The 144,179-nt window shown below is 40.0% G+C and overlaps 2 long non-coding RNA genes across 2 annotated transcripts in view; one reads left to right on the forward strand and one right to left on the reverse strand.

The window, feature by feature from the left end:
• The window catches only part of LOC122554318, a 97,116-nt gene extending 94,443 nt beyond the window's left edge, over positions 1-2,673 (reverse strand). Inside the window, exon 1 of the long non-coding RNA XR_006312964.1 lies at positions 2,595-2,673. This is a non-coding gene — a long non-coding RNA (uncharacterized LOC122554318). The remainder of the gene's footprint in view (positions 1-2,594) is intronic.
• A 55,630-nt stretch (positions 2,674-58,303) lies between these two features.
• On the forward strand, positions 58,304-93,250 carry LOC122554765. The gene is made up of 3 exons (XR_006313070.1): positions 58,304-58,441; positions 83,519-83,616; positions 93,211-93,250. It is a non-coding gene; the product is annotated as an uncharacterized LOC122554765 (long non-coding RNA).
• The last annotated feature ends 50,929 nt before the right edge of the window (positions 93,251-144,179 follow it).

Here is a 144,179-nt window from a genome sequence, read left to right on the forward strand (position 1 = left end):
GTGCAAAATGGGTGAAGTGTAAATGACAAGTGGGTGTGAGAATTATCTTGCAGCATTTGTCAACCCATTGTACTTAACTCAATATTAACTTTTACAATAAAAGATTCTGAAGAAGTCAGTCATATTTCCAGATGCTGCATGACTTTATAGCAACCTCCTTATCACAAGCATCAGCAGCTGCACTCACCTTCTTTCAAGGGCCAGTGTAGAGTTCTTGGATGCTGAACCGGAGGTGGGTCAGATGAAGATGTGAAAGGAAGGCTTGACAGATGGTTACTGGAAGCAAGGCCAGTTTGAGAATCAAGCAGAGGTGCTGCTGCAGAGAAACTGCTGATTTTTCATCAAAGTGCAGGAATGTGCCTTTCTTTAGCTTGTACTGGTCATTCACAGTTGAATGAGGCAAAACAGAAGGGAACGATATGATAAAGAAGATAATGATGCAGCAGAAATTGATCCCTCAATCTCTGGCCACAATTCCTCTCTTTCACTCCTCGCATTAGGCAACTGCTTTCTCCTATTCACCAGCGAGCTGATTCTCACCCTGGGGCTGAAATTTATGAGGATGAAGAATTCTCAGTGACATTCACCATCCATGACAGTTTCAGATAATCGGCAGGTGAAGCAAAGGCTTGGGACACAGCAACCCTCAGCTGCAAAGGCAACAGGTTCAAATTTCATGGACCTTCTCTTAAAAAAATAGTTCAACTGGCATGATATCCAACCACTGAGGTCTGATTTCTGGGATAGCAGTAATCACAGTGGAGTTCATTGCTCTCATCTGGGCAGCAAGTTTTCAAACAACAAGCATCAATAGTATTGTGGTAACAATGTTTTGGCTGGTAGCATCATTATTCTTTGCAGTCACATAATCAGGTGTTTCTTCTTCATTAGTGAAGACAGCAGCTCTTGAGGTTTTGCAAGACAGATTTGATGGAATGCTATATTCGGTTTTCTCTTTTTAGACTAAAAGAGATCTTCTCTCAAGGTTTTGTCCAAACTTTAGATCTGTCATCCTGTTGATCAGTGGCCCGTCTTAATCTGTACCAAGCATTTTTATCACAGTGAGGGACCTCTGTCATTACACAGGTCTCTACAGAATAGCTTGTGAGACAAACGTCCTTTGAAGACCTACTTAAGTAACATGTAAAGGGCAGAGCATCAAGAAGAAAAATATGATAGACAAGTTATGTTGCAGCTCTATGGAACTTTAGTTAGGTCACACTTGGAATATTGATCTCCACTCTACCAGAAGGATGTGGATGCTTTGGAGAGAGTACAGAAAAGGTTTACCAGGATGTTGCCTGGTATGGGGAATTTAACTGTGAAGAAAGGTTAGATAGACTGGGCTTGTTTTCACTGGAAGGCAGGAGGTTGAGGGGAAACCTAATAGAAGTTTACAAGATTGTGAATGACATGGATAGAGTGGAAAGCATGAGGCTTTTTCTCAGGATGGAGGGGTCAATTACTAAGCGACACAGGTTTAAGGTGCGAGGGGTGAAGTTTAGAAGAGATGTGTGAGGCAAGTTTTTCACACAGAAAGTGGTGAATGCCTGGAATGTGTTGCCAGAGGAGGTGGTGGAAGCAGACAATTCAAGAAGTACCTGGACAAATACATGAATTGGAAGGGAAGAGAGAGATATGGATCCTGTATGCGAAGACAGATTTAGTATGGAAGGGCAAAATGTGGCAGCGTGGGCTTGGAGGGCCAAACGTCCTGTTCCTGTGCTGTATTGTTCTAAGTTCTTTGTTTTTGTACAGACCATGTGTGGCTTTTGCAAGATGCAGTTGCCAAAAGCCTGAAGAACTTAGAGACACTCAGTCACACATGGAACAAAACATCTCTTGCAACACTGGCTCTCAGATTACAGTCAGAAGAAACATTGGAATAGGTCAAATAAAAGCACATCTAGGTATCCAGAGGAAGCACAGTGATTGACTTATGGAGGGTATGCCTTCAAGAATAATAATTAAACAGATGTTGCTGTTTGCATTAGCTCTTTTGTTCAATGGGTTCAATGAGTTCATAAAGCTCATTAGTTTTGCTGAGATCTGGTTTGGGTATTGAAGCAGGATTCTTTGTGAGATCAAAAGGCAAATATTTTCATTTGAAAGCAGTGGAGCAGCTACAAACATCAAGGAGATGCTGTGATAGATCTGTAGTCAGGGGTGGCATGTTATTCCAGTGAAAATACATGACTAAGGATCAACCTTTATTTTCCCTGGCAGCTGGGAGAGTAACCTTCTCTGCATTAAGATTCTCCATCTGTTTGCATCCAGTGTCCTCAGCACCACACTACCTCAGCCATCTTACTCCAATGATTTCAGTACCAATTACTTTGAATTTCTCATTTGTGTTTGGCACAGCAAGTGACCACAAAAGGAACAGAATAACTAATAAGTATTTCACTGGAACATCACTAAATCTGACTGCTATTCACACCACTAAGATACTAAGACACAATCTCCAATTCAAAAATATTTCAAAATCACACTTATGAAATCCCCTTGGAACAAAGCTATAGCTAATAATTCATAGATTGCCATATCATGTACACTATATAAAAGAACTGAAAACAGAAGGTACTTGTACATACCTGTTTAGATGTACTTACAATGACATGTTCCTATTCACTACAGAAAAATTACAGGGGAATATATGTGCATCGATACGCTGTCACCTTTTCAGCAGATGCTCTTGGTTGGCTGAGTCAAATACTGCAATATGAATCATCAAAGTAAAGCTTCCAGAAAACCCTAGAATACGACTGTTAAGCCAGGCTTAAATTAATGTGAAAGAACATTAAAGCTGTTTAATTTATTTTTAATGTCAAACGCCTAAAGTGCAAATTGTTCATGACTTTTTCAAAAATGTTTAATATTATAGGGCGAGATATACATTTATTCAGTCTGCACTCTGCTGGTGTGTCTGTGTCTTGTCTGCCTAGAGGCAATATATGCACTTAGTCCCTCACAACATATAACAAGATCTTTTCTGACCCAGTGACTGGAACAGGGTGAAAATGGCATATATTAAAATCCTTGCCAGCATTTGACCTTTATTGTAATTTGTTCAGGGACACTGTTGTTAGGGAGTGAGTTCCACAATTTTTACTCAGCGACGTGGAAGATATATTTCCACCATAATATTGTGTGACTTAAATTTAAAAAATCACAGGTTGCAGTGTTCCCATGTACCTGCTGCTCTTGTTAAGTTGAAGATTACAGGTTCTGAAAGTGCTGTTAAAAGAGCCTTCATGAATTGCTGCAGTGCATCCTTTAGATGATACAAATTGTTGCCACAACATGATAATATAAGAGGGTGTGAATACAAGAGGAATGCATTCAGTTAATCGAATGCAGGGTAATCGATGCTTGATTACATAGTTAGCCACACATCAGGACCTTGCAATCTTGTTCAGATGATGCAAAGTTCGGTTAATCGAATGCCTGATAACCGAGGTTCCTCTTTATTTAAGAGCGTAGATACATTGCCAATCGAAAAGGCTGCCTACCTTGGTTCAAATTTAACTTTTTTTAATGTAACTCAAACCAAGCTAATCTAGCTAATTGGGGAATATTCCATCATACCCCACACTTCGGCCTGACAGACAGTGAAAATGCTTTTTAGAACTTTTTAGAATTGAGTTACACAAGGTAAAGCTCCCAGCTTGATGATCTGCTGTTTTAGCCACAATATTTGTGTAGCTGGTGTGTTAAGTCAATGGTGACCCCTATGATTTTCTTACTGGGCGCTTTGGTAATGCTATTGAATGAGATGGGGAAATCGTTAAATCCGCTGTTTTTGTGAATGTCCATTGCCTGGTACTTGTGTGGCATGCATGTTACTTGCCATTTACCAGCATAAACCTGCATGTGGGCACAGACTGCTTTAGTATGATCAGTCATAATGGAACTACATACTACACCATGAACAAACATCACCAAAGTGATGGGAGGTATAACTGATGAAGCAGCTAAAGTAGTCTGGGCCTAGCACACTTCTGTGGGGAGCAGCTGCAGTGATGTCCTGAGTTGACATGATGACATCTGACTATCACAGCCACATTTTTAATGCTAAGTATTACTGCTGCCATGTATAAAATCCTTGACATCAAAAGGTTGATTTTATTGGTAGTCTACTGGTGGATTTTCGTCTGCTATTGCTATGGGCAAAGGAGTCTGATAAGAATGAAATCCCTAATTCCTCTTCCCTTTTATCTATAATCCTTACAATTTGTTTTATGAAATGGTGAACCATGTGTTTGCAAACCACTGTTAGTGAGTAGTTAATTTAAAAGTCACCAGCTATAGACTTACATAGATTTTTTAAAAAATTCTTGAATGGGATATGGTTGTCACTGGCAAGCCTCTGGCAAGGCCACAAATTTGTTGCCCAATTCTAATTGACCTTCAATTGGTTTGCTCAGCCATTTCAAAGGGCAGTAAAGAGAAAACTAGATCACAGTGAATCTGGACTCACCTCGAGGCCAGACTGGGTAAGGACAGAGGATTTCCTTGCCAAAAGAACATTGATGAACCAGATGGGTTTTTAGAACAATCAACAATGGTTCAAAGATCACCATGAGACAAATTTTTAATTCCAGATTTTTGTTTAAATTGAATTCAAATTTCACCACCTGCCATGGTGAGATTTGGATCTATGACCCCCAAACAAAAAAAGCCTAGAGCTCTGGACCACTATCTCCCCTTAAACAAAGAGGATTATTTATTCACACTCACTCTGGAAAGTCTCATGCAACATCAATTATATATCTATGAAAGCTATAATGCACTTTTGTTAGGATTCAAACTGAGCATATTAGTTAGCAATTGATGAACATTTGAGAGTTAACTTATGAAGACAGCTTCTACAACTCTTTAATTGGATTTTGGGTAAGTTCAAATAACAGGACCCATATCTGGGTTCACTGTTCCTCTGAAGTGAAGACTGTTCAGCAGGTCATGGAGATAGACCATGGTGGTTGTTGTAAACAGAGGTCCAACATCTTTACATGTAAACATAGAGCTTTTCAGGCTTGAGGAGGCTTTCAAAATATGTTTAAGCATCATTATTCTTGGAAGGCAAGATGGCACAGTCTTTCTCTATAGCTGTGATATTGTTGATATTGGTCTGCCAATTCTCAGGCATCTTATCGATTTTGGAATAAAGTATTTTACTGTCAGAAAAGTTTTAATCACTTACCTGAAGGTTATTGATACACAATAGAAGACAATGGTGCTCTTTCAGCCATAAAAGATTAGTAGTTGTCACATGGTCAAAGGTCATACTATTCAATAAAAGGCCAATGACTGTGAATAATTGGTCTTGATACCTTTCCTTTGTTACATTGAAAACTTGGAGTCATAGAGTCGCAAAGTCTATTGTCCACATACCTTTGAGTAATTTTCAAGAACAGCAGTAGTGATACTCCGTATAGGTGTGCTATTTAGGCTTGACCATTGAAAAGGAAGACCCCACCCATTGTAATTAAATTAGAATATTCCAGAAGCTTGATAATCTGAAGTTTAAAACCTTTGGCAGCTATCATACCAGTCCATCAGGGTTCATTTTAAATGGAATACCTTTTTTTGAAAAAAAGCATGATATCATTATGTTGATACTGGTGTGACAACTGATTTGGTGAATTTGATTCCGAGTAAATGCTCCTAAAACAGGTAAGTGCATTTCTGTGATTATTGAAATTACTAAGAGCAGCACACCATTCTTGCCTTCTTGTCCATTATGGTGATAATTCAATACTGGTAGCCTTTAGCCACCATGTATCATCATTATTTCTGGAGGGTTACTCTAAGAGAAAGATTACTGCATAAATCAACATCTCACATTATGAAAAGAATAATAGTTGCAATAGGAATTGAAAAATATATCTTACATGATTAATGCTAATTTTTTTCTGAAAGGCAGTTTGTTTAATACTTTATACTCTATTCTCTTCATACTCTATACTCTTTATACTCGAAAGTAAATATACTTTAAGAGGCATTATAATTTGAACGTGGAAATTACAGGCAGAATCCTCCCTGTTCTGTAGATTCAGAATTGTCATTAACTTGCCCTATAATTCATCAATTTCTGGTAGGAGTAACTTTCTAGGAGTCAACTCGCTAGAAGGTGGACGCCCTAACTTTAATTATACTGCTTGACTTGTTTAAATTTGAATTTGACTGTTGGCCAAAAGGTCAGAAAAAGCACTAAGCAAGTCATTGGGTAATATAACCTCAATAGCAAACATTACCATTTTCTTTGCCATAGGGAAGAGTCTACTCGAGGTCTACTGTGTTTATGTCTCCCATACTTTGTATACTTCAATCAGATCCCCCTCAGCCGCCTCTGCTCCAAGGAGTACAAACCTAACCTATTCAGTCTCTCCTTACAACTGGGACTTGGCATCCCAGGCAAATCCTGGTGAATCTCTTCTGCACCCTCTCCACATAAAATGTTAATGCATAAGGTACAATCAAATGGGTGTAGGAGTAATATATTAACTTGAATAGAGATCAACTAGCCAACAGAAAGGAGAGTTGGGATAAATGGGTCCTTTACTGATTGGCAAGCTATAAATAGTGGGGTGCCACAAGGTTCAGTCCTCAGGCCCCAACCATTCAAAACCTATTTAATGATTTGGATGCAGAAATAGAAAGTACGATAGTTAAATTTACAGATGGCACTAAAATTGGTGGGGAAGTAAATTGTAATGAAGAAATAAGAAATTTCTAAATGTATATGGATAGGTCAGATAAATGGGCCAAACTTTGGCACATTAAGGTGGATTAGTGAGATTATCCATTTTGGTTCAAAAAATACGAAGGAAATATATTATCTAAATGGAGAGAAATTTCAAAATATTTTGGTGCAGCAGAATTGGGTGTGCTCATGCATGAGTCTAAGAAAGCTCACTTGTAGGTACTACACGTAATAAGGAGGGCTAAAGGGATAGAGTATAACAGTAGGAAAGTGTTGCTGCAACTATACAAGGCACTAGTGAGACTGCACCTGGCATATTGAATTCAATCTTGGTTCCCATACTTGAGGAGAGATATAATTGATTGGAGGCAATGAGGAGAAGCTTTACTAGATTAATTCCAGAGATGAGAGGCTTGATTTATGAGGAGCGATAAGACAGTTTAGGTTTGTATTCTCCAGAGTTTAGCAGAATGGAAGGAGATCTAAGTGAAGTATATGACATGCTAAAGGGGATTAACAAAGTAGACATAGAGCAAATGTTCTCCTTATGAGACAGTCTAGAATGAGAGGTCATTATTAAGGCCTAGGGTGGCCGATTTAACACAAAGATGAGGAGAAGTTTCCTCCTTAAAGGGTTGTGAATATGTGGAATTCACTACACCAACTATGGTGGTTGTTGGGACACTGAATAAATTTAAGAAAAAGATAACCAGTTTTTTAACTTAGTAATCCGAGCCAGTGTGTTTTTCTGCAAACGTTTTGTCGCCTCACTAGGCGACATCATCAGTTGTCTTTGCTAAGGTGTTGGTGGTCTGTGCCACCTGGTATTTATATGTCTCTGTTTGTTGGTACTTTTAGATCTGTACGTGGATGGTTTGTATATGGGATCCAGTTTAATGTGTTTATTGAATGCATTCCAGTTGGCGTGCCAAGCTTCAAGGAATTCTCTACTGTGTCCCTGTTTTACCTTGCTATGATGGTTATATTGTCCCAGTTGAATTTGTAGCCATTGTTGTCTGTGTGGTTGGAAATGAGAGAGTACTGACCATGTCTGGCAGTGGCAAGCAGATGTTCGTGCACTCGTATGGTCAGTTTTTTTCCTGTCTGTTCCATGGAGTGTTTTTCACAGGGTTAAAGGGTTATGGAGAGCAGGCAGGAATGTCAAGTTCAGACCAAGATGAGTTTAGCCATGATCCTATTAAATGGTGGAGTAGGCTTGAGAGGCTGAATTATCTACTCACACCCCTTGATCTTATGTTGTGTTCTTATGTTGACCATGGCCAAATGAGAGGCTGCTGTTCACAGTACTCCTACTGAGAGATTGCATTCAGTGCTTAATAGATGTGTGCCAAATTCAGGAAAGTCACCTTTTTCAAAAAAACATTAATTCACAGTATGGTGGACTTTGCTGGCTGGGCATCATTTGCCCATCTTCAATTGCCATTGAACTGGGTGGCTTGTTAGGTCATTCAGACGGCAGTTAAGAGTCACCCACATTGCTATGGGTGAGAAGTCCAGACAAGGTAAAGATGGTAGATTTCCTTCCCTTGAGGATATTAATGAACCAAACGGGTTTATCTTAGTGACAATGAACAGTCATGAACTACAGCGGTTCTAGAAGGCAGCTCACCACCATCTATACCAGTGTGACTCGGGATGAGCAATAAATCCTGGCCAATCAGTGACACCCATGTCACACAAGTGAATTTTTTAAAAATCCTTTTCTTGAATTCTGCCATGGTGAAATTCAAACTCATTTCCCTAGAACAGTAGAGCTTTTGATTCTAAATCATTTGCCCATTGCCATTAAAAGTAAACACTGTCTCCCCTCACACAAATTGGTCTTCACTCATCCTCATCTGTATTTCCCTGTTGCCATCTGACACCATAGCATGCAAGTAGCTCATGAATTTCTACTTTGCACTTTTGATAAGGAACAGCACTAATACTAACAATACCAGCAGCAGCATGAGTTGTTCTTATTCCAGCCATATGTTTTTCCAAACTATGGAGAGGACAGATTCAGGAATCCAGCTTGAAAGAAGAGGGACATCTCTCTCTCCCATCCAGCCAAACAATCTATATGGGGTGCATCAATTGTCCCAACATGTCTGATCACCAGTGCTTCAAAAAGCTCAGGCTATTTCAGCAGTTTGTTGCTCATGTCTGCAGCCTCACAGAATCTGTCCTTCCTTACAGGGAAGCAGGTGGTCACCTATTGCCAGACATCTTTGAGATGGTTGTTAGCAGAGGGTTAGCCACCATCACTTTATCCTCATACCTTCAAGTCTATGCCTCTCCAAAAGGTAATGGGCCCTCTTCTTCAGCAGGAAAAAAAAAATCAGAGAGTAATGAGCGTTAGAAATGGCTCAAGTACAGAGGAGAGAAGGTCAGCATTTGCAACAGGTGACTGGGAGGAATGGGTGTGTGAGGGGGCAATAGGAAAGGGGGAATGCAAGTATTGATTGTCCAGATAACAATAGCAGGAAGAGTGAGAAGAATGGGGGGAGAGAGAGAGAGAGAGAGAGAGAAAGAAAATCTGCAGTGTCTTTCGAGTGGGGAAGAAGAAACCTTTTTGCGATGACGTTGAGGTAAATAATTAAATAAGTGAATGAGGGTTTTCAGTGTACAGGGTAATGCTCATTGGGTCAGATAAAAAAGGATGGAGGGAGGCTCAAGTGCAGCATAGATGTCTGTACAAACTGGATGAGTTGAATGGTCTGTTTGGTGCTGTATATGCTATTTGAGCCCGTATATACAGAAATGAAACTGCAGGATATACATTAAAGCACATTTAGGCATTCATACACAAACATTTTAGATGCACAAGGTATTAATTAAGTATAGATTACTGGAAAACAGACAATACAGCTTTCATATGAAAACAACCAATAAAGAGTCTGACTTGCTGTTTCTATTGATGTTAGAAAAAGTCACAAGAGTACTCATCCATTATCGAGAAAGCACTGTCAATTTTATCTTATTTTGCAGTCACTCAATGATTGTACTGCAGCAATTTAACTCTCCATGGATACAGAGTGCAGGAAATTAAATCCGCACTCAATCATTTGTTCAGCAATGGATTATTGCATTAATAAAAGTGACAATTTATCTAACGTCATTGTAACCTCTCATGCAGCATTGGGATGCGGAAATATATTGACCCTTCAGGTCAGATGTGTTTAAAAAGTGAGTTGGTGGGCTTCACTAACATTTATGATTTCATATAGAAACAACCATTTCAGAGAATCTACTTCAGAGCTTAGAAATACATATTATGTTCCATCACTGATATACTGGCTATTTTCAATTCCACCGAGCAGAATTCATATCCCAGATCAACATGTAGCCAGCAATAGTGCGCTGCATAGTTTGGTGCCGAAATAAATAGAGATTTAGTTGTAATATCCAGCAATGGTCACCTCTATCTAGCCTCCCAGGTGGATGAAATGACAGTTTGATTTTTGTGCTGCATTAGAACAATATTAATATTGTTAAATAAATAAACAGCCTTGGTTTATGATCTAAGAATCATGAGTTATATGTTGCTGAAAGTCTCTGAACAAGAAATCAGCATGCATGCAGTAGAGTTGGAGGAAGGGGATTTTAAACTGATACACCATCTTTCAGAGAGCTGTGTACAGACCTGATGGGCCAAATGGACTCCTTCTGTCCTGTAATCTTTCTATGATACAATGAAATAACACAATTAGATTATGAGAAAGAAAGTGAGATAAGATTGGTACAAGAAGGAAGCAGAGATATTAAGATTCTAGGTGAAAGTGAGGACTGCAGATGCTGGGGATTAACGTCGAGAGTGTGGTGCTAGCAAAGCACAGAAGGTCAGGCAGCATCTGAGGAGCAGGAAAATTGACATTTTGGGCAAAAGCCTTCATCAGCCCTTCCTGATGAAGGGCTTTTGCCTGAAACATTGATTCCCCTGCTCCTCGGATGCCGCCTGACTTGCTGTGCTTTTCCAGCACCACACTCTCGATATTTAGATTCTAGTCAGGAAATATTCACTCAAATGATTAATATTTTACATCTCACCACTTCAAAGATCTCTAGCTGATCCGACATATGACTTCTGTTGTCCACCTCACACCAAATGCATTCTGCTCAATCGAAAAGTTGCACAGTATTTTAAATAAAATTTAAAAATATGTGAACGTCCATTCACTGTATTATCATTTCAACTCAATCTAATTCTGACATTTATTAATGATCAACAGAGGTGCTTACTTTGAGCTACAATCAAAGTGAACTACAAAGAAGTTAATTATACATAATTACTGTACACTTACATCTGGATTCTGTGTTGAAAATGAAATGCTTCTTGCTGATTGATAAGACTTCAAACGGCACAGTAAACCTTCCAGGATTTGTGTCGGATTAATTATTTGTTTTCGTTGGAAATGGCATGCATCTTTGAGAGGAAAAGTACATCATAATGGATTATCATGGTTCCACTGTAATATTCCTTAAGGCAGCAAAACAGATTGTGCAAAAGAAATGTAAATAGCCACATCTTTCATCTTCTATGGAACAGTCTACTTGTGGCATGCAGCCCAACGAACACAGCTTTCAATGTGTTACATTCATCCAGAGAACTGAGATACAAAAAAACAAGGTGATTGGGCTCAGCATGATGATCTTTTCTTGCTCCTATCAACAATGATACAACTATTTATTTAAGCAATGACACTACAGCTGCAAACTAACCAACGCTTACCATCACACAAGGTTTTTATTCCTCCTTTTATATGAACAATATCATATTCTGAAGATATAATCTCACCGAAAGAGTTCTTTACTTCAAAGAAAACATGGCATGAAATCCACAGTTTAAGAATATCATTTTGCTAACACGAATACATTATGTCTTTCTTTCTGTGACTGACAGGTAAAAAGAAGGAAAACACAGTAAAACAATAGGCAGAGGATGATGGTGGAGGGTTACTTTTCATATTAGAGACCTGTGACCAGTGATGTGCTACAAGGATCGGTGCTGGGTCCATTGCTTTTCATCATTTATATAAATGATTTGGATCTGAATAATGGAGGTAATGTTAATAAGTTTGCAGCTGACACCAAAATTGGTGATGTAATGGACAGTGAAGAAGGTTATCTCAGAGTACAATGGGATTTTGATAAGTTGGGCCAATGGGCTGAGGAGTGGTAGATAGAGTTTAATTTAAATAAATTTGAAATGCTGCATTTTTGGAAAGACAAATCAGGGCAGGATGTATACAATTAATGGTAAAGTCCTGGAGAGTGTTACTGAACAAAGAGACCTCCAGGTATAGGTTCATAATTCCTTGGATTACAGATAGACAAGGTGGTGAAGAAGGTGTTTGGTACACTTGCCTTTAGTGGTCAGTGCATTGAGTATAGGAATTGACAGGTCATGTTGCAGCCATGCAGGGCATTAGTTAGGCCACTGTTATAGGGAGAGGCTAAATAGGCTGGGGCTATTTTCCCTGGAGAGTCGGAGGCTGAGGGGTGACCTTATAGATGTTTATAAAATCATGAGGGGAATGGATAAGGTGAATAGCCAAGGTCTTTCTCCCAGAATAGGGGAGTCCAAAACTAGAGGGCATAGGTTTAAAGTGAGAGGGGAAAGATTTAAATGGGACCTGAGGGGCAACTTTTTCATGCAGAGGGCGATGTGTGTATGGCATGAGCTGCCAGAGGAAGTGGTAGAGACTGGTACAATTACAACATTTAAAAGGCATCTGGATGGGTATATGTATAGGAAAAGCTTAGAGGGATATGGGCCAAACACTAGCGAATGGGACTGGATTAATTTAGGATATCTGGACAAGTTGGACTGAAGAGTCTATTGCTGTATAATCCTTTAACTGATCCAAGTTGTCCTGTATTCTTCAAAATGGAACTCCAGTACAACCAGTGTGTTAATTCCCAAGTATTACTAGTATGTTACTGGTTTCTTTTTCTCCCCCACTGGAGTACTAAACAAACTTTGTTGGATTAATTAAAAACTAATCTAAGAATAAACAGAAACAAAAATGATCATTTGAAAGGGATCTGTAATATGGTGATATTTGGAATAGTAAATAAAACATTCGGAAATCTTGTAAAGATTGAACAGATCCCACAAGCAGCAGCTACAAAAGTCAATTCTATTGTCACCATTGATGCAGTAAAGCAGCATCCCCACCTCAAATTAATTCATCAGATGAGAACCTGAAGCGAATGAAGACAGGAAACCACAGGGTACCACCCACTGATTAGTTAATTGAAAAAACTCATTGAAAAAGGAAATGTAATTATGCACCTCATCACCTCCCTTTAAAAAGACTTTCAGTGAGATAAAATGAGGAAGGTATTAATTAATTGTTCTGGATATGTTTGCAAAAATAGAGCTCGAGATGTACCTTTTTCTCAGTCTAAGGTAGCAGACACTTGGTCCTCTGTCGTAAACAAACAATTGCTTCTTTTTTTGGTTAAAGATGCTGGGTTACTTTGGCATGTGAGGTAAATTGTGCCAGTGAAAAACAGAATTCAATTCCCCCTGTGACAGCCTTCCCAGTCTCGGCAGCATAATATGCATAGGCAGCAAGCTGAAGGCACTCAGAAAGGAAATCAAACTGTTTTCACAAATCTTCCAGCAACATTTCAAGAACATGACAGAAATCTAGGGCTGGATTTTACATTTCCCACTGAGATTGTTTTGGTGAGAGTGCACATAAAATATCAGAGGTATTCATTATCTTCAGTCCCTGTACCAAACTGTATCCCATAATATCATATCAGGCACCAAAGTTTGCCACTCAAATTCATTTAAAATAAATTAATAACAGTCATTTGAACTTGTTTTAACCCAGCTATTGACCAAAAATATTGTATGTTAAACAAAATAAAATGGATGTGAAGAAGCAAGTATAAGAAAATATTTGTAGGCTTTCAAAGTTTGGGTGAAGATTTGTAGCTCGGGTGCTCGTTGCTGTGGTTCCTGGAAGCGGCAGGGACAGGCCACTATAAATGCCGGAGGAAACACCACAGAAGCGCTTCACAGGAGGCTCCCAAGCACTGAGGATGTCACCTAGACAGGGGACGAAACGTTTGCAACAAAAATTTCCAGCTCAGCGAACAGAATCACAGCATATTTGTAGACTGCTGATATCAGTTTAACCTCATCAACAACTTCCCCTCAGTTATGTTTCTCTATTATGTCTAGTTCACATTGATCTTGACAAAACCCCTAGCATTCAACAAAGCATGAGGTTAACAAGGAGACAATTTAGCTATTGTTGCCATCTCTGTGCTGCCCTTTGTTTTTGTACAAGGTGACTATTTTGGGTTCAGTCTACCTTGAGATTCAAAATCTCCCTTCCTTATTAGGGATTGTCAGGAAGGTCAGTACTTGAGTTGCTGTACCCAGATTGCAAATGCTGGCATCACATATCTACTGAGCTGCAAATACACCTTCAGAGGCTACAGAGCAACAGCTGACATGATATTCTCACTTCAGCAGTTACAGGAGAAGTGCAATGAACAGTGCATTCTACTCTGATTCTATATTGGCCTCATAGACCTCACGAAGGCCTTTGGCCTTGACAGCAGAGAGGGGCTCTTGAAGCAACTGCAGCACACAGACTATTCATCTGGACTCTAGGTCATCATTTCGTCTTTCCACGAGAACATTCAGCCTTCAAGCCTATCGCCATTTAACGAGGTCACAGCTTCAATCTCAATGCCATTTTCCTGCACTATCCTCAAAGCCTTTGCCTTGGTAACCCCAAGGATCTGATAGTGGGGGATTCAGTAATTGTAATGCCATTGATTGTGAGGAAATGGTGGTTAAATTGTTTCTTATTGAAGATAGTCATTGCCTGGCATCTGTGTGGCATGAATGTTACTTGTCAACACAAGCCTGGATTTCCTCAAGGTATTGCTGCATTTGGACATGGACTGCTTTAATATTTGAGGAGTCACAAATGGTGCGAAACATTGTACAGTAATTGATGAACATCCTCACTTCTGACCCAATGATGGAAAGAAGGTTATTTCGCATTGCATTATGCTTGTAGTTATGAAGGCGGTATGCCTCTCTGGGTCATGATGGTAGTACAACCAGCACCTTACTGATGCACTTTGGACTTGGGTTTGTTTGGACCTGATAAATGACAAACACATTTTGAATGGTATGCTTGGAGAAATAAGGGTTTGAATTCAGACAGATGTACATCCATACAGTTTTTAATTCTTTGTCTTGAATGTATCAATGGCTGGGTCTCCCAGCCCTCTGAGGCAGAAGAAAAACAAAGATTCACCACCCTCTAAGTGAAAACATTCCTTCCCAACCCATTAGGTCTATCCCTAATTCTGGGATGTATCCCCTAATTCTAGACTTCCCCGTCAGGAGAAACATCCTTCTTGCACACACAGTTAAGTTTTGTTGTATTTTGTATTCTTTAATGAGATCACCTCATATTCATCTAAAATCTAAATTATGCAGCCCAGACTGTGAGGTTTAGTCACTTACAACTGGAGCATCATCTGATCCTTTCAAAATTAGCAGCAGAGTTAGGCATAGCCAACTGTCTTTGATACATTTTCCTCCATTCTCCATGCCACTATTTTGCACTTCAGGTGTTTTACTTTTCTTTTCCTTCTGGGTAATCTGTCCTTTGATGCTGAAATCAGCTCCAGGATTGCCAAGACCAGAGCTACCTTGACAAAGTCAAGAAGCCAATTGTGGACCAACAGCAAACTATCTGAACATACAGAACTCATCAAGTATCAGGCTTGTGTTCCTAACAACATCCTTTACAGCAGTAAAGCATGGACAACTTGTGCAAGTCCAGGAAGGCAGTTGAACAACTTCCATTCCTGCAGCATGGTGGTTCAGTGGTTAGCACCACTGCCTCTCAGCACCAGGGAGTTGAGTTTGATTCCAGTCTCTGGCAACTGTCTGTGTGGAGTTTACACATTCTCCCTGTATCTGCGTGGGTTTCCTCAGAGTGCTCTGGTTTCCTCCCACAATACAAAGGTGTGCAGGTTAGGTGAATTGGCCAAGTTAAATTGTCCATAGTGTTCAGGGATGTCTAGGTTTGGTGCATTAGTTAGGGGTAAAATATAGGCTCTTATGGTAGAGGAATGGGACTGGGTGAGTTACTCTTCAGAGGGACAGTGTGGACCTGTTGGGCCAAATGTCCTGTTTCCACACTGTAGGGATTCTATAAATTCTGCTATCTCAGATGAACATTAGGCATCCCCTGGCAAGACAAATTACTGAATCTGAAGCACATCAGCGTGTAGGGAGCCCCACTGCAGTTATCTTCTTGAGTCAGTAGCAACTCCATTGGATAGGTCAGGTGAGCCTGCTATCAGCACAACACAAGGATGTCTGCAAGTGAGACCTCAAGTTGACTGGGATCAGAGCTATGCACAGGAAGTCTTCACTTATGAATGAGGTGCCTGAGGATAAGCAGTCAGGAAGCACAGGGAAAAATCAAAAGACGAAAGAAATCACTGAATGGCAGAAAAGATGGCCGACCAGAAGGACAAAATATCAGTCAACCCATGATCAACACTTCAAAACCCTCCATACCAGCTCCATGATAGGGTTTCCCTTGCCCTCACTTCCCCCTTCACAAGTCTCCATTTTCTAAAGGACATCCTCCACCATTTCTGTCACCTCTGGCACTGTGCCAATATCAAACACATCCTCTCTCCCCTCCCCCCCCCCCCGCCCCACCCCACCCGTTAGCATTATTCTGAAGGTACCATTCCCTTCAAAAACCTAGTTTACTCCTCTATCACCCCCAATCATTGCCCTCCAACAGCACCTTCCCATTTAATCACAGAAAGTGTAAAACTGGCCCTTTGCCTCTTCCCTTGTCACTGTCCAAAGCCCCAAACATAGCTTCCAAATGAAGCAGTCATTCATTTTACCTTTTTCAATCTGGCCTACTGCAGTCACAGCTTATAATGCAGTGTCCTCTAACATTAAGAGACCAAACACAGAATGCAGAATACAATCCATAAGCATGACCCCAACCTTCCAGTTCTTTGATATTTAAATACACAATGCTGCTCTCATGCTCACACTCCTGTCTGAGGTCTTTTGAAATGTTCCATTAAAGTCAGCTAGAGGAAAAACAAATTATTTATCCCTAAAGCCTGTCCAGCCTTCTGGACTCAGCATTGAGTTTAACAAATTCAAGCTATTAACTTTGCCCTTCATGTTGACATATATAGATTAGAGTGGAAAAGCACAGCAGTTCAGGCAGCATCCGAGGAGCAGGAATCTCCGGCATCTGCAGTATTTTGCTTTTACATTGATTCTTTCTGATATTTATTAATGATCTTGACTTTTATGTAAAGGGCACAATTTCAAGATTAGTGGATAATATGCAACTTAAAAGTATTGTGAACCATGAGCGGCATAGTGCAGAACTTCCAAAGGGCTCTGGCCAGTGGGTTGTGGAATGAGCAGACAAGCAGCAAAAGGAATTTAATTCGGAGAAGTGTGAAAATATTCTGCTTGCAAGTAAAAAATTATTCCTTATTCACAAACTTGATTTTCAAGGTGTTATAAAATGTACAGTAAGCTTCCAGCCTGAAGAAACCCTCAAAGTAGAGAACAAGTACAGCACTTCCAAAATTCATAGGCACCAACAAATTCTCTTTTCTATATTGTGATTTCAACTTGAATAAAATGAAATGTTACTTTCTGATACATATAATAAAGGGCGATCAGAAAAGTTATGAAGCTATAGTTAGAAGGTTTACATGAAAATATAAAGGATAATATATTTGTAAAACAAGAAGGCTCAATTAGATAATGCCATTTGATACTGTAATCTAAATTGAAAATTACTCATCAGTAGTGCTAAGGTTTCTTCAGGACATGGTTGGCAAGTGTAACATGAGAGTTAAGCACATCATCAAGTATGGATTATTTATTTCACAGATACCAAGTCTTTACAAACATGAAGAAGCATTAAGGTTAAATTAGCAAAACACTGTATTTACATGGAAGTAAGCCTATAATTCATATCTAGATAAGGAAATACTTTGTCTGCCTCTCTTGTTTTCCATGAGGTCTCTTAACTAACAAAGAAACAATTTTTGCCAGAAAGGGTACATTCGATACCCAGTCTCTCCTCAGTAAAAATATCAAAATGCAGCAGCCTACAGGATAAATATAAACATGTAAATAATGGAACCTGCCAAATCTTTCCTCCGTATAACTAATAACTTCAAATGCCAAGCGAGTTGCTGCATCTCGTAACCAGCATGCTTTCATTGCTAGCTTTGACCTGGATGGGACAAAAGAAATGATCAACAATCAAATAATGAACTGCAAGGATTGTTGAAACAATTATTTGTTTTATGACACTGCTTGTCTGTTTTATGGTGGATCTGTATAATTGCTAATCAGTAGATCAAGTATGAAACACTTTACCACTTTATCAAATGATTGAACTAAACTTTACAGAAGCAAATTATCAGAAACTCTTATTGCAATTTCAGCTTTTTGTCCTCTTTATATAATGACACATGACAAAAGATTGATCCAGGTTAAAATGTTTGAATTTTCTAACTGCTCCACCCAGTGGGAGATTAGGACTGACATTTACTGATAAACCAATTATTTTTTTCGCAAAAGAGATGAGACTATTTTGCTTTCCTGTTTAAAAAGAGCTTTTTCCAACATCCACTTTTGCTATTCATGCCACTTTCTAACATAAAAACTTCCTGTCATTGTAAGAGGTAAGGCATATGGAAGAATTAATCTACAACATTTAATAATTAGGATCGACAGCAATATTAAATAATTAATACAAATGCATTGTCGCAAGATTAATCTAAACATCAAAACAATTAATAAGGCAATATGATTAATCATTAATTCCTACTTTTTTTTAATACTTTAGCAATGTTATGATCATCAATACCACATAATTAGAAAAGGAAAAAATTGCATTTCTCTTGGAGGAACACTCTGTCCTAGCCAATGTCTTTTAAAAAAACCTCTACAGATTGCCAAGAAAAACTTGTGTAATAGTCAGCAGACTCCTGTAGTGACCTTCTAACAGAATTGGCAGATACAGAGAAACAGTTAAGACTCCACAAATTGCCGCAATCTTGCTATTAATGGGCATAGTACCAGGAAATACTGCACAGATCTGGTTACAGTGAGAGGTAAAGAAAGAAAGTGCTCACATTTTGTCACATTTGCATGATGCTCAAAAGCATTTCACAATCAATGTAGAAATTACTATCCTATAATACCGGGAAGTTCAGCAGCTAATTTGGGTAAGGTTGCACAAACAGTAACAAGATACAAGACCAGATGCAGTAAACTGTATTCGGACTGTTGCTTCAAGAAATTGTGTTGACCAGGACACCAGAAGAACTGTAATGATGTGCTTCATATTGTGGCACAGAACCTTTTGTGTCCAAGCAACGGAGCAGACAGAATTCAATTTAATGTGTCATCTAGTTCATCCCTCCTTCGGTGCTGTGTCCCTCCAGATTAAGTGCAGTGAGGCTTGACCTGAAAAACTTCTAACTCAGAGATAAGTGCACTTCATGGAGCCAAGGCTGATACATATGGGAACAACACCACACATTTGGCTTTCCAGAATAAATAGAAACAGTTTTGAACTGGATTGAGGAATGTAAAGAAAAAATAACGAGGATATTTCCACTAAGCTCATATCTTATACAATAAGCAAACACTTTCTTAACAGGAAAATAGCTTTTCCATCTTTGGTGAGAAAAAATGGTCCTGGAAGTATAGGAATTCATAAATCTAGCCCATCCAGGTAAAAACGTGGGACTAGTGAAATGCTAATACATAACAGATTATATTTAATGCAGAGAAGTGTGTAATGCCGCATTCTGAAAAAAAAATGAGGAAAGCAATATCAATGAAATGGTACAATATTAATGCAGGGTTGCAGCAACAGTTCATGTATGCAAGCTTTTGAAGATTACACAATAAATCCATTGAAGCTTAGGAGCATAAAAAGAAGCATGTTATAGTAACCCTGACTATAGCTGGAGTATTGCATTCACATCTGGGCCCCACATTTTAGGACAGATGGTAAGGGCTTGGAGTGAATTATACCAGGAATATAGGGAGTTTAGTAATGGAAAGATGTGAAAAGTTGAATTTGATTTTCTTTGACCAGAGAAGGTTAAGGAAAGCTTACTAAAAGTGCTCAAATATGTGGTTTTGATGAAGAAAATATAGAGAAACTGTTTCCACTACTGCTTGGATCAATTATGAGAGGATACAGATTCACACTAATTGGCAAAGGTATTAGAGGGGATATGCAGAGAAAGGTTTTTATGTTCAGGGTGAAAGCAATTTCGTATCAATTCACAAAAGCAATTTCTGTTAAGATTTGGCAAGAAATAGATTCCAAGGATATGTGGTGGAGTACAGGAGTTGGTGTCTGGGCCAAATGGCCTCCTTCTGTATCTGTAAGCTTGTATGTTCAAAATGGTCTCCTACAATTAACCTCAAGATGAGGGAGAACAAGAAGATGAGAACTATTCAGTGAGGCTGCTTCCATCGATCCTCTTGAGTTGCAGAATTGATTACAAAATATCAGCCTGCTGTAAAGTAAGAAACAAAATGAGCACTTTGAATATGCCATGCTGTGGAAGTGGTCATCAGAAATAGAGGATGGCTTTGCTCCTTGAAATATCATCTGAAAACACTGCCAATGAAATAATCCATAAATTATCAGGTTGCTGAAGATTGTTTAAATATACACGGGCTGTTGGCACAAAGGATTTCAAATATTTTCACACAAAATATGGAATTGTAATCCAGCAGTAAGCTGCAGTACCATATTTAACAATAACTTGTATCTAATGTTATACATTGTCCCATGGTACTTCAGTGGAGTATTTTCAAACAAGGTTTGCCACAGAGCAATATAAGGGCAGATGACCAAAAAGAGGTAACTATGAAGTAGATTTGAAGGAGTTAGAGAGGGTGTAAACAAGGTAGAGGCCAGTGGACAGTGGCAGTATCCCTGTCTCTGAGCCATAAGGTTCAGGTTTGCGTTCCACTCCAGGACATGGTGGTAATGGAAGATGCATTCATAATGTCATCAGATAAGTTGATTATCAATGTTTAAATCCTCCTGATATGCCTATAACAGACAGTACGAGGGTCAGGGTCTTCTCAGCAGCCATACATGATATGACATGGTGACCCTCAAAACATCGCATCTGACGACAGACTGGCTACCTATTTCACAGAAATCTAGCTAGGAAAATAGATAAACACGTGTTTACTGTCTCATATGCCATTAGGCATGGGAAAAGAGAAAGTGGGTTGAGGAATTCCCTCTACACGCCTTGTATTCTTGGGACACTTAAGAAGCTAGAATTGGAAGAGCAGAGATATTGGAGGTTTATAGGGCTGACAGAAAATACAGAGATGGGGAAAGTTGAGATCTTGAATGGATTTGGAAACAAGGCCTGTTAATTTTAAAACTGAGATGCCTATTTTGTAAGCAGGATTGGGCACATGGTCAAGTCAAAGTTTTGAATGGCCTTAAGTTTACAGAGTATAGAATGTGGCAGGTACATCAAGAATGAATTTGAATAGCCTAGAGGTGACAAAGGTAAGCATTAAAGTTTCAGCAGGGTGCTGAAGCAGAGACAAAACTAAGCAATGTTTCAGAAATGGAAATAGACTGTATCAGTGATAGTGTGGATTACGTGATCTGAGGATCACCCCAGGGTCATATGTGACATCAAGTTTGTAAAAAATCAGGTCTAATCTCTGAGTGTTTACTTATTTAATTATTCTTCAATGTATTTTTTTTCCTTTTGTTCACTTCTGAAAATAATGACTGATATTCTGTATACTTCCATGAGGTGTGGGTATTGCTGACAACGCCAGCATTTCTTGCTCATCCCCAATTGTCCTGGAATGAAATAGTATTTTAGGTCATTTTAGAAGGCAGCACATAGTCAATGCCATCACTGTAGATCTGGAGTCACATGTGTACCACACCAGGTAAGGATGGTAGACTTCCTTTTCCAAGGGATATTAATGAACTGGATGTTTCTTTTACAAGAAATGTGAATGGTTTCTGCTTACATTTTGACTAACCTTTCTAAGTTCCAGATTTTTTTATTAACTGAGCTCAAATTTCCATGGTGCAATTTGAACCAGTATCCCCAGAGCATTAGCCTGGGTCTCTGAATTACTTGTGCAGGGAAATACCATTCACTATGCAACTGTCTTCCCATGCCCTCTAAAACTGTGTTCAAAAATCTATGTAAAAACAAACAATTCAAACACTTTCACTAACTCAACCCTATCCATTTATCCTTTGGTATTCCATCTGCTTGTTCATTCATCAGATTTCTTCTTTGTAATATTTCAAGACCTTATACTGTCTCTACATCAAATTCCAAAAGTGGCCACCATTTTAACAAATTACAGTCATAGAATCATAGAGATGCACAGCACGGAAACAGACCCTTTGTCTATCTCGTCCATGACAAACAGATATCCTAACCTAATCAAGTCCCATTTGCCAGCACTTGGCCCAAATCCCTCTAAACCCTTCCTATTCATATATCCATCCTGATGCCTTTTAAATGCTGTAATTGTACTAGCCTCCACAACAACCTCTGGCAACTCATTCCATACATGCAGCACCTTTTGCATGAAAAAGTTTCCATTTAGGTTCCTTTTATATCTTTACCCTCTCATCCTAAACCTATGCCCTTTATTTCTGAACTGCCCCAACCCAGGGAAAAGACCTTGTCTATTTATTCTACCCATGCCTTGTTTGTATCCAGTTCTTAAAACAGACTGTACATTAATAATATGACATTCCCATACAGGCATGAAATTTGCCTCGAGTCAAGCATCAATGAGACAGAAAATATTTGTAATATTTAACTATTCATGCAACATCTGAGGAGAAGGAATCAAAGTAAATGGGCTCAATTTAAGGTCTTTGCAAGTAGATGAGTACTGAGTGGGTTCAAATCTCATTAATAATTCAGATTGTTGCCTTTTTGCTGAAACCAGCACAAAATCAATCACCTAAAATGTTATCTTTGTTTCTGCCTCTACAGATGCTGCCTGACCTGCCAGCTAAGCTCTTTTCTGCTTTATTTCAATCACTTAATATGTGAAAGGTTGGGACTATTACATCTAATGTTTACTGGATCTGAGGACTGATAATTATGTTTGAACAGATTGCTTCTTTCCCACAGACTGAATTTCAAAACAGGCATTTTTAGAATGTGTTTTATAGGCATAAAATCCCTTATCACTAACATTAGCAATTTAATTGATCCAGTTCAAGTTTGTTGGGGTAGAATAAAGGTCCATTGTACATGTTTTTGCACATTATGTGTAATATAAAGTTTTCACTATATTTTATAAAACTTATATCCATTTTATTTATCAAAGATTTAGGCTATCGCTGAAAAACATGTTAGTGTTATATAGCATTTCCAAAGAAGTTTTCAAAGAACCTCACTTATTTTAGTGGTTATTTAATCCTTTGTTAATTGTTATGAAACAATTTTATTGGATGATAACAGTATCACACTTTTAACCTTTCATATCTATACAGATTTCAATTCTGTCAAACGTGTCTCAAACTAACCAAGGGGTAAATGTAGGGGAATGGGTCTGGGTGGGTTACGCTTCGGCGGGTCGGTGTGGACTTGTTGGGCCGAAGGGCCTGTTTCCACACTGTAAGTAATCTAATCTAATCTAATCTAACCACATGACTGAAATGGTGTCTAGTTAAATTCCTACAGAAACTGAAGGATGTTAATTACGGAGAGAAAAGTATATTCACACACGGAGTCCTTTAGAGTAAGTGGTGAACTGAAGTTGCCAGGTACCTGCTCTGAGTTCCTTGTCAAGAATTCTCGATGTTTAGAAAGCATGTTCTAGATGATAGGATAGGAAACTGCATGCTAATGAGGTGAGATGTATTGTCAATAAAGTTGCTAATAAGTGATAATCCCCTGTAATAGGCAACTTGTTGCTCTCTAGCAAGGATCTTGCCTGGATGCCCAGAACTTATTTAGAAGATGTGGCGGTGTCGGTGTTGGACTTGGGTGGACAAGGTTATGGTCCAGTGAGTTTGTTTGAAATCACAAGCTTTCGGAGTGCTGCTGCATTGTCAGATGAAGTCATAGGTGTTGTTGTTCAGACCTCTATATAATTTCACCCTTCATGACCCAGTGTAGAGACAGAGGAATAAACAGGTTGATTTAGCAGTTTTATAAATTGTTCTCACTAAATTTCCATAATCTGACTTGCAAACATACAACATTCAGGTACTTTTTAATGTGCTTTAATGATAATGTGTGCTTTTAACAATATAATACCTTCAGAACTTGCATTAATATCTTAGCATAGCGGTTTGAGAATTTATATTGACTTTCTATACAAACATTATGTTAGTCAATGATCACAAAATTATATCATTCTGATGAAACCACTGAAAATTCTTAGGAAAGGATACCTGTTTTATTTGACTGATCTAGTCTGTGAGTGATGGTCACCCCATTGTGGTTTCTCTCTTAAGTGAGCAACTGAGTTGTATCCAACTGCTACAGCGAATTACAGGCTGCAGCGGTATGATAAGTCTCATTACATTTTACCAGGTTAACTAGGGGCATCAACTTCGCTTTGGAATGAATTATTTCATCAAAGAAAATAAGGATTTAGTCACTGAAATGCTTCATTTTTGGAGTGCTGTGCATTTGGAAATAAGTAGTGTTTTTATAAATCAAAAATGTAGAAATTAACTTTTTTTAGAATCATTAAATATACAGGAGTACAAAGGTCCATACTGACGTCCAAGTTACAAATTACCTTTGTAATTAAATTAAATGTTTTATTCGGATGTGAGACCTTGGATCAATAAGGAGTGAGTTTTATTTGGACAGCTGTGGATTTTTTTTGATTTTTAACATGTGTGAACATTTAACATAAACTTGCCAAATTCCTTAACCATCTGCATTTAGTTAAGCAATGCTTTTCAAACCTGAACTCTGTATTATGCATAGGTTATAGAAAATCACTATAATCCGAACAAACCACAGGCTGCCATCTCATTGTAAATGACTGGTGGTTGTTTAACCTGATGGCTACCACTCCTCAGGCAAGGGGAAGAGGTCGTGAAGGTAGAGCTTTCATGATAACCTCAGCTGGTACAGGAATTAAACCCAAAATGTTAGCCTCGCTCTACTGGCCAACTGAATGGTGACACTTTCTGACATGAAAGTCAGAGTGGGTATCTGGTAATTCCAGCTCGCTGCTTGCTCCTCTGGCCCTCCATCTTGGACAGCAGTCCCCAACAACAGACAGTACGGTGGCTGAGTGATTAGCAGTGCTGCCTCATAGCACTAGAGACTCAGGTTCAATTCCAGCCTTGAGCAACTATCTGAATGGGGTTGGCACATTCTGCCTGTGTCTGCATGGTGCCCCAGCTTTCTCCCACAGTCCAAAGATGTTCAGGTTAGGTGGATTGGCCATACTAAATTGCCCATAGTGTCCAGTGATGTGCAGGCTAGGTAGATTCACCATGGGAAATGTAAGGTTACAGGAATAGAGGGGAGTCTAAGTGAGATGCTCTTCGAGGGGTCGATGTGGACTCAATGGGCCAAATGGCCTGTTTCCAAACAATAGGGATTCTATTATATCAGGGTACCCTCTGCTGGCAATGACCACAGAGGTTGGCATTAGACATGCACCACCCTCTCATCACCAGCATGTCACATTGACCTTCTGAGAATACCGTTCACAACTTCATTGCTGCACCCTGGAGCATAACCAGCATCTACATTGCATGACCTCTACTAGCCTTTTTGCATGCAGGAGCACCTCAGGTCTCTAAGCTTTCATTCACTTTGCACCTACTTTGATCCTCACAGAATCTCTGCCATATTTTGCCTTTTAGTACTTTGCTGCATCATTCAGAATTTAGACCCCACAGTCCTTCTGTATTGCTTTGCCTTTTGGACACAGACATAAATTGTCATGATTGGCAGCAGTGATCAGTCAGGGAGGTGGACAAGTCCTGTACCTGTGACATCAATGTCACACCTGCCCCATGTGCCAATAGTCTGAGTGGCAAACACACTGCATGTGCTTCAACCAGACAGCTGTGTCTCAATATCTAAAGACATTCCTGATGAAGAGCTAATGCTCGAAACGTCGACTCCCCTGCCCCCCGGTTGCTGCCAGACTGGCTGTGCTTTTCCAGCACCATACCTTTTGACTCAAATCTCCAGCATCTGTAGTCCTTACTTTCTCCCATCTAAGGACAGTAGTCTCAGTCAAGTCTATGGGGATTGTCATCAGTCAGGGGTACCAGGACAGTAAGTTAAAGGTACCAATTGATCTCAGTGGCATGGTCACTTGGGGCATCCCCGGTGAGATAACTGCATGGAGAGCGGTATCTTATCACCAAGTCACCCTTTATTTACTTGTGTACAGTACACTGGCTGGGGCCAGCCAACTTGGAGTCAGTCCCTGAACTAAGGAGATTCTAATCTCCTTGTTATATTTGTTTCTGACACTCCTGTTTATTTATTTTTTGTTTTTTTCATTTTTTTTTCATTTTTTCCCCTTTTTACCCCACCCTACCGCCTAACTGCGGTAGTGCTTATTTTTCCCCAGCATCATGTTGTGTGTGTGCAGGTGTGAGACACAGTGAAAGACACAAGGTGCACGAATCTTTATTTAAATTTCCACCACCAGGAAGAAAGGAAACATCCGATGGCAGCACTCATGTTCTTTTTTTTTATATAGTGCTGTGTGATCATCTCCTGGTTATATATTTTTTTCTTTTTTTTTGCACATGTGCACACTCATTCACACTGCTCCAACTCTCAAGATAGGCAAACACCCGAGTGGCCAGAGATAAACTCATTCGTTTGGGTTCTCTCTCAAAGTCAGTCAGGGTGGGCGGGGGTATGGCATGGTGGATGCATGTTTAATCAGGGCATCTGTCATACTGTTAAATGGATGTTGGGAAAGTCAGTTGTGGTGATTGGAGGCAGTGTGTTGGGATGCATAGGGGATAACATAGTGAAGTGCAGGCAAATCAATATATAAGAATGGGAAATGATAGAGCATGGTAAAGTGAAAGGTACTATGGGAGATGGGTTCATCAGCAGTCACAGAATATGTGATTGTCTCTGTGGTTGCTGCAGTAAGGCATTCTTTCCTGCCAGAGTCTGAGCAGATGCCTGGCCTGTGGCAGACCATTGAGTGCCAACAATTTCTTGCACAGCCAGCTGAGGAGACATGGCAGTGATGTCTGACTGGATTCTGTTCCTAGCTGGGCTCTAGCTGACATCCCCACCAAGGTGTCAGTATCTGAGATTGTGGGTTACAAGGCAGACTAGCTAATGCTTCCTCTGAGGGATCTGTGGCTTTTTCCTGAGATGGAGAAGACATGATAATGTCCTGAGGGGTTAATATCTTCATGACATCAATTGTACACATGTCATTGGGTGGCTGGTGTGCACAAAGATAGAAGATAAGTTGCAAGATAGTTGTGGAAGCATGGACATGTTATGAATACATTCACAGTGCTGGTGATGGGAGGGCAGCGTAATACCTGACAATGAACCTCACTTGGTTGCTGGGACACAAGCTTTGGCATCACTATATGAATACTGTCTCTGTCCACTAGGGCAAGGACTCTCTTCTTGTACAGAGTGAGAGAGCAAATGCTGAGCACACAAACAACCCCTGTCCACCTTTATAGAATGAGACAAAAGGAAGCCAGCTCAGTTGGACAGATTGCTGGTTTGCAATGTACAGTGATGCCAAAAGTGCAAGCTCAATTCTTGCACCAGCTGAGGTTACCATGAAGGACTCTCCTTCTCAACCTCACCTGAAGAATGGTGAGCCTCAGCTTAAACCAACACCAGTCGTCTCTCTCTAATGAGGGAGCAGCACTATGATCTGGATGGACTATGGTGACTTTAATGGCTGGAAGCAGCTGTCAGTTGAGCAACTGGGGAGGTGTTCCAAGTGAGGAAGTATGCAGTACAGAGTCAGTAGTCTGCAGTGTCGCAGTGGGCGACAGTAAGTGAAGGATGTTGTATGCAGTTGTCAGAACTTTGTTCGGAGGTGGGTAAAGTAGCAGAGTTAAGATGAGTGTGAGGGAACAGGAAAAAGATAGTGGTACTCAGCCTTGCAGAGCATAGAGGAAATTAACCTTCTTCCTGTATTGAGTGCCCAACGAGATTGTGGGCATTGCACTGATCCTGGCTAGCAGAGTGTGGTATCATTCTTCCCTCTGACGGTGCTGAGGCAAGAGAACAGTCTACCTATCCGCCATTGTGTCCATCAGGACTTCCAGTTCCATATCAGAAAATTGGGGTGCCAACTTGTCACTGTTGACAATCTCCAGAGCAATTCTTCTGACACTGCATGTGTGTATGGCAGCTCTATGCTGGCACAGATTGACCTGGTGCAGACCTGTGGTTTAAACATGACACACAAGTGGAAATTCCAGAAGCTCCTGGCTCAGGCAAGTACTTCTGCTGCTGGGGCGAGTGCACAATAGGGTGAGAATGATGCCATAGATACATGGTGCCTCATAACATGAAGTCTGTGAAACTGCATGAGAAAATTCACCTGACCTAACAGTGGGAAACCCTCCATGAAACGCCATAAAATTGACACTTTGGTGATTTGTTGTAATATTCAGCTCAAAGTAACAGCATTGCATTTAATTTTGAGGTCCAGATATTCTAGATAAGTAATAAATGAATTAATTATTCTCTGCTGGAGGTTTATATAATAGTTTCCTTCCTTACTTTTACTAAAAGAATAAAGCCTGCTCCATTTAATTGCAATTGAATTGAAAAAATTCAACAAACTGGCAAAGTGAATAGTTTGATGTAGTTTCAAAAAAATGGCACAAGATTGTATTCCATGAACACAAATGCTTAGCCTTATTCCCTCCTGAGCAATTTGTGTTGATTTTCTGCAATTTGTATGAGTGAAGCTCATTAAAAAAAAAAGCATTTTGCCTTCAGACTTTTAATGAGATAATATTTCGGGCAGTTTAACCACAACTTGCCCAATTTTGGTGCTTTCTGAAAGAAAGCCAACCTCCATATGTGGACCAGAATTTTTTAAGGCCACTGAATTCACGGTAAAAGTGACATAGGCCCCATTAGATTAAGTTTTAATTCCAGAATCCAAATTTCACCATCTGCCATGGTAGGATTCAAAGCCATGTCTGCAGAACATTAGGGTAGGGCTCTGCATTACAAATGTATTGACATTACCACAATGCCATGGTCTTCCCCAAATATAAGATAACCAATTTGACCTCAATGGAGCTGGTCTTGTTCTTCTAGCTAGCCATATCTTCATGCTGTTTTCTCTCTCACTCACAACCAATTCTTAGCACATTACAAAAACTATTCTGCTTGCACTCTGATAACACTATTCAAACTTTAACTATCCAACATTTTGAAGTCTAAAAGAAACAATTAGCTTCATGTATTTTCACTGGGAGCTGCATTCAGTGCAATTTGTTTTGAAATTATGGACGATTAAAATAAAACTGTTGCACCTAAAATAGAGTTGAATGAATTGTCTTCATAATTTACATAATTGAGTCTGCTCATTACCAGAACAAAGTTTGAACTCAAATGTGACTCACAATGTTGTCTTATTCACTTTCACCTGTTATTTTTAGTCATTAAATATGTATGAAACTCAGTGAAAACTTTTTCCTTCCATAGCTTTACTGAAATCAATTGTAATGTGCTGTTGCTATTCAGGCTAATTCATACTAATGTAAATAATGCATCAAACCAATAACTTCCCGACCTGTACAGCTCAATACCACATTTGCAAAAAACAATTATCAGAAAAGTATCAACTTGCTGCTTTAATTTTCGAGCATGGATTTATTGCACGCAAATGCAATTTTTCTTCTATTAAAATTTGTCACAGTAAAAAACAAAACTTATGTTTTTGTAAATTATACTTAATGTAGCAAAAAGTCCCAAGGCACTTTTGTGACATTATCATGATAGATTTAACCATGGAAATTTCTTAAACGTTCATGAAGTAAAAATGTATTTATAGCATGATGTCAATTTTCATGTCAAAATATTAACAGAATTGATGTAGGCAACTTTTAGAAATTTTGAATATTTGTCAGAATTTCTTTATCTTTTACATGAACTCAGTGAAATTTGTGCTAAACCCTCTAGTTCACACAACTCTGTACTCTATGTAGAAATCACAAAACAGAAGGATCCTACATCTATGTCAGTTCTGAATGAGTGTAAGTTTATGTTTATTAAATGGTGGATATTTCTGGTGAATGATGATTTGTCAAAAAATTGGTTTAATTTGTTTCATTGTTCATGAAGTAACAAAATAGACATGCAAAAAAGTAAACTAAATACCAACTGGATCTCAATGAGGCAGCATTTTCTGGATGTTTGACTGTTTTTTATAGGAACTAGTTAGATCAAACATTCAAAAGATTCCACAATTGCATTTCTGAAGTATGCTGTGCTTCAAGCTTGTGGTTTTTATACACAAAAGGAACACTTTAGCGTGCAGTTTTCTCAGGCCCCCACAGTTTACATTGATTTCTGATCTTTTTAACATTGGTATTTGTGTTCTGAGTTTTGCCAATGAGTTTCCCTAAAAAATTCTAAGTATGTTGGCTGTTCCATTTTTTGAAACCAACAATCAATGATTTTACATTTTGCAAGAAAATTTAAACTCATATTGAAAGCATATACACTTTGACCGATTCTGAATGATAAATCTGTTACTGATAAAGACTGGCAATCTCTTGCATTGAGAGGCCCATGTTCCTCACACGGAACAGCAATTTACTGGATGTCTGCTGAGTGAGCTGGCATGCTATGAATGGAAAACTGTGCACAACAGGTGTCTGCATGCACTTGGCTAGACATCGTATTAATTTGTCTGACTGTAATAGTAAAAGAGCATTGTTTATAACATGTTGTGAAATATTCTCAAAAGGGCAGATAAAGTTCAATCTGTATGTCACAGAATTTACAACTTTGATTTTTTTTATCATAGATTGTACAGGATCTACACTCTACAGTAATTATATGCTACTCAGCAGTGTGATCGCCAAGCAAAGTTAATGCCTTCATAATAACCATGTACAAAAGGGTGAAATGCTGGATAATATTACAGGCTTTACTGACATCTGTTGTGATATCGTTACTGTCCAGTTGATATTTTGTTCATGGTATGTTACAGTTTATTCAAGGAAGTTGTTGTAGCACTTTTTACATGCATGTTGGAGTTTGGAACGATTGGTAGTGATGGCAATGGCTCCAACTTTCTTTCTGTCACTGGACTGACTAGGAAGCTATTCAAATCGTCTTGCCTATCATTGGTGTGTATTAACATAACTTCCATATGATATATCAAACTCTTTGGCCACATCATGAATTCACCTCATGATCTTAGAATCACAGCACAGGAGGCCATTAAGTCCATCATTCCTGCACTAGCCTTCAAACAAGAATCATTACTCAGTGCCAAAGTCCTGCTTTCCCCCTGTACCCTCGCACACTATTTCTATCCAAATAATCATCCAATGCTCTCTTGAATCTCAACTGAACCAGTTGTTGAGTTTAGGACATTTGCAATCACAGTTACCTAATACAGGCAGTCAATGATTTATTGCACGTAATTTTCTGACAGTTTGTTACGTTTGTTAAAGAGCAGCTGCTTAGATACAATTCATTATTAGATCAAGAAAGTATACAACTGTGACAACTGGAGACAGTTCACTGATACCAGAGGACAAACAGGCTGCTGGTGCTGTGGAATATGTTGCACTCATTAAAGTGGTGGGGGCAGCATCCTAATCTCTAGATGAGGTGTTAGGGAATTCTACCCTGGATCTTCCTCTGGTCCATTTTCCATCGGTCTAGTGAGGATTGTTAAATATTTCAAGGCTCTTCCTATCAGCATTAGAAAAGAGAACTTGACTCTGAGGTGCCTGAGATACTGGGACTGATGGCCAAATCCTTGATTGGAAAGTTAAGTTTTAAGGAACATTGAGAGGTAGACAGAAAGGTAGAGAATTTGAAAGGTTTAGGGAGGGAATTCTATGATTTAGGACCCATGCAGCTAAAGTGCAATCAGCGATGGTTGAGCACTTCAAATTTGAGGTATTTTAGAGAACAAAAGTAGTGAACTACAAAGAGAAAGAGCAATTACCCAGCAAGATATCCTCCAGCTAACAATGTTCAATCCATGTGGTCCATTATTGGGTGGCAGTGTTTAGTCCACGGAATAGAGAAAATATTTATCCTCCAGAAAGAAAAAATTGACCACAATGCAAAAGGACTACTAAGGGGCAGGGATACAGAAAAGAGAATTGGTTGGCGTGTGAAATATAACCCAGGCTGTTTTCTCAGCTTCATGCTGTGTAGTTTATGAGCTGTGACTCACACTGGGCAACGTGGAGATATGCTTTTAAAAAATCATGAACTCTTGTCTGGTCAAACTGAGCTGAGAAACCAAAAGATTGTTTCCAGTGTAACTATTGAGCAGCTGACATTTCCAGTCAATTGGCAGTATTTATTTTGATTATAGAACCACTGCAGCTGAAACAATGTATAAGTCAATACACTCCTTCAAGGGGAATTAGCTGGTTTTACGATGATTTTTCTAAAGTATTTCAAAGTAGCAGCTCTAAAAACTTACTGCTGGTGTTGATATAGAGCACAAGTGATAATGGTACCTGACATATTCTTGTTTTATTTAATATGATTCAATATTTCCTATTCTTATTAATATATCAATTGGGTGTTCAGTTTATCTTTTGATTGGAAAGAAGATGTTCTAAATCTATTCAGGGAGCATACTTAAACCTCAAATCTTGCCACACAAGCTTCAATAGAGTCATGAGAGTTTTGAGGAGAAAGTGAGGTCTGCAGATGCTGGAGATCAAAGTTGAAACTTTATTGCTGGAACAGCACAGCAGGTCAGGCAGCATCCAGGGAACAGGAGATTCGACGTTTCGGGCACAGGCCCTTCTTCAGGAATTCCTGAAGAAGGGCCTGTGCCCGAAACGTCGAATCTCCTGTTCCCTGGATGCTGCCTGACCTGCTGTGCTGTTCCAGCAATAAAGTTTCAACTCATGAGAGTTTTGAAACATTGTGAATGAATGCTCACTAACAGTAAGGGGCTTTAATCTATTAATTCATGGGACACCAGTGTCACTGACTGACCTAGCATTTATTGCCCATCCCTGGTTAAGTTTTAGAACATGATGGTGACCTGTTTTCTCGAACTGCAGCTGAGAAACATAGAAAATAAGAGCAGGAGGAAGTCATTTGGACATTCAAGTTTGCTATGCCACTCAGTATGATCAATGGTAATCAACCAACTCAGTCCCCTATTTCCACTGTCTGCCTGTAGCCTCTGACTACATTAGCCTGAAGAACTATATCTAAAGACTATATCTACCTCCTTATTGAAAATATTCAATATTTTGGATTCAAATGTTTCCTGTAGCAGAGAACTCCACAGGGTCATCACTCTCTAGATTAAGACATTTCTCCTCATCTCAGTGCTAAACAGCCTACCCTGTATTCTTAAACTGTGATCCCTGGTCCTGGGGTCCCTGGTGATCCTTGCTATGTTTATTCTGTTGCATGGTTCTGTCAGATTTTTGTTTGTCTCTATGAGGTTTCCCCCACCCTGCTTCTCTGAACTCCAGTGAACATAGTCAAAATGATCCAGTCTCTGTATGTCAGTTCTGTCATCCCAGGAATCAGTTTGGTAAACCTTTGTTCTTCTCTTTTCACAGCCAGAACATCCTTCCTCAGGTAAGGAGACCAAAACTGCACACAGTACTTCAGGTGAAGCTTACAATTGCAGCAAATGATCATTACTCCCATGCTATGCAAGATCAACATGGCTCTTCTGGAGTATTCTGTGCAGGTCTGATCATCCTGCTAAAGGGAGGATATTGTTAAATTGGAGAGGGTTTCGAAAAGATTTACCAGGATGTTGCTGGGAATGAAGTATTTGAGTTATAAAAATTGGCTGGAAAGGGTGGGACTTTTTTCACTGGAGCATAGGAGGTTGAAGGGTAGCCTTATAGAGGTTTATAAAATCATGAAGGGAATAGATAAGGTGAATGAGGAGGATCTTTTCCCCAGGGTAGGCGAGTTCAAAATTAGGGGCATATTTTTAAAGTGAGAAGAAAAAGTTTTAAAAAGGATAAGAGGGGCAACTTTTTTTACACAGAGAGTGGTTCATGTATGAAATGAACTGCCAGAGGAAGTGGCAGATGCAAGTACGGTTACAACATTTAAATATATTTGGATAATTACTTGAATAGGAAAGGTTTGGTGGGATATGGGCCAAATGCAGACAAATGGGACTAGTTTAGTTTGGAACATGGTTGGTGTGTTGGCGTGGACTAGTTGGACTGAAGGGCCTGTTTCCATACTGTATGCCTCTATGACACTATGGTGCTGGACCCAGGTGACTCTTTGCAAGCTCGTTTAAGCAGATCATCCCCTCACATATTTGTAATCATTCCAACCTTTTAAATCACAATTGTTAGTCTGTCAGAATTACTAACAATGTTCTTTTACATTTACTTACAGCTCTGGCAAGCTTTCGACCTCTGGAAACAACCAAAGACCTGACTGGACCTGACCTGACAGTGAGTAGGATCTCCCAGAGTGCCCGACTGTGCCTGAATGCTGACATTGGAAATGCAACCATAGCAACAAAATGACCAGCCATGTATCGGCTTCACAAAGGCCAAAGCCAGATATCGATTGGTAACTCAATTCTATGGAATGGACCTGATGTCCCATCCAACCATGTGGAGGCTCGACCCAACCAAGAACAAGACCTCCTGGAGCACCCAAGGCAGTGGCCAGTGCCCAGGACCCCATTGGGCAGACTCACTTACCCACCAGAACTGCAGAGCATCTACTCCAACTCCTGGGCCCAACCAGAAGCCGCCGCTTACCCAGGAAATATGGGAGACATGCTGGCTTACAGTTAAGACTGAAACAACATGGTTTCAAGTCCCCCTCCCCAGCATACTCCTGGCAAATGTCCAAGCCATTAAAAATAAGCTGGATGAACTTAAAGCTTGACTCAGCTACCTAAGGGAATTAGGGACTGTTGTGTGGTCTGTTTTACAGATACATGGATCAATCCTGCTTCTCCTTATTGTGCCTTACAACCTGAGGGCTTCTCATTCCATTGGATGGACCACATGTTGTTCCTGGGCAAGGCAAAGGGCAGAAGGGGCACCCCCTGATCAACACTCATGGTGCTCAGACATGATGACCCTGATGAGTTATTGCTCCCTCGACTGAGAATATCTAATGGCCATTCCCATTGTCTGCTCCAGGAGTTTAATTCTGCAATCCTGATAGCAGCTTACATCCCACCCCATGGAGAATTAAAGAACGTGCTTGAAATCTACACTGCTACAAATCACCTTCAGACAGAATACCCCAAGGCCTTGTTTATTATAGCCAGTGACTTCAACCAGGCCAGACTCAAGAGTGTGCTGCCAAGATACCACCAACACGTCTCTTGTCACACCAGAGACCCAAACACCCTGGAGCATTGCTACAACCATCAAAGATCTACTGCTCGATTCCCCACTCACATTTGGGCGGCACTATGGCACATTGGTCAGCACTGCTGCCTTACAGCACCAGAGACCCGGGTTCAACTCCTGCCTCAGACAACTGTCTGTGTGGAGTTTGCACATTCTCCCCTAATCTGTGTGGGTTTCCTCCCACAGTCCAAAAATGTGCAGGTTAGGTGAATTGGCCATGCTAAATTGCCCATAGTGTTAGGTGAAGGGGTAAATGTAGGGGAATGGGTCTGGATGGGTTGCTCTTCAGAGGGTCGATGTGGAATTGTTGGGCTGAAGGGCCTGTTTCCACACTGTAAGTAATCTAACCTAATCTAACCAAATCAGACAGAAGGCTGTGCTCCTTTCCTTGACTGACAATCAGAAACCAAAGCGTGAGGATCAGTACAGAAAGTTATACTATACTGGTCTGAGGTAATGGACCAGCTCCTATGTGGCTGCTCGGAATCAGTGGAGTGGTTCATATTCAAAAACTCAGTGACCAACCTAAATGTGTAGGTCATTACTGTCAGAGACGTCCTCAGTAAGTGTGTAAAAGACTGCATGCTACAGAAGTTACTCCGAGCATTCCCCAACCAGAAACCATGGATGAACTAGGAGATCCACTCCCTACTGAAGTCCAAGTCTGAGGCGTTCAAGTCAGGTAACCCGGATCTATTCAGGGGCAGATTACGTATGATCCTCAGCCTTCAGGAATGCCAAGAGACAATGCCAGACTAGAGTCCCAAGCTAACCACAATAACACACATCACCTGTGGCAAGGCTTACACAATAAACTGGGCTACAAAGTGAAATCGAATAGAATCACTGGCAACAATGCATCCCTCCCCGAGGAGTTCGATGCATTCTACGCTCGTCTTGATAAGAAAGTCAGTAAAAGGATGTCATTTGCCATTGGCAGACGTCAGCTCAGCCTTCTTAAGATTGAATCCCCAGAAACCAACTGGCTGACATCTTTAACATCTCCTTACTATGATCTGAAGTCCTCACCTGCTTCAAGAAGACCACCATTATTCCTGTGCCACAGAAAAATCAGGCAACGTGCCTTAATGATTAATGCCCAGTGGCTCTGACATCCATCGTTATGAAGAAATTCGAAAAGTTAGTAATGGCCAACATCAACTCCAGCCTCCCAGATTGCCTTTATTTGTTACAATTCACGTACCATCTCACTAGGCCCATGGCAGATGCCTTCTCCCTGGCCTACACTCATCCCTGTAACATCTGGATAACAAGAACACATACATCAGATTCCTATTTATTGACTTTAGCTCCGCCTTCAACACGATAATTCCATACTATGATCTGAAGACCCCACCTGCTCCAAGAAGACCACCATTATTCCAGTGCCAAAGAAAAATCAGGCAACGTGCCTTAATGATTAATGCCCAGTAACTCTGACATCCATCATTATGAAGTACTTCGCGAAGTTAGTAATGGCCCACATCAATTCCAGTCTCCCAGATTGCTTTGATCTGCTACAATTCACGTATCATCTCACTAAGTCCATGACAGATGCCATCTCCCTGGCCTACACTCATCCCTGTAACATCTGATAACAAGAACGCCTACATCAGATTCCTATTTATTGACTTTAGCTCTACCTTCAATACAATAATTCCAACCAACCTAATTTCCACACTCCAAGACCTCGGCCTCTGCTCACCTTTCTGCTACTGGATCCTCACCTTCTTGAACCAACAAGGATAGGCAACAGCTCCTCCACACCAGTGCCCCGCAAGGCTGTGTACTCAGCGGAGAGAAAGTGAGGTCTGCAGATGCTGGAGATCAAAGTTGAAACTTTATCGCTGGAACAGCACAGCAGGTCAGGCAGCATCCAGGGAACAGGAGATTCGACGTTTCGGGCACAGGCCCTTCTTCAGGAATGAGCAGAGAGTGCTCATTCCTGAAGAAGGGCCTGTGCCCGAAACGTCGAATCTCCTGTTCCCTGGATGCTGCCTCACCTGCTGTGCTGTTCCAGCAATAAAGTTTCAACTGTGTACTCAGCCTCTTACTATAATTCTTATACATTCATGACTCTGGCCAAATTCAGCTCAAACTCAATTTACAAATTTGCTGATGACACTATGTAGTCGGTCAATGACAAGACAGAGTACAGAAAAGAGGTAGAGAGCTTAGCAGCATGGTGTAAAGACAACAATCTCTCTCTTAATGTCAGCAAAATGAAGATCTGGTCATCAACGTCAGGAAATGGAGTGAAGGATACACCCGTCTCTGTATCAATGGTGCTGAGGTGGAGGTGGTTGAGACCTTTGCATTCCGAGGAGTAAGTATCACTAACAATCTATCCTGGTCCATTCGTATCAACGCTACAGTCAAGAAACGCCTCTGCTAAGGCAATTCTACACGTCCACAATGATGCTTACTAATTTTTACAGATGCACCACAGAAAGCATCCTATCTGGATGCATCACAGCTTGGTCTAGCAACTGCTCTGCCCATGATCATAGAGAGTTGTGAACACACAGTCAGTCCATCACAAAAGTCAGTCTTCCTTCCATTGACTCCATCTACACTTCCCATTGCCTCAGGAAAGCAACCAACATAATGAAAGATATCTCCCACCTCGTTTATACTCTCTTCCACCCTCTTCCATCAGGTAGAAGGAACAAAAGTTTTGAAAACATGTATGAATAGATTTAAGAACAGCTTCTTCCCCACTGTTATCAGACTTATGAATAGACCTTTCACATTCAAGTTGATCTTTCTCTGCAACTTCTCTGTAGCTGTAACACTATATTCTGCATTCTGTTCTATGACCCTGATATACTTACATAAGGTATGGCTTGGCATGCAAAACAATACTTTTCACTACGTCTCAATACATGACAATAATAAATCCAATTAGCTTATCATTTACTTTTTTTTAAACTGTCTACTGCTCCTGCATGTTCCTTTTCAGTAACTGGTGTACAAGGACACACAGGTCTCATTTTACCTCATCTTTTCCCAATCTATCACCATTCACATAGCACTCTGCCTTCCATAAGGTCTATGTATTATTGATAGATCTGCGATGCCATTGGATGACAGTGAAACAGACTTTAGGTGTGCTTAAAGTGCAGAGGTGAAGATTGCAACTAGTTAACTGCTTTCATGACAGAACATTTTCTCTGGCCTAAATGGCCCAATAAAAAGAAAATGAAATGCCTTCAAAAGATGCAAAAGCATGTTCTCAACCCATCTTGCAGAAAGAAGGATATGGAAGATGTAGAATGTGGGGAAATAGATGGTGACATCTTGAAAAATGCCCATATTACCAAAGAGGATGTGCTGGATATCTTGAAATGCATAAAAGTGGATAAATCCCCAGGACGTGATCAAGTGTCCCCTAGAACTCTGTGGAAAGCTAGGGAAGTGATTGCTGGGCCCCTTGCTGAGATATTTGTATCATCGATAGTTACAGCTGAGGTGCCGGATGACTGGAGGTTGGCAAACGTGGTGCCACTATTTACGAAAGGTGGGAAGGAAAAGCCAAGGAACTGTAGACTTGTAAGCCTGACATCGGTGGTGGGCAAATTGTTGGAGTGAATCCTGAGGGACAAGATTTGCATGTATTTGGAAAGGCAAGGGATAGTCAACATGGCTTTGTACGTGGAACATTATGTCACACACACCTGATTGAGTTTTTTTGAAGAAGTAACAAAGAGGATTGATGAGGGCAAAGCTGTAGACATGATCTACAGAGGAATCTCAATTATTCGGTATTCAGATTATCCGAATTTCGGATTATCCGAACAAAATCGCAAGATCCCAACGTTTGTCCTCTCTGTGTTATTCAGCATTCAATTATTTCAACATTCAATTATCTGAACATTCGATTATCCGAACAAAAATACTCCCTTCCCATGTCATTCAGATAATTGAGGTTCCTCTGTATATGGACTTTGGTAAGGCGTTCGGCAAGATTCCTCATCGTAGACTAGTTAGCAAGGTTAGATCTCATGGAATACAGTGAAAACTGGATTAAAGGTAGAAGCCAAAGGGTAGTGGTGGAAAGTTGCTTTTCAGACTGGAGGCTTGTGACCAGTGATGCACCTCAAGGATTGGTGCTGGGTCCACAACTTATTGTCATTTATATAAATGATTTGGATGTGAACATAGGAGGTATAGTTAATAAGTTTGCAGATGACACCAACGTTGGAAGTGTAGTGGACAGTAAAGAAGGTTACCTCAAATTACAATAGGACCTTGATCAGATGGGCCAATGGGCTGGGGAGAGGCAGATGGAGTTTAATTTAAATAAATGTGAGGTGCTGCATTTTGGAAAAGCAAATCAGAGCAGGACTTGTACACTTAATGGTAAGGTCCTTGGGAGTGTTGCTGAACAAAGAGATCTTGAAGTGCAGGTTCATAGTTTCTTGAAAGTAGAGTCACAGGTAGATAGGATAGTGAAGAAGGTGTTTAGTATGCTTTCCTTTATTGGTCAGAGTATTGAGTACAGGAGTTGGGAGGTCATGTTGCGGCTGCACAGGACATTGGTTAGGCCACTTTTGGAATATTGTGTGCAGTTCTGGTCTCCTTCCTATTGGAAGGATGTTGTGGAACTTGAAATTATTAGAAAAGATTTACAAGCATGTTGCCAGGGGTTCAGGATCTGAGCTATAGGGTGAGGCTGAAAGGCGGGGGCTGTTTTCCCTGGAGTGTCAGAGACTGAGGTGTGACCTTATAGGGGTTTATAAAATCATGAGGGGCACAGATAGGATAAATAGACAAGGTCTTTTCCTTGGGGTGGGGGCATCCAGAACTCGATGGTATAGGTTTAAGGTAAGAGGGGAAAGATATAAAAGGAACCTAAGGGGTAACTTTTTCATACACAGGGTGGTGGGTGTATGGAATGAGCTGCCAGTGGACGTGGTAAAGGCTGGTACAATTAGAAGCTTTAAAAGGCATCTGGATGGGTATATGAATAGGAAAGGTTTAGAGGGATACGTGCCAGGTGCTGGCAAATGGGACTAGATTAGGTTAGGATATCTGGTCGGCTTAGACAAGTTGGACCGAAGGGTCTGTTTCTGTGCTGTGCATCTCTATGACTCTAAGAAATCGTGGACGTAACATGTAGTGATCGAAAGTTGGGGTCCAGTTTCAGAAAATCATAACTTTAAATGAAATGACTTTAAATGAAGTACTGAATCCCATAAGAGTTAATGGTAATACTCGAGTTAGGTCCCATAGGGCTTAACTTTGCAAAACAAAATTAAATCATTCCACCCTACTCTCTAAATTTGTATTTAAGTGCCTAAGTTCCCACACTTGTGAAGAAAATAAGTATCAATTTAAATTATAAAAAAGTAACCTTCTACTCGCAAAGTCTCATAGAGTGAACATTCAGAATGACACTGAAGTGTCAGTGCCCAGGGTCTGCATGAAGGCCTGGAATCAATGTTGTAAGAAATGACAATATGAATCTCACAATGTCTAATGACACTTCCAGTCCTAATTATTGGTGTTGAAGCAAAATTTCTCCAATAGGCCAAAGCTAAATGTGAACTTTCTGTACCTTGGTTACCAACCTGAGAAATGTTTGAAATTATTTTGTCATTTGTTGGACTCTGACCAGAGTTTGGGCATGAATATACACACACTGGTGTCAAACAACGAAACAGAAGCCAGTATTCACAAAATTCATTGCTGTGTAGTTTTGACTCATTGTAATTCTTGGCTTTATGATTCAAAAGATTCAAGAAAATTCAATCCAAAAGTGTTTGAACAGCTGTACATTGGGACAATGTATGTGAAAATGAATCTGATTGGAATGCTTCTCTCATTAGTAATGCTGGAAGTGCACTTTAAGATCAACACATTAACAAAAAGTTATGTTTATCAGGGAGACATTTGTGGGCGGCATGGTGGCACAGTGGTTAGCACTGCTGCCTCACAGCGCTAGAGACCCGGGTTCAATTCCCGCCTCAAGCGACTGATTGTGTGGAGTTTGCACGTTCTCCCCGTGTCTGCGTGGGTTTCCTCCGGGTGCTCCGGTTTCCTCCCACAGTCCAAAGATGTGCAGGTCAGGTGAATTGGCCATGCTAAATTGCCCATAGTGTTAGGTAAGGGGTAAATGTAGAGGTATGGGTGGGTTGCGCTTCGGCAGGGCGCTGTGGACTTGTTGGGCCGAAGGGCCTGTTTCCACACTGTAAGTAATCTAATCTAATCTAATTATCTTTGTGATATTATCACTATGCCATTTTGAAAAGCTTATATCTGTAATTCATATAAAAAATGACAATAACTCCTTAGTGAGTTATTTACTCCTTGAAGAGAACTACTCTAGGAGAGCAATCTTGCTTTCATTAAGTCACTACAAGCTCTTCCAAGGACAATTCCATTCCTCTGCTCTTCCTCTTGTTGTCTGCAATCTTTTCTATTTCAATCCTTTGGCCTAATAACTCCAATTTTAAAACTGTCTAGTTTCTTCATCTGATATTGTTCATTTAGTTATATATGATTTTCTTGAAATTTCAAGCTTTTCATTCAAAACTTTAGTGATTATTATGCAAAAGTGCAGCTAAATAGACAAACATTATTATTCATTCATAGGATATAAGAATCATTGACTGGTCAATTACTTATTACCCTTGTTGCCCGTGAGATGGTGATGCTGAACTGCCTTCCTGAATTACTGTAGTCCGTGTGCTGGAAGTAGATTTGTAATGCTACTAGGGAGGAAATTCCAAGATTGTGATCCATTAATGTTGAAGGTGCAGCAATTGCACACGTCCAAGTCAGGATGATCTGTGCCTCGCAGGTGATGATGTTCCAATGTATCTGCTGTTCGTGTTTTTCCAGGTAGAAGAGGTCATGGGTTCGGAAGGTGTTGTCGCAGGAGCCTTGGTGAATTTCTGCATCCTGTAGATGGTACACACTGCTGCTAATGACTATCAGTGGTGGAGGGAGTGAATGTTTGTGAGTGCTTTGCCAATCATGTGGACTACTTTGCCCTGGACATTCTTGAGTGTTGTTGGAACTACACCCATCCAGGCATGCGGGGAGCATTCAATCACACTCCTGACTTGGTGCCTTGTAGATGGTGGACGGGCTTTGGGGGGTCAGCTGGTGAGTTACTTGTTGTAGGATGCCTTGCCTCTGATCTGCTTTTGTAGTATATTGTATATTTATAAACCTCATCTAGTTCAGTTTCTGGTAATTTTTTTTCCATTTGTGGGATGTAGATGTCGCTGGCTGCCAAGAAGTTATTTAGAGAGAAAAAAAATGCAGATGCTGGAATCCAAAGTAGCCAGGCAGGAGGCTGGCAGCCACAGGAAAAGTCGACATTTCGGGTGTAACCCTTCTTCAGGTAGCCCTAGGATGATGATAGTGGGGTTTCACATAAGTTACTCACTCAAGCATTCCCAGTCTCTGCTCTATAAATGCCTCAACTGAAAGGAAGTACTGAATCCTTCCAGGTGGAGCCATGCTGAGGAGGGTGGGGAGGGCTGTTATGCAAGGCTCAGGGCAAATTACGTGGTGTTGCCTCCCCCATCTCCTGGAGCAAAAAGGGAACATCACACTGTGACACCCATCTCCTCGCAGGACTCTTCAGCTATTCCTAACCAAGATCTCCTAGTCTGAAGGTTTAACTTTGCTATGATTACCTTTCACCACTGTTTCTTATGTATTCCCATTTTTATTTCTGATGTATAATTACAATGGCTCTGGTATCTCCCAGGGGTCCGCAGTTCCAGCATGGGGCCTCAGAAAGTGCAGGGTCTGAAACATTCACTCTAATTAGCCCAACCCTCGAGATTCCATTTGTTTCCAGGCATCAGCAAAATTTAAAACAGTGTACAGAAGTTTTTTTCTCAAAATGTCATTTGGCTTATCTGGTTCACTCTCGTATTTATTCCAGATTGCAAAATTAAAACAGATCATGCAGCATGCTTTCATATACTTCCTGCTTTGGAACCAAGTCACCCCCTACTTTTAGCTGAATCCTTCGTCTGACCATTGCTTTCCCAAACACTTTAACCAAGATTGCATACATTGTCGCCATACGTTTTGTAATTTTAATAAGTCATATGTAACTACATTTTCCAATATATTTAAGTTACAGTTTTCTTAACATGTCCTTTGTTCTGTTGTATTAGTTCAGCCCATTTTACTGAAATTACTTTTAAACCGTGATTTCAGTTATCATTGTTTTCCAAAGACTCACCAAATGCCCAAATTTGTCATAACTACCGAAAGAATGCATTAGGCTAATTATTTTGAAATTATATGCTTGATGTTACATTGGTTTGCAATGAATTATAATACACATGCGTGAATTTATATTCAAAGAACCAGATTGCTATCAAATTTTCCTGTTCTACAGATCTTGGGTAGAGGCAGTCTCTCAGGAGCGATGTTCTTTCTGTACAATGGTGATTTTTTTGCTTACATAAGTTCCCTTGGATGTTCCTGCTGTTGCCTCCTTTATTCCTTCCTGCTAAATTTAATGTATAATTAAAACATGCTAATGTTTCTTTTGCTTTTTAATTACTTTTTCATCTGTGCTTATTGCTGGTAGATTGTGATGGCAATATTCCCACTGACCTTTTGTTTCAACTATTCCCAAATTATGCCAGTATTTCTACTCCTTTTGAAATGTTTTTTGTCTTACACAATATTTTCGCAAAAAGCTTTTTAAATTTCAACTTGTATGTACACCAATTTTTAATCTTTTGAGCTTAAATTACTTTTCCTTCCACATCTACATCATATGTAACACATCATTTGAAAGTTTAAATTGATAATATATACAGCACTTTTACAGCAGTATATATTATCAATATATGGGACAATATATGGGCTGCTGGAAGTCTGACAATTGAATCCAACCTCTGTTCTGCACCAGTGTCTACAGTAATAAAATGTTCTTAACTAATGTCAAGTCACCTGATTTCCTCTCAATAATAAAACCATTTTTGTGAAGTGGACTTCTAATAAAATTTAATTTTCCCACTCTCTTGCAGACTGTTTCAACTCTGAATGTGCCTTTCTTGTTAACCGAACCTCTCTCCATTCAGAGGATAAGATTAGTTAGGCTGCAAAGCAATAGATTAACAGTGTCCTTTTTAGTGAATCAGTCAGCTAGAATTCCACTCTCAAAGGGAATTTCATTTTCCTTGTCTCCCCTTTTCCCAAATGCAACATCCCATCCATCAAACCAACAGTGAACTGGTGAAATGCAAGTCCAGGAGTGGGACCTCTTGAGGGTCAACTCTCCGTACAACTTTCCTCTGATAATTATAGAACCACACCTATTTGTTAGTGTGTTTGCCTGTTAACAAAAATGCCAAAACATCATGGTACATTGCAATGAAATTTAGGGACTAATTAGTTTTTGGCAGAGATGCAGACTCAGATTTGAATCCTGGATTTTTAAAAAAATAACCAGCATTTAACATTGAAAGATAGAGCAAACCGATGTTTTTAAATGTTGAGAGTTGGATATTTTAAAATGTTTCAGATTGAGACAGTTGTTAAAATGTGAATAGGTTTTCCGAGCAGACTGTTAGATATGGATTGACCTGCAGCCTCCTGACTAGCATGGAAACTCTTAATAAAATATATCTTTTCATAATTTTAGTTTCCCAAACAGTCAAAAGACTCAAGGAAAAGTTGTGTAATTGTAATAACATTGAGTTAACACAACTTGGTAGAAGTATGTGTTCTCCTGATTATTGTCTTCACTTATTTATCCTATAACTGAGAGATTAGATTCCCTACCGTGTGGAAACAGGCTCTTCAGCTCAACAAGTCCACACCAACCCTCCGAAGAGTAACCCACCCAGTCCCATTTCCCTCTGACTAATGCACCTTACACTGCAGGCAATTTAGCATGGCCAATTCACCTGACCTGCACATCTTTGGACCGTGGGAGGAAACCCACGCAGACACGGGGAGAATGTGCAAACTCCACACAGACAGTCACCTGAGGCTGGAATCAAACCTGGAACCCTGGTGCTGTGAAGCGGCAGTGCTAACCACTGTGCCAGTCTAATGATCACTTGAGCAGTAATATTTCCAAATGAAGTTTTGAATAAGCTAAACATAAAAGAACAATTAATACAGCATTTTCATTGCAAAATATAGCCCATGATATTGAAACAGCATTATCCTAAATAGCTGGCGGATGTCTTAAGTATCATAAAACCGAAGAGAAGTTTGCTGATTTCGAGCAAGCAACTAAAGTTTTACAAAATCTAGAGCTAGAAATGTAGGCAATATTATAAATGTCAGAAAGTACTGCACTTGTGTTTTACAAGAAACAACTGCCATGCTCATAATAGATTTGGCTAAAAAAAAAGGCCTCCTAAGTAGTTTGTTGAATGGTAATCGCTCAAATTGCTGTAATTTTCGTGCTGAGTTTAACTTTGAATTTTGGAAATTGGTGTGGTGTGGTTCTATAATTATCAGAGGAAAGTTGTACGGAGAGTTGACCCTCAAGAGGTCCCACTCCTGGACTTGCATTTCACCAGTTCACTGTTGGTTTGATGGATGGGATATTGCATTTGGGAAAAGGGGAGACAAGGAAAATGAAATTCCCTTTGAGAGTGGAATTCTAGCTGGCTGATTCACTAAAAAGGACACTGTTAATCTATTGCTTTGCAGCCTAACTAATCTTATCCTCTGAAAGGAGAGAGGTTCGGTTAACAAGAAAGGCACATTCAGAGTTGAAACAGTCTGCAAGAGAGTGGGAAAATTAAATTTTATTAGAAGTCCACTTCACAAAAATGGTTTTATTATTGAGAGGAAATCAGGTGACTTGACATTAGTTAAGAACATTTTATTACTGTAGACACTGGTGCAGAACAGAGGTTGGATTCAATTGTCAGACTTCCAGCAGCCCATATATTGTCCCAAACATGTATTGATGTTCCTAATGAAGTGTGAAGAGAGGATTAAGAGACTGAAATTTTATGGCTAAATAGGTCTGTTGGTAACTGTGGCCTGGTAGATGCAAAAAAAAATTAACCATTCTAACTAAGAGGCTTGTAAAGGATAAGAAATAAGTGATGGCAGCAAGTAGGAGTGGGAGGAGTTGGAGGAAGGGTGGGGAGGAAAGGGGAGTGTGTTCTTTCCTTCCAAATTTGTTGGATGAGCACATGGAATTTTAATGTGAGCAAAAGCGCACCAGATTTGAAGAGCTCGGCTAGAATACCATCAGGGCCGTAGGCTTTGTAGCTTTTCATCTGTTTGATTGATTGCAGCATTCCTCCAATTGAAGATGATTGACTCAGGGATTTGACCACAGGGTACAGGGGAATGCCATTGTGGATTTACGATTGAGGAGTTTCCTGTGTTGATGGATAATATCGTTATCCTTAAGAGCGGAGATATCATTTTGCAAGTGACAGGGATTTTGTCTATTTGACCTTGGGGCTACAGACAGCCCTGGTAAGTTCAAAACAATCTCGGCTGGCTGACAGTCAGCCTTTTGTTGGATATTTTGGACTTTCACTTCCCACCACACATTCTTTATCTTCCAGATTTGTCTTTGGATGTCAGCATTGAGTTGTTGGAATGTATCCTGAAGAGAACTGCTCATAGTCACAATTACTGCTGCCCAGACTCTTCTTTGTCCTTACATCCATGGTGCGCAAGGAACTTCATGGATCTGTTGCCTGCATACAGATTCTCAATGGAAAACTCTCAGATTAACAGCCCTGCCCCCATCACCAGTTCTCCACAGGACTTGGCAGATGAACCCTGGTAGAAGCTGATGCATTAATTTATTAAATGTAGGGACCATGGCACATAGTAATGATCCACGTGATCTAGATGGGTTGGCAGTCAGAAGTTGTTGATATGCTGAGCCATAATGACTGAGACCACCTTGTTGATGCAGTATTCACCCACCTTCACATCTAGTGAGGCACTGTGTCTTCCTTGGTGTGTTCTACTATTGAGGACTGTTTTGGAGCATACTTAACCTCATACTCCTATCTGAGCTTACTCCCATGAGGCCTGCCAAGATCAAAAAACTCCTAACAATGCCACCCAAATGATCATCAGAGAACACAGATCTCTAAACCTACCAAGCCAACATTGCACAGTGTCAAAGTACATGAACAAGGGGGTTTCCAGAGGAAAACTCTGTTTATTTACAAGATCAATCTGAATTGAAATTCTTTGAAAAAAGCATCACATACTTTAAATCCAGAAAGTTAAGTAATTAGTGTACTGCAAGTCACTTTCAGTCTTCAAGTTTTTTCAGAAACTCTCTGTAAAATAACCTCTTGTTTTCAACAACTTTCCTACCCGGGGACCTCTATCTGCCCTTATCTTTCTCTAGGAAATTCTAGATCATAGACAGTTACAGAAGCAGAGAGTGCTAATAATAAGATGGTATTAGATTTGAATTATAAGGCAATACAATACTCTATGTGCTTGGAGGAGAGCTGCTACAACAACACTCAATTGAAAGGCGGTCTAATGGTGACATTGTAACTAATGTTGATCGTCATAAAAATCCCCAGATGATTTCGGCCTTTAGGAAAGGAATTCCTTAGCTGATTTGGCCTACATGTAACTCCAGGCCCACGGTAAATTGGTTCACTCACAACTGTGAAATGGCTGAGTAAGCCACTTGATTATATCAAATCACAACATGAATGAAACTGGTTGGGCCACCTGAATACACAGTGGCAAAGACAGCGCAGTCAATAAAGTAAAGTCCTCCTTTCTAACATCCAGAGACTTATGCCAACCTTGAGGAAGCTGATCCACTGACATAGTCAAGCAACAGACTGACATAGTCACTGCAACAGAATCATTCCTTACAGATATTATCCCAGACACAGTTATTATCATCCTTGGGTATGTCCTGTCCCAGCAGCTGGACAGACCCATCAGAAGTGGCAGCAGTGTGGTAATCAGTCCTGAAGAAGTTACCGTGGGAGTCCTCAGCACTGATTTTGGAATCTGTGAAGTCTCGTAGCATCAGATCAAACATGGGCAAGGAAACCTTCTGTTGCTTAGCACCTATGGCCAGACAGCCCTCTCAGTTGAGGATCATGTTAAACACTGAAGGCAACAAGGGCACAGAATGTACTCTGAATGTACTCTGATTGGGGGAACTTCCAAGAACCACTACTGACTAAACTGTCCAAGTCCTGAAGGACATAGCACCTAGATTGGGTTTGCAGTAGGTAATAAGGGAACCAGCAAGAGGAAAATACCTATTTGGCTTGTCCTCAATCTGTTGCAGAAGTGTCCATCCACAGTAGAACATAGAACATTACAGCACAGTACAGGCCATTCAGCCCTCGATATTGCGCCAACCAATCTGAAGCCCATCTAACCTACACTATTCCATTTTCATCCATATGTCTATCCAATAACCATTTAAATGCCCTTAAAGTTGGTGAGTCTACTACTGTTGCAGGCAGGGTGTTCCACGCCCCTATTACTCTCGGAGTAACGAAACTACCTCTGACATCTATTACTCCCCAGTTTAAGCTATGTCCCTTCGTGCCAGCTAGCACCATTCAAGGAGAAAGGCTCTCACTGTCCAACCTATCTAACCCTCTGATTATCTTATATGTCACAATTAAGTCATCTTTCAACCTTCTTCTCTCTAATGAAAACAACCTCCAGTCCCTCAGCCTTTTCTCATAAGACATTCCCTCCATACCAGGCAATGTCCTAGTAAATCTCCTCTGAACCCTTTCCAAAGATTCCAAAGTGTGTTGACGAAGCGTCCACTGTACAGTCCTTGTGGGAGCAAAGTCCTGATTTCACATCATGATGTGTGGAACTACCACCAGACTTTAAACAAATATAGTATTGAGAGTAGCATGGTGGCTCAGTGGTTAGCAGTGATGTTTCACAGCACCAGGGACCTGGGTGTGATTCCACCCTTGGGCAACAGTTTGCGTGGAGTTTGTATGTGCCCCCTGTGTCTGTGTGGGTTTCTTCCCACAGTCCAAAAATGTGCAGGTGAGATGAATTGGCCATGCTAAATTGCCCGTATTGTTAGGTGAAGGGGTAAATGTAGGGGAATGGTTTTGGGTGGGTTGCGTGTCAGTGGGTCAATTTGGATCTGTTGGGCTGAAGGGCCTGTTTCCACATTGTAAGTAATTTAATCTAAATTGTTCATAGTGGTCAGTGTTAAATTTCACACAACAACAGGTTTAATTAGAAGTCCTAACTTTTGGCATGCTGCTGTCTGAAAACTAGTGTTTCTAATTAAACCTGTTGGACTATAACCTGGTGGTGTGTGATTTTTAACTTTGTACACCCCAATCCAACACCAGCATCTCCAAACCATAGTGTCCAGGGAAGTGCAGGTTAGGTGGATTAGCTATGGGAAATGTACTATTACAGGGATTGGGGCCAGTCTGAGTGGGATACTCTTCAGAGGGTCTACTTCCACACTGTAGGGATTCTAGGAACTTAAATCTGGACATCGATCAAGTTCTGCTGGTCATCATTAGCAGCAGAATTGTATTCAACCACAATCTGTAACACTACGGCCCAATGTATCTCCCAGCCTACCTTTACCATCAAGTCTGGGAATAAATTATATTGCTGGAAAAGCACAGCAGGTCAGGCAGCATCCAAGGAACAGGAGAATCGACGTTTCGGGCATAAGCCCTTCTTCAGGAAGGGCGTATGCCCGAAATGTCGATTCTCCTGTTCCTTGGATGCTGCCTGACCTGCTGCGCTTTTCCAGCAACACATTTTCAGCTCTGATCTCCAGCATCTGCAGACCTCACTTTCTCTCAATAAATTATATAGGGGGTTTAGCCAGCAGCAGCAGGTCCACTTTAAATGAAGTGTTAACTTGGTAAAGCTGTAACACAGGAACACTTGCATGCCAAACAGTGGACGCAGCATACAAAAGAAAAGGCTACACATTTGTTCAACTTCTGATGATGGTGCGGACTCCACATCGATCCCTGCAACTTCAAGTCGGAAAACTGTAGGAAAATGTTTCTAAACATCCTTCAAAAATTGTAATCTGATTTTCATGTCCTACAGTGCCCTAATAATCTCTTTATGTTGGAAAATTTGTATATTCGTTCACATTGAACATTAGCATATGCAAGGGGAACTAAATAGGATAAATGTACTTTCCTTAAAATAAAAGTAAAATACTGCAGATGCTGGAGATCTGAAAAAGGCAAAGTACTGCAGAACTCAGCAGGTCTGGCAGAATCTGTGGAGAGAGAAATAGTGTTAACATTTTACACTCAGTTTCTCACTCCGTAGATGCTGTCAGAACTGGAATTTCTCCAACACTTTCTGTTTCTATCTCTTGAATTAATAGTTAGGTCTACCCATGTATTTATCTGCTGGTTCAAAGTATATTGGAAATATGTGTTAGTTGAATTGCTGATATTTTGATCAGCCAAACACCGATTATATCCATCAGCAAGGTCAAACCAATCAGAAATTCCTCACTGGAACATCATATCAAATCAAAGCAAATCAATAGAGGTTGTACATCAAAGTATTTAATATGAAAATTATTTCAAATAATCTCCAGTAGCTTCAGAAATGAAGTCAAATTGGTCCAATGATAAACCATGATTTAGTTTAATTGTTCCTACTTTGTTGGCTTGGAGTTTACCAGTGTTAAATCACCCTGGATCTAATCCAAGGTTTCCCAGACAAGGATGTAAAGGTGTGGAACCTAAATAATGAATGGAGTTAAGCTGTAGATCTGTCATGATCTTATTGCGTGTCAGACAAAATGTATGTTCTTAATTTCAAATTGTTGGGAACATAAGGACTAGGAGCAGGAGTAGGCCATCCGGTCCTTCGAACCTGCTCCACCACTCAATATGATCATGGTTAGCCTTTTCGTAGACTCAGCTCCACTTTTCCATGTTTCCATCTTATCCCTTAATTCCTTTATTTTTCAAAAAAGTATCTACCTTAGCTTTAAAAGCAATTACTGAAGTAGTGTCAACTACTTCCTGACAGGGGATAATTGCCACAGACAAATCTAAATATCATAATTGATCAATGCAGTAAAGTAGACAATAAACAATAGACAATAGACAATAGGTGCAGGAGTAGGCCATTCTGCCCTTCGAGCCTGCACCGCCATTCAATATGATCATGGCTGATCATTCCTAATCAATATCCTGTTCCTGCCTTATCTCCATAACCCTTGATGCCACTATCTTTGAGAGCTCTATCCAACTCTTTCTTAAATGAATCCAGAGACTGGGCCTCCACTGTCCTCTGGGGCAGAGCATTCCACACAGCCACCACTCTCTGGGTGAAGAAGTTCCTCCTGAGCTCTGTCCTAAATGGTCTACCCCGTATTTTTAAGCTGTGTCCTCAGGTTCGGTACTCACCCATCAGCGGAAACATGTTTCCTGCCTCCAGAGTGTCCAATCCTTTAATAATCTTATACGTCTCAATCAGATCCCCTCTCAATCTTCGAAACTCAAGGGTATACAAGCCCAGTCACTCCAGTCTTTCAGCGTAAGGTAGTCCCACCATTCCAGGAATTGACCTCGTGAACCCCCTCAATAGCCAGAATGTCTTTTCTCAAATTTGGAGACCAGAACTGCACACAATACTCCAGGTGAGCACAGCAGTTCAGGCAGCATCCAAGGAGCTTCGAAATCGACGTTTCGGGCAAAAGTCCTTCATCAGGAATAAAGGCAGTGAGCCTGAAGCGTGGAGAGATAAGCTAGAGGAGGGTGGGGGTGGGGAGCAAGTAGCATAGAGTACTGTAGGGGAGGGGATGAAGGTGATAGGTAGGAGAGGGTGGAGTGGATAGGTGGAAAAGGAGATAGGCAGGTAGGACAAGTCCGGACAAGTCATGGGGACAGTGCTGAGCTGGAAGTTTGGAACTAGGGTGAGGTGGGGGAAGGGGAAATGAGGAAACCGTTGAAGTCCACATTGATGCCTTGGGGTTGAAGTGTTCCGAGGCGGAAGATGAGGCATTCTTCCTCCAGGCGTCTGGTGATGAGGGAGCGGCGGTGAAGGAGGCCCAGGACCTCCATATCTATGGCAGAGTGGGAGGGGGAGTTGAAATGTTGGGCCACAGGGCGGTGTGGTTGATTGGTGCAGGTGTCCCGGAGATGTTCCCTAAAGCGCTCTGCTAGGAGGCGCCCAGTCTCCCTAATGTAGAGGAGACCGCATCGGGAGCAACGGATACAATAAATGATATTGGTGGATGTACAAGTAAAACTTTGATGGATGTGGAAGGCTCCTTTAGGGCCTTGGATAGAGGTGAGGGAGGAGGTGTGGTCGCAGGTTTTACAGTTCCTGCGGGATATCCAATCTCTCTACACCTCCATCAGCCATGACCAGGGCCTCTAAGCCCTCCGTTTTTTCCTCTCCAGATGTCCCCAATAGTACCCTTCCACCGACACTCTCATTCGTTTGGCCGAACTGGTCCTCACCCTTAACAATTTCTACTTCAAATCCTCCCACTTCCTCCAGACCAAAGGGGTAGCCATGGGCACACGTATGGGCCCCAGCTATGCCTGTCTCTTTGCTGGCTACGTAGAGCAGTTGATCTTCCGTAATTATACCAGCACCACTCCCCACCTCTTCCTCCGCTACATTGATGACTACATTGGCGCCCCCTCGTGCTCCCGCGAGGAGGTTGAGCAATTCATCAACTTCAACAATACATTCCACCCTGACCTTAAATTTATTGGACCATCTCTGACACCTCCCTCCCCTTACTGGACCTCTCCCAATTAACTACTTGACCAGCCTGATGGTGTTCCAATTTGTAATAGTTTGCACTCAGAATATGAGCTGACTGCTCAATTTCATCTGAAGCCAGAAGTGGGATAGCCCTGTCCTATTCAGAAAGCCATATCAAGGCTTTGTGGCCCGTTACCATGTCATATTTATGTGCAGAAAGGTGTTGCTTGATTTTTTTCATAGAAAAAGTTACCACCAAACTTTCTTTTTCTGTGAAATATCTTGATTCAGCATCAGTCAAATTCTGGCAAGCATATACTGCCGGGAAATCCTCTCTGCTGAGCCATCGGTGAGCCAACAATAACCTGATACAGTCAGAGGAGGCCTTGCATTGCAGCACCACACCTCACTGGGGACTATTTTGGAAATCACAGAATGTCCCTGGTGGAGTTCAGCCAGTATCTGACAGTGACGTTTGCTTTGGTAAAAGAACACTTGCTCCCCAAGTGGAACACTTTCTGTAATAATTCACCATCCGAAGGAAAGATTGAATATCCAATACACTTGTGGGAGCCGAGGATCTTTTGGTCGTTCTTGCTTTATTTTTGAATGTGTGTAACCCGCGCTTGTCAATGCGGTAGCTCAAGGAGGTCACTGGGGTAACCTTGAAACACACAGCTTTTCCTTCATAAGATCTTGGAAAAACATTTACTGCATTTTTAAAAAATCTTCCCCACTATGAGCACATCATTTAGATAAATAGCAACCTGGGGTAGACCTTGTAAAATATTCTCCGTCATTCACTGGAAAGTTTCACTGACTGATGATACCCCCTAAAAAGGCATTTAGGTAAATTGATTCCACTCCTTATGGGTATTAATTTTAGCATATTTATGGGAATCCTCACTGAATCACAATGGCAAGTTCGCATGGCTCATATCCAGCTTCGTGACAGACAGCTTCTGTGCAGTTTTACGTACAAGTCCTCGACGCAGTGGAGCAGTTACTTATCTGGCTTCAAAAATTTACCAAAATGCAACACTTTACATTTATTAAAATTAAACTCCATCTGCCACTCCTTACAAGAAACATCGATTTCGCTGCTCCTTGGATGCTGCCTGAACTGCTGTGCTCTTCCAGCACCACTAATCCTCGATGGAGATAGAGCCCAGAAGAGAGAGAATTACTTCCCTAACTTCTATTCCCAATTATAGATATTTCTTATTTTCCTGTGTGACGGTTGTACTCACCAGCTTATATACTGTGACTCACTACCATCACATTTTAAACTACATTTTGGAACAAAAAGGTCACTGAATTCATCTGACATTTATAAATGGACAGAAATTTGATATTAACTATTTGAACATCTATAACAATAAAAATATGTGAGGCAGTTATATTTAATATCATAACATTATAAAAACACAATGAAGTCTATCATATCTGGAAGTGTGATCTTATAAATTGAATCTAAATTCTACCAGCTGTGATTGAGAGATGTAAACCTCTTCCCATAACAATTGCATGGGCCTTTGGATTACTAGTGCTGTGATGTTGCCAATCACAAGCATCTAGCTATTAAAATCCCTACAAAATATACTCATTAATATGTCCCTGAATTCCTCACAATTCCCTTCAGTTTCTGGTTGCTTACCCTCAGTATGAAGTCATCTATGCATGGATATTCCCCAAAATCTGAAGGTCCTCTGGTTGCATTTATGACTTTCATTTACTCTATCAGCTGTAGATCCTCTATTTATCAAAAGAATATATCTTTTACTTCAATGGCACTCTTGATCATTTGCTTTTGTTTGTCTAGAAGCTCTAACATAAGGGTGAATCCAGACTTGAAACAAAAATGAAAGCAAATGCATATTACACAAGCTGGAGATCACAGTGGGTCAGGCAGCATCTATGGAGAGAGAGTAAGCTAAGGCTTCAAGTCTAGATGACTCTTCATCTAGACTCAAAACATTAGCTTGCTGTCTCTCCATGGATGCTGTCTGACAAGCTTGTTCTCTAGCATTTGTTGCTTTCAGTACAGATTCCAGCATCTGCAGTAATTTACTCCGAGAGCTTACATAAATTGCACAGCATTTAATGGTGGCAGCTAGGTTCTCACCCATCATTTAGGGAGGCAGTGTGTGCTCCACATTGCCTGTTTTTGGGAAGACCCACCAAATTAAGAGCTGATCAGTCGCTTAAATGATCAGCAATGGGCATTATGCAAGTTCAAGGTCCCTTGGGAATAGAGGCAGAAATCTCAGCTCTCCAAAAGCAGTAGGGCAAACACAGACTAGTAGCTGTCATTGGTTACAGTGGAGGGGAGTTAACAGTAAAGACTGGAGGTGGGATTTCTGTGAAACCCCTTCCCAATGCCAGTCCCTTTATTCAAGTGTCTTTGAATGAACCCCTGCCCCTGTAAATTACCCACTTAATGGCCTCAACTGGAAATGAGGCTCACTGAATCCATCCATGGAGATTAGAAATAAATTGGGCATAATGTATGTCTTTTTTTGAAAGCATATATGCAACTACTCTCACTGAGCTGAAGTTTTAAGTGTGGTTTAGAATGCAACTAAACATTCATAATGGGATTCCACTACGAATAAAACCTTTGCCAGCTTTAAAAAAGTGGAGTAGATCTATGAGTTGTCATTTAATGAAAGAAAATCACAGGGGATAATTGTCATAGACAAATCTAAATATCACAATTAATCAATGCAGTGAAGTAAAAGAACTGAAAGAGCTATGGATGCTAGAAATCAGAAACAAAACAAACATTGCTGGAAAAGCTCAACAGGTCTGACAACACCTGTGCAGAGAAATCAGTGTGCATGTTTCAGGTCCAGTGACCCTTCCGCAGAACAAATGATAGCTAGGAAAAAGTTGTTTTTCTTATGCATAATATAGGATAGGGAGAGGGATTAAGGCGTAAACAATAGATGGAGACAGAGCCCAAAAGAGAGAGAATCGTTGAACAGACAAAGGAGTGGATAATGATCATGAGAATGAATAGCTATTAATGGGGACTGTTCGTAGCTAACAATGGATTGTATGTAATCTCAGACCATGTAGTAATAAGGCCTGGTGTGTGGGGTTTGGGCTAAGGACATGAAAGAAGGTGCCTCAAACCCTAACATTGTTGAACTCGATATCTATACTGTAGAGTTTCCAAGTGGAAAACAAGGTGCTGTTCTTCCAACTTGTGCTGAGCTTCGCTTGAGCACTGCAAGAAGCCTGAGACAGAGATGTTGGCCAAGGAATTAGTGGTGTGTGACATGGCAGGCAACTGGAACCTCAGGGTCAGTTTTGCAGACAGAAAATGCAATGAAGTACTTCATCCATTGGATAATATACACTGCATATATATTACATTATAACATACTTAGTAATGCATTTGAATGATTACCCATTTCCACAATGCTGGTCAATATAATGGTAATTTATTTTAAGAACAAATCCTGGTCATCAATCATTGCATTTAAAACAAATTAATCATACAGCATTATGACATAACGGTATCAACAGTTTTTCAACTTGAATGTCAGACGGTCCCAATTCCAGGCTAGGATTCTTCTTTGCTTCAGAACATACCTGACATGTACTATGTTGCTTCAGAAGCTGACCCTATTCCATCAGAGGGACGGAGTGAAAATGCCAACTACACATTGGAGCTGGCAAGATCCCAATGATCCAGTGTGTGACTGGCCCTATTTCACACACTATTCAAAATTCCCAGTAACAGGAATAGGGGTAGGAATTCCACATGCAGGAGCCTCCTGCTCCTTTCACCTCCTTTCCACTCAGAATTTGTCCGATGGCAGTGTAGTAAAATCTCGCCCCATATGTCAGCATTGTAGAGCTGATATAGGTTTACCTGAGAAACTAGCATTTATATCAAAAAAAGTTGCTCTTCGCATGAATTCCATGTATCAAAACTGGCAGGTTTCATGAATCAGCCATTTGATTGTCTCATTATCGAGCATTGGAATGAAATGAGTTTGTCTCTCCTAGCCTCTCCCAGTAATTACTGACAATCTTCTGTCCTAAATGTCCTTACAGTCAATGCCTGGCTCCCAGCTGCTGCTCTCTATCAGATTAAAGACTGTGGAAAACTGTGGCTTATACATGAGTAATTATTACAGAACCAGGAAATTAAGAACATACCAAGTTTAATGTTAATAAAGTTATTTTTATCCAGTGCACCAAAAGAGAGGATAGCACCTCCCGTTGCTATCTTTGTTTTCCTCAGAGCTTGGCAGATTTTAAATGCCTGAATGAAGCAGAAGGTAGGAGGCAGGTCAAAACTTAGGCAGAAGTGAGTACTGCAGATGGTGGAGATTAGAGTCAAGATTAGAGTGGTGCTGGAAAAGCACAGCAGGTCAGGCAGCATCCGAGGAGCAGGAAAATCTGCATAAGCCCTTCATGAGAAATAAGGCTGGGAGCCTCGGGGGTGGAGAGATAAATGGGAAGGGGGGTGGGGCTGGGTAAAAGGTAGCTGAGAGTGCAATAGGTGGATGGAGGTGGGGGTGAAGGTGATAGGTCGGAGAGGAGGGTGGAGTGGATAGTTGGGAAGGTCAAAACTTAGGTGAGGCAGCCTAATACTCCTGTTGGTCATCATGGCCAAAGACTTTCTGATCTCCTGGACAAAGTAACTGAATCTGGGATATAATGCTGTTGATTGTTGACAATGGTGTGCATTGTGCATGATGAGCTCTGTTTTGAGAGTTTGTACACTACAACCATAAGTGGGGCTTGAAATGCAGCCAAACATTCATTATTGCAAGCTACTTACAGACACGGTATGTTTTGGTCCTCATTACAGCAAATTGTAGTATATTAACACAGGCAGGTACAGTACTGAAACAAAGCCAGGTAGGGAAGACAAATATATGTAGCAGAATGAAGTCCTGACCATCACCTCTCCAGCCATTACCCCTGCAAAAGCATAATTTGTCTGACACGTGTGATTCTTAGTGAAAGACCAGGGAAGGCTCTTGAAATGTTGTCACTTACACTAATTTTGAGGACCATTCAGTTCTCCAGAGCTTCTGGCAACCTCTTAGTGTTGACTTAAATAACAATTGGCTGAGACTCCAGTCTATTTTTAGCTTATTTGCACTGAATTCCTTTGTGAGCTATTTTAATTAAGTCATTTAAAATAGGAATTGATGTGATTGTAGTAGCCATTGGAGAGACATGTTCTGCCCTGGAAACAATGACGACTGCTGTTGTAATCAATTCTGTACTTCATTTCCCTTGTCTTGACTTTCGTGGGAATTAATAAGACGCATGTGGTTTCCTATGTCAGAACGCGGGAAATGAGTGCAATTTATACTTGTCATAATCTGATGCTCATTCAGTTCGACCTGAAATTCATTGCACTGGCAACAATCATGGGGAAACATGAGATTACATGGTAGAGGTGAGTACTCATGTGGTCCCCACTGTCGGTTGACAATGCAGTTGTTACCCTGTTACAGCAAAGAATAATATAATTCTTGGAAATAAACTAAAGCTACAAATTCATGGCTTTCCTTATTTTAACCTATTTGATTTCAATTGTACCCTGGAGCTCCTTAAAATCTACAGTTCGCTTGCACTGAGCTTTAGGAGGGTTCCTGTCTCAAAGATTACTGTCCAGGAACTGTAAGACAGATATGTACTTGTTTGGATATTTTATGAGACCAAGACAGCAATAACATGTGTGAGGCTGAACAGCTGCTGACCTTCAGTATCTGCACTCACACAGTGAGAATATCTGGTTTAGTACACGGAGAATTACACCATGGCAAAGAATCTACACCTTCATGAAGAAAAGTATAAAAAGGGAGATAGCAGGGAAAGGAAGACCTTTTTTCAAAGAAAAACACATCATATTGTGAATTTGTTGCAGTTTAGAAATCCAGTAACTGTCAATGCCTTGAAAAAAACGTTTATATAAATAGTACAGAAAAGTTTTGATGGATCAAACATGATATCTAACATACCCAGATAAAGAGATACATACAAAGAAGAAAGAATATATGAACACATTTTCCATAAAATGCTACAATTGTGCTCTCCTGAAATTATGAATGTATAAACATACAAATTAGAACAGGAGTTGACCATTAGGTCCCTTGAGCCAACTCTATCATTCAACAAGATTAAGGCTGATCTGATTACTCCCAATTCCCTCCAAATAACCTTTCATCTCCTTGTTTATAAAGAATCCTTCTTCCTCTGCCTTAAAAGTGTTCAAGGACTATGCATTCATTGCCTTTTGAGGAAGAAAATTCCAAGGACTTAACACCCAGTGAGAAAAATAACTCTCTGTTTTAATTCAAAACACCTTCTCTGCCTCACCCAAAGTCTGCTGTCATGCTGAATCTGTCCATGCAAGGAAACACTAAGTATATAACTACAGATGCCATTAATCATTGAATCTTACATCAAGTGTTCATCTGGGAGAAAGTGAGGACTGCAGATGCTGTAGATCAGAGTTGAAAAGCGTGGTACTGGAAAAACACAACAGGTCAGGCAATATCCGAGGAGCAGGAGAATCAACGTTTCAGGCATAGGCCATTCATCAGAAATCAATTGTTAATCTCTTTGCTTCCCCTATAGTAAACCTGTTTGGATTTTCTTCTTATAGATAATTTTGTCTCACTATAACCAGTTTCATCTTGATATCTGTCATTTTTAGTTGATAAATGTATCTCCTTGTTACTTACAGTGTGGAAACAGGCCCTTCGGCCCAACAAGTCCACACTGATCTGCCGAAGCGCACCCACCCAGACCCATTCCCCTACACCTAACACTACGGGTAATTTAGCATGGCCAATTCACCTAAACTGCACATTTTTGGACTGTGGGAGGAAACCGGAGCACACCCATGCAGACAAGGGGAGAATGTGCAAACTCCACACAGTTAGTCGCCTGAGGCAGGAATTGAACCCGTATCTCTGGCAATGTGAGGCAGCAGTGCTAACTGCTGTGCTACCGTGCCACCCACGGTGATTCTATTTTGCAGAATCCAGCCGTTACACTAATCATGCATGAAGTCAGGGAGGAAGAACACTCCAGTGATGATCATATGATGATGTTGGCAACAACTAGCAACAAACAAAAATAACAAGCCTCTCTCTAGATGGCTATGCAACCACAGTGTCATCAAACCTCTGAAGGGTTGATTTGAAGTTTAAAATGTTATTCTTGTAAACTTCTTAAGCTGTTTATATAATTATCAGATTACAACTGTGAAGACTATATCTTCTTATTTAAATTTATTTTTTATTGTGGATTGAACAGGAAAAGCCTTTCTGCATTTTTTTCTTAACCTGAATTCATCGAACTGGGAATTTGGGGATATTGAATATTTGATTAAAAAAATTTAGTTTTCATGATGACTCTGGGAACAGCAGGGCTTGATTTCCAACACACTTGGGGATTATATTTTATCTTTGATTAGTATGGAAACAGGCCCTTCGGCCCAATAAATCAACACCAACCCTCCGAAGAGTAACCCACCCAGACCCATTGCCCCTAACTAATGCACCTAACACTACGGACAGTTTAGCATGGCCAATTCACCTAACCTGCACATCTTTGGACTGTGGGAGGAAACTGGAGCACCCGGATGGAATCCAAAGCCACAGAGAGAATGTGCAAACTCCACACAGACAATTGCCTGAAGTGGTAATGAGGTAAAAATAGATATTCACAAGTATTATCTGGGGCACAGATTAAACTATAAGCTCGTGTAAAGCTGAAAAATACAAAAACACTAAAGTGTCACATTACCTGTCAGATATTTTGAATAAGGGGCAAGATATAGTGCTTGCAGATTTTGTGGCCTAACCAAAATACTAATCAGATTTATCAAGTGTATAGAGAAACAAATTCTCCTCCAAGTTATACACAATCATAAATTGAAATATATCAGTGTTTCTTCAGTGTCACTTTATCCTATACCCTCACAAAAAACATTGAGAGTCTGCCTACATCATATGAACAATAGGATTTCAAGACAGCAGCTCACAACCTCCTTATCTCACACACAAATTCTGGTTATGTAGGAATTGTCTCCAGTAGAATATTTTACCTGCTGCAGCAGTGCTTATGTTATTGCCCATAAGGTAGAGAATTAAACATGGATAATGTGGTATTGAAGAATCCAAAAAAAATCTACTGACCCTTCCCAGACCTGAAATGTTAACATTGATTTCTCTTCACAGATGCTGCCAAATTTGCTGAGCTTTTCCAGCAACTTCCGTTTTTGTTTTGGATTCACAGCATCCGTAGTTCTTTCAGTTTTTATTTAGTATTACGCTTATTGCTTCAGAGAGAAATGTGCTTTCAAAATGTGCCATGCTTTAAATAATCAAGTTAAATGCCATCTGAGATCTTAATATCCTCAGACCACAAACTATAGCACAGTGATGATATCATGAGCCTGTTCTCTAAAGGTATTTTGACATACTTTTGCCCGAAACATCAATTCTTTTTCTCCTCAGATGTTGCCTGGCACGCTGTGCTTTTCCAGCACCACATTCTTGACTCTAATCTCCAGCATCTGCATTCTTCACTTTCGCCTACTGACCATGACACATCGCACTCCAACCTTGCTTTCCCACTTCAGGCAATTGTCTGTGTGAAGTTTGCACATTCTCCCTGTGGCTTTGGATTCCCTCCGAGTGCTCCGGTTTCCTCCCACAGTCCAAAGATGTGCAGGTTAGGTGAATTGGCCATGCTAAACTGTCCGTAGTGTTAGATGCGTTAGTTAGGGACAATGGGTCTGGGTGGGTTACTCTTCGGAGGGTCGTTGTAGATTTGTTGGGCCGAAGGGCATGTTTCCATACTGTAGGGAATCTCATCAAAGATAAAATATAATCCCCAAGTGTGTTGGAAATCAAGCCCTGCTGTTCCCAGAGTCATCATGAAAACTAAATTTTTTTAATCAAATATTCAATATCCCCAAATTCCCAGTTCGATGAATTCAGGTTAAGAAAAAAATGCAGAAAGGCTTTTCCTGTTCAATCCACAATAAAAAATAAATTTAAATAAGAAGATATAGTCTTCACAGTTGTAATCTAATAATTATATAAACAGCTTAAGAAGTTTACAAGAATAACATTTTAAACTTCAAATCAACCCTTCAGAGGTTTGATGACACTGTGGTTGCATAGCCATCTAGAGAGAGGCTTGTTATTTTTGTTTGTTGCTAGTTGTTGCCAACATCATCATATGATCATCACTGGAGTGTTCTTCCTCTCTGTCTTCATGCATGATAAGTGTAACAGCTGGATTCTGCAAAATAGAATCACCGTGGGTGGCACGGTAGCACAGCAGTTAGCACTGCTGCCTCACAGCGCCAGAGACACGGGTTCAATTCCTGCCTCAGGTGACTAACTGTGTGGAGTTTGCAGATTCTCCCCTTGTCTGCGTGGGTTTCCTCCGGGTGCTTCGGTTTCCTCCCACAGTCCAAAAATGTGCAGGTTAGGTGAATTGGCCATGCTAAATTGCCTGTAGTGTTAACTACATCTTCATTTCCTGAAGAAGGGCATGTGCCCGAAACGTCGAATCTCCTGTTCCCTGGATGCTGCCTGACCTGCTGTGCTGTTCCAGCAATAAAGTTTCAGCTTTGATCTCCAGCGTCTGCAGACCTCACTTTCTCCTGCTTGTAGTGTTAGGTGTACGTGAATGGGTGTGGACTTGTTGGGCCAAAGGGCCTGTTTCCAAATTGTAAGTAATCTAATCAGTAAGCACTTTGCATGATCTGGGTTCACTGCATTTTTTAGAAACTTTTGCTAGTAGTAAAGTATTTGCATTCCTGTTTCAACTTGCACTCTTTGGCCAATAGAGTGTTCATAGTTCTCTACTACTTGCTCATTGTGTATATCTTCCATTCTCCTCTGTTTTTGCCAAAGAACGTCCTGTGCTTCAGAATGGTTCACCAACTAGTTGCTGTGAAAGGTTGTTTGCACTTGTCTTCCAAGCATAAATTGTATTAAAGATCAAAATCACTTCACTATTTGTTTTACATGATAATGCAATAATTCATTGTGAAAATCTTGCTTTGTTGCTTGATACTTAATGGTCGTTGATTTGATGAACTACAATCTGTTGTCAGACACTATCAAATAAATTGAAAATAGTGATCATTGTGTCAGCAACTTTCACACACATTGTGTTGCTAAGTTGCTAAGTTTACAGAAGTAATCCATCACAAGGGCATAATCTTCCCAGTGCACTATTGATAGGTCTGTTGCTACCTTTGTCAAAAAATTAATTGCAGTGTTGCAGTGCCTCCCTCCACTGTTCAGTTGACACACCTCATATGCCTTGATGTGCATTCAGAGTCATTGAGTGTACTGCTTCATCCCTGCCCAGTACACAGATTCACATGCTAGCCATGTTGTGCATTCAATACCCACATGTCCCCCTGGTATGACATCAACATAATATCCTGGTTTTAAGACTTGTTTGAACTTGAAATATCTTATTGTGATATACTAAATTAATCTCTATGTGACTAAAATGAAAAGATCTTCTTAGGTACATCTTTAATCTTGTCAGATCACTTTTGGATAATAATCTTTTGCAACTCTTGTCATTGCTCTTCTTCAACAGTTGTCAACTGCAACTATTCATCCTGATTCTGGTGAAAGGGAAACAGATCAAACTTGAGGAATCTTCAATGTCATAGTCTAGAGTATCAATGTGTAGATCTTCCTGTCAGTGCAGGTTGGGCAATTAGCTCAGCATGGTAAAAACAATGACTGCGGATGCTGGAAACCAGATTCTGGATCAGTGGTGCTGGAAGAGCACAGCAATTCAGGCAGCATCCAATGAGCAGCAAAATCGATGTTTCAGGCAAAAGCCCTTCATCAGGAATAAAGGCTTTATTCCTGATGAAGGGCTTTTGCCCGAAACATCGATTTTGCTGCTCGTCGGATGCTGCCTGAATTGCTGTGCTCTTCCAGCACCACTGATCCAGAATTAGCTCAGCATGTCTTACGACAAACTGGTTAATAGCCTCTTAGGGTTTCTGTCTGTATAGCATCTATTGAAGTCTGATAATGCTGATGTTAATTCTTATCTTGAGAAATTTTCAAATTTATTTTGGATCTGTCTGATCATCCAATGAAAGCCTTGTTCGATTAATTCTGCAAAAACCTTCTTACAAATGGCAAGAATGATTTTCAGAACTCTCTTTACAGGATCACCTATCATTTCATCTTTAAAACAGAACTGCATACATTACTTAAATAGTTGTAATTCAGTAAAGATATCACCAGGTGCAAAGTCCTTAAAAGTTTGTCTTCTACCTCTCTGAATAGGTTTTCTTTCTTTTTGGAAATAGAATGTATTGCTTTTCACTCCTTAAATTTTCACTTTACTTTTCTTGTTACTGCTTCTTCTGCTGTCTTGGTCCCTTTGAAAAAGTTGCATTCAGGACCGAAGGCTTGAAAATTAAAAAATGCAGCCTTGTAGTTGTAAGCTTCTACCTATAAGACATAGGTAAGCCTCATTAGTGTTAGAAACTATTTTTTAAAGAATTGTTATAAGAAGTTTACATTTAACTGTTTTTTTTTGTTAAGTCAGAACTGAAATCTCCCTGAGTTTTTTAAAAGAAGAAGCGACAGAGAAGCAAAGTTTTCACTGTCATAGTATGGGTCTACAAGCTTCACCCTTGCTTGTATTTTCAATGTCAGCATTTTTGTTTTTAAGTAAAGCACTGTCAGCAACTCCTTGCAACTCAAAAGTACTGAGATATTGATCAGAAAGATATTGGCTCTGTTTTCTGACTGATTACTCAACTAGAATTATAACATGCTTCAATTAGTTTTCTAAATATCTATCATATTGTTTTTGAAATGATATCTTTACAGATGACCACCACTGCCAAACATGATGTAAGTTTCACCCAGAAGGATATTTTCTTTGCCATGAGTATATTTACATTATTCCCTCATAACATAAGAAACAACACATGGATGATGTAGTATTGAACAATGCAACAACATTTTAATAGAACTGGCTGTTATGTATAATTATTTCATTCACAAGCAAAGAACTGTCTAGGCTAGTATTAAGTTTACCAAGAGAATAATACTTTCAATAGAGTGCCATGCTTAAAGTGACCTGAGTTAAGGCGGCCACAAAGGTCTTTATACTCTCAGGTCACATGTTACAGTACAATGATGATATCATGAACATGTGGCTTAAAGGTATCCTGACATAATAACTTTGAAACATAACACAAGTCTGGCAGGTCTTGGCAGTAATGCCCACATTTGTGGAATGCAAGAAGATGTGAGATTGCAGATTTTTAAAATATAACCTTAAAAAACCAATTCCAAAATATTAGAAATTCTAATGTATTAGCATTTTTGCATTCTGGCAAGGTCTAATTCATTACCTTCAGTCCTTGTCCTCTGCATCTGCCTATCCATCAGGACCTCCTAGTCCCTGCCCAGAAAGCGAGGTGCCAAATTCCCTTTTCTGCAAGGTGCCAAATTCCTCTTCTCTGGTGACAGCAGTCACCATGCAGCTCTAGACTGACTGAACTTACGCAACAGCTTTTTTAAGATGGTGCCAACATCAGGAATGCCAGTCTATTTGGGAACATTTCAGTAGTAGCAAATTCTTCCTGATGCAGTGAGTGTTAGAATTGGGCTTGTATTGAACAAGAACATTGCTATTGATGTAGGTGGTTAAAGAGGCAGGTTTGAGGCAATACAGTGAGATATCATGCTAGGCCCTGTGCTGGTAACAATACTTGAAAATCAACAATATTGACACTTTGCCAAAATATAACAAGATTCAGCTAATATTTCCCTTTCACAACCTGCTGTATTAGAGAATGCACCTTGGATAATTTTGTACCCTAATGAAGCTGTACTGCAGAGGAAATCTGACTGAAGGTATACTACCGGTGATAGAAAGTTGAGAATATTTTGCATAAAATCGTGTTCTAAATTTTATTACTCATAAAATATCTTTTCTATTGTTGCATGCTGCACTTTGGAAAATTAAAACATACATCTGTAACAGTCAAATCTTTGATTTAATGCTTCGCAGTTACTTTGTGTAGCATGACATTTCGATACACATTTGATTTTTGTATTTCAAAGCGTCTCATTGGATATTACCTTTTCAATAGTACAGATTACCTACTGTAATACACCAGTGTACATGTTTAGTGTTTCATTTTAATTTGGATCCAAAGTAAATCTTCATTCTTTGGCAACCTTATAGAGTACACATTTTAATTTAATGTATGTGGCACTAGTGATCAATTAGCTGTGTTGAGGTGATTGGAACAATTTCAAGACCTACTCTGCACCAGTTAATATATATTTTATCTTTATAAATTAATTTTAAATTAGACAAGGGCATTAATGATTTTAAAATGGTTTCTGGCATTTATTTGTCATTGAAATGTTGCTGACATCAACACTGTTGACAAAAGTAATTTAAACGTGTAACCTTTCGGAAGCATTGTTGCATATTATTTCAAGTCCAGTGACTCTTCTTCAGAACAGAAATGCTAACTCTACTTTCTCTCCATAGATGCTGTCAAATCTGTTGGATTTCTCCAGCAATTTCAGTTGTTGTTTCAAATCTTCAGCATCCACAGTTCTTTGCTTTGTTTTAGTCTCTTTGGCTAATCTGTTTATACTTCAAGATATTAATTGCATTGGCAAAAACCTGAACAATGGTGTACCACTATAAATATCAGATGATGAGTTTGATTGACACTCTTCTCCTCAATGGATTTTGCCCTCTTTTGTTATTGATAGTGATTTGTTGTGGGAAACTCCTATTTATATTTATATTTATGTTCTGGAGTGAATTCAAAGGCGATCTACTAGAATAAATACCAGGAATGAGGGGGTTGAGATATAAGAAATGGGGTTTATTCCCCTTGGAGCACAGGAGATCAAAAGCTGACCTTATTGACCTGACTTATAAAGTTATGAGCAATTTTGACAGGGTAAAGAAGGATGTTCTGCTTCACTAGTTGGTATATCAGTAACTGGGGTTCACAATTTCAAGACTGTCAGCAAGAGAAGCTCGAAGTGAGATGAGGAGAAACTTCTTTACTCAGAGAATGTGCTGCCTCTGAGAGTGGTGGAGGCAGATTTTGGAGGTTTCAAAAGAGAGCTGGACACATTTTTAAAAGGGATGAATTGAGATGCTTCAAAGATGGGGGTGGGGTGTAGAATGAATCTGGCTGGGTAGCTCTTTCAGGAGCCAGTAGAGACATGATGGGTCAAATAGCCTCCTTCTAAAATTCTATGATTCTATGAGCAGATTTCTGGTTAACCATCCAGGTAAGCTCAGAATGAGTGAGCACTAAGAGAGTGAGCTAACAGCGCTGAGGTACAGCCTGGTTCAATGTGTTAGCTAGATGACTGTCCCTGGTGCAAAGTATTCTTACAGTAGAATACAATACTTGTTGCCAATGACCCTGAGGGGCAACATTAAAGGATAGAAGCACCCCACAGCTGGATCAGAGAGATGCCATGAGGGTATTGAGTGGCTAATAGGTATCAGATGCCAGTGTCCATGAATGAGAAATGTATGTGGTTGGTGCCTTAGACTGTGCCCTGAGACATAATTTCCAGGTGTTCAAGGTAGCAGCTCAGAGGTATAAGCAGCAAACTAATGTTGCCACCTATCTGCTCTGACTTTCAAAACGGGAACTGTCAATGTCTACTTTCGCGCAATGGGTGGTAGGGTTAGGCTGCATATTAATGAAGTGAGATGTGCAGTTAATAATGTTGTTCACAAGCAATAATCGGCATCTCAATGCTGCCTAATGAGAATCTCATCGGTAGTCTGGAACTTAGTTGGGAAATGGACCTAATTGCCCCCAGCATCGAAATGTCACTGTAGGGCAGAATTTAGACAATAAGGGATCCCAAACTAAGATTCGTTTTAGGGTGGGAAAAATCTTGAGATTTTACAGGGGGATTAAGGGGTGGGACAGGTGGTTGGTTTAGAAGGCTGGGAGATAAGGAAGAAAGGGCAAAACAACCAAAAACCCCCATGAAATGCACCCCACACCTTTCTTCCTACTCTACCAAATAATCTAAAGATTGGCTTTGTGTATCTTGCCCACCTGCCTGCCAGCTGTTATGTGATTTGACAAAATGATTTTTATGTTAATTGGCTGAATAAACTCAATAGAATGTTATTTTTTTAAAATGGGCCAGGTTGATAATTTTACCTCCCATTGTGAGGCCTGGGTTGTGAGAAGGCAGTAAGCTGACCATTCATCATAAATTTCTCTGCGCTGTCCTGCCAAAAACACAGACCCACAGGATGTCGTAAAATTCAGTCCAAAATCTCAATGCAATGTTAAGCTCGAGGCATCTGAGGAAAAGAATTTTTTTTTTCTGTATTAAGAATGAGTAGCAAGAGACCTCATTTTGCAGGGATTTGTTAGTTAATAGCATGTTTTGCAACAGAAAAATGGTGAGGCAGAGAGCATACTTTGTGTGCATTTTTTAAGAGAAAGCTACATTAAGTTTTTGAAGTAGAACAATTGACAGGACTCTGATGGGTGTATGGGGCAATGTTATTTGTTGAATTATACTGGAGAGGATTTAGTTCTGATATAATGACTTGCTTCACTCCAAACAACTTCTATGTTTCCATATAAGGTTTCAAACTTATTGATTTCCAAACATTACTTGCTGATGGTCAGACATTAGAAAGACAAATAGTTAAAAAGGGAATAAATGTTCTTTATGTCTATCTTTTTTATCAGACTATTACAATGCTGTAATGTCAGAACTGAAACAGCAGCTGGAAGAAATGAGAAACTGTAGAAATGTGGGAACCTTTGGACAAGGTCTGAGATTATAACTAGAAGATTCAAAGAGAGAACAGGAGTAATACAAATGGATACAGAAAAAGGCAAGGAAATTGAGTTAAAGTGCAAAGTTCCAGTTGGCGTGGGCACTGACAAATGATACTGACACAGAACAGATCAACTTCCTTAATCTTTATACTAATCCTACGGACCTGATTCACATAACTATTGTTGCTCACTTCTGTACCATTTGCAGAATTATATACTTACCAACAGATGACCAGAAGTATATAGGAAATGTGGGATGGAATTCAGTACCTTGCATGAAAAATCAGTTAAAATTTATTCAGTTTATTCTTTATTTATCAGAGTTAAAAATCACACAACACCAGGTTATAGTCCAACAGGTTTATTTAGAAGCACTAGCTTTCAGAGCATTGCTCTTTCATCAGGTGGTTGTGGATTTTTGTTTCTGTATTTTTCTGTACACCTTACTTTTTTTGGTTCTTAAATTGCAGCTGAGCATTACACATCTGGCTTTATAAATATATCTATGTTAGAACCCAGATTTCTTTCCTGACTATTATACTACCACTGTCCCAATGCATCACATACACGATCTTCTAACTTGCAAATCATTTTACAATTATCAAAATTGAACTGCATCTGCTATAGAACATAGAACATAGAACATAGAACAATACAGCACAGAACAGGCCCTTCGGCCCACGATGTTGTGCCGAACATTTGTCCTAGCAAATGGTCCTAGCTATCTATTGGTTCAGTTGCCTTAAATATTTTGGTGGACATCTTACTACACATTTCACCTGAAGAATCAATGTTCCTAGGCACAGTTCAAGAAAACTGGTGGAGAACCAGTTACTTTAGACTTCTACCCTCATTTTGCTGCCTCAGAATTTCCTGGACCTCCAATCTGTAGTCAGCAGGGTGCAGATGGAACATACATTGGACCTGAGGTGGAGGTTTTACTGAAGAAATCTGGAGCAAGGCAAAGCACTTCCAGAGAACAGAGATCTGTATAGATACAGAGACAAAGCAAAAACATTGAATGTAAGTATAAGGCTCCAACTGTCCTGATGTGGCTAACGTGGGAACCTAATCTCCCTTGTCTGTCATTAGTGCACAGAGCTTTCCATGATATAATATTGTTTCCAAACATCAGTTTGTGAAATGCTCATTGCTTATATAATTATAAAATCATAGCCACTGTGCAGCTTGAACTGTCCACTAAGATAGAAAGCAAAAACCATTCTGTAACTTCATCTTCATTAATAACTTTAACTGAAAAGAAATCTAGCAACCTCCTGCTGCTGCTGTTGCTATTTCTCTCCAATCCACTAACAAGCAACCTGTTTTTAAGGTGTGTAAGTGGCCATTAAATCTGAAGATCCTTTGTGCTAGTCTGTTGCTAGGTGCTGCTCAGTCAGGCATGTAGCAAACTGAGTAAACATGCATAAAGCTTCACTCTATGTTTTCACTAAAGCTTTAGAAATGATAAAAGCAATCATGTCTCACTAAAACCGTGAGTGCATTGAAGTACAAAAGAGTCTCCTTTCCTGGAATACCCTTTTCACTGGTATATATCAAATTGAAGATCATTTGGAAATTGTCCAAGATGAAAAATCAATTCATCCAAAACTTCAGACAGAACAATCAACGTACCTGGATTAAAAATAGGAATGACTTTGGTAATGAATAGGGAGTACACAGTTGGCCAGTATTCAAGTTGTCTATCATGTTTGATATAGAGAGCAAAAATATTTGAATTTAAAATATTGATAATGTGGAAACCAGCTAATGGACATCTTGTTAACATTAATGGAAAGGTTTGACCTAACATGGATTCATTTCCTGGATGACTTAATGGAAAAGCTGGAGGTTTATAGGCGTAGTTTTTACCCAAGGCTAAAACTGCTTTATAATACGAGCAAATGGTTTAAAGCAAAAATAACGCAAGTTTTTTTCTAAAGATGTGATAGGTCAGGGAACAGTAACTCCCCTGGTGATGTTTCAATGGATGACAGTTAAATCAAATTCTACCCAGAAGTGACCAGAAGTAAGCTCAGGATTCCTGATCATTTTAGATGCTGTACCAGCACTGAAGATTTTATTTTGTAATAAAACTGTACTATTATTTTATTTTCTATCCATTTTGAGGTCCATATTCTATTTCATGATTCATTAACTGGTTCAGTTCTATGAAAAATTGATAAATGTACAGAGCATTGAAGTTGCTGTATGACTGGATGGCAGAATGCATCGGAAGGTATTTTCATTTCCCTTTCCCTAGTTGCAGTGCCTGGATTCCATTTTGCAAAAGATCTTGGCAAGATTTGAAACTCTGAGGAATTCTGAGCATATATCTGCATCGCATTACAGCAAAATCACTTAGCCTACAAGTACACTGTGCCATAGTGAAGTAATGCTGCACTTTGAATTTTGATGAGAAATCAATTTGAATCAAACATTTTGTTCCAAACTGACTATTTCTATTAGCTCTATCTTAACAATGAGTTTTACCATGCATCCGAGCTAAAACTATAAATTGTTATCAGAATCGTATAATAGGCAAGCATTTCCTGTCAATATAACAGTGAGATATTAGTTAGTAAATGGTATGGCTAGAGACATAGTATGAAACCTATCATCCCATCCTGGTACACAGAGTCATAGAGCTGAACAGCTTGGGAACAGACCCTTTGGTCCAATTCGTCCATGTCGACCAGGTATCCTAAATAAATCTAGTCCCACTTGCCAACATTTGACCCATATCACTCTAAAACCTTCCTACTTATATATCCACCCAGATGCCTTTTAAATGTCATAATTGTACCCGCCTCTGTCACTTCCTCTGGCAGCTCATTCCATATGCACACCACCCTCTGCTTTAAAAGAATTGTCCCTTAGATCCCTTTTCTACCTTTCTCTTCTCATCCTAAACCTATGCACTCTAGTTTTGGATTCCCTTACCATGGCTTGGCTATTCTCCCTATCCATACCCCTCATGATTTTATAAACCGCTTTAAGGTCACCCCTCAGCCTCCAATGCACCAGGGAAAATAGCCACAGTCCATTCAGCCTCTCCCTGTAGCTCAAACCATCCAAACCCAGCAACATGTTTGCAAATCTTTTCTGAACACATTCAGATTTAACACGCTGCATTAATAAAGGGCATTTGTATTGGCATCCCTTGTGTCAAACGAACTAGTGTTATGTAACTCTACCAGCTGACGCAGGTATCATTTTTTAAAATGAAAAATACTGATTCAACCTCATTTACTGCCAGTGATCATGGAAACCTATGAACAATGGATGTAATAGTCTATTGACAGTAGGGTACCTGATACTAAAACAATTGCTCATTACCATCACCTATTCTAAAATGATTAGAGTTTTTGTTGAGATTATGAATCATCCAGTAAAGAATGTTCAATTCACTCTGATCCCTGGAGCTGGATTGAGGAGGTGGTGCTGTTTCTAATTCATGAACCTGTAATCACCCTTTCAAACACCTTTTTAAAAACTATTCCCTGTAATTTCAGTCCACAGTCTTTTTTAAAAAAAGGACAACAAAAATCCTTATAGATTATATGGTTTAATGGTAGACTGGTTAGTAAGGTTAGATCGTAAGGAATAGAGGGAGAACTAGCCATTTGGATACAGAATTGGCTCAAAGGTAGAAGACAGAGGGTGGTCGTGGAGGGTTGCTTTTCAGACCGGAGGCCTGTGACCAGTGGAGTGCACAAGGATCGGTGCTGGGTCATTTATGTAAATGATTTGGATGTGAACATTAGAGATATGGTTAGTAAATTTGCAGATGACACCAAATTTGGAGGTGTAGTGGACAGCGAAGAAGATTACCTCTGAGTGCAATGGGATCTTGGCCAGTGGGCCAAGGAGTGGCAGATGGAGGTTAGTTTAGATAAATGTGAGGTGCTGCATTTTGGAAAGGGAAATCAGAGCAGGATTTTTACACTTAATGGTAAGGACCTGGGAGTGTTGCTATACAAAGAGACCTTGGAGTTAAGGTTCATAGTTCCTTGAAAGTGGAGTCACAGGTAGGTAGGACAGTGAAGAAGGTATTTGGTATTTATTGTTCAGTATAGTGAATATTGGAGTTGTGGCTGTATGGGACATTGGTTAGGCCACTATTGGAATGCTGCATGCAATTCTGGTCTCCTTGCTATCAGAAAAATGTCGTGAAACTTGGATGGGTTCAGAAAAGATTTACAAGGATGTTGCCAGGGTCAGAGAGTTTGAGCTATAGGGAGAGGCTGAATAGGCTAGGGTTGTTTTCCCTTGGGCTCCGAGGCCAAGGAGTGACCTTATAGACATTTATAAAATCAAAAAGGCGCATTGATAGGGTAAATAGACAAGGTTGTTTCCCTGGGGTGTGGGAGTCCAAAACCTGAGGGCATAGGTTTAGGGTGAGGGGAAAAATTTTAAAGGAATGTAATTGGTGCAGATGGTGATGATTGCATGGGATAAGTCGCCAGAGGAAGTGGTGGAGGCTGGTACTATTAAATTTAAAAGGCATCTGGATTGATATATGAATAGGAAGGGTTTAGAGGGATATGGACTAAATCCTGGCAAATGGGATCAGATTTATTTTGGATATCTGTCAGTATGGACAAGTCGGACCAAAGGGTCTGTTTCCATGCTGTATATCTCTATGACTTTATGACTCTATGACTCTATCTGGCTAATTTCAAACTTAACATTGGAGTTACTGCTTTATAGATCTGGAAAATGGTTGAAGAACATAAGTTCAATCTCCTGATCTAATCCTACATTGGCTGGAATAAAACCTCAAAATTGAAAGAATGTTAACATTCTGTTTGAGACATGAAAGTTACTACTATACAGAAAAGGCATGCGCCATCCATAACCAGCAGAGCTTGTTGTTAAGAAAGGCAACCTGTTTCCCTTCTTTGCCGAGTGTAAGTGCTCTTAAACAGAGTGAAAAGGAGTTTCAAGGAAGAATACCCCGAACTGCTCACGGTAAGTAAACATATCACACAATATAGGATTGATTTTAAAAATATTACACTGTTGTTTGTACACATCCAGATAAATTTCTCAAACATTCATGGGGAGAAAGTGAGGACTGCAGATGCTGGAGATCAGAGCTGAAAATGTGTTGCTGGAAAAGCAACAGCAGGTCAGGCAGCATCCAAGGAGCAGGAGAATCGACGTTTCGGGCATGAGCCCTTCATCGATTCTCCTGCTCCTTGGATGCTGCCTGACCTGCTGCGCTTTTCCAGCAACACATTTTCAGGTCAAACATTCATGGGGCAAATGTGAAACAATTGCTGGAATGACCATCGCAGGCCACCAGATCTGTAGAATAGTGTTCAGGTATGGTCACCTTACCAAAACCTAACGATTCTATTAGAATATGTGTTGATCTTACAAAACTCAATAAAGATGGTCACTAAATAAATCTATCCAAATGCTACTGTTGATGATGTTTACCAAAGTCTTTCATAGCAAAGTTTTCACTAAGCTTGATGCCAACATTGGTTCCTGGCAAGTTCCATTAGATAAAAGGCTTATTCAATTTGGGGAGATTATTTCAACACTAATACACAATGTCCAAGATTTAACAAGTGTTACAGGGTGTTACATGCCATTTAGGTGATACTTCTGCTCCACACAGTTATGACAAAATTCATGATCAAACAATTTTGAAATGATCGCTGACAATAGGGCTCACCTTTGATGACAAATGAGACTTGTTTAAAGGATCATCCAATTGCTGGGACCTTTCATTGACATAGATGACATACAGCTAGATTCACAAAAAACAAGGCCAATAAAAGTATTTCCTACTCCAAAGTCATTATGTGGCTGATAACAATTTCTGGGAATGGTAAATCTATTAATAAACACTTTACTCCACTTGTCAGCCATTATTGAACCTTCCGACCACTTACAGAACAAGCGTGAGGGTTGGTTTGGGAATAACATCAAAAAGAGGCCTCTCAGAGGATCTCAGACATCCTGCCGACTGCACTGATCTTGTCCCATTACAAACTATTGTTCCTGATTATTATTGCTGTGGATGCCTCAGCCATGGGTAATGGAGCAGGTATTTTCTAAGAAAAGCGTGAAACATCGAGAAAGCCAGCTTTATAAATGATAAAATCCCCAGCATTCCTTGATATGTCATAATTGAAAAGCACCTCAGTTAAAAGAACCTGACTGAGATTCTAAGATTATACATTGAGCTCACGATTCTTAGGGAGACCAATCATAAACCAATCGTCGACTTATAGAGCTGTACAGCATGGAAACAGTCCCTTTGGTCCATTTTGTCCATGCTGACCAGATATCCTAAATAAATCCAGTTCCATTTGCCAGTATTTGGCCCAGCACCCTCTAAATCTTCCTATTCATGTACCCAGCCAGATGCATTTTAAATGTTGGAATTGTACTCCCACTACTTCCTCTGGCAGCTCATTCCATACACGTACCACCCTCTGCATGAAAGAGTTGCCCCTGAAGTCCCTTTTAAATCTTCCCCTCTCACCGTAAACCTAAGCCCTCTACTTTTGGACTCCACTAATCCTCTATCCCTCATGATTTTATAAATTTCTATCAGGTAACCCCTCAGCCTCTGATGCTCGAAGGAAAAAAAAACCCCAGCCTATTCAGCCTCTCTCTATAGCTCCAACCCTGGCAATATCATTATTAATCTTTTCTGAAGCCTTTCAAGTTTTACAACCTTCTCACTTGCAGAGAGACTTGAATTGGATGCAGTATTCCAATATTGGCCTGATGGATGACAAAGCTTTGGCAAAAGTGCCTGAAAGGAAGATTCCCTTTGTCTTGTGAAATTTGTGTACGAGACCAAGTATCTACAAGGAAATTTATAGATATGAGCAAATGATCTGTTCAGAGCAACTGTTGACATCCTTCTGCCAGTGAATAGAGAATTTGGGGACTAACACAATTCATAAACATGCACAACAAGAATAGTGGATCCATTATCTGAAGCAAAACTTAATCTTATCAGAGATAGGAACAAAGGCAAGAGGATCCTGAATGTCTTTCTCTATACATTGATACAGGCACGCCAGAAAAAAATCTGGTGCTTAATTATGAAATCCAATATATAACATTTTGCTATTGTTGATGGCTTATTGGTATTGATTGACTGACTCATTCTCCCACCCTCACTAAGAACCGATATAATTGATAAACCAAGGACACATTGCTAAACATAGAGCTACAGGTCGAGCTGCAGTCAGATGGCCAGAAATCGCCAAGCAAATAGACAATCTGATAACTGATTTCAGAAATTTGCCATACATAGCCCCAAAAGAAAGGAACCATTGTTTCCTACTTCTCAGCAAACCATGGGAATACAGGCACTGATCTGTTTTTAGTTGTAATTGACACTTATCTAATTGAGGTAAAAACAATGACTGCAGATGCTGGAAACCAGACTCTGGATCAGTGGTGCTGGAAGAGCACAGCAGTTCAGGCAGCATCCAACGGCAGCTAAACCGACGTTTCGGGCAAAAGCCCTTCATCAGGAAGGGCTTTTGCCCGAAACATCGATTTCGCTGCTCATTGGATGCTGCCTGAACTGCTGTGCTCTTCCAGCACCACTGATCCACTTATCTAATTGAGGTTGTCCATCTTTCTTGATGAATCTAAGTAAAGATATTATATTCCAATATTGCTGCTGCAGTCATCAAAGTCTTACATGAAATGTTAGCCACTCACAGGAATCCTGGATGTGATTATACCTGATAATGGCCTACAATTTGACAATGAACTCTGTGACCATTTCAGGGCTCCAGCACATCACCAGTTCACCAAGATATCCTCAGTCAAATGGAAAAGCTAAACATGGAGTCTAAATGGCAAACTCTTTTCTTCACAGCTTGATCAGATGACGCCTTTTAAAAAATGATTGCCTGAAAGAGCAAAACTTTTATCAACAAACAACCAACTACAATAGATGGTTTTGCATTACAACCTTGCTGTGTCTGGAACAAGGGCAAGTGGAGTAAATCAAGGATCTCAACCGGAATGTTGTAGTTGTGCAGCAGATACCAAATTAGCAACTGTATCTAACTAACACAACAAAAGTAATAGTGCACTGGAATTGTAGATACTAGTCTCAATAAAGAGTCATAACCCATCACTACAACAATGGGATGAACCAATGATGGATGCCAATAGTCAGATCAATGGCAATCAAATCCAACATGAGATCAAAAGCCAAATCATCCATCCTCGAATGAGAGAAGTACAGATTATCTCAGTTCATGACATACTTGAATGGAATGCGTAGTCATGTCTTTTTTGACTGAAGTTATAAAGTCAGAGAGTTGGGTGGCATGGGGGTACACGTGGTGAGCACGGATAAATTAATGCTGAACTTGCTTCACTAATTTGAAGCAATTATGTAAAGGATTTATTAACCAAACAACAGACCTTTCAGATGAGATGTTATATAAGGCAATTAGTACCTGAAAGGATTAACTGACATCATGAGACAGGTTATACACAGAATATAAAGGATGGTTTATAGGAGGAGCTAACCAGACTTGCTAGAGTTCTGAGCTTACTACCAACTCTGTTTGAGAATGGTCTCGTACTATTAATGTGAACCTAGTGTTGGGTAGAGCCTGATGCCTCACTAGAGGCATTTAAGCATCTCAGGTGCAATGTCACTAGCTATTAATATATAATAAACCTACTTACTGTTGATCATGATTGAGATCATATTTTTCCTAAGAAAATGTTAGGTATCTGGCCACAAATGGTATCAGTAGCTTTGACTAATACTGGCATCAAAGATTGGTTGCAGGAAATCAATCTAAGACAACCCAGATGGTTCAGATGGATGCATGTGACAATGTAACAATCCTGATCTTGGTCCCAAAAGCCTGAAGTTGCTGTAAGCTTCTACCAGCCACCCACTCCCACCAAAATATCGGGAGCTTTGAAAGTGAGTTCTGAGCAAGTGCTCAATTAATACAACCAATTAATGGTGCAGGTGACTTCACTTTCCTGCTCCTCCCTTCCTGCTCTCATCAAAATCAACAAGTTCAAGAACAGAGGTAGGAATCAGGAAGACAGCATTTGCACTATTGTCTTGTTCCAGCTCAGCACTGTCCTCATGACCTGTCCTGCCTGCCAATCTCCCTTCCCACCTATCCGGTCCACCCTCCCCTTTGACCTATCACCTCCATCCCCACCCCCATTCACCTATTGTACTCTTTGCAACCTTCTCCCCAGCCCCACCCCCCATTTATCTCTCCACCCTGGAGACTCTCTGCCTCCATTCCTGATGAAGGGCTTTTTGCCAAAGCATCAATTTTCCTGCTCCTCGGATGCTGCCTGACCTGCTGTGTTTTTCAAGCACCACTCTAATCTAAACTCTGGTTTCCAGCATCTGCAGTCCTCACTTTCGCCGATTATTTTGATCAGTCAATCCTGTACCAATCAGATAAAAAATATTAGCATCAGGCCAATAGTGTTAACAAGTCCTGTCTGGATTAGCAACTCAATTGACAATGATCTCTTTGGTTGGTTGCCATGACAGCGTGAAGAGAGATCTGACAAAGGCACCAGCATTCAACTTTCCTTCTTCCCTTTGTGAATAGATAGGTGTCAAATTGATTAAAGAAGCAGCTCCATTCAATTATAACTACCTAAAGAAACTATCAAGTTTACAAATGTTTTATTAGGTCCTCGTGAAAATCCATGACCAGAAATTGAACTTACAATTCATAACATTCAGAAGACAACACATGTTCAGTTGTTTCTGAGTTGCTGGAAAATTTGTAATAGGAAAAAAAGACAGATTCCACAACTTCAGGAACCAGCAAGTTTCAACATTCATGCTTGATATATCTGTGCAATATTCACTTCCGTAGTTGGTCATCTCCATTCTTTCAAATTGCTTTAGGCTAATCCATTAAAACAGACAACAAATTAATTTTTCTATTACAGAAGTGGAGGACACTGGATATCTGCCAGTGCTAAGAGAGTAATGCAACTGAATATTTCAAAAAAATCATATTTCATTGGAGAGATCCAAATATCTTGTAACATGAAACAAAACCTGAAGACTAAATTACAACCTTCAAGTCTCTGCCAGACCTTTCTAGTTTTCCACAATGCAGCCTATAATTTTAAATCATAATTTTCTTTTGATAATTATGTAGTTAAAAAGTTCGATTGCACAGGGTTCACTTTTCCTTGGCCATCGAGGGTAATGTTGAGCATGTAAAATAGCTGAGTTATTAGCAATCAAAGCTTGCAATTGTATAAGTAATTTGCTGACCTCAATGAAAGTCAAGTGTTTTAAGATCCTGGAAAGTTCGCTGGAGAACTACAATGTGAATGCCTACTTTAAAATCCTTACGGTCACAATAGGTTAATGAGTATAGTCTTAATACTATGCAGCGTGTAAACTTCAAACAGCCATAATTGAGAGTGATGAAAGGGCTCAATTGCACACATATAAACAGAGTATTTGAACTGAGTAGGTTAAGGAGAACAGAGAGATACATTTACAAGGATGTAAGGCATACAGTCAGCTTCCTCTGAAGAAACTATGGCAGATTGGAGCTTTGAAGACACACCATGATATTCAACGTAAAGTGCATCATCAAAATTGTGAACAATCATCTGACAAGATGGAAGAATCCCATCAAATATTTCTGACAGGAGGTTGTTCTTTGTTTAGTGAGTCATTACTTTTGTAGGAAGTTGCTGGTTCATGCAGTGGGTGATTAGCTTAAAACTTTCAAATTGAGCATGCTGGAGGTAAAAGAAATGTAGCTGTGAAAGAAAAGTAGCTGTGATGATGGGTGATGATGGCTACAGCTATCTACTGGAGCTACATTTTCTTTGTCATTGGGTATTAAGGAGGAATTTCTCACAATCTTGTTTTTAAATTCACTCCCAAATCTACTTGGATTGCCACTTTTGACTTGCTTTTAAATTTGTTCGGCGATTACGTTATTGCTGTTTCATTATCTTGCAATAAAACTGAATGGTACCACCTCATGAAAAAGCCAATCTTTCCCTGTTCAATATTTCTGTACTCTTTGTAGAAAGCATTGGAAATAATATGAGAACATTAATTGACTTGAGATTGAAGCACCGAAACTCATGCAAGTTTAAAAATTATGCTTAGAAGCACATATTTTAAAAATACATTTCAATTATTCATTGCACTTATAAAAAGAAGTCAGATGACTGAAAGATGATGGAACCTAAAGTAATGGGAAAAATTACATAAAATTATGTGGGCAACATGAGAATAGAACGACTAAGGTCTACTGTGCAATGATAGAGGCCATTTCACTTTGTTCAGTTTTAATTTTTTTACATAACAGACAATCAATATATTGTACTAATTTATGATAATGAATCAGAATCCCAATATATTTGTAAATGTTTTAACTTTTAATACCAAAATACATTTTTTTTACTTAAAAGTGGACTGTTCTGGGCAAAAGAAAAGTTGTGTGTGCAGTGGATAAGATGTCAAAAGACTTAAAGATCTCAAAGAAACTTCAGAGTGGACTGTAATCTCTTATGATTAGAAAACAATAAGACGCTGAAAACCAATGCTCAATTGCAAGCCAAGCCCTTGTATATTATGCCCCAAACTACAGATACACTGCATTTTCCTTTGAAGAAAACAGAAGGTCAGGCATTAAAAAAACAGTTTCAATTCTACTGGAGGTAGCTAGTGGGACTGAATGTTCAAGTGGACTAGCAGTGGTTAGCACTGCTGCCTCACAGCGCCACGGACACAGATTCGATTCCAGCCTCAGGCGACTATTTGTATGGAGTTTGCTCATTCTCCCCTTGTCTGAATGGGTTTCTTTTGGGTATTCTGGTTTCCTCCCACAATGGAAAGATGTGCAGGTGAGGTGAATTAGCCATACTAAATTGTCCATAGTGTTCAGGGATGTGTTTAGTGAGGTGCATTAATCAGGGATAAATACAGAGTAATAGGGTAGGGGAATGGGTCTGGGTTGGTTACTCTTCAGGGGGTTGGTGCGGATCTATTATGCTGAAGGCCTGTTTCCACACTGTAGGGATTCTATGATTCTATGAGGGAACCAGGACAAAGGAACTTCAAATAGTCTTCAAATCCAAGAACTTCAAAGTCAATGCTACTGGTCACCATGACTGCAATGGAATTGTAACATTCAATTATCCATGTTTCATGAACAATTATATTTTTTTTCTTTTTTGTTTCAGCTCATTCTTAACCTTGTGTATTGCATTATAATTCTTTTTATATTTAGTAATTAATATACTCTCTCTATTAATTCAAGCAAACTGAGTTATTTTGCCTCTATTTAAAACATAAATTTATTTGGTTTGGGTAGAAGTAACCACAAGTGCAGGGATTGTTTTAAGATTAACTTGTTGTAACCAAGTAAGAGCAAGTGAGTAAAGGAGGTTATCCCTCCTCATTGGGGACCTTAATAGTTTGGGGTATCCTGTCTGGGATCGTAATGAATTGGTGAACCTCAGCTGGAATCTGGTTTTAACAAATGCTTATAGATTATTTCATCATAAAAATGGGAAATAAGCAACAAATCAGAGAGAATGAGAAAAGATCCAGAAATGCATATATACATGATGAGAATATGAACAAGAGCTGATAGACTTCAAGAACCAATCTGTCAAATTTCAGCGGAGGCGCGCAGAAGTGGAAATCAGCAATGACCAAATCCATGAACCAATACTGATTGCAAGGAAATAGGAATCCATTGTTAAAGGATAAAACTTCGAAGAAACTGCAAGCTTTTTGTGCTACACATTCATGTTTATTTCATGTCCCCTTCTTCATCATTTCCTGCACAACAGGAGGATATGGGAGTTGTTGGAAGTCGACAATAACTATTACTCCCCTTGCGACTCCAACATAATCTGCCCTCTCTTTCTATTACAGCACCTTTGTCATATAACAATTCTGTTCTTTGCATCAACTCAGTATCGATTGTCAGTGGGTGACAAAATAGCAGTGATGAGGATGTTTTATTGACGAATGCAAGAGAGCGAAAGGCGAAGCAAATTGATAAGGATTTGGCTACTATCCAACAGATGCCCCAAAGTCATGATGCGTTAGCTGAAGAGACCCTTAATTCAGAAATTATGAATCCTGTTATCAAAAAGGATGCGTGAAAAGTATTGTACCAATCTGCATACTTGACTTTCAAATTTGATGATGCAATTCGACAAATTAGTGTGGTGTTTCAATGCTTGAAGTTGCTGTTTCTTCAGGAGAACAACACCATGTTTGACCACACTGAAGCAAATTGGCCCTGTATCCAACCCAACACTTATTGGATGTCAAATGAGAGTCAACAATTTCTACAAAAGCTTCAGTTATCCGAACAGCAGCCAACATCTGGTGACACTGGCCTTCTGCGAAACCATGGGAGGAAACAGAAATAAACCATGTTTAAACATCCAGCAAAACATGAAGATAGAAAGCGTTTTGACTCACCAATTGCAAAATATAAAAAATATTGCACTTTAAGCTGGTTTTATTGTTCAATGTAATATGAGAACCGGAGGTCTGCTAAAGGGGATATATCATTTTTGCCAATAAGAGGCAGAAAAATAGATGTTTACATTTTGTATAATTAAGGTCAGCAGAAAGACACACTTCTCTCTGCTACATCAGCAATATGCTCAGTAAACATATTATATAAAAGCAAGTAACTGGCACTGCTAAACTCAGAACCTTTGTCATAATGCTTTAGTTCAGTTCCGGGAATTTAGATCCCAATTCGTAATTTACCCTAAGTTATGCATCCATCATTTGAAAGCCACACACAACTGTCTAATTCAGGGTAAGTACTCATGATTGAGTGATGAACGATGCAAATTGACAAAAGCAGTTCAGAAGATCCACTCTAAAAGACAATGTAAGCAACTTCCACATGTTCAAATATGTTTGTGAGACATCTTTAATTTAAATGCACATTCAATTTCCTTTGTTGCATACAAAATACAGGATCTGTAGAAACAGCTGTGTATATATTGTGTTGGGAAATGTCAGTGGCTTTGAATATTAGCAACAACTGCAAAGGCTTCTTAGTACTATAATAAATTATTGTTTCTGATTACAGAAACTAGTGTCCTTAATGATGTTAATATGTGACTAAATCCATCTAAGCCCAAGGGGACAGCTGGTGAAATTCAAATTAGAGGCAAAGAATGGCTTTGGTTTACCTTCATTAAACTGGAGGAAATCCTGGCTAATCTACTGTTAATGTTCTGCTCTGTTTCAGACTAATTTCAATTATACTACTATAATGTAGTCACCAATCTCTGGATCAACCCAAATCCTCAGGGACCATAAAATGTTCATTTTGATATTGAAAGGTAGTTTGACAAAAAGTGGACACTGTTCCTTTAAACCAGTGAAGTAACATGATTTGAAATTCAGATGCTGTCAAACTGAGGTCAGTGCTTACTAGTGGGTGGTATTTCATGGAGGCAAAAGGGCATTCATCCATTGGCTGAATGACTGACTAGAACCCTGCACCACCTCTTTAAGAGATTATTTAAAGGCTCTTTATCTGAATGTGCACTGTACTTGTTACAAGATAGATGAGTTGACAGCACAAATAGAAATAAATAATTATGATTTGATTGCTATTACAGAGGCATATTTGCATGGTGATCACGATTGGGTGTTCACTGTTCTGGAAAATAGGTAGAATGGAAAAGGAGAGAAAAAGGACGTGGTGTTGATAATAAAGGTAGGTATCAGTGTGGTGGTGAGAGGAGTGATAGAGGTGCAAGAGGGGGAGGCAGTGGCCTCTTGGTATTATCACTGGATTGTTAATCCAGAGACATGGGTAATATTCTGGGGACACAGATTTGAACCCTGCCATGGCAGATGGTTAGATTTGAATTTAATACATATCAGGAATTAAGAGTCTAATGATGACAATTATTTGGATTGTCAGGAAAAACCCATCTGGTTCCGTAATGGTCTTTATGGAAGGAAACTGCCATCCTTGCCTGGTCTGGCCTACATATGACTCCAGACACACAGCAAAGTAATTGACAGTTAACTGGCCCAGCAATGCCCTCATCCTGTGAATGATTTCTAAAAAACTCATGATGAGAGGATTCTGGGTAATCCAAGATGGAGGATGAGAAAAATTTCTGGCTGTAACAGCTGCTCCTTTTTTGAGGTATTTTAGGTGCTGGAGGTGATTTCCTCGAATTCCAGGAGCAGCAACTGCTGTTGCATTGTTTTGGAACTTTGGGAACAAAAAGTCAAAACAACAGCAGTTTTAAAAGGGAGAAGAACAGACCAAGGAAACACATGGTGAGGTCATTGCAGGAGAGAGAGAGAGAAAACCTGCACAATTACTGCCTTTGCTGTTTGAATTCATGTATCACGGGACATTGAAATGCATATGGGAAAATTAACAAACAGTGAAATTCACAACTAATCTTGGAGGAACTGTTGGGCAAAGTTCACAGTTCAGAATCAGATACGTTAATTGTTGTTTTAAGTGTGACCTACAGAGAATCTGCTATAGTGAGTAGAGTGGGTTCTTTCTTGATTATATGTGTTTGGAGATGTGTCTCTTGATTAAGCTTAAAATATAAGCCATAAATATTAATTTAACCTGGGCAGTATTTATAGAGGAATAAGACGGTGTTAATTTCTAGGTCTGAAGATTGTGAAGGAGGAAAAATGGTCTTTAATAGAGTGATATGTATTCTTGTCAGGTGTGGGAGTTTAAAGAAAATTTAAGGGTTATTGCGGATTATATCTGCCATAAATGCTGCTGTCTGTGAATCTTATCAGATCAAATAGATCGGTTGTAGAGACAGTTAGTAGCAATGAGGAATTTGCAACAGCAACAGTATGTGATGGATGGCAGTTATAGGAATTGGGGGAAGTCTCAGATACAGTCACATGAATGAGTTAACTCCAGGAAAGGAAAGAGAGGTAGCCAGCAAGTGCAGGAGTCCTTTGTGGATATACCCATTTCAAACACGTATGCTGTTTTAGAAAATGTAGAGGGTGATGGATTCTCAGGGGAACGTAGCACGAACAGCCAAGTTTCTAGTATTGAGACTGGCTCTAATGCAACGTGGGGTACGTCGGGTTCCAAGAGATCAATTGTGTTAGGGTATTCTGTAGTCAGAGGTACAGACAGACATTTCTGCGGCCAGCAGAGAAAAAGCAGAATGGTATGTTGCTTCCCTGGTGCCAGGATCAAGGATGTCTCCGAGAAGGTGCAGAATGTTCTCACGGGGTGAGGTGTCAGCATGAGGTCATTGTCCACATTGGAACCAACGACAAAGGAAGGGAAATGGTTGAGATTCTGAAGGGAGATTACAGGGAGTTAGGCAGAAATTTAAAAAGGAGGTCCTCAAGGGTAGTAATATCTGGATTACTCCCAGTGCAATGAGCTAGTGAGGGCAGGAATAGGAGGATGGAGCAGATGAATGCATGGCTGAGGAGCTGGTGTATGGGAGAAGGATTCACATTTTTGGATCATTGGAATCTCTTTTGGGGTAGTAATGACCTAGTACAAGAAGGGCAGATTGCATCTAAATTGGAAGGGGACTAATATACTGGCAGGGAAAGTTGCGAGAGCTGCTCGGGAGGATTTAAACTAGTAAGATGGGGGGTGGGACCCAGGGAAATAGTGAGGAAAGAGATCAAGCTGAGACTGGTACAGTTGAGAACAGAAGCGAGTCAAACAGTCAGGGCAGGCAGGGACAAGGTAGGACTAATAAATTAAACTGCATTTATTTCAATGCAAGGGGACTAACAGGGAAGGCAGATGAACTCAGGGCATGGTTAGGAACATGGGACTAGGATATCATAGCAATTACAGAAACATGGCTCAGGGATGGGCAGGACTGGCAGCTTAATGTTCCAGGATACAAATGCTACAGGAAGGATAGAAAGGGAGGCAAGAGAGGAAGGGGGGTGACATTTTTGATAAGGGATAGCATTACAGTTGTGCTGAGGGAGGATATTCCCGGAAATATATTCAGGGAAGTTATTTGGGTGGAACTGAGAAATAAGAAAGGGATGATCTCCTTATTGGGATTGTATTATAGACCCCCTAATAGTCAGAGGGAAATTGAGAAACAAACTTGTAAGGAGATCTCAGCTATCTGTAAGAATAATAGGGTGGTTATGGTAGGAGATTTTAACGTTCCAAACATAGACTGGGACTGCCATAGTGTTAAGGGTTTAGATGGAGAGGAATTTGTTAAGTTTGTACAAGACAATTTTCTGATTCAGTATGTGGATGTACCTACTAGCGAAGATGCAAACCTTGATCTACTCTTGGGAAATAAGGCAGGGCAGGTGACTGAGGTGTCATGGGGGAGCATTTTGGGGTCTGCGACCAAAAAGGATAGACCAGATCTAAAAGTTGAAGTTCTAAACTGGAGAAAGGCCATTTTTGACAGTATTAGGCAAGAACTTTTGAAAGCTGATTGGGGGCAGATGTTCGCAGGTAAAGGGACGGCTGGGAAATGGGAAGCCTTCAGAAATGAGATAACAAGAATCCATAGAAAGTATATTCCTGTCAGGATGAAAGGAAAGGCTGGTAGGTATAAGGAACGCTGGATGACTAAAGAAATTGAGGGTTTGGTTAAGAAAAGAAGGAAGCATATGTAAGGTATAGACAGGATAGATCGAGTGAATCCTTAGAAGAGTATAAAGGAAGTAGGAGTATACTTAAGAGGGAAATCAGGAGGGCAAAAATGAGACATGAGATAACTTGGGCAAACAGAATTACGGAGAATCCAAAGAGTTTTTACAAATACATTAAAGACAAAAGGGTAACTAGGGAGAGAATAGGGCCCCTCAAAGATCAGCAAGGCGGCCTTTGTGTGAAACTGCAGAAAATGGGGGAGGTACTAAATAAGTATTTTGCATCAGTATTTACTGTGGACAAGGATATGGAAGACATAGACTGTAGGGAAATAGATGGTAACATCTTGAAAAAATGTCCAGATTACAGAGGAGGAAGTGCTGGATGTCTTGAAATGCACAACAGTGGATAAATCCCCAGGACCTGATCAGGTGTAACCGAGAACTCTGTGGGACGTGATTGCTGGGCCTCTTGTATTTGCATCATCGATAGTCACAGGTGAGGTGCCGGAAGATTGGAGGTTGACTAACATGGTGCCACTGTTTAAGAAAGGTGGTAAGGACAAGCCAGGGAACTATAGACCGGTGAGCCTGACGTCGGTGGTGGGTAAGTTATTGGAGGGAATCCTGAGGAACAGGATGTACATGTATTTGGAAAGGCAAGGACTAATTAGAAATATTCAACATGGTTTTGTGCATGGGAAGTCATGTCTCACAAATTTGATTGAGTTTTTTGAGGAAGTAACAAAGAAGATTGATGAGGGCAGAGCGATAGATGTGATCCATATGGACTTCAGTAAGGTGTTCGACAAGGTCACCCAAGAGAGACTGATTAGCAAGGTCAGATCTCATGGAATACAGGGAGAACGAGCCATTTGGATACAAAACTGGCTCAAAGGTAGAAGACAGAGGGTGGTGGTGGAGGGTTGTTTTTCAGACTGGAGGCCTGTGACCAGTGGAATGCCACAAGGATCGGTGCTGGGTCCTCTACTTTTTGTCATTTACATAAATTGATTTGGATGCGAGCATAAGAGGTACAGTTGGTAAGTTTGCAGATGACACCAAAATTGGAGATGTAGTGGACAGCGAAGAAGGTTACCTCAGATTACAACAGGATCTTGACCATATGGGCCAATGGGCTGAGAAGTGGCAGATGGAATTTAATTCAGATAAATCCGAGATGCTGCATTTTGGGAAAGCAATTCTTAGCAGGACTTACACACTTAATGGTCAGGTCCTAGGGAGTGTTGCTGAACAAAGAGACCTTGGAGTGCATGTTCATAGCTCCTTGAAAGTTGAGTCGCAGGTAGATAGGATAGTAAAGAAGTCATTTAGTATGCTTTCCTTTATTGCTCAGAGTATTGAGTACAGGAGTTGGGAGGTCATGTTGCAGTTGTACAGGATATTGGTTCGGCCACTGTTGGAATATTGCGTGCAATTCTGGTCTCCTTTATATCGGAAAGATGCTGTGAAACTTGAAAGGGTTCAGAAAAGATTTACAAGGATGTTGCCAGGGTTGGAGGATTTGAGCTATAGGGAGAGGCTGAACAGGCTGGGGCTGCTTTCCCTGCAGCGTCGTAGGCTGAGAGGTGACCTTATAGAGGTTTACAAACTTTTGAGGGGCATGGATAGGGTAAATAGACAAAATCTTTTCCCTGGGATCGGGGAGTCCAGAACTGGAGGGCATAGGTTTAGGGTGAGAGGAGAAAGATATAAAAGAGACCTACGGGGCAACATTTTCACGCAGAGGGTGGTACGTGTATGAAATGAGCTGCCAGAGGATTTGGTGGAAGCTGGTACGATTACAATTGTAAAAGCCATCTGGGTGGTTATATGAACAGGAAGGGTTTGGAAGGATATGGGCCGGGTGCTGGCAGGTGGGACTAGATTGGGTTGGGATATCTAGTCGGCATGGACAAATTGGACCGAAGGGTCTGTTTCTGTGCTGTACATCTCTATAACTCTATGCCCCTATATGTTCTAATTTGTTTAATTTGAGTTCACTTAGCTTTGATTACGACTAACAGCATAAATAATTTTCACAGAGATAAATGGAGGGTATGAAATCCTAAGATCAGCATTTTGAGTGAACTCAAAATGTCTGGGAACTTAAATAATGGGTAGAACGTATTACCCTTCCACTCCAGGTTTGGTGACAGAGAATCTCTTAATCAGACGGGAGGGTTGTGCATTCAAATGCAGTCCACCTTCCTGCCTCCACCTGATTGGAAGGCCTGCGCTCTAACGTCCTTCCCCTCAAATCCTCCTCCCTGCACCTTGCCTGGGATCCTTGGTGTCAGTTGGAAGTCTGGTTGGCAGAAGCCACTATTTCTCTGATGACATTGTCATTCAATAGAACTGCTACCATCTTGGCCGCTGAGTCTTCCACTCCCATGGCCCTTGGTCCCAGGAAGTGGTTGCCACTGTCCAATTAAGTGCGTGAGTAAAACTGGTTTTGATGGATTCCAAGAATGTAGCAAACATAAGCAGGAGTAGGCCATTCAGATGCCTAGTCTGGTCCACATTCTGTCAGATCATAGCTGATCTGCCCCAGACCTCAACTCCAACTTTGTGCCAGCTCATTGTAGCCCTCAACTCCCTGATATTCCAAAAAATCCATCTACCTCTTTTGGGATTTACATATTAATCAATCGAAACCTGCACCTCCACTCTAACTGATTAAAGACTTAATAGCCATCTCGGTTTATTCAATATATTTGCATAAGTTGTATGACTCTTTGATCTTTTGGTTTTAAATTATATGTCCAATATTATTCTCTCTTACTAGCTACCTGAGGAAGGAGTGGGGCTCTGAAAGTTTGCAGTTTCAAATAAACCTGTTGGACTATGGTGTCGTGTGTTTTTTGATTTTGCCCACCCGAGTCCAACACTGGCACCTTCACATCTTAAATACTTCAGTAACCTAGATTCCAAAAGCCTCTGGAATCGGGAATTCTAGACATTTCTTTGCATCTCAGTTTTTAAGTCCAGATTACAGAATATCATGATTCCCCTGCTAGTGGAAACATCTTCTCAACATCTACCCTCTCAAGCCACCTCAGAATCTTGTATATTTCAATAGGATCATTCCTCATACTTCTAAACTCAAATAAACTCCTAACCTGTTTAACTGTTCTTGATAATTCTACCTCCTTTTCTCAGCAATCAGCCAAGTGAATCTCTTTTGAACTGCCTCCAATGCCAATGCATATATCCTTTCAACAATATGGAGACCAAAACTATTTACAGGATTCCAGGTGCAACCTCACCAATACCTTGTACAGTTGTAAAAGAGACTTCCTTATTTTTAAACTCCAACCCTCTAGCAATTAAGGTCAATTCCAGCCATTATTCCATTTGCCGCCTTAATGATTTGTTGCACCCACATGTTAACGTTTTGTATTCCATGCACAAGACACCCAGGTCCCTTAGTGCTGTATTTTTCGTGTCTGTCCCCATTTAAATAATAGTCTGACTTTGGATTCTTCTTCCTAAAATGTGTTGCTCATTAGCTTAACCTATCTCTGTTCCCTTGTATATTTCTTATGTCCTCATCAGAACATGTCCTCACAACTATTTTATCCTTATCAGCAAATTTCTATACATTTCATTCTCTGTCCTTCACCAAATCAGTAAATAATTGAGGCCTTAGGAATGATCCATATGGCACTCCACTAGTTTTGCCTTTCCAACCTTAAAAAGACTCATTCCTGACTCTGTCTTCTGTGTATAAACATATTCTCTCTGCCTACTAATACATCATCTCCACTATTGTGAACTCCTATCTTGTGCAATAACTTTTTATGTGCAATCTTAGTGAATGTCGTCCAGAAATCCTAATATACTACATCTACCAATTACCCATTTACCAACTCTACTTGTTGTATCCTCAAAGAACTCTAAAAAATTTGTCAAAGATGACTTCTCTTTTATCATACCACATTGACACTGTTCAATAGTATTAATCTTTTTCTAAATGTTTTACTATTTCTTCCTTAATAATGGACTGCAGTATTTTTCCCAATGACAGATGCTAGGCTAAATTTCCTATGGTTTCCTGATTTTTCTCTCTCTTTTCTTGAATAAGTGGTTTGCCAGTTGACTGGAAACTTCCCAGAATCTAGCAAGTTCTGGAATATTTCAGTCAATGCCTCCATCATCTCTGCAGCCACTTTCTTTAAAACTCCTGGAAGCAACCTGTCTACCTATAGTACTACACTTTTGTCAAATATTTTGTACCTGGTGATACAGATTGTTACAAAACCTTTCTTATCTGATACCTTTGAGAATGTTTGTCATGTCCTTCACTGTGAATACCAATGCAAAATATTAACTTAAATTATTTAACATTTCCCAGTTCTCCATTGTCAATTACCCAGAGAGCTTCTGCAAAGGTACTACACCTCCCTTTAGCTACTCTTGTTCCTTTCATATACCCGCAAAAGCACTTACTTCTGCTTTTATATTTCTTACCAATTTAATTTTACATTCACTTTTTTCTATTTTTTATTAACTTTTCAGTTACCTGCTACTGGCTTTTAAAATATTCTTCAATCCTCTAGCCTACCACTAGTGTTTGACTCTCTGTATTCCTTAGTTTTTGATTGGATACTCTCCTTGACTGCTTTTGTCACTGCAGTTGGCGCATCCTTCTCATCAAATCCTTTTCAATGGAAACAATTTTTAGCTGAGCATGATGAAATGTCTGCTTAAATATCTGTCACTGCTCATATACTGAACTCCCATGTTGTCCATTTTCCCAACACTACCTTATTGCTCCTGTAATTGCCTTTTCATTCTATGACTCTATGTTGTGACTGCTATTCCCCAGAGGATCCTTAACTGTGTGATCTCTTATGTAATCCTACCTTATTAAATATTACTAGATCTAACATAGCCTGTTCCCAGATAAATTTGTGTATTGTGCTGGTCAATACAATCCGTAATGCACTCCACAAATTCATCTTCCATGTTACCTATGCAGAGCTGATTAGTCTAGTCAATATGCAGATTAAAATCACCCCTGACAATTGTAGAACCCTTACACATCTCCATTATTTCCTGATTAATACTTTGCCCTACTGTGATGCAGCTCTTTGGAGACCTACAGTGACCTCCCACCTGTGACTTGTTCCCTTTGTTGTTCCTTATTTCCACCCAAACTAATTTTGCTGTCATCTGCACACTAAGTTAGTGTTTGACTCTCTGTATTCCTTAGTTTTTGATTGGATACGCTCCTTGACTGCTTTTGTTACTGCAGTTACTAACACTTACTAACCTCTTATGCTCACATCCATATCATTTATATAATGACGAAAATCAGCATCGATCCTTGTGGCACTCCACCACCACCTTCTGTCTTCTACCTTTGAGCCAGTTCTGCATCCAAAGGGCTAGTTCTCCCTGTATTCCATGAGATCTAACCTTGCTAATCAGTCTCCCATGGGGAACCTTGTTGAACGCTTTACTAAAGTCCATATAAATCATGTCTACAGCTCTGCCCTCATCAATCCTCTTTGTTACTTCTCCAAATAATTCAAGTTAATCAAGTTTGTGAGACATAATTTCCCATGCAAAAAGCCATGCTGACTATCCCTAATCAGTCCTTGCCTTTCCAAATACATGTACATCCTGTCCCTCAGGATTCCCTCAACAACTTGCCCACCACCGATGTCAGGCTCACCTGGTCTATAGTTCCCTGGCTTGTCCTTACCACCTTTCTTAAACAGTGGCACCACATTAACCAACCTCCAGTCTTCCAGCACCTCCTCTATGACTATTGATGATGCAAATATCTCAGCAAGAGGCCTAGCAATCACTTCCCTAGCTTCCCACAGAGTTCTAGGGTACACCTGATCAGGTCATGGAGGTCTATGCATTTCAAGACATCCAGCACTTCCTCCTCTGTAATATGGACATTTTTCAAGATGTCACCATCTATTTCCCTACATCCGATATCTTCCATGTCCTTTTCCACAGTAAACACTGATGCAAAATACTAATTTAGTATCTTCCCATCTCCTCTACACAAAGGCCGTCTTGTTGATCTTTGAGGGGCCCTATTCTCTCCTTAGTTACCCTTTTGTCCTTAATGTATTTGTGAAAGCCCTTTGGATTCTCCTTAACTTTATTTGCCAAAGCTATCTCATGTCCCCTTTTTGCACTTCTGATTTCTCTCTTAAGTACACTCCTACTGCCTTTGTACTCATCTAAGGATTCACTCAATCTATCCTGTCTATACCTGATATATGCTTCCTTCTTTTTCTTAACCAAACCCTCAATTTCTTTAGTCATTCAGCATTCCCTATAACTACCAGCCTTTCCTTTCACCCTGACAGGAATATACTGTCTCTGAACTCTCGTCATCTCATTTCTGAAGGCTTCCCATTTTCCAGTCATCCCTTTACCTGAAAGCTTTTCTCTAATACCATCAAAATTATACAAGTCTTCTGTCACAATATAAAGAAAGCATGTCCTGACGAAGGGTCACAGAACTCAAAATATTAATTTTGTTTTCTCTCCACAGGTTCTGCCAGATCTGCTGAGCTTCTCCAGCAATTTGTGTTTTTGTTTGTTAAAGAAAACAGAATTGTACTTGCACATCAGTATACACTGAGACAACACAATAGCTGGGTAACTGTGTTTTGGCTAATACCATATCACTCACCGGAGTGGTAAATTACTGATTCATCTTTATTTGTATTCACTTTAGAGATCAGATTAGATTCCCTACAGTGTGGAAACAGGACCTTCAGCCCAACCAACCCTCCGAAGAGTAACGCACCAAGACCCATTTCCCCTCTGACTAATGCACCTAACACTATGGGCAATTTACCGTGGCTAATTCACCTGACCTGCACATCTTTGGACTGTGGGAGCATACGGAGGAAACCCATGCAAACTCTACACAGACAGTCGCCCAAGGCTGGAATTGAACCTGGGAGCCTGGCGCTGTGAGGCTGCAGTGCTAACCACTGAGTCACCATGCCGCCTTTTTTGAACTGACAGGAGAATCATGACATTTCATAATCCCGTATTCTTAAATTCCTCATCACATATTCATTCCACCTTGTTTTGCCTTCCCCATAAAGAATTAGATTTATTGTCCAAATAAAGGTGGTAATGTTGGATCCTCTGCTCTATATTACTTGATTGCATCTGCTGTTAAAATTGATGGATGCAAAGATCCTCAATAAAATCTTTGAGATGATCAAGCGTTTTGTTTTAAAATGCCTCAGAAGATCAAACTGAAGATTCCCTGCTTCTTAATTATTATTCAGTCCACAGATGCTGCCTGATATATTGAGCATTTTGAGTTTATTTATTTGAGCTGAACAGCTTCTTCAAGACTTAAATAAGACTTGGGAGCTAAACAGGCTGGCTTCTACTGTTGGGAGAAAGTGAGGACTCTCCATAGATTTAGATGGTTTTATAACACTTTCAAATGGCAGTGTGCAATAGCTGGGCCACTGACATTTACTCTTCCACAAACCAGCCACAGTGCTAAAGTAAGGTAAGATTATACTGTCTGTACAAGCATTTAACCAACTGCAAATGGTGATCTGGCTGTGGAATTCTATGTGATACTTGAGCTCAGCATATAAGCTTTTAAAGCAACTTTATAACATCTCTACACATAATTGATGTGACAGGACTAGCCTTCAGCTTGCTAAGATGTAAGCTTTGAAGAAAAAGAAAGGTTCTTTTTACATTTTACTTTTAACCAGCGAGAAAGCTTTTTTCTCTCTTTTATCTCTGGCATATGGCAATGATCAGCTTCCAAAGATGATCACAAATAGAATATATAATCAGCAGCACTTCTCAACTGAATTGGCACATTAAAAAGGAAGGTTTTGAGCTTATGTAATGAAAGCACCCAGCGGCATGGAACAAAACTTTCGGAGCTAAATTTAATAGCACCCGAAAAACGGGCTCACTGATTGTGGTGCGTGGTCAACTAAGCATTTGCTGTCCCTGACCATTTTCCCCAGGGCCGAGTTCTACTCTGTGGGAGTGCAGCAGGAAGCAAATGAATGAAATTTAAGATGGTAGTTATTTTCAGTGAATACTCCTGCCCTGGGCTTTTCTACTAGCGTGGGCCCTCCTGCTTTCCCCAGTGTGCAAAGATTCCAGCAACTCGGACAAGATAGCTACACAGCAGGAGGTCCAAGAAAAGTCGGATTTCAAGGCTTTTTAATGTTAACTGGTAAGAAATTGCAAAGATGAAGCACTCCCTTGTCAGATACTTGCCACTTGTGAGGATCTCCTGGAAGCAAAATTCTCCTATAATGTGGGGACTGAGGCAGTCGCAGCTGCTCCCATGACAATAATGGTGCCTCTTTTGTGTTCCTGCAGCTTTCCCCTCAGTAGTGCTTTCACTGGCAACACTATGAAGCCTGCTGGTTACCCAAGCAATGGGTTTGGATGCACATTCCTCCCACTTCCACTGCCTACTCACCATATCTAATCCTACACTGATCCCAAAGATGTGTTCCTCAGTAGCCAGCTCACGTGTCATTGTGCCAATCCTCCTGCAAGATCACTAGCTGACATTCACATTGTTTCTCTCTTTTCAGATAACATTTCCCACATTCAGAATCACTATCCATGCTGTTTCACCTCGACTGTGAACTACTGCCCTATCTCGAGAGTTTTGTCTTATCGCATCCAAAATTGGTCCTCACCTTTTCCGCAACTTCAAGATTGAATTTGTCCATTGAGGTTTCCACCTCTGCCACTACACTGAAAGAACTTGGATCAAAGTCAAAAATTGCAACTTCATACAATCCAGTGCATTACCTTTCCCCAAGCTCTTAGCCACACACCATCCTTCTCCATTGTCCAAAGACACTGCCTTCTACTGATGTGACTCCTATCTATTTGAATTCAAGCCAACGCATCCTCATCAATCATTTCACTTCCTGTCCCAGATCATAACTTCCACAGATACTCAAGGGCGCCTCTTAACTAAAAACTACCACTTGGCAATAACATTTTTATTAATGAACAGCTTAGACTGAAAGGAAAAATAAGAGAAACTTTTCATCCTGTCACCATTTTGATTCTTTTCTCTCCATGAACTGGTTTGAATCTTGTTCCTTATGTTCCTTCATCAAAGCTGTTCATTTTAAGAAGTCTTTTGTTTATGTGTAAACAGATGAGACTTCAGGCCAAAGTGGTCATGTTTTAGAAGTGACCAGGAAGGGGGAGCGGACAGCTCTCTAGCTGAGCAGTTTAGTTCAATACTACTGGTTGGGAGTTCAACACTGAGCTGTGTGGAAACTCTCTCTCTCTCCTTCTAACTTCAACCTGTAAGCATGTGTTCCATTTATACTGGTTTTTAAAGGGAGTTTGCTTATTGGAACTGTTGCATATATTCAGGACAACATACTTTAGTCTGGTTTGGATAGACTGAGTTCTGTAGGGGTTCTTTATTCTGTTATAGAGTCATAGAGATGTATAGCACGGAAACAGACCCTTCGGTCCAACCCGTCCATGCCGACCAGGTATCTCAACCCAATCTAGTCCCACCTGCCAATACCCAGCCCATATCCCTCCAAACCCTTCCTATTCATAAATCCATTTGCCTTTTGGATGTTGCAATTGTACTAGCCTCCACCACTTCTTCTGGCAGCTCATTCCATACACATACCACCCTCTGCATGAAAACGTTGCCCCTTATGTCTTTTTTATATCTTTCCCCTCTCACCCTAAACCTCTGCCCTCTTGTTATGGTCTCCCCCACCCCAGGGAAAAGACCTTGTCTATTTACCCTATCCATGTCCCTCATAATTTTATAAACCTCACTATTTTATAAACCTTCATAAGGTTACCCCACAGCCTCCGACACTCCAGGGAAAACAGCCCCAGCCTATTCAATCTCACCCTGTAGCTCTGAGGTAACCCTCTTCGCTGTCCTCTACACCTCTAAATTTGGTGTCATCTGCAAACTTACTAACTATACCTGTTATGCCAAATACTTGGTAGTACTTGGGACCTGAAATTTCAAACAATGCTTGTGTCAAAATACATGTTCACACAGTTTTATTAATGGATTGTTTATTTCTACAGTTTTCACACAATGAGAAGCTTGGGGCTGAAGTGGTTTTGAAGTCAACTTTTAAAATTGCATCTTCGTGTTTCAATGTGTAATTTATTGAATAAATTTTTTGTCTGTTTTAAACCTGGTAGTCAACCTCGTTAACTTAATCCAGGTAACTTTCACAGTGCACTAACTGAAAAAAGTTGCAAAGTTATGGTCTGGACTGCCTGCTTAAGAATGTTTTGAGTGGTCTGGCCTAGTCCATAACACAAGGACAGAATGTGTGTGTTCCTTTTTACTGTCTGTGATCAATATGTTTGTATGTAAGGTTTTTTTTATCCACAGTGTAATTGATCCAATTAAATAATTCAAACAGCCCGCTTTTATTGACTTTAAGTTTTTTTCAGTTGTTTATTATCACAAACTTATTCCAGATGTTTACAAGACATACTTTGCTCATCTATCTCACATACAGCAACATACTCACACAAAGCTGATGCAAGTAAAACAATACAATAACCATTTAAGTCTCTTTTGTGTTACAGTGGTTTGGATGGATTTATATTTTAGTTGAAGTGAAGCACTGGAACCTGAAGAAACTGTGGTGTTTACTATAGCAAAAGCTCCTGGTGGTCTGCTTTCGTATGCACTCAAAATTGAAACAAGTTGGAGGGAGCTATTTGCCCACATTCAAAGTTTGACTGCTTATTACCTTAGCAGCTTTGATGATTTTACATCTGGTTTGTTAGCATTCTGATGGAACACTCTCTGCATAAAAGCTTCTTGCTATTGTAAAAACAGGCAGACAAAATGGCTTTCTTGTAAGCCATTACATGTCCTCAAGTTATTTTCAAAAATAAGGTGAATAGTTTTGTCAATCATACATTGAGTTGTGGATTCCACACATTGACTGTGTGAGACAGCCTGTGTCATTGTGTTTGAATGATCCAATCAATTGGCAATTAAATGACCCTAAGACAATATCATTCTGGAAGGCTCTTTTGCTCCCTTGAGACAGCAAAATTGGTTCCAATCCATAAAATAAGTGGGATGATATCAGGAGGCATGCTTTTTGTTGCCTTTTATAGCCAGTTTACTAAAATAAGAATTATTTTGAAGTTCAGAACATTCTGGGACATGATATGTGTCAAACATTAGACCAAACAGATATCTTTGTCTCCTCTTTGGCCACAGGTGAGGTCCAGGAAAGACTGGAGAATAGCAAATGTTGTGCTATTGTTTAGAAGGGAGCAGGGATATTCTTGGAAATCACAGGCCTGTGAGTCTGACATCGGTGATATGGAAATCATTGGAAATGATTTTCAGGGACAAGATCAATATGCATTTAGAAACAAGTGGACTTATTAGCGATAGACAGGATGGTGTTGTGTGGGGGAGGTCATGCCTCACTAATGTGATCAAGTTTTTTTTGAGAAGGTGATGAAGGTGATTGATGAGGGAAAAGCAGTTGATGTTGTCTACATGGACTTCAGTAAAGTCATTGACAAGGTCCCTCATGACAGACTGGTACAAAAGGTGAAGTCACATGGAATCAGGGGTGAGCTGGCAAGGTGGATACAAAACTGTCAAAGGAGACAGAAGGTAGTAGTGGAAGAATGCTTTTCAGGATGGAAAGCTGTGACTAGTGATGTTCCACAGGGATCAGTGCTGGGACCTCTGCTCTCATAATCTACATAAATGATTTGGAGGAAAACATAGCTGGTCTCATTAGTAAGTTTGCAGACGATACAAAGATTGGTGGAGCTGTGAATCGTGAGGAGGATTGTCAAAGGATACAGCAGGGTATTGATCAGTTTGAAGCATGGACAGAAAAATGACAGATGGAGCTTAGTCCGGACAAATGTGAGGTGATGTCTGTTGGAAGATCAAGTACAGTTGGAAATCATACAGAGATTAGTAGAACCCTGAGGAGTATTGATGTTCAGAGGGATCTGGGTGTCCAGGTCCACAGATCACTGAAGATGGTAGCAAGGTAGATTAGGTAATAAAAAAGGCTTGTGGCATGCTTACTTTCTTTGGATAGGGCATTGAGTATAAGGATAGACAAGTTATGCTGCAGCTCTACGGAACTTTAATTAGGCCACACTTGGAATATTGCATACACTTCTGGTCACTACACTACCAGAAGGATGTGGATGCTTTGGAGAGGGTACAGAAAAGTTTTACCAGGATGCTTCCTGGTATGGGGGATTTTAGCTTTGAAGAAAGATTAGATAGAGTGGGCTGTTTTCACTGGAATGCAGGAGGTTGAGGAGTGACCTAATAGAAGTTTCTAAAACTATGAATGGCATGGATAGAATGGAAAGGTGGAGGGACCAATTACTAAGGGACACAGGTTCAAGGTGTGGGGGGGGGGAGTTTAAAAGAGATGTGCGAGGCACGTTTTTCCACACAGAGAGTGGTGAGTGCCTAGAATGTGTTGCCAGAGGAGGTGATGGAAGCAGACAGAATATTAGCTTTCAAGAAACACCTGAACGAATACATGAATAGGAAGGGAATAGAGGGATAATGAACCTGTAAATGAAGACTGTTTTCATATAGAAGGACAAAACGTGGTGGTGTGGGCTTGGAGGGCGAAAGGGCCTGTTCCTTTGCTGAGTTGTTCTTTGTTCTATGTTCAAACATAGTCTCTGAGTAATGGTAACTGGATCCTCAAAGTCCAGCCAATTCAGTCCTTTTGGTGTTCATATTTTCAAATTATAGTGTTTACTTCAAGTTGCTAATGTTATTGGATTAATAGCAAATGTTACTTAATGAGAATTTGGAATGAATCTTTATATGTGGGCTCTGAGGCTCCACAATATGCACCTGCTCAGTTTCCAAGACCAAAGCTCAGAACTCCCAACAGACAGCAGGTTGGAGATTTAACTAGTTGCTGGAAACTGTCTCAAAGAAAGTGCACATTCTAACATGGAGAAAAGAAAATGAGCTGCACATTTCAATTTTTGATGCTTTGTGGTTTCATGTACCATAACTAATGAGCAAGAATTAGTACAAAGTACTAGCTGCCATATGAAGGTAGGCATGTTTCTAATTATGACAATTTAAAGGCAATGGGCTATAAATTCATGCCATAGCATGTTCCACCATGAAGAAGCCAAAAATAACTCACTGCAAACCAAGGTTAAAGCCCTCAATGTCAATATTGAAGTTTTCTGGCTAAGCCATGCAATAGTGAAATGGTATTTACACATTGAATGTGCATGGTTCTCCTGCTGTTTAGAAAATAGGCCAATATAAAAATAAGACCAATTTAATAGGGCATTTTGGAGGTAGAAAGGCCATTTAACTAAATGTCACATTGACCTGAGTTCTGCTGCCTTCCTGTTTCTACTCAAATTGAGTTACAGCTGGAAGATCCATTCTCGACTTTCCTAACCTGCTGTCATTTGAGGCCCTTGAGTTGCCAATGTCTGACTGTTTAAAGGCTTCACTCCTGCCAACACAGGAATCAACCCAGCTGCAGGCGGGCCAGTCACCATATCCCACAACGACCAGCAGGCCACCTTCCGAGAACTGCAGTGGCTGAAGAAGGGCTTATGCCCGAAACATCGATTCTCCTGTTCCTTTGATGCTGCCTGACCTGCTGTGTTTTTCCAGCAACACATTTTTAAGCAAAGGCAGTCAGTGCCTGCTCAAGAAACTTAACATCAGCATGGCAATCCCACTGAGATTCACACTCCTCCCCTTCCTGTTTATCCACCTGCCCATCTCTCCATAATCCACACTCAGCGACAACTCCTTATCGTCTCCACAATACTTAACTGTGGTCCAGTTCACTCCATCATCCTTGAATTCCAGTACCTGCCTTTAGGACAGCAGCCATAGCTTCCTCAGAGGGAAGAGCTGAGCATAGAGCTGTCAGCCTCTGTTTGCCAACAGGTCTCAGTGGGTGAGGCTTCCAGCCCAGGGTCTAGATTCTAGTGGTATGGCCATAATGGCTTTGTCACTCCCTGATAGGCTTGTGGTTATATAGATCGTCCAGAAAAGAGGCAGCACTGGTCTATCACCATCTCTAGTAAGAAAAAACCCTTGTGCATCACCAAGGTTCTGCCTTTAGTCTCCACAAAATTAGAAATATAAACTTTCTTTGATCACATTAGTTGCTATCAGATCTCTGATTCAACTACATAGGTAGAATAGATATCTATTCTCTACTCAAATGTTCATCTAGCAGTGGACCTTGATTTGCAGTGCTAGCAGAAAGAAATGTAATTCAAGGATAGGTCTTTGTTTGACCATAATTCTTCCTGTTCCTGATAACAACGTAACTAGTTCCCTGAGAGCACAGGACATATTTCTAGTTCACTACGTCATGTCAATCTTCTATGGAGCTTCTCAACTCAAAACTGAGAGTAGCTGGCAAACTGTAAATGAAGTGGTGCGTTAGTTGAATCTGCCAGGATCAGAGCTTTGATGGGCTTATAGTCCCTCATAGTTGTTAGAAATTAGTGGTTGTTTGTAGATATGAACATCCTATTTGATTTTGCATTGCTGCCCTTTAAAAATGATACAGTATGCTTGTAACTAATACTCATCCCTCCTCTTCCACTTTAAAACAACTGTTCTGTTCGCAATTGTTTCTTGATTTCAACTTCCTTTGATTTTACATCAATCTCAAAGATAGGACTGATTAAAAAATGACCATACAAGGTTTTACTCAAAGTTCAATGAGGTGTCAAATCAATTCAAGATCCCAATATAATCATCAATTTTCCTTCAACAGCCTTCTCCATTTGAAATAAATGGTTTTTTTTCAATGCTTATTCCTGTCTCAATCAGCTGAATACAAAAATATCTCAATTGTTAGTTGAATGATTGGTTAATTTAATATTAAGCAACTGTAACTTGGCAGAAAGGTATATTCAGCGCATCAACTGACTTGCTCTGAAGTTATTTGTTGATTTTATCTCAAGCCACATTAATGGTGAAAATTAAATGCAGTACTGAAGGATTGCTAGATTATTCTTCAACTGAAACAATAAATGGTTGCAGTGATTGCTATTTGAGGCAGAGTAGAGGGTTTACCTCTAATGTCTTTGCCAATGTTGGATGATCCATCAACACCACCAAAAACAGATTGGCTGCCTCGTCAAATTATTGTTGAATATGGAATTTCGCTAAGTACAAAATTGTTGCTGTGTATAGCACATTTCAAAATAATTAATGTTATGATCCCAGCTGATGTTATCACTACATGTCAGATCCAGTGTAAAATGTGGCTTGATAGATCATATTTAATTTCTTTTAATTTAATATGGCTGGCTTTCACTCAAACAGAAGGCTGTGAATTTGGTTTTACCAATAAGGTGGAAGTTTAATACACTAAAGAAAGAAAAACAAGTGGTTAGTACTGCTGCCTAACAGCACCAGGGACCTGGGTTCAATTCCACTTTCGGGCAACTGTCTGGAGTTTGCATGTTCTCCCTGTGTCTGTGTGTGTTTCCTCCAGGTGCTCTGGTTTCCTCCCACAGTTCAAAAATGTGCAGGTTAGGTGGACGGGCCATGCTAAATTGCCCATAGTGTCCAGGATATGTAGGTTAGGTGGACTTGTTGCGCCGAATGGCCTGTTTCCACATTGTAGAGATTCTAAAAAAACTTCTAAAAAAAAATGTAAAACCCAGTTATATAAATAAAGCACAGGTTAAAAGATTTTGAAACACGTGGCAAAGGAAATCCCATCTGTTCCCAACATCATCAGTTTACAACTAATCAAAAGCTAGAGCATTTTTATTTTCCTGTCCATCCTATAGGTTTGACTAAACTGTCTTTCCTCAATTCCTGTTATGTAAGTTGCAAAGCCCTTTTCCTAGAACACTCTCATACCTTAGAGCCCTAAGATTTTCAGTCTTTTCATAATCTGCAGAGTTCTGACCAAACATTCCTGATTTGGAAGTTTCACCCATTTCACTGTCTAACTGAGATAACTTACTGTATAAACTGCCCTGAACAATTTGCTTTTCCAGGAGAGACTACATTGTTGTGTAACTTCAGTCAAGTCTTCTTTGAATTGACCCCAAACAAGTTTTAAATAATTTAAAAATACTAGCTCATCCTAGATTCTGCTGCAGGTAATGACTTAATAGACCTGTGCTGTCATAAACCTCCACAATAATGACAAACTTCCTTAACACTCCAGGAGTCCTGCTCCCTGAACATATAATGGTTTCAATCATGATTCTGAAAGACTAACCTTATCGAATTTAGAAAAACAAACCGACATCAATATACCATTAGTTTCAATCCAAACACTGAAAATGTTTATGTATAAATCACGCACCTTTCAGTATATTCACAATAAATAAAATGCAGTAACACCTAAAAAGATACTAAATACAATGTCAGTAATTATGACCACACAAATAGTTTGTTCCTTGTTACCACCAGTATTTGTATATTATTATTGACCAGACTTCCAAATGTGGTGCTTTTTAAAAGTGGTTTTGCCTCACCGAATCCTATGAATGGAATCGTGCCCTCTTCAATGGAAATGGCAGAGTACAGTTGAGGAGCATACAAATTACTGTATTTTCTTTCAGTAGCATCCTGCATGACAGGGTAGTCATGAAACAATACAAAATAAAATCCTTACTCCTGGTCATCGTTGGCAAGAGACAATAAAATGAATGTGTTTCTCATTGTATGGAGAGTCTCAATAACATTTCGAAATGTATGACATTGCTCATACCTCCCTAGCAACCTGAAAGAACCAAACACATAAAACTCAGCCACCAGCAAGGCTGGCCTCACCATGCTTGGGGCTATAGTATTTGAAAAAGAATGACTCACAGTCTCTTTTATGAATGAAAGTATCTCAAGCATTGTTCCTTAATGTGATTGTGGTGTGTGAATTCCTCCTTGAAGACACACAGGAAGCATAGCTTTTTCTCCCCCTGCTCTTCTCACACTTAGAGACATAGAGTCATAGAGTCATAGAGATGTACAGCATGGAAACAGACCCTTCGGTCCAACCCGTCCATGCCGACCAGATATCCCAACCCAATCTAGTCCCACCTGCCAGTACCCGGCCCATATCCCTCCAAACCCTTCCTATTCATATACCATCCAAATGCCTCTTAAATGTTGCAATTGTACCAGCCTCCACCACTTCCTCTGGCAGCTCATTTCATACACATACCACCCTCTGCATGAAAATGTTGCCCTTTAGGTCTCTTTTATATCTTTCCTCTCTCACCCTAAACCTATGACCACTAGTTCTAGACTTCCTGACCCCAGGGAAAAGACTTTGTCTATTTACCCTATCCACGCCCCTCATAATTTTGTAAACCTCTATAAGGTCACCCTTCAGCCTCCGACGCTGCAGGGAAAACAGCCCCAGCCTGTCCAGCCTCTCCCTATAGCTCAGATGCTCCAACCCTGGCAACATCCTTGTAAATCTTTTCTGAACCCTTTCAAGTTTCACAACATCTTTCCAATAGGAAGGAGACCAGAATTGCACACAATATTTCAACAGTGGCCTAACAGTGTCCTGTACAGCTGCAACATGACGTCCCAACTCTTGTACTCAATACTCTGACCAATAAAGGAAAGCATACCAAATGCCTTCTTCACTATCCTATCTACCTGCGACTCCACTTTCAAGGAGCTATCAACCTGCACTCCAAGGTCTCTTTGTTCAGCAACACTCCCTAGGACCTTACCGTTAAGTGTATAAGTCCTGCTAAGATTTGCTTTCCCAAAATGCAGCACCTCGCATTGTTCTCTCTCTGTAGCATCTTGTCGTACTGTAGGTGACTTTCCTTCATGTTCAATGCCTGTCAGCTTACCCATGTTGGGAAGAAACCTGTGTCAGCACCACTCCGCACCGAGAATTCAAACTTTAATCAAGTATACAAAAACTGTGAAAATGCAAATAATTTCACCATAATTCAGAAGAAGTAGTCCAATAATAAACTGTAAGTAGTTCATGATCCTTTTAGATAGCATTTTGTTGAGAGGGGTGTCCTTCATTATGTTTTACTCTGTATCCATCTGTGCAAGTTTGAGTCAAGGCATTGGCTGGAATGTGCAGCCAGGAAATTACAACTGTGTTTTTCTATTCACCGTTGCAAACTTAGCTTATTATCTTACTGGTCTGGATGCAGCTTCTGGCTGATTGGTATTCTTGCATGCACATTTCTTTACCAAGGTCATATAAGCCCATTAGTATATAAGATATAGAAACAGAATCAGGCCATTCTGCCCATTGAGTCTGCTTTGCCATTCGATCATGCTAATATGTTTCTCAACCCCATTCTCCTGCCCTTCTCCATGTAACCTTACCAATCAAGAACCTATCTACCGCTGGCTTATATACACACTGGCTTATATAGTGACTTGGCCTCCACAGCCTGTGTGGCAATGAATTCCACAGTTTCAACACCCTCTGACTAAAGAAATTCTTCCTCATCTCAGCTCTATATGGTTGTGCCTTCACTCTGAGGTTGTGACCTCAGGTCCTAGTGGAAGCCTACAAGTGAAAACATCTTCCCACATCCAATTCGTCCATGCCTCTCAGCATTCTGTCAATTTCTAAACTCTATCATGTATAGACACAGAGTCCTCAAATGCTTCTCATATGACAAGCCCTTCAACCCCAGGATCATTCTTGTAAACCCCCTCTGGATCCCCTCTGAGCTAGAACATCCTTCTTTAGATAAAAGGACCAAGATTGCTCACAATATTCCAACGTGATCTGACTAGAGCCTTATACAGCCTCAGCAATACATCTCTGCTCTTGTATTCTCACTCTCTTGAAATGAATGTTAAGACTGCAGTTGCATTCCTAACTGCCAACTGAATGTGCATGCTAGCCTTAAGAGAATCCTGGGCGAGGACTCACAAGGCCAATTGTCCTTCAGATTTCTGAAGCCTTTCCCCATTTAGAAAGTAGTGTACTCCTCTATTCTTCCTACTAAAAGTGCATAATCTCACACTATCCCACATTGTGTTCCATCTGCCACTTCTTTGCCCACCCTCCTAGCCTGTCCAAGTCCTTCTGCAGTCTTCCAGCTTCCTCAACATAAACTGTCCCTCCACTTATCTTTGTGCCATCTGCAAATTAAGCAATAATGCCCTCAATTCCTTTGTCCAGATTGTTAATGTATAATTTGAATACAGAGGAACCTCAATTATCCAAAGGACACAGGCAGAGAGTATTTCGTTCAGTTAATTGAATGCCGGATAATCAAATGCCAGATAACATAGTTAGCCAAGCATCATGACCTTGCAATCTTGTTTGGATAATCCGAAATTCAGTTGATGGAACGCCAGATAGTCAACGTTCCTCTGTAGTTGTGAACCCAACATGGGCCTCTGCGGAACCATATCCTGCATAATTCCTGTCAAAACTGTGCAAGTACACTTTTGATTCTATAATTGAGTCTTTTTAGTCATGCATCACCGAAAATATTGGAGCTGGAGAAACCAATTTAGCCTTTTGTTTAGGTTCTGATTTATGTAAGACAACTGATACAAATTTATAATATTTAGCTTTCCTCACCAACTCATTACTTGGCCTTTAAAATACAGCAATTGTTTGAAGTAAAATTTGAACAAAAGATAATAGTTTACTGAGTAGTTTATTTACATAAGCACTTACATAATCACCTTTAGTCCCATTTTTGAAGGAGCACCTCTAAGTTTTTAAATAGAAACTTTATTCATTCGCTGAGTTTTGAAACATATCGAGATTTTCAGCATTGACCTCAAATAATGATCCACTGGCAGTGGAGGCTTTGCTCATTCAAAGTTCTCAGGACCTGGAACATTCTACCAAAAAACGTGGTTGTTTCCAAATATAACTTTGAAAGAGAATTGGACAGGTACTTAGGCTGATGAGAAATTTATAGTATTATCACAAAAAGTGGAGTGTGGGATTTGTGACAATGGATCTTTCAAGGAGACAGCATGTGCCTGATTAGTATGTCTCTTTGCTATAAGCTTTTCTGATTGGATAAGAACCCTGGTGAAATAAGCAGCTGTCACAATATCATGGATGGCACAAATAAAATCTGTTGTAGCATACAGGCTTAGACTTTCCTTAAGGTATAATAAACAATTAACTTCCAAAGCTGCCTGACTACTCAAAGACATGATGCTTAAAACCAAGTAAAACATTATTTAGCACATTTATAATGTCAGTACTAAGGGGGAAGTGAACATCATCCCAGATAGCCAAGACTGAAGCAGAATCCCTGCCCTAGTCCTTTGCAGACAGACAACATCTTATCATGTCTGCAGGATATTTAAAACCTGCAGCATACCTCTTCATTAAACTAGCCAATACGTCATAGGGATCATAACCCAACAACCTAAATGCCTCTGTCTTGCCTTCATGCACTCAGGAGTAGAATATTATCCCTAATATGGTATTATATGCCCAGAGCAAAATTATCAACATGCAACTCAACTCAACAACGAGCACCATGTCAAGTACATTTCCTGTCAGCTCTGCTGGCTCCCAGTTCTGTCTAGCATTGCTCCCCCTTTCTCCACCTCCCCTCTAACTCCGCCAACTCCAATATACATCAGTAGGGCAATGCAACAGGCAGACTACTCATGTAGGTCTACTTCAAATCAAACCTGTCCTAATTCAATCACCTTCCTAACATACCAGCAGTATCCCACACCATTTGAGTAAACTCATAACATCTTGGAGCAGAAGTAGGCCATCCAGATCAGTGAGACTTCTCCTCAATTCATTTAGATCATCTGGCTCAATGTTACTTTCCTACACTTTCCCCATCTTCCTTGATGTCATTAATCTCCAGAAATCGCCTCAATTTCTGTGTCAAACATGCTCAATAAGTCACCTTTCACAATCCTCTGGGTGGAGACTTCCAAAGATTTGCCTCTGAGTGAAGAAATCTCTCATCATCTCAGTGTTAAGTGTCCTACCACTTATTCTGAACCCTGTAATCTGCCTGTAGACTCTCCAGCTAGCAGAAACATCTTATCTACATTCACCTTATCATAATTTTCTAAGTTTCAAGAAATCATCTCTTATTCTTCAAAATGAATGAATTTCCTAAATCACTCCTGATCACACATTCCTACCGTCCCAGAGATTAGCCTGATGAAGTTCCATTCTAATCAGTAATAATTGAGGAACTATGGCAGAAGATTTGGCATCAGAACAGTTCACCAGAAATCATCTTTCATTGTAGACCCCGCTTTCTGTCCACACCTTGTGACAGTGGTCTTCTTAAACCATTCACTAGCTAAGACCTTTGTGCACCTACCCAATATCAGTGGGGTCACTGAGGCTGTCCAGGGGGCAGCTAACCAATGACAAAGCTACTGTTTAACCTCCAGCAAGACAATGTACATGGTAAATAATTTCAAACAAATCACATGGAGTAGAACACTGTGACAAGGAAACATCAAAGAAGGTGATATCAGAAAAGGATAACCTGAAGTAATGGTGGGATTTAAAGCTCATACAGAGCCTGGAAGAAATGGCGTGGCACGGTGGCTCAGTGGTTAGCACTGCTGTCTCACAGCATCAGGGTCCCAGGTTTGATTCCAGCCTCAGGTGACTGTCTGTGTGAAGTTTGTACATTCTCTGCGCGTCTGCATGGGTTTTCACCGGGTGCTCTGGTTTCCTCCCACAGTCCAAAAATGGGCAGGTCAGGTGAATAGGTCATGCTAAATTGCCCGTAGTGTTAGGTGCATTAGTCAGAGGGAAATGGGTCCGGGTGGGTTACTCTAAGGAGGGTCAGTGTGGACTTGTTGGGCCGAAAGGACTGTTTGCACACTGTAGGGAATCCAGTCTATCTAATCTAAATGACCGAACAAAGGAACAGACGCAGAAACAATGAAGAATATGCTGCAACAAATATGCTTCGTCCAACTTAACAACTAGGCAGGAAAGGTCAGGAAATAGATAGTACTCAACTGAGAACAAGACAAGGGAGAACAAGTAACAAAGTCATATTCCTTACACATTGCATGTTTCTCCTGATCCAAGGGTCAAACCACCTCAGATTAATTGTTTGCAAATTGGTTAGGTTCTCACAACGACTATTATGAAAACTACACACAGAAGAAACATTAAAGCAGTGGATGTTTTTGTCAAAGAATGTGTTCAAATTCTTTCCATGGATTTGAATCTTCTGCAACGAGTCCTGCAATTCTCCTTTAACAAGAGGGAACCAAAATTTTTCTTTTACCCCGTTTGCCTAAGAGAAGGTCTGGGAATGAAATGTGGCCATATTTGGGAAAATTGTCACAACATCTTCTATGAAAACAAAAAGGAACAAAGTTTTGTAAAAAGTTCTGAGCTTGGCAGGCTATCTGGATATTTACCAATGTAAACATTCCAATGACTGCTGACTCAAGTGTTTTAAGAAGCATTCAAGCATTATAACATGTATGACTTCCAAAACTTAATACTGAGAAAACAGTTTCAAATTCAGCTGAATGAAAGCTGGGGCATTCATGTTCAGTTGGTAACACATTAAGAAAAAACTTCAGTGTTTAATGAAATAGCCTCTTTACTCAATCTTTTTAGTTAACTGTTTAAGTGTCAATCAATAGGATAACCAAAACAAAACAAAGACCTGCAAGAGATCTGAGACAAACTAGAGATTGCTGACAAAACTCAACAGGTCTGGCAGCAGCTATGGGGAGAAAGCAGAATTAATGTGTTGAGTCTGTTGATTCATCATCAGAACCATCTTGACCAGTTAAATCAACATTGATACTTTTTCGAAAGAAAATCTTTTAATGGTGGCTCAATAGTTAGCACTGCTGCTTCACAGCTACTGGTTCGATCCCACCCTCTGTCTGTGTGGAGTTTGTATATTGTCCCCATGTGTGCAGGGGATTTCATCCGGGTGCTACGGTTTCCTCCCATAGTCTGAAGATGTGCAAGTTAGGTGGATTGGCCATACTAAATTGCTCATAGTGTCTAGGGACGTGTAGGTTAGGTGGATTAGCCATGGGAAATGCAAGGTTACAGGGATAGGGTAGGGAGATGGGTCTGTGTGGGATGTGCTTCAGAGAGTCAGTGCAGACGTGATGGGCCAAATTGTCTACTTCCACACGGTAGGGATTCTTTGATTCAATGATAAAAAAAAGTCTTATCCCTCTAACAGGAATACCTTTCCTCATTTTCCGATATTAAAAGACCGTACAATATTACAGATAGTATTATTTAGTAAGAGTTTAGTTCGCAATTCCACACATGCTAACATTCTTGGGTTTACCTATAAATTTTTTTTTAACAACAATTTAAAGATGCTTTCACTTTGAGTCTTATGGGCTAAATTTTCATTGAGGAGATGGGCAGGTCAAGTCACAAGACTTCCCAATTCAGGAAATGTGTCACCTTTAAAAGGATCCCTTGCCCACCTAAATATATCATATATCCTGGGAAGGTAAAGACAAGGATAATCTCAGTCTGTCACCTCCAGATGCAGACCCAAGATAACAATGGAGATGAGTGCATGATCAACTGGCTGAGGGAAGCATATCCACCTCCATTTACTGGGACGTCAGGCCAGTTTTAATGATGTTCAGGCACCTAAACCTCACCTCACACCTCCCTCAGCTCCCACAATGTCCACGTCCTCCATGCTCGCTCATATCCCTCTATTAATTTTGTCCATGAGTCATCTAGAGCGGTTCACTTAGTATATACTATGAGCAGAGCTTGAATTTTGAAATTATATTTAAAACATCATAAAACTTTCAGGGGGATACATCTGCCATGGTGTCAGCTACGTGCAGGGTGACTGTCTGCACCCTTATCTTGCACAGATGAAAATTGGTGGAAATGGTTATGGGAAGAAATAAAATCCCATAATCAGGTCCTGCCTGTCCATTTTAAAATGTTCCAGTGTCATCCCAGCTTGGTCAAAATCCAGGCCTTCATGTGAGGATTAGTGATCAAGTTGCTACCACATTTGTGCTGGTATTCACCTCCCTTTTCGTATTGTCCAAAGGCTCTCACTCTCTCAAAGTATCCTTACATAAGATTTTGCGGCTGTACAGGACATTGGTTAGGCCACTGTTGGAACATTGCGTGCAATTCTGGTCTCCTTCCTATAGGAAAGATGTTGTGAAACTTGAAAGGGTTCAGAAACGATTTACAAGGATGTTACCAGGGTTGAAGAATTTGAGCTATAGAGAGAGGCTGAACAGGCTGGGGCTGTTTTCCCTGGAGCGTCGGAGGCTGAGGGGTGACCTTATAGAGGTTTACAAAATTATGAGGGGCATGGATAGGATAAATAGACAAAGTCTTTTCCCTGGGATCGGGGAGTCCAGAACTAGAGGGCATAGGTTTAGGGTGAGAGGGGAAAGATATAAAAGAGATCTAAGGGGCAACTTTTTCACATAGAGGATGGTACATGTATGGAATGAGCTGCCAGAGGATGTGGTGGAGGCTGGTACAATTGCAACATTTAAGAGGCATTTGGATGGGTATATGAATAGGAAGAGTTTGGAGGGATATGGGCCGGGTGCTGGCAGGTGGGACTAGATTGGGTTGGGATATCTGGTCGGCATGGACAGGTTGGGCCGAAGGGTCTGTTTCCATGCTGTACATCTCTATGACTCTATGACTCTATGTCTCCATTACAGAACTAGGCCTCTGATTTTCTCCTCTTCCATTACTTACTAGGTTCATCCATCCATTTAATAGCCTTTCGACTAGGAGAGTTCACAGATTTCAGCTTCAGATAAAGCAAGATCTGTATCAGACTTGTGTGCTTGCTTTAGGAATGTTTTTCATCATTTTAACAGCATTTATTCTTATTGACAAGCTGATGAAATGACTAGACTTAGTTTTTCTTTTGTTCATCTTGAGCTGTTGGGATTTATCATAAAATTTACAGCACGGAAACAGGCCATTTGAACAAATATATCAAATTTTACTGCTGATTATGCGCCACACAAATCTCCCCACACCTTATTTCATCCCACAGCTAGACATACATCCATAGTCATCACAGGTCCACTATTCTTTTCCAGAAATTAATTATTTCTAAATTAATTCCTTTCAAGTGCCCTGTTAAGTTGTTGAAATTTTACAGGAGTTGGAGATTCTGGGAAGAATGTTGAACAATCTGCTTCTTGAAAAGGTAGTCATGAAACTCAATTCTTCACCTAAAGCAACTTATCAAAACAGTACCCTTTCAATCATGACTGAATAATATTATTATTCCAGGCAAAACACCTATTGTTCAGACTGAGTAATGATTAAACTTGAGAGTTTTGTTAAGTGACTTCAATCATTCCCTTTCACTACAATTACTATTCAGAAGAGTCAACCAATTGGATCTTCAGTTGCTTAATTAATATGCTTTTTCATCAATTCATTACAGATAGTTTCCTGATTGGTTAAGTAATTATGGTCTGAGGATTTGTTTAATTGTGCAGCATGCCTTTTGCTTCACTTCTCCTCTAACGATATCCTGTCATAGGGACTTTATTGTTTTGGATCATGAATTTGGTCCAGCATCTATCACCATTATGTTCTTATGATTCACCTGTTGCACACTCTACCACCAAAACCACTCAACATACTTTGAAACTTAGTGGAGCTTTTGACACAACAGCTTTGTTCTTGGTTTGATTAATATAAACATTCAAGTGTTTGAACTCTGAAACTTTTTACTATTATCAGTTTCAGGTTTATTTTGTCAAAACGCAACACATTCAAGCTGAAATTTGATTTCTTTCTTGTTTGACCAAGGAAATCTTCACAAAGACGCATAATCTGACCTTGCACTAAGTTACAATCACTTCACCTGGTTTGAGACTGGTATTCACCACTGTACTACATCACGGATTTTGGATAGTTTCGGTGAGAAATAGTTATGTTCAATCCAATTCTGACCTCAAGCAGAATTGGCTTCCACCTTTCTGACACTGCATTTGCAACAATATTTAATCTATTTTTGTTTTCCTCAATAAATTTTGCATTTTTCTCCTGTGTAGTTATGTATTTCTGTTACTGTGCTACTGACTCAACAGCCTTACGAAAGGGCTATCAATGGGTGTTATTGTTAAGACCTCAATAAATTTATCAATATTCTCAATTCTAGTAACTGTTCTGTCTCTGATTAGACTTTCATCTAGCACTTTGTCACTAAATATTCAAAGTAGAATGTGATGTGCACAACATCTATTATCTCAAGATTTGAGTTTTCGTTGCTAAATGTATAGCATTGTTATGGTTCATTTACCTCAAATAAAATCCATTCCACAAAATATGTTCCATTTTATCAAGAACAATCTCCCTCTGTTGTTTGTACCTCACTTCAACTGATCCCCATGTCGTCTTTCTCACAAGTTAATGAATGATATTTTTCATATCTTTTCAAACATTTTTATTGGTTTCTAAATTATGTGCAAGTTTGTTATTAAACTCAGATGACAACAGACTAGAAAGATAAAGCTTTGAAGTATCTCTTGTATTGATCGAAAATAAACAATAAATTCTTTCTTGAGAAGAAAATATACTTGATAAAACTTCAGTTCTGAGGAGAATCAGAGTCCTTCACTTAAAGGGGAGCTGCCTTCATGCTACACAAACTGTTACAATAATATCCCCTGAAAGCTTTGCTGGAGTTGGGATTATGCAAAAATGTTGAACAGATTAGACTATATTCATTAAAGATTAGATCTAATTGAAACATCTTGAGGCAAATTGTTATGATTAGGTTAGATTACTTACAGTGTGGAAATAGGCCCTTCAGCCCAACAAGTCCACACCAACCCTCTGAAGAGCAACCCACCCAGACCCTTTCCCCTACATTCACCCAACCTGCACATCTTTGAACTGTGGGAGGAAACCCACGCAGACACAGGGAGAATGTGCAAACTCCACACAGACAGTTGCCCGAGGCAAGGAATTGAACCCAGGTCTCTAGCACTGTGAGGTAGCAGTGCTAACCACTGCTCCACTGGTGGACTTTGGGAGAACATTTCCTCTTGTGAGGGAGACAAAGAGTAGAAAATATATTTTAAGAATAAGCAGTCCCCTGTTTAAGACAGTGTTGAGGTGTATAATTTCCTCTCAAAGTGTTGTTAGAGTGTAGAGTTCTCTTCCCTAGAAGGTAGTGGAGGCCAAATCTTTAAATTTACTCAAGATAAAGTTAGATAGATTTTTGATAGACAAGGGAATTGAAGGTAATGGAGTGCAGTCAGGAAAGTGGAACTGAGACTATAACCAGATCAGTGGAGCATGCTCAATAGCCAAATCCTTCTCCCACGTCTTATGTTCCCATGTTCCAGCATAACCTTGGGCAATAATTCAGTGAGTCATAGTTACTTTGCTCTGATTCATCCATGCCAAGTTTCCCAAACTAAAATAGCCTCACTTGCCTGTGTTTGGCTATTATCCCTCTAAATATTTCCTACTCATATACCTGTCCAAATATCTTTTAAATGTTGTAACTGTACTTGCATCTCCAACTTTCTTTGGCAATTTAATCCACACCCAAACCACCCTCTGTGTGAAAAGAATTGCCCTGCAAGTCCCCAAATATTTCAGGATGCTGATGATTTGATCAATAATATTCCTGGCAGCTCCAAGGTTCTTGTCTTATCAAGAGGTGGTGGGGAATTGTGAGGTAACTGCACTGTGATAATCCCTTATCATTCAGAAGCCAATTTTGGCATCTTGTGCTAGCCCAATGTTATGGGTATGGCTGGCTACCATGGGTTGAGTACAGCACAGCATGTCAGCTAGCATGATTGTAGGCATTCAAACAGCTCAATCTTTAGGGGATAGTAGCACATCAACTGCAAGCTAACACATTGAAAGGTCTTGTGGATGAAGTCCATCTTCCCCCGAAGGGCCCATGAAGTTAAATGTATATTGTTGATTGCACCGTGTGTAACTAGGAATACCCCGATCTTGGCAAAGCTATTGGTCCACACTTCTTCATTCTTCCTGGTAAGTAAGAAGACAATAAATTTTTCATTTCCCTCCTTTCTTACATCCTCCAGTGCAGCAATTGATGGCAAAGAGTGAAATATTGATGACGTGTTCCTGCCAGGAAGGATCTACTGGAATGGAAACTGACAGTGACAGTGATCTTTTAGGTCAATTGCTGTGTTTTCCTCACCCTGTTTGGTACCTGCATCTCCAGGAGATACAGTTCAGTCACCACCTCCTTTGGTAAAACAGAGAGACCTCAGACATCACTGCCGGTTGAAGTGGAGGATGGAAATGTGCTCCCTGGTGACTCTTAAGTCCTTTCATTGAAAGCTTTCATCTCATCTTCTTCCTCCTCCCTCTACAAACAGCTTCTCCTCTCTTCTGCCTAAGTTCTAATTATCTCATACTGCAGCACAAGTGCTACCTCAATTGGAAGAAAGTGCAAAGCAGGCTTCCTCCTGACACGCGAAATAACCCCTCTGACCTCCATGTTGGCAAACTCCAGTGCCACTCCCTTGTCGATCCAAGAAGTTTGTCAGACTCACCAATAAAGCTGAGCAACACTCTGTACCAACAAAAGAAAGCCAAAGGTTGCATTGTACTCCAGTTAAATTACATTACTGAGGGGAGGGCTGTCCCCCATCCAGATGAATGTCCATTCAACAGGAAGTGATTAAGATAGAACATTAACGGCATCAACAATCCAAAATAGCAGATTGCATACTAAATCAGTGTTAACGGCTATGTATTGTTCCAACCCATAGACTTTATATGCTTCTACTGCATGCACGGTGCACAGATCTTAGCACTCTTACAATCAGAACAGACTCTGTGACATGCTGGAAGCATTACAGTTGACATTGTTTTGTGTTTTGAGCTTCTGCAGCATTACCATTCACAGCCTAACTTTTAAGACGTTATTGCTCAGGTTTATAGAGTCATAGAGTCATAGAAATGTACAGCATGGAAACAGACCCTTCGGTCCAACCTGTCCTTGCTGAAGAGATATCCCAACCCAATCTAGTCCCACCTGCCAACACCCGGCCCATATCCCTCCAAACCCTTCCTATTCAGTTGCAATTGTACCAGCCTCCACCACATCCTCTGGCAGCACATTCCATACACGTACCACTCTCTGCGAGAAAATATTGCCCCTTAGGTCTCTTTTATATCTTTCCCCTCTCACCCTAAACCTATGCCCTCTAGTTCTAGACTCCCCAACCCCAGGGAAAAAAACTTTGTCTATTTAGCCTATCCATGCCCCTCATAATTTTGTAAACCTCTATAAGGTCACCCCTCAGCCGGTTTACTGCTGCTTTTTTTACAGAAGCAATTGGCATTCCAATTTTACGTGCTTATTCATCTACTAGTTTGATCACCAGAAAAACTGAAAATAAACTAGTCCTGTATCATTCCTGACACTTTAGTAAATAATTTGGTGTTAAACCACACATGCTACTGACTTAGTAAGTCTCAGCAATGGTGATATTAAGTGAACAATCAGCTTCAGTGTCTCTGGATTAGTCCCATTTCTGACTGCTGAGCAGTGATCTCAAAAGGAGGGGATGTACAGGGAGTCTTCGTGTAAAAACAAGCAAAGCTTCAGCTATAACATTTCTTATTATTGAATTTTGTCTCAAATATATAATAAATCCCGATGAACTAGGCACTAGAGTGCTTCGGCAGCATATGAAAACATAAATTATTACAGCCAATAGCTCACCTCACCAAGGGTTCACTGTGATCAACAAAGCTGATGTTTTTAAAGCATATTTATTACTGCAGACTCAATATTTCACAGTGAATCAAAATATGCATCATTCCCAGTGTTATTCTATTCATACTCATAAACCTGTTCAAAATTAGTGAGATAAAAACAAAATATCTGTTGATATATTATAAAAATCAATAATTCAAATGTTTTATGTTAACAGAAAATGACAGGCACACATTGTAGCCATTGCAACTTGCTTTCAGTATGCGACACATACCATTCAATAGTTTGATGTCAAGCGCAAAATGCACTAAGGTTTACTCCAACAATAAAAACACCATTGATCTTTAAATCATATCTCATCATAACTACAAAGTGAAGAGCCCAATAAGATGGACGTGAGGTGGAATTTCTTCTCTCAGTTGGTAGAAAATCTGTAGAGTTCATAGAACATAGAACATAGAACAGTACAGCCCAGTACAGGCCCTTCGGCCCTCGATGTTGTGCTGGCCTTTTATCCTCTAAGATCAAACTAACCTACATACCCTTCATTATAGTGTCATCCATATGCCCATCCAAGAGTCATTTAAATGTCCCTAATGTATCTGACTCTACTACCACTCCTGGCAGTGCATTCCACGCACCCACCGCCATCTGTGTAAAGAACCCATCTCTGACATCTCCCCTAAACTTTCCCCCAATCACCTTAAAATTATCCCCCCTTGTGAGACATTTCCGCTATGGGAGAACATCTCTGGCTATCCACTCTATCTATGCCTCCCATTCTCTTGTACACCTCTATCAAGTAACCTCTCATCCTTCTTCACTCAAATGAAAAAAGCCCGAGCTCCCTCAACCTTTCTTTCTTCGTAAGACATGCCCTTCAGTCCAAGCAACATCCTGGTAAATCTCTGCACCCTCTCTAAAGCTTCCACATCTTTCCAATAGTGAGGTGACCAGAACTGAACACAATATTCCAAGTATAGTCTAACCAGGGCTCTGTGGAGCTGCAGCATAAACTCAGGGCTCTTAAACTGAATCCCCCGGCTAAAAAACGACAACACACCATACACCTTCTTAACAAACCTATCAACTTGGTGGCAATTTTGAGGGATCTATAGACATGGACCCTGGGATCCCTCTGTTCCTCCACACAGCCAAGAATCCTGCCTTTAACCCTGTATTCTGCATTCAAGTTTGACCTACCAAAGTGGATCACTTTACACTTTTCCAGGTTGAACTCCATCTGCTACTTCCCAGTGCAGTTCTGCATCCTGTCAATGTCCCATTGAAACCTGCAACAACCCTCTACACTATCCACAACTCCACCAACCTTCATGTCATCAGCAAACTTACTAACCCATACTTCCACTTTCTCATCCAAGTCATTTATAAAAATCACAAAGAGCAGGGGTCCCGGAACACCACTGGTCACCGAGATCTAGGCTGAATACTTTTCATCTGCTACCACCCTCTGACTTCTATGTGCCAGACAATTCTATATCCAGACAGCCAGATTTCCCTGTAGACCATGATTTCTTACTTTCTGAATGAGCCTACCATGGGGAACCTTATCAAATTTTTTAGATTAGATTAGATTACATTACAGTGTGGAAACAGGCCCGCCGAAGCGCAACCCACCCATACCCCTACATTTACCCCTTACCTAACACTACGGGTAATTTAGCATGGCCAATTCACCTAACCTGCACATCTTTGGACTGTGGGAGGAAACCGGAGCACCCGGAGGAAACCCACGCAGCACGGGAAGAACGTGCAAACTCCACACAGTCAGTCGCCTGAGGCGGGAATTGAACCCGGGTCTCTGGCACTGTGAGGCAGCAGTGCTAACCACTGTGCCACCGTGCCGCCCACTATCAATGGGTTTTCTCACATCCTCAAATAATTCAATAAGGTTTGTGAGACATGACTCGCCCCTCACAAAGCTATGCTAACTATCAAACTATGGTTTTCCAAGTAATCAAAAATCCTGTCTCTCAGAATCTTGTCCAACACTTTGCCCACCACCAATGTAAGATTGACTGGTCTATATATTTCCAGGACTATCCCTATTCCCTTTCTTGAACAAGGGAATAACATTTGCCACCCTCCAATCATCTGGCACTACTCCAGTGGACTGTTATCAGCTATTATATCAGCCCAAATATTCAGCTGCATCGAACCATGCTCCCCCTTCAGTTTCCAGCCCAAAACAAGAATCAGACTCAAACATGTCTCATTTAGCTGCATAAAGTCCAGTGAGCTACTTCCTAAACTAAAGGAAAATCAACCAAATCTTCACCACACAGAAAGAAATCTTGCATAACAAGGATTAAAACAATTGACAAAAATAAGGTAGGGGAAGAGATTATTCTTAACAATAATGTTACAGTGTGAAATACTTTGTCTGAAAGGCTAGTGAAAGCAAATTCAATAGTAACAGTGGAAGACCAACCGGAAGAAGCATGCCTTATCTTCTGCCTTGAGACCCTTCAATCACAAGGCATCAAGATTACATTAGATTAGATTCCCCACAGTGTGGAAACAGGTCCTTCGGTCCAACCAGTCCACACCGACCCTCCGAAGAGTAACCCATCTAGACCCATTTCCTCTGACCTAACACTATGGAACAATTTAGCATGGCCAATTCACCTGACCTGCACATCTTTGGACTGTGGGAGGAAACTGGGGCACCCGGAGGAAACCCACGCAGACACGGGGGAAATGTGCAAACTCCACACAGTCACCCGAGGCTGGAATTGAACCTGGGATCCTGGTGCTGTGAGGTAGCAGTGCACCGCTCTCTTGACTTGTCTTGACCAGCACTACACGTTGAGGCTCAGTTGTTAAGTATATTCAGGGCTAAGGTGGACAGATTTTTAATCAATCAGAGAATTAAGGGTTATGGGCCAATTAAAAGCGTGGAGTTAAGGATTTCATATTCCATAGCAATGGTCTTCCAGATGAAAGGTTTTACCTCTTCTTCCAGCAATAAGGCAATCCTTGATAAAGGAGATCCACATCCAAAATCATAGTAAACACATTTTCTTTTTCAAATTGTCTGGAAATCTACAATAGTGTGATATTAGATAAGATGAGTGAAAGGTGTAAACCACAAACAACTGAAATTTATGCAAAGCTAACCCAACACAAAAACTGCACTACACTCTTAAAATTCACCCAGATGACTAAGATACAAATTGACCATATTTAAGCCTCATTGCCTGGCTCCCCGAGAATCAAGAAGGAGCAGTCTTTATCTGTCAATTAACAGTTATATAGGCTTTATTATTCATCAATGAAACCTGGATTTACCTAGAAAGTGAACAGTATTACAAATCTTACTTGGGACAAAAAAGTAATGAAGTTAGTTACAATTAAGATACAACCCCATACGTAAGAAGAGAGTTATGCATTCTCAGTAAACATTATAAATGGTAAGAAATTTAGATTCAGTGAATTTGTTCCAGCTTCTCTCCTGATGAAATTATTATTGGGATTCTTCAATGATAATTTTCTCCTAATTGGGACAAAATCACCTTGGTCACTCTGTAGTCTTTAGTCAGGGATTAAGATGAATAACATTTTAATAATTGCTTGATATACTACATAAAATATTTTTGTGGAACAATAATTGAATTTAAGAACTTGATTTTCAAAGAGAAATAGAAATACATTTCCTCCCTTCCCCTAGAAGTTTTTAGTTTTTTGATTCCTCCCACCATATTTTGAATTCCATGTTTGCTACTTTAATAAACATTTATATCATTTGGAATTTAAATTGTTTTGCACAGTCTTCTGTGTTGCTCACTCCTGAACCCATTGCATACATTGCTGAGGAGTTATGTCTGTACCTTGATGGTATCAGGAGTGTGAGAATCTGGCTGAAACCTGTTAAACAGGTTATCTGGTGGAAGGTGATACTTTCCATGTCCCCTTTCGTTCAGAGAGAAGTAGGTCAGACCTTCAACCTGATTTAATACCTTTAGGACATGTTTTTCTCAACCCATAGTTGAGAGGAACCATGTGAGATATACATCTGAAATGTCATTGTCCCAAAAAGGAGCCAGGATTATATTCTGCCACAAACTGAACAATGGAGAATGTTTTAAGAAGGTGGGGTTGGAGAAGTTCCCAAATGATACCAACAGTGAGGCCAGAACCATAAATACAACCACAAATTTTGAAACCAATGGATTGAACCAAGGCAGGACAGAGATTATTGCTGATAGGGATTTAAAGTAGAAAAGATTTGGCAGTATAATGTTAAAGAATTATTGTTTCTGTATGGTGGAGTTTAGGAGGTCAGTGAAGAGGTCGTTAGGAAAGAATAATAGGTGAAGGTAATGAAAGGCATGGACGAAGGTTTCAGTAGAAGACCAATGGGATCAAGCTCAGGAGTTTGATGTTCCTAACCTTCAGCCATGTAATCATTTTTAAAACAGGCAGCTCGTCGTTCTTCATTACTTTTGAAATGGTATAAATCAGGAACCTTCTCTGCCTGCATGATATAGGAATCACATTTAGCATTTATTAGACAGCAAAGATTTATTTATTCCCCTTATTTTATTTTGCTGATAGCTATTGCTTTAATGTAATAAAAGCAGAAACTCAGCCAGTATCTTATATCTGACAACTTTAAATTAAACAAAGATTATTCATTCTCATTCTTCCCCTCTCCCACCATCTTCTCAATTCTCTGCACCTTATCCAAAAATGGAGCTCAGTAGATATGCAAATACGTCCTTGCAATGTTTCTCATCTCTCCCAGTGCCAGACATCTATTTGACAGCTTCTAAAGCAATGTTATCAATGATACTATCCCCAAATTAACCCCATACTATGCAATCACAAGTTATTCCATCATCATTACTGTTATTTCATTCAGTCACTCAACAAGTAGATATAAATTCTAGAACCCTTAAGTAAGTTCAGAATTAAAAGATTAATTCGTCTATGATCCCTCAAGATAATCAGATTGTGTTAGTGTTAGTTTTCCGATAACTAGCATTCACTTTTCTCAGGTCACTAGTTATTCTCACTTTACATTCTCTGCTCTGTTCTGCACTCTTCTGTCTTTGAGGAGAATTACAACAAGCTGTGTGGATCACTTTACTAAAAGCAGTGTGCTGAATTCAAAATTCTAAGGAATAATCTTTAGTTTCTAGAAAGATTAATCACAATGAACATTCAAGCACTTCATCCAAAACTCAAAGAGAATGAAAATAAGCAAAGCAACACCAGATAGCACATCTGGTTTCTACATTTTCTTTACATCAGGAAATATGAGAGCTGAGTACTTAAAATGATTAATGTTAACATAGCAAAGATTATTTCCATAAATATTGCACTACACTTCATCAAATGAAAGGATAAATCCAAGAACTTTGTAGCTCCACAATCACATTCACAGTTAGATTGAAGCAACAGAGCCGGTGGCCCTAGATTATATCATCAGCTGTATCCTGTATCAGAGCTAAAGATTTGTTCATATGTTTGTGGATAGAATCATGAAGTCCTACAGTGCTGAGGGTAGATGATAGCTTAGAGGTATTATCCTGGACTGTTAAACTAGAGATCCAGGTCATGTTCTGGGGACCTGGGTTCAAATCCTGTCGCAGAAGATGGTGGAGTTTGAAATCAATAAAAAAAGACTGGAATTACAAGTCTAATGCTGGCCATGAATTCATTGCCGATTGGTGGAAAAATCCATCTGGTCCACTAATATCCTTTAGGGAAGGAAACTGCCATCCTTACCTGGACTGGCCTAGATGAGATTCCAGAACCACAGCAATGTGGTTGACACTCAACTGCCCTCTGGCAATTAGCGATGGGCAATAAATGCTGCCTAACCGGTGACGCCCCCAACCCATGAATGAATAAAGAGAAACAAAATTGGAGGCCATTCGGCCCATCAAGTCTGCACCAACCTTCTGAAAAGCATCAACCAGACCGACCTCTCTTCATCCCCATACCTAATCCACCTAGCCTGCACATCCCTGGACACAATGGTGCAATTTAGGATGGTCAATCCACCTCATGATGATTTCATGACTGAACCAGGAGTTTTGTGAAATACTTCCAACTACAGAAAAAAAAGTCCTGTCATCAGGTGACATGTAAATTCCATTGGCTAGCTGGAAATTCCATTGCTCTTATTCACCAAGTTGGCAGCACTAGAACATCCAGCCTTACTGACCAATGCTAGGCATTATATTCCACACAGGCTTCTTCCTGTCCTTTGCATATCACCTTTTCATTATACTCTCCTAATCTTTTCTCCCTCATATGTCTATCTGGCACCCCCTTAAATGCATCTATGCTATTTGCCTGAAGTACTCTTTGTAATTGTATGCTTGGCATTCTTACCATTCTTTGGGCGAAGATGTTTCTCTGGAATATGCACCACCTAATGACAGCTTCAGTGATCACAACAGAAATTTAGGACAGGTTGAATATGGCAGGAAAATGACAGATTTGCATATTTATGTGACTCTTCTCACAACCTCAGGACTTTAAAGCTGATAAAATATTTTATGTTGTAATGTAACAATAATATCAAAGGGAGACAAATTATTGAATAAATCACTGGCACTGCTACAGAAGCTCCAGACAGAAAATGCTTGATGAAGGGCTTTTGCCCGAAACGTCGATTTTGCCTGTCCTCGGATGCTGCCTGAACTGCTGTGCTCTTCCAGCACCACTGATCCAGAATCTGGTTTCCAGCATCTGCAGTCATTGTTTTTACCTAGAAAATGCATAGTACCCAACATGTTACCTCTCAGAAGTGTTCACTTCTTATCTGTTCCTGCTGTTGCGCACACATTTTTGTGGTGCAGTAATGACATGGCTACCAAGAACTATGTCATCACTGCGGCACAACTGTAATAGTTTTCAGATGTCATTTTTTTTCAACAGGTCACATCAATGGATACAGATAACAAGGTGTTCTCCATTTGTTATGTGTAAATAAAACTCTAAGCTGCTGTTAAATTTGTCCAGAGAAGTCATGCATATTTTTATGTAAATTGGAATTCATGACTGTACTGGAAATTCTCAGCATGATAACCAAGTAATTTGCTTAAGATCATTAAAACATAGGCTCTAGTTTTAACTCAAAGCAGGAATTGGGTGGCACTGAGGTGAACAGTATATTATTCTAACTTCAGATAGAAGAAAGGCTGATTTTAATGGCCAAGCCTCATCAGCTTATCCCTAGTTAGTCATCCATCCAAAACTGTGATGGGAATGAGTAGGAGGTAGTCTCCAGCCAGGAAGGGAATATAGCCCAGCATATTGGTAAAAAACTGGTCTAGCAATCCAGATATCAGGACTAATGATCTGGAGACAGAAGTTCAAATGTTCTGACGGCAGCTGGGGAATTTAAATAGATTTGAATTAAAATTAAAATCAATACCAGTAATCAGGGAAATATTGAGTTGTTATAAAAAATATCTTTTTGACTAATAACTTTCATGGAACAAAATCTGCCATCCTTACCTGCAGTGACCATGTGAGATTCCAGATCACTCTTCCCCCAGGACAATACTGCTAATTATTAGCTGCCTTGTGAAATGGCCTAACAAACAATACAATACATTACAGCACAGGCATTTGGATGGGTATATGAATAGGAAGGGTTTGGAGGGATATGGGCCGGGTGCTGGCAGGTGGGACTAGATTGGGTTGGGATATCTGGTCGGCATGGATGGGTTGAACCGAAGGGTCTGTTTTATTACTGAAGTTCCTCATCACTGGAACCATTCTAATAAATCACTTCTGCATTATCTCCATTGTGTTCAAATCTTTCCTATAATGTGATGCCTCGAGCTGTTCACAATTCTTCAGTTGAGATTGAACAAGTGATTTCAACAAATTCAATATCTGGTGCTTGTTCTTGTAACCTTTGCCCCATTATTAAAGCTGTGCATATTGTATGTTTTACTAACCACTCTCTCCACCTGTCCTGCCACCTTCAATGATCTGTGCACAAAACAACCCAGATGCCTCTGCCCTGGCACCCCTTTTAGAATTGTATCTGGTGTTTTATATTGATTTTCAATGTTCCTCCAATCAAAGTGTATCACCTCACACTTCTCTACATTGAACTTCATCTGTCACTTATCCACTCGGTTCAGCAACTCATCAATGTCCTTAATCTATCACTCCCATTATCCATGACCTTTTCCTATTGTGTAATGACTTCATGTCTGGAATCTTATCAAATGCCTGTCAGATCTGCAATATCCGTAGGCTCCTTTTTATCTGCTCTGTTAGTTAGAAACTCAAAAATCTTGAGCAGATTTCTCCAGTTCCATTTCCCTGTCATAATTCCACGTCGATTGTGCCAAATCACATTATGATTGCACAAGAGCTCACCATATAAGATCCCAAGAGATGCATCTCGGTCAAGGACATGTCTCTGGAATCAGCCCTGAAACAAGATTTTAATAATTTTGAGGAGATTTGGGAGGTGATCTCATGACCCAAACATAAACCAACTGCCTGAAGGTTAAATAGGACAGAGTAGCAAAAAAATGAGCACAGGATTATTTGGTGGGCTTCCAACAGAAATAGAATGGATGACCTTGAATATCTATTCCCTTCTCAATGGATAACTGAATAAATGATTGGCTTAAGCTTCCTAGAAGAGCTGAGAGGAAAAAATCACTGCAGAAAAGAATGTCCCAATTGGACCAGTTGCTGGTTCATGTCTAATATCTAGATTAGCACAAGAAGACGTTGGACAGGGGAGAACATTTCAGTGATTCATGTTTGTTTTGGCCTAAAATATTCACTCACTTAAGAAGTCTGAAGAAAGCAACATATGGGATTTGAATCTGTGTTTCATAAAGCATTAGCCTCTAGATTACCATTACACCATTATTTCTCCATAAGGTCCTTCAAATACCTCCTCCAAAATGCGTGACTTCTATGATCAAGAGCAACAAGTGCAATAAAGGACACCACAATCTGTAAGCTCAACTCCAAGTCAAACAACATTGTGACTGGAAAAATATCCATCTTTCATCATCTTTGTGTCACAATCCTGGAATTCCTTTCTTAAGAGGATCAAGGATTACCTTCACCATGTGGACTGTAGTCACCTCCTGCAGAGCAATTCAGAACAGACAATAAATGCTGGCCTTAACAGTAAGGTCCATGAAAGAATAAACAGAATAAAAATCACAAGGCTACTGACAATGACCAGCGGAATAATTGCCAGCATCATGTATGTTGCTATTAATGGGAGAGTTACGTGAGTGGCTAGGGGCAGGGGTGGCACAGGAAATACCTAACTTTTCATGTGGGACTGATTGCTCCTTCTGGTCCTATTAGGCAAAGGAATTTTAAAACAATATTATTTCTTCAAGCTTTAACTAATCATGTCTATACTTCTCACCTAGCAAGACTGCAGCAGGAGATTGATAATCAGTACGATTGGTTATCAATTATCATTGAATAAGTAATAATTCAGGATGCTTTAAGAACTCAAGAGTTGGACACCTTCCCCTCAGCAGGAGGAAATCCTGTCCTTGAAAACTGGCAGCCAATCTGATTAACAGTCCAGCATTCAGTCGTGGATTCTGCTATAACCGAAAGGAAGCCCATGAAGATCAAAGTTGGATCCTGGTAAGTCTCAGGCTTTTTGGATGGGTGGCATTAGGATCTCAGTATGGGCATGAGGAGTGCTGTTAGGTGGAAAGAAGTTAAGGGGAGATAATATCTTGGATGGGGTGGTGAGTAGAAGTGCTATGGATGAGCAAAGAGCATAACTCACAGGATAGAAACAACCTCACCTTCCTTTTAATCTTTCTATCAGTTGGGTTAAAAATGGCTTTCCAACTCCTGCCCACCTATCCATATATGGGCAAAGGATTATTTGCTTCAAACAACTTGTTAACAGACGCAATTACCCAGTTTTGTTTGAAATGGCAGGTAGATGGGCTGCTGATTTCAAAGCCCATCTGTATTACCATGTTATGGGGACTGGGACAGGGTGGGCAGGATGGTGGGAGGAGATAAAATCCAGCAAAATATCTATTTGGCTGATTAGTGTGAAGACCATCAAAGCCAATCCACCAGTTTGTTCTGTCATCTAGTATTTTTTTGAATGCTGTCAGGGCTGTCCCAAATCATAATCATCTTGAGTTTTCTGTCCAAAGACAGGTTCATTCCATTGTCCCATGATCTTCATGTGGACAGGGTATAAATTAGGTCTCAAATCCATCCCATGAATCAAACTCTGTCCTATTGGTTCTAGCTGTCCAATCAACTGAAGCAACTGATGTCAGTTCCAAATTGCTAAGCTATCAAACACTGTGACACACATACTGTATACTGAGGCTATGGATAGTAATGGGAGAAATTTAAATTCCTTTCCATCACATGGTTGGTCTAGAATCTCTCCTGTCCTCACCACCTGCCATGTACATTTGAAGGACTCACAAATTGATATTCCATCTGTTTGGCTGCGTTATGAATGCACCATCAAGTCCTGGAATGGGATGGTGTCCTTCAAGCGCAGAGGCAGAGACACTGCCTATTGCCACCACAAGATTTTTCACTCTTCCAGATAAATGCTGATTTTCCATCACTGCTCTGACTTAAAGCAGGGTAAAGGTACTTAAGTCTCTGTCCTGCTTTTTCTCAAAACATACAGAGAACAATTTGTACAATTGAATCAAATGATATTACAAGAAAACTTTCCAATTAAAACAGTATCCCAGCACAGTTCCAGGCATACAGCCAGCCTTCTGTTTCTGATTTTAATCAAACTGGGAGATTGTAGGAGTAGGGTAGTTATGAGATTATAATTATCAAAACATTGTAATGATTTTCTGTATGACCTCAATTATATAATCTGTAAAATGACATTTAGCCATGCAATTTAATGTATAAGGTAAACAAAACTGTATCTGTGATATGCTGTTTTTAGAATTGGTAAGTGCAATTCACTTCAAGGTCAATTAATGCAACCAGACAAATTAATTGACTGATGTTCATACAGTGCAGAGTAAATCTCCAGATCAGGCTGCTAGTGAGTGACTACCACAAGGTTGACTTCTGCCGCAACTAGTATGTCAGCACAGTTTATAATGCTGGTCAGTACACTGACACTTGTTCACTTTGGTTTCAGCTTGGACTTTTGGGAGAATTCAAGGGTGATAATCAATGATCTTCAATAATGTTGGCTGATGTTCTGAGGATTCGTAATACCCACCCTTTCTTTTTTTAAGAAAGGAGGAGGCTCCCCATGTCTGAGAGGAGGTTCTGATGAGGGCCTCTTCAGAAATGAACAGCTTCACTTCCATCCGACAGTTCTTTCATCATACAGATCTTTTCCCATCATGCAGCTGCCGCATTCTGATATTTAAATATCTAGAAAGTCTTTTTGGTAGCTGCTATCATAAGAGAAGTGTGACATTAGGTTGTTAGGTGTTTAAGGATCATGGGTGTTGCATAAAGCAGGGCATGGGGAATCAAGTGCAGGAGAGGGGAAGAGGGAGCATGTCTAGCAGCAGGGAAGGGAGGGGTATCGTGTGGAATGGGGGAAGGCAGGAGTCAGGTCTCAAGACAGGGAAATGGGGGGGTCAGTTGTGGAGTGGTTGCAAGGAACACCAGGTCGAGTGCTAGTGTGTGGATGTGTGAGAAGGAGAACTGGAGACATTGTGTCTGTTGGTAAGGGGTGAGAGGGTTAGATGGATGACAGAGAAGGGGAAAACATATTGTGGGTGCGGGGATTAGGGTGAGAATCAGAATCACTAGCTCCAGTGCAGTGGACCTGGGAGTGAAGGTGGGCCATGTGCAGAGCTGGGATAGGGTATCTGGATGCAAAGTGGGAGAAGGGAGCGTATTTAGGAGCAGGGAAAGTGGAGTCAGGTCTAAATGGGGTAAAGGGCTCATCAGATCCTGTGGGATGTCAGGTTAGAGTCTGCAGACTGTAAGTGGTCTGGGGCAAATGTAGTTGGGGCTATGTGAGGTAAGTGCGGAGTCAAATTAATAGTCAGAAGTTGAACTGTGTATTTAACATTTGTATCTTTCAGCTATACTGGAATAATGACTGTCAGACCATTAGAAAATCCAGACCAGTATATCACAATTTTGAACACAATGGTACTGAACCCTTACAAAGACAATCTTGCAGTGTGGGCTTGTAAAATGTGATATTGGCTATTGCAAATCCTGTAAGGTTGAGAATATATATTTTAGAGTTACATTTGGAATGAAGTTTCACTTCAGCAGCAGTCCAAAATGATCAGTATTATAATGGCTATGTGAACTCCATCCTTTTCGTTAAAGTCAATGAGTTGCTGATCTAATATCTATTGTTCTGAAGTTGCATTCCATGCCTCAATGTATCATTGTAGGCTCCTACATAACTATTTTATTCAGTAAAGAACAATTATTAAGGTTTTTGTCCCTCTAAGCATTGTGCAGAGGGTAAAAAGCAAGTCAGGAATTGCAAGTATCTCAAAATAGAAGAATAGAGAAAAGGCAGAAGAGGTGAGTCACTCAGGCCTTCACACCTGAATACCATTCAATTACATCACTGTTAATGAGTACAGTACATCATATCCATTTGCTCACTGTTGATGTATATTCTTTGATTGGCTGACTTGACAAGAGATTTTGATTATTGTCTTGAAATGTTTAACTGTTCCAATATTCACAGCCTTTTTCAAGAGAAATTTCAAGAGTTCCATTACGCTCAGTACAAGGAACAACTTACAAGGTTACTTTGATTGAAATACAATCATGTACAAATGTTCACTGCCATCATGTGACATCGACCATGAAGCACACACACTCTGTAGGCAGGCATCTTAAGCTGCACTTCAGTAAAGTCCCTCATGTTCAACACAAAGAAAATGCCACTGAAGAGAAAATGGCTGCAGTTTTTCCCCTGCCTATTCAATTTATTAGGGATATGTAGCAGAACTGGGAATTTCTCCACAAGCAATGGCAGAATTGTGCAATAGCTGTGGAATTGTTCGGCTAACCACAGCAAATACACATTGCTAATCTTTTACCACTATCAGGAAGAGACAATGTGAAAATATATTTCATCCTAAATCTCTTTAAAGAGCAGACACATACAGCAGAAATTAAGAAAAATATTATATATGAATGATACGTATTCAATGTAAGAGAACAAAGTGAAAGAGTCCATTGATCAATCCCTAACATCATCAAATCAGCCTGCAGAAACCTGTCAATTTACTCAATTAAAGGATGAGCTAATTAGAGACAGGATCGTATTCAAAATAAAGGATCTAAAAGTAAAAGCAGGACTACTGAGAGAAGACAAACCTCTACTCAGGAGAGCAATTGACCTGTGCAGAAGCACTGAGGTTGTGGAGCATATTCATGATCAAACAGACCAGGTCTTGCATTATGTTGGTGGATACTCTGGACACACAGAGTGGAAGAGTTACAGACAGTGGGCGGGTTGCAAATACTGAAGAAGACATCATGCAAAAGAGAAGAAGGCATTCCAGTGTGGTGAAACCTATGTTATCACTGCAGAAAGCTGAATCAATTTTCACACAAATGCATGGCCGAAAAGAAGCTCAAGAAACAAGTTCAGATGGCTACTGGAGAAGTAGTAACTCAAGATTCTGACCAATTACTGTACATCATGCAACAGGTTGTGTGGTTAGTGATTGTTGGAATGAGGATTGCAGAAGGGGAATAGCAAGTCAATGTAAAATGTCAGATAGACACTGGTGCATTGTGTAACATCATGACCTTTACAGATCTGTGCAACATGAATCCATTGAATGTCACGTTAAGGATATATGTGGCACCATACTCGTGCTGAGAGGATAGATTACTCTGTGAAGTCATTACACACATGACAATGAACAAGGACCTGAAGTTCTAGATTACAGGTGGCAAGCGATTGCTGCCAATTTCCGCTAGCACAAGTGTAAAGCTTGGATTGGAAACTCTCAATGTGTTAAAATAAAATTCAGTGTGACACAGTGGATTAAACCACCAACTGTGGAACATATCTTTGATGAGTACAAAGCAATGTTCGTAGGGTTAGGATATCCTTTGGGAGAATTCCATCTTGAAATAGATGAGAATGCAAATCAACACAGCATCTAAATATTTAAATAAAATTCTCTGGATGAAGATTTTTATAAATCTTCCCACCAAAGTTGTGACTTAATTAATGAGTTCCGCTCCATTAATTTTTCTCCTGACATGTCTTATTCTGCCAGACGTTTTCACTAAATTCTTTACAAATAACTGCACAGGGGTTGATTTTTAATCACCAAGTCACCCTTTATTTACATGTGCACAGTACATTGGCTGTGGCCAGCCAGCTTGGAGTCAGTCTATGAAATGAGGAGATTCTGAATCTCCTGTTTATATTTCTTTTCTTTTTTTTCTTTTCATCCCCCATGACTGCCATACAGCAGTAGAGCCTATATTCTAGCACCCATCCTGTGTATGTGTAGGTGCAGGATGCAGTGAAAACACCAAGTGGAAATAACTTTATTACTACTCCACCACCAGGAAAATCACCCATGTGACCAAGGAACCAGTGACAAGCAAAGCCCAGTGCTTATGTGAAATCGAAGGTGAATGGGACGCTAGGGAATCTCCTGATTATATCTGTCAGCCTGGGCTCCCTGATTGTCCCAGGTTAACAACCCCAATCAAGGATCTCATAGTCAGTAAGACCCACCTGATTCCAATCACTGCAATCTCCAACTTAACTTGCTGCACCCTTCAGTTTACCTGACAGAATCTCCTTGTCAGAGATATTGACACTTTGGTTCCTGAGTCTAGATGTGGATGTACCATAGTCAAGGTCTGTTAATATGTAAATAAAGAGTGACTTGGAGATGGGATACCAGTACGTGGAGTTGTTTCACACCCAAACTTAAGTCTCTATTTTCTAAGAGTGGCAGATGTTTCTCGCCTTTCCTACTCTACACTCCTGCACCAACACATAGAGTTATAGAGATGGGCAGCATGGAAACAGACCCTTCAATCCAACTTGTCCATGCCAACCAGATATCCTAAATTAATCTAATCCCATTTGCCAGCACTTGGCCATATCCCTCTAAACCCTTCCTATTCATACACCCAGCCAGATGTCTTTTAAATGTTGTAATTGTACCAGCCTCTATTACTTCCTCTGGCAGCTCATTCTATACACACACCACCCTCTGCATGAAAGATTTATCCCTTAGGTCTCTTTCATACTTTTCCCCTCTCACCCTAAACTTACGGCCTCTAGTTCTGGGCACCCCCAACCCAGGGAAAATACTTTGTTTATTTACCCTATCCGTGCCCCTCACGATTTTATAAACCTCTATCAAGTCACCCCTCAGCATCTGATGCTCCAGGGAAAATAGCCCCAGCCTATTTAGCTCAAATCCTCAAACCCTGGCAACATCCTTGTCAATTTTTTCTGAGCCTTTTCAAATTTCACAACATCCTTCCTATAGGAAGGAGACCAGAATTGCACACAATACTCCAGAAGTGGCCTAACCAATGTCCTGTACAGCCGCAATATCACCTCCCAAATCCTGTACTCAATACTCTGACCAAGAAAAGAAAGCATACCAAAGGCCTTCTTCACTATCTTATCTACTTGCAACTCTACTTTCAAGGAACTATGAACCTGCACTCCAAGGTCTCTTTATTCAGCAACACCCCAAACCTTAACAGACTCTAACTGAAGTTTTGCCTTAACAGTGCTAAGCTTGCCTTTTTTCTCCCTCCCCAGCTGTTGCTGTCTCTCTGTTGGCAATTGCATTTCAACTGCTGACCGACTCTCTGCGTCTTCTAAAAGTGGTAATACTCTGAAACTGGTTAACTGATTTGTTTCAAAATTCAAGATTTTCTTCTGGCTCCTGGAGATTTATTTTCCTTGTGATGGGGATCAGATTTGTACTGCTGCAACAATGATGACCACTCCTGGTATCTCCACCAGTATGTAGGATTGGGTGAGGACGGTTTGATGTATTTCATTGATACCAATCCGCCTTTGTATTTGCTTTGTATTGGGCCCATTTGGTGAATGATGCTAAAGGATAGCCACCATAGATCATCTACGGAAGAAGCACTGCTCCTAGATATCAGGAAGGTACTATATTTGGTCTGGCACATTTACTAGCACTTAGAGAGCTGGTCTGCTCTGCATAAATGTGAGTTTGTAACTGTCCTTGCCTCCATCCACAGATTGTGTGTGACATCAGCAGAATGGGTGCAGATGATATAATATGAATATTAACCCCTTCAGAATGATTACTTTATAAAACAAAGAGTTGATCTTTACTCACATAAAATAAGACAGTCTGATACCAGAAAGATCATAAGGAAAAAAGAGACGGTAGGGGAATATTTTTTCGGCCTTCTAATGAAATGATGTAAGTGCAGTTATTTTCAGAGAGACGACAAGAGGAGTACTGGATTGGCAAACAGGTTATGGGGAAAGAACAGATCCAGAGATTTTGTACAGAAATGCTGTAAATAATATTGAACAAATGTCACACTGTAATAAATGTCAGGGTTTCACTGAAGGTAATTACAGTATGGAGTCTGGTTTCGTATCTTATATTATGTTTCATGTAACCTTGGAGGAGAAATTATCAATACAACATGTTTGCACAGATCAAAGCATTCTCAGTGTAAGATGTCTTTAACTTAACTAGACTCACAATCACTGTCACTGTAGCCTGTGAAAACATTTTATTTTTCAGCAGTAAAAACGAAAACCTAAGAAGTGGTTCACTTGGAACATCAACTGGTAAACCTTAATGAAAGAAATCATTCAAGCAAATTAAGTTAATATTGAATTTTATGGAATGACTAATGTATTGGGTTCTGAAACTGGTCTTTCAGAGCTGAAGTTGATGATTATATTCAAACCAGATGTGTTCACCAGAGTCAATAAAGTTTCCAAAAAATAGATAGATAACTACATTTCTGTTGATTACTGTTAGCTGGGTGGCTATTTGCAGTGCAGAGTGATACCAAAAGCATGGGTTCAATTTTTGCGCCAGCTGAAGTTACCACTGTTATGGACCAGGCCAGACCCCTGAAAACATTTCAAGAAGGTAGCCCAGACCCTAACTTTGCTATTTGATTTTAAGCAAATGTACAGTGAATATTCCAGGAGAGAATCAGTTGGTCAGACTACTTAGATTTAAACAAAACAGAATTTATTTGCAAGATTACAGAATGAAACACAAAGAACAGGAAACAGAATACCGAACAACTTATCCTATCTGAAAACCCAACAGACTATCCCAACATAATCTTGCTGTTCCAAAATACTTGCAACAATCCCCATAAACACCCCTTGGTACAAAAGGTAAAATGAAACACATGTTCTTCAGGAATGAAGTCAGAGAGAGAGAGAGAAAGAGAGTGAGATTCCAGCAGCTTTTCTTCTCTCTCTCTCTCACACACACACACACACACACACACACGTGCACACGTAGTTTCATTCAAACCAGACCAGAGAATAGCTGAACTGAGAGAACTGGCCACCGCCTTTCATTACAAAAGTGTTTGTTTTTATTGAAAGCCTTCCGTCTGAGGCAGTATCTGTTAGCTGTAAACAGATTGACCCTAAAATCCATCCAACCTCAGATTTTTTGAAACCTGTGTCATTACAACCTCTCTAAAAATAAATCAAGGACAACCTAACCTTGTTAAAGGAACAGCTTTGTCACACCTGTCCCCTTAAAAAAGTCAACCATCAATATCCAAAGATGGCTTCATTTTTAAAACCCAAATATACATTATATTGACGATGAACATGCAAATATGCACAACTACCTTCCGTTTCAGTCTTTTGCACTCTCGCCACTGAACGCCTCCGTTTCTTGTTCAAGTCTCGACTGTGTGTCAGCAATCATGTTTCTCATCCTGCCAAATGCACAATTATCAAATTGAATGTCTGTAACAACAAGCTCCATCTAAACAGTCTGGCATTTTGGTCCTAAAATTTCTGCACAAACTTCAATGAGTTACGATCAGTGTATATGATTGTCTCAGATGTGTTATGGGTAACATAAACTCTGAAATGTTGTAACATCAACACCAACCTCAAAGTCTCCTTCTCAACCATCTATTGTTTCTGCTGATAAGTGTTCAATGTCCTGGAGAAATACAGGAGATAGGTCATTCTATCATCTCGTCGTCTTCTTGCAAGAACACAGCACCAACACCCACATCGCTTGCATCAATAGCCACCTTGAATGGCTATGCGTACTGTAATTAGTTGTGGCTAGTACTGGGGCAGTGGTTAACACAGCATTCAGGCTGTCAAATGCCTTCTGACTGTCTGCTGTCCACTGAAACTTCTTGCCTTTCTTTAGCAATTTAGTGAGTAGAGCAGCCACACTGCTAAAATTTGGGACAAATTTTCGATAAAATCCACATAATCCCAGGAATCGTAGTACTACTCTTTTTGTCGATGATATGGGAAACACCCCAATTACCTTTGTTTTTGCATCCTGTGAGGCCATTTGTCCATGTCCAATAACATGGCCCAAGAAGGTGACTTGGGCTTTGGCAAATTCACTTTTAGTTAGGTTTACCACCAAGCCTGTCTTTCCAAGTCGATCGAACAAGTCTGATAAATGTTGTAAATGTTCCTTCCACTTGTGACTAAAAATCACCAGGTCATCTATATAAATGATATAATTGGGTAATCAGGCAATTACCTTATTTGTTAATCTCTGAAATGTGGCTGGCGCTTTGGCATGACTTTAAACTGATACAGTCCATTTGGCGTAATGAAAACCAAAATTGCCTTTGCTGTTTCTGACAAAGATACCTGCCAATATCCTATGAGCAAATCCAACTTAGAAATATAAGTTGCTTATCCCGCCTTCTCAACACAGTCTTCCAAATGCGAAATTGGATATGCATCAGCCTTTGTCACTACACTGACTTTGTGATAGTCCACACATAGCCTTTGAGTATCGTCTGATTTTGGCACCATTACTATGTGTGAGCTCCAGTCACTGTAACTCACTTCAATTGTGTCGTCTTGGAGCATGCGTTCAATCTCCTTTTGAACTTGTGCCAACTTTAGAGGATTATGCCTCTAATGCCTAAGGTTGTTGCTTAATCGGACAGCATCTCCTATATCTATATCATGCATAATTAGGTTAGTATTTCCCAGCTTATTTTCATATATCTCCCCATGTGATAGTAATAACTCTCGCAGGTCATTTTGATTTTCCTCAGGAAGGTAACTCAATAATCTATCCCAATTTTTGACAACTTCTCATTGTCCAATTTAGTTTGAGGAATGTCCAATTCAGAATCCTCTGAACTTGATTCTTCCCTCTGTGTTGTAACTAATAACACCTTCTCCTCTTCCTTCCTTCCCTGTCAAAATACCTTTTGAGGATATTCACATGACACACTGTGTGAGATTTCTTTCTGTCTGGACTCCCTATCAAGTAGTTGACCACATTAAGGTCCACTAAGCCTTCCTTTTAAAGACTAACTGGAAGTAACAGGGATACCCTATCCGCCATATCAATATTGCAAATTTTTGATTTCTTGTCTGCTTTCTGTGTAATTGTATGCTGAGATACTTTTAAATGCTATCTAGCCAACTCCCTTACTCTATTTAGTCATTCCCTAAAGTTTGACATATAGTCCAAATCGGTGGTCTCTGAATTCTGACTAGCCAATTTCTCTTTAATCAATTGTAATGGTCCTCTCACTTCATGTCCAAAAACTAATTCAAATGGACTAAATTTGGTCGAATCATTTGGTGCATCTCTGATCGCAAAAAGCACAAATGGAATTCCCTTATTCTAATCATCTGGATAGTCCTGACTATAAGCCCTCGACATGGTCTTTAATATCTGATGCCACCTTTCTAGCACTTCCTGCTATTCTGGATAATATGCAGTAGATTTGAATTGTTTTATTCCTTAGCTGTCCATGACTTCCTTGAATAGTTTTGATGCAAAGTTTGACGCTTGATCTTATTGTATCTCTATTGGTAGTTTGTACGTAATGAAAAATTTGAGTAATTCCTCTGCAATCCTTTTAGCTGTGATATTGCGTAATGGAACGACCTCTGGAAATTGAGTTGTAACATCCATTATTGTTAACAAATAATGATTCCCACTTGTTGTTTGAGGTAGGGGACCTACGCGATCAATTAAGACTCTTGTAAAAGGTTTCTCAAGTGCAGGAATAGGTATTAAAGGTGCAGGTTTTATTACCACCCATGGTTTGCCAATTGCCTGACATATATGGCAAAATTCAATTACATTCTTGTGCAGTCCAAGCCAGTAAAAATGTTTTTGTATTTTAGCTTGTGTTTTCCTGTCTCCTAAGTGACCCCCAAATGGTAGCTCATGCGCCACACTCGCAACACCTCCTTCCTGCATCCCACTGGCAATGTAATTTGATGAACTTCTGCCCATTTCTCATCTGCCTGAATATGCAATGGTCTCCATTTCCTCATCAAGACATCATTTTTAAGATAGTAACATTTCAGGTTACATTCAGATTCCTTTTCTGTGTATACCTTTTGATAAAACTGCTTTAAATGTTCATCTTTCTGCTGTAACTCAATTAATTTATCTGAACAAAAGACGTCTGCATTGTCATCTATTTGCTCCTGCTTTGTCTCAACCATCCTATCAAACAGGGTCTCTGCTAATTCCACTTCCACTTTCTTATCTGTACTCTTTGGTCTCTCCTGTTTCATCTGGTGACTTTATGACCTCGTTACCACACAGTCAGGAAAAATTCCAGATGTGTGTCCTGCAATTGTTCAGTGAATCAGCTATATCATTAGCAAGGACAAGTCGCACTCCTGAAGCTGAGAGCGGCACGGTGGCTCAGTGGTAGCACTGCTGCCTCACAGCGCCAGGGTCCCAGGTTCAATTCCAGCCTTGGGCAACTGTCTGTGTGGAGTTTGTATATTCTCCTCATGTCTGTGTGGGTTTCCTCCCACAGTCCAAAGATGTGCAGGTCAGGTGAATTGGTCATGCTAAATTGCCCATAGTGTTAGGTGCATTTGTCAGAGGGAAATGGGTCTGGGTAGGTTACTCTTTGGAGGGTCGGTGTGGACTGGTTGGGCCAAAAGGCCTGTTTCCACATTGTAGGAAATCTGATCTACTCCTACCATGAATTCTCCACTTTTCTCTGGATACTCTAGCCTCACTTTACATAATCGAGCACTTCTTGTCTCACCATGAATTCTCATTATTAGTACTTTTTCTGGAAATATTCCTTCAGAAATACATATCTCCTCATCTTTCAATATCACAGACTAAGAGGATCCTGTGTTTCTTAATATTGTAAGCTCTTTACCTCCTGCTACTGGCCTATGCGAATTAACTTTACCTTCACAGGTATATTTTTTAAGAAGATCTGGCACTTCCTCCTTAATCAACCTCCAAATAGCTTGTATATTCTGGTGTAGCTTACTAGCCTCCACTCTGCTTTCTGTTACCACTCCAACAAAGTTCACTGGCTTATCATGTTTTTCCTACATCTGGCTTCCCAGTGCTTTTCCTAACCCACCAACACTGTGATTTCATGTGGCCTATTTTATTGCAGTGAAAACACTGGAGCTTTCCAACTTCTCTATCCCCTTCAAGGGTTTCCTTTTTCCCCTGTGATAAGTTATCCTTATGATCTTCACCAAGAAGTACCTTTCCCTTTCCATGTGAGGATTTCTCTTTTCTCCAATTTATATCCCTCACGGGTTGAAATTGATTCTGGAAGCCACACTTTGTTTTATCGACCAACTCATAATCATCAGCCATTTCAGCTGCTAATCTTACCATTTTATCTCTCTGCTCTTCCACATGAGTTCTCACTACTTCAGGAAGTGAATTTTTGAACTCCTCCAAAATAATCTCTTGAAGACCGTCATAGTTTGCTCTGTTTTTAATGCTCTTCTCCATCTATCGATATTACTTTGTTTGATTCTTACAAACTCAATGTAATTTTGACCAGGGCCCCTCTTTAGATTCCTGACGTGTTGCCTGTAGGCTTCTGGCACAAGATGCTCTTAAGATGGCTTTCTTCACCTCCTCATACGCCCCAGAGACCTCCTCCGATAGTGATTTGAATTTGTCACGAGCTCTACCTACAAGTTTTGTTTGGATCATCACAACCCCCATGGTCACTGGCTCTGCATCTGTTTAGCCACCTTTTCAAATGAGATGAAAAAGGCTTCCACATCCTTCTCACCAAATTTAGGCAATACATAAATATATTTAAAGATTTTCTCACCAGGCCTTTGGTGACCATGGGTTTGCTCATCCTCACCCTCTTCCTCAGTATGCTTACCTTCAGCCTTCACCTCCCTTCTTTTAAGCTGACTTTCCTGTCTAAGTGCCAATTTCTGAAGTTCAAACTCCCTCTCTTTTTCTCTCCCTTCTGCTTTTAATTGTAATTCAAACCATTTCATTTCTGTTGCCCTTTCCTTGTCTTTTGCCTCTAACTCAAACTGCTTAATTTTCAATTGAATTTTAGCCATCTCTAAAGATTCTGATGGTGCTTCCAGTGAATATAAATGCTGAGCTATTGCTGTAGTTATCTCTTCTTTCCTCACGAAAGGGGGCAGCTCCAACTTCAGCTTGTCTGCTAATTCCTGCAGCTTGGCCTTCATCATCTTTTGAAAAAACCCCATGGGTACTTCAACCACCCCCAGAAAACTCTTGGTGACTGAAAGATCCATTGCTATCCCAAGCACTGTTTAAACCAATCAAATCAACACCCATCATAAAAGGCACTAACTGCCTTTGAGTCCAACAACTCTAATCCCAAGTTGGAACTACAAAACAGATCTTGCAAAGAGCCCCCAATCTGTTATGGACCAGGGCAGATCCCTCGCAACATTTCAAGAAGGTAGCCCAGAGCCTAGGTTTGCTATCTGATTTAAGCGAGTGTGCAGTAAATATTGCAGGAGAGAATCAGCTGGTCAGACTACTTAGCTTTAAACCAAACAAAATTTATTTACAAGATTACAGAATGAAACACAAAGAACAGAAAACAGAATACCGAACAACTTATCCTATCTGAAAACCCAAAAGACTATTCAAACTTAATGATGCTGTTCCAAAATACTTGCAACAACCCCATAAACAGCCCTTGGCACAAAAGGTAGAATGAAACACTAGTTGGTACAGGAATGGACTCAGAAAGAGAGAGAGAGAGGGTCGAGCAACTTTTCTTCACACACACACACACACACGCATGCACAAACACACACGCATTCAAACCAGACCAGAGAATAGCTAAGCTGCAAGAACTGGCCACTCCCTTTTCATTATACAAGTTATTAAAACTTGGATGCCTTCTGCCTGAGACAGTATCTGTTAGTTGTAAATTGGTCCTAAAATCCATCCAAACTCAGAAGTTTCAGAACATGTGTCGTTTACAACCTCTCTGAACAAAACCAAGGACAACCTAACTTTGTTCAATAAACAGCGTCATTTCACCATGATGTACTTTCCTTCTCAACCTCTCTCCTTCGAGAAGCATGATATTCCTAAGGTTAAACCATCACCATCATCTATCTCCAATGAAAGTGCAGCTCCCTGGTCCAGGAGGGCTATGACAACTTTACCTTTACAGTTTTTAATCTGTTTGTCCATTGAAAGCATCTCTCTTTATAGCTTTTAAAAAAAGGGGGAATGTTTTTGACTGAATTCCCTTACCTATTCATAAATTTTATCCCCTGTCTTCAGCTGTCTAGCCATAATTCAACATTTGGTTGCTAATCATGGTTTTACTTAAAATATAGTTACTCATCAACGGATCACTTTTTCTCCTTTTCTCTCACACTACTGTATTTGAATTAAATCCAAGATTGGTTAGATATTGCAGTGCTCAGAGCTGTGAGATAGATGAGGTGAATATCTCTATGCTGAGTAATACAGAGTCCAGGCAGCCATTCAATAATGCTGAATATGAGCCTAAACATTATTGTAAGTCATATCACAGACAACAAATGATAACAGTTTCACTTGTCCTCTATTTTGCATTGGCAGCGAACCATTCTTTGTGTGCCAATGGCCCCTCTAAAATAATAGATCATAGATTACAATGTGCCTTTTTAATCACTTATCCATTTCCACATTGATCATGTAAACATAGTATCCCTCAATTATGAAGCTGAGATTCAGATCACCTTTGCCAAGAAGAAGAGTGGAATATTACCAATATTTTCAAAAATAATATTAACCTTCCAGATCATTAATTCCAGTAGCAATAAAAATCAACAGAAACAAACCAGGTGGATTTTGACAGATAGAAATAGCCATGATAAGTGGTAGAATCTAATAATAAGTGCCTGCGTGTTGTGTCACAGTGTTGGTTGTAGGTATATTAATAAGGCTGATGCAGTCAGTAGCGATGTGCCTAAATTTGGTTTCTCTAACATTCTCCTTAATATGTGTCAATTGAGTAGGGAGGACAATACAGAAGAAACTCTGAGGTGTACATTACACTTGTCTACTGACATGTTTGAAGGTCAGCGAGCTTGTCAGATCAAACTGGCAAATCCTCATTGAGTACTTGCTCAATTATAAATGTGTAAGAGGTGAGGGTGGTGTCAGTTGACCTGTGCACCAGTTCAAGATTGTAAGTGGGCAAAAATAATTAATCCTGTTCCTGTGGGGATTAAACTGGTGGCAGTACTAGCCCTTGCCAAGCTCCAGCCTGTCAGGGTTTCCCTTTGAATTGGTGCCATGAATCCCCCAGAAGACCACATGTTCCTTTACTTCAAAACCAGCCCCCATGCCTCTTGTTGTTACCCCTCATCAAGCCCCAACAGTTACCAAATTTTAATCTGTTACAGCTTGCCTCCTCATTGCCTGAGAGCAGTATTAGCACCAGGTGTCTTTGCTGTTGGTGCTACTCGTATGGGAGCGACCTGTCCCCTTTTAATTGGCTAATACCTCTCTGGTATGGAACATCCTAGCCCCGAGGGCCAATTGGCCATTGTGTGACTTTAGGAGCTACCATTCTTACCCTGGGTAGGTTGTTCCAGGGGTAGTGATAGCAGGGCAATGAAAATCACAGTGTTCTGTATATTTAGCTCTCTATATTTGGCAAAGTTGCATTGATCTTTTTGAACCAGCTTAAATTGTGGAATGACAATTACTGTTGAGTGAAAATATAATTTAAAAATCACAAATGATTTTTATCTAGATTTTCATAATTGAGTATTAAAGAGAAAACTCCCTTATATTGTAGTCAAATAGAAAGTGCTAGAATTACTCAGCAGTTTGAGGTTGGGTTTAATTTAATTTATAATCCTGGAGAGATACAGAGTTCCTGGACTATATCTTTTCACAGATGAAAGGTTAATAGATGCTGGGCCTCTCCATTAGGTGGCAGTATCTAGTGAAAAATAGCAGCCCAAGTAGCTCTTGGAGAGCTGCTGGTCCAATCACTAGTGGGTGGAGGAAGAGGTAACCTCAATGGCTGTATGTTCTTGAGGACAGGTAAATGGGGTTGGTGTTGTCTGAAAGTTGGGAAAGTGTGGTGATGGGGAGGTGGAGGGGGATTTGGTGGAGACAACCAGGTTTCACTTTATGGGATAGGGCCTCCCATTGCCCAATTGGCACTTTCCCCCTGCCCCCACTCCCATCCCCTCCCTGCACCAGACTTTTAATCTTTCACTATTTTCTCATCCTACTGCCTATTCTTCCTAAAGGCATCAGAACTGAGTTTGATTGTATCTTAATTTAAAGATCACATGAATATGCTTTACAAATGCATATACAAGTGAGTTGTCAAATTTCCCCCCTCTGTAATTTCTGCATTCCATATCCCTTCACTTAGAGCACTACATGAATGTAGCAGTTCAAAAAGCCAATTCAGCATTGCCTTCTCAAGGGCAATTCGGGATGAGCAATAAGTGCAGATTTTGTTAGTAGCACTCATATCCCAAGAACAGAATTTTAAAAAATTATATTTTGCATTCTGACTGGCTGAAGTCAGCTAATTCAGCACTAAGCAGAAATGGAAGACAAAACCTTATAGTCTGTGCACCTTGGGCAATATACCTTTATGCAGTTCTGTGCTTAAATACTCAACACTTATGAAATTGTACCTCCATCCTTTGTTGGTGGAGAAAAAAGAAATTAATAAATTGAAAGCAATCAACTTCTTTATTGACATGGTATAGTAAAAGCAGGTTCACCCAATGTTCACCTTCACCGAATGCTTCAAATAATTTCAATGAAAAGTCAGTATTCATTCTTAAAATGTCTTTGCAAATAAGAGCTTATGACCATGTAACTTAAAAAAAACACCCAAAGCTACAAAAAGTTCCCTGCCGATTTAGATATTTAAATGTACTGTCAGAGAGAATGACTTGTACTCTGTTTTTATTGTTTTCGGATATAGACTACAGCACAACTACAGTGTAACTGAGGAAGAAAAGGTCATTTGAAACATACAATGAGAGAGATAGAACAATATAGAAAGAGCTGCTGACTCCACAGCCTCTGGCTAAAATTTAGTATAAATTACCACCTTTTCATCAGTGGCGCTCTAATCAACTATTAGCCAGTCAGAATAAAGATCTAAAATCTAATTAACATTTTTCACTTGGGATAGATTATGCTCACATAAAGTAGGTTTTCAAATGTTGGCAATATATTGTAATGGAATTTCAGCTTGACTTCATTAGAAACTGCAATTTTGTTGTTCACTATGAAACAAAATATTTGAAAACTTTTACTTATATCACCAAGCAGTTACCTGAACACTGATATCTGAAGCTTTAATACATCTGGCCCTGATAGCTTTATTTTGTCTCCAGGGACCATTCTTCTCCTTAACCCTATCACACCACTCAAATTAAAGCTATAGTTAATAAAAAAAATAATTTCCACTACTTTCCTCATCTCTAAGAAATGGAAGCTGGGTTGCGCTTCGGCGGGTCGGTGTGGGCTTGTTGGGCTGAAGGGCCTGTTTCCACACTGTAAGTAATCATCCAACTGAGCTAACCAAATTCCTAACCAAATGCATACGATTGGGAAGAATAATTGGTTTTGATTATCTCCTCCATTTTTGATATTTTGACTCAATAGATTTGGACTTATACACTTTAAACTATATTGTAGTAGCAGAAGACAATTCACTTGTACTAATAGTTCTTTATGCCTTGCACGTGTATATTAGATAAAAGTTCATAAATATTCAAGATTCTTAAACCTGTATCTCAGTTACATATAACCAGAGTGAGTAAACCCAGGTAACAGATTATGATGAAGCTAAATGCCACTACTTCCCAGTACATTAATATGCATGGATGTAGTCCGACTTATAACAGTTCATTTATTCCTAGTGAGATTTTCATTGACTCTACGCAATAGTTGCAATAATCTTTGAATTCTGGGATTGAGCGTATACACTAATTATTCCATTGTTAATCTTTTAAAGGGTGAAAACTAATCTCTAAACGTCACTTTATTCCAGAATGTCACACTATTGAATGATGGCTGAAGCCTGAAATTAAATTCTCTCTCAAGAATTGTTCAGTCACAATTGGGATTATCCAGTGATTCCATACATGTCAAGCAGTATAAGTATCATTTCCATGAATGTCTGTTCTTCATAGTATTTTCAACAAAACACAATTGAATGAATATTGGCCTAATTGATAATTGTTTCTCTCACACACATTCGCTCTCTCTGTCCCTCTCAGGTGCTTCATGACATTTTGAATATGTGCCAATATGTTTTCTTATCATTTTTGGTTGAAGTGTTGATCCACAGGGAACTATAAACATAAAAGTGTATGACATATAGCACTGCAAAATAGTGTTTTCTGAAACGAAACACTTAGCTCATGGATGCATTCCTTTATTTAGGTATGAATCAGCATGTACATTGATACAATTAAAAAAGATAACACCACCATTGTGTCTGGAAAGAGATTATAACTTTGTGACAGCAATCCTACTGCTGATTTGGAGGTGTCAGTGTCGGACTGGGGTGTACAAAGTTAAAAATCACACAACACCA

The sequence above is a fragment of the Chiloscyllium plagiosum genome, chromosome 11 (assembly GCF_004010195.1).
Source record: "Chiloscyllium plagiosum isolate BGI_BamShark_2017 chromosome 11, ASM401019v2, whole genome shotgun sequence".
NCBI lineage: Eukaryota > Metazoa > Chordata > Chondrichthyes > Orectolobiformes > Hemiscylliidae > Chiloscyllium > Chiloscyllium plagiosum.